The sequence below is a fragment of the Medicago truncatula genome, chromosome 3, assembly GCF_003473485.1.
Source record: "Medicago truncatula cultivar Jemalong A17 chromosome 3, MtrunA17r5.0-ANR, whole genome shotgun sequence".
NCBI classification, from domain to species: Eukaryota; Viridiplantae; Streptophyta; class Magnoliopsida; order Fabales; family Fabaceae; genus Medicago; species Medicago truncatula.
The window spans coordinates 58,629,540-58,731,945 of record NC_053044.1 but is presented as its reverse complement, the minus strand read 5'-3'; the positions used below and the strand labels follow the sequence as shown (position 1 = coordinate 58,731,945).

The 102,406-nt window shown below is 33.6% G+C and overlaps 11 protein-coding genes across 14 annotated transcripts; 3 read left to right on the top strand and 8 right to left on the bottom strand.

The window, feature by feature from the left end:
• Nucleotides 1–8,027: 8,027 nt before the first annotated feature.
• On the bottom strand, nt 8,028–15,365 carry LOC11429308 (uncharacterized). The gene is made up of 11 exons (XM_003604021.4): nt 13,970–15,365; nt 13,717–13,830; nt 13,593–13,625; nt 11,823–11,994; nt 11,534–11,712; nt 10,922–11,058; nt 9,183–9,278; nt 8,964–9,033; nt 8,806–8,883; nt 8,598–8,718; nt 8,028–8,265 (listed from the first exon to the last, which is right to left on the bottom strand). The coding sequence occupies exons 1-11, from the start codon at nt 15,308–15,310 to the stop codon at nt 8,204–8,206; spliced, it is 2,403 nt and encodes an 800-aa protein (XP_003604069.1). The 5' UTR covers nt 15,311–15,365; the 3' UTR covers nt 8,028–8,203.
• An 890-nt stretch (nt 15,366–16,255) lies between these two features.
• Nucleotides 16,256–17,790, bottom strand: LOC11429307 (histone chaperone ASF1B). The gene is made up of 3 exons (XM_003604020.4): nt 17,448–17,790; nt 16,982–17,097; nt 16,256–16,888 (listed from the first exon to the last, which is right to left on the bottom strand). Exons 1-3 carry the CDS (start codon nt 17,554–17,556, stop codon nt 16,532–16,534), a joined length of 582 nt encoding a protein of 193 aa, XP_003604068.1. The 5' UTR covers nt 17,557–17,790; the 3' UTR covers nt 16,256–16,531.
• Nucleotides 17,791–28,613: 10,823 nt separating this feature from the next.
• On the bottom strand, nt 28,614–31,691 carry LOC11414319 (DEAD-box ATP-dependent RNA helicase 50). The gene is made up of 5 exons (XM_003604017.4): nt 30,723–31,691; nt 30,142–30,355; nt 29,587–29,718; nt 29,322–29,497; nt 28,614–29,184 (listed from the first exon to the last, which is right to left on the bottom strand). Exons 1-5 carry the CDS (start codon nt 31,580–31,582, stop codon nt 28,953–28,955), a joined length of 1,614 nt encoding a protein of 537 aa, XP_003604065.2. The 5' UTR covers nt 31,583–31,691; the 3' UTR covers nt 28,614–28,952.
• A 2,478-nt stretch (nt 31,692–34,169) lies between these two features.
• Nucleotides 34,170–35,676, bottom strand: LOC11421539 (protein mago nashi homolog). The gene is made up of 3 exons (XM_003604016.3): nt 35,297–35,676; nt 35,022–35,198; nt 34,170–34,493 (listed from the first exon to the last, which is right to left on the bottom strand). Exons 1-3 carry the CDS (start codon nt 35,513–35,515, stop codon nt 34,434–34,436), a joined length of 456 nt encoding a protein of 151 aa, XP_003604064.2. The 5' UTR covers nt 35,516–35,676; the 3' UTR covers nt 34,170–34,433.
• A 1,796-nt stretch (nt 35,677–37,472) lies between these two features.
• Nucleotides 37,473–40,594, bottom strand: LOC11414318 (uncharacterized). The gene is made up of 5 exons (XM_003604014.4): nt 40,390–40,594; nt 39,522–39,710; nt 38,854–38,901; nt 38,056–38,117; nt 37,473–37,931 (listed from the first exon to the last, which is right to left on the bottom strand). Exons 1-5 carry the CDS (start codon nt 40,505–40,507, stop codon nt 37,827–37,829), a joined length of 522 nt encoding a protein of 173 aa, XP_003604062.1. The 5' UTR covers nt 40,508–40,594; the 3' UTR covers nt 37,473–37,826.
• A 2,126-nt stretch (nt 40,595–42,720) lies between these two features.
• LOC11421538 (uncharacterized) lies at nt 42,721–45,732 on the top strand. 2 transcript variants are annotated; one of them, XM_013606904.3, is made up of 4 exons: nt 42,721–42,911; nt 42,983–43,354; nt 43,464–43,574; nt 45,485–45,616. In XM_013606904.3, the coding sequence occupies exons 1-4, from the start codon at nt 42,807–42,809 to the stop codon at nt 45,560–45,562; spliced, it is 666 nt and encodes a 221-aa protein (XP_013462358.1). In that variant the 5' UTR covers nt 42,721–42,806; the 3' UTR covers nt 45,563–45,616. The 2 variants fall into 2 exon arrangements, with proteins under 2 accessions (XP_013462358.1, XP_003604061.1); XM_003604013.4 differs by having other exon boundaries at nt 42,722–42,911; nt 45,507–45,732.
• Nucleotides 45,733–48,360: 2,628 nt separating this feature from the next.
• LOC11420447 (glutamate-1-semialdehyde 2,1-aminomutase, chloroplastic) lies at nt 48,361–50,229 on the bottom strand. Its single transcript, XM_003604011.3, has 3 exons — nt 49,996–50,229; nt 49,750–49,923; nt 48,361–49,647 (listed from the first exon to the last, which is right to left on the bottom strand). The coding sequence occupies exons 1-3, from the start codon at nt 50,158–50,160 to the stop codon at nt 48,580–48,582; spliced, it is 1,407 nt and encodes a 468-aa protein (XP_003604059.1). The 5' UTR covers nt 50,161–50,229; the 3' UTR covers nt 48,361–48,579.
• A 2,111-nt stretch (nt 50,230–52,340) lies between these two features.
• On the bottom strand, nt 52,341–79,243 carry LOC11418457 (exportin-7). 2 transcript variants are annotated; one of them, XM_024778792.2, is made up of 28 exons: nt 79,006–79,243; nt 78,717–78,877; nt 78,574–78,639; nt 78,354–78,471; nt 78,149–78,258; nt 77,958–78,053; nt 77,597–77,720; nt 74,413–74,480; nt 73,795–73,881; nt 73,391–73,543; nt 73,180–73,272; nt 72,147–72,206; nt 71,920–72,038; nt 71,702–71,789; nt 69,193–69,297; nt 69,001–69,105; nt 68,862–68,914; nt 68,704–68,767; nt 66,942–67,076; nt 66,399–66,511; nt 66,214–66,307; nt 57,821–58,040; nt 55,119–55,249; nt 54,386–54,532; nt 54,124–54,252; nt 53,742–53,840; nt 53,436–53,474; nt 52,341–53,090 (listed from the first exon to the last, which is right to left on the bottom strand). In XM_024778792.2, the coding sequence occupies exons 1-28, from the start codon at nt 79,241–79,243 to the stop codon at nt 52,953–52,955; spliced, it is 3,153 nt and encodes a 1,050-aa protein (XP_024634560.1). In that variant the 3' UTR covers nt 52,341–52,952. The 2 variants fall into 2 exon arrangements, with proteins under 2 accessions (XP_024634560.1, XP_003604057.2); XM_003604009.4 differs by having other exon boundaries at nt 52,953–53,090; nt 69,001–69,102.
• A 2,089-nt stretch (nt 79,244–81,332) lies between these two features.
• LOC11411613 (60S ribosomal protein L5-2) lies at nt 81,333–83,446 on the top strand. The gene is made up of 8 exons (XM_003604008.4): nt 81,333–81,487; nt 81,564–81,725; nt 81,799–81,925; nt 82,012–82,091; nt 82,169–82,285; nt 82,371–82,505; nt 82,619–82,788; nt 82,961–83,446. Exons 1-8 carry the CDS (start codon nt 81,485–81,487, stop codon nt 83,067–83,069), a joined length of 903 nt encoding a protein of 300 aa, XP_003604056.2. The 5' UTR covers nt 81,333–81,484; the 3' UTR covers nt 83,070–83,446.
• Nucleotides 83,447–84,748: 1,302 nt separating this feature from the next.
• On the top strand, nt 84,749–87,210 carry LOC11433903 (uncharacterized). 2 transcript variants are annotated; one of them, XM_024779551.2, is made up of 4 exons: nt 84,749–84,921; nt 85,024–85,273; nt 85,981–86,147; nt 86,249–87,210. In XM_024779551.2, exons 2-4 carry the CDS (start codon nt 85,027–85,029, stop codon nt 86,993–86,995), a joined length of 1,161 nt encoding a protein of 386 aa, XP_024635319.1. In that variant the 5' UTR covers nt 84,749–84,921; nt 85,024–85,026; the 3' UTR covers nt 86,996–87,210. The 2 variants fall into 2 exon arrangements, with proteins under 2 accessions (XP_024635319.1, XP_003604055.2); XM_003604007.4 differs by having other exon boundaries at nt 84,754–84,921; nt 86,252–87,210.
• A 6,494-nt stretch (nt 87,211–93,704) lies between these two features.
• On the bottom strand, nt 93,705–100,959 carry LOC11433902 (uncharacterized). Its single transcript, XM_003604005.3, has 11 exons — nt 100,669–100,959; nt 100,160–100,563; nt 99,947–100,076; nt 99,474–99,590; nt 99,289–99,374; nt 97,926–97,992; nt 97,667–97,745; nt 97,389–97,480; nt 97,052–97,195; nt 94,108–94,836; nt 93,705–94,019 (listed from the first exon to the last, which is right to left on the bottom strand). Exons 1-11 carry the CDS (start codon nt 100,762–100,764, stop codon nt 93,900–93,902), a joined length of 2,064 nt encoding a protein of 687 aa, XP_003604053.2. The 5' UTR covers nt 100,765–100,959; the 3' UTR covers nt 93,705–93,899.
• Nucleotides 100,960–102,406: the final 1,447 nt, after the last annotated feature.

Sequence of the window (102,406 nt, the reverse complement as noted above, 5' to 3'; positions counted from 1 at the left end):
AGATAGTGTGGTGAATTATTCATGTGATAAGTGAATTGTGTGAAAGATATTGTTGATTGTTGATAATCAAGTTGTTTGTGTGATGATGAATACTATGATTTAACTGTGTGTGGGCATGTTTTCTTGGTAATGCAATGTTGTGGAGATAATCAATATAATTGGGTGTTGTCCTATATATTGAGTTGAGATTGAGAATTGTTGTCGCATTATCGAGTCATTACACATGTCCATGCATCATAGTCGTTGTTGCTGTAAAAGGGATTACACATGTCTTATATATCATGTACTTCGAGATTATTGTAAGGCAGGTGTGAGCCCTTACAATCGATGTGCAAGTGGCATCGAAAGGTGACGACCTTGTTGAGATTTGGTACCGCATGCATTTATGTGTCCATAAGTGCATATCATAGCATGAGTCCTATGTGAATTGGGTGATTGGTGATGATTTGAGATGAATGAATGTTGATAATGATTGTCTATGATTGATGTTGTGAATGAATATTTATGATTGGATAATTATTCATGTGATTGATATATGTGGATACGAACTATCAAGTTGTGGTATAAGTGTTTATGCATGGCTAATATTATTCAAGTACATGATATTATTTGATTTGATTATTATCTGGATTATGATAATGTAATGCTTACCCCCAGTGGTTTTAACCGCCTACTTGCTTGTATGGGTGAGTAGACGTTGTGCAGGAGTAGTCTCGGTGAGTCTTTGCTTGGGATATCGGGAGCTTCCTCCGATATCGGTGTCGTGTCGGCTCTGATCTAGGCTTGTCGTGTCGGTCTAGATTAGGTTGTTATATTTCCTTTGGATTATTGTTTTTGTTGATGACTACCCGTATGTTTGGGTTTTTGAGATTTATCTTTAGGATAAGATTTATTTGCTCATGGCATGTATATATTTGATCACTCTGATTTATATTCCGCTGTAACTGTTGAGAATTACATACATGTCTATCGGTTTTTGAATTTTGAATAAGACGTAATCTCTATTTCTTGAATAAATGTATTATTCGCATGTTTAATTGCTTTAATAGAAATAGGAGCGTTACACCCCACCTTGTATTTCCGCATTCTTGACTTTTGATTTATTCCCAGATTTTTGTTAATGAAATTTTATTTATCGTAAAAAAAAAGAGTCCTTCAAGCAATTAGTTAGAAGTTATTCAGTGTCAAAGATTCAAATTCAAGAAGGAAACATGCAAAGGAATGATGAAAATTAGAAGACACACAACCTCCATGTAACATAGAAGTTAGTTTATTTTTTGTCTATAAATTGTAAAATCAAACTTCACGTAAAAGAGTTCATTTTCATTCGATAAAACTACGTCTAAACATATACAATATTTACCTTCATCGGACAACTTCTTATTAACAACGTTGAAAGAACGATGTATTAAACTTAAAAGCTATCTATATTAATATATTTTCCCTTTGTGCCTTTTTTTCCCTTTCCTTTTCCCTTTTTACTTCATTATTTCAAGTCCATACATTTATTAAATTCACAATTGTGACTTGTAATCCTAAATATTTCAACTAAAAACTCTCTCAATGAGCCAACTCGTCCTAAATTGATATGTCAAGTTTATTTGTTGAAGTTTCCTAAAAAAAAAAGTTTATTTGTTGAAGTAAAACATTTTGTTGAAGTTCGACATTGAAGAATTATTCACTTACACCCTTTTTCTCCTATATATTAAGTGCATCATCAAACATACGAGACATTAAGAGTGATAATCTAAAACAATTGATCATTGAACATGGTCCAAATTATATGGCTCACAATATTATTATTTTTAATGCAACAATTTATCTAACCTAAAGAACCAGAAGTTTACCGATTTTTTGTTTCTTTGTAAAAATGGTGATTTCTCACTAGTTTGTATAGTAACAGTTGCATAGTCTAACCAATATTTGGCTCAAACTTGACATGCTTCTAAGACCCGTTCGATGCACGTGATAAAGAGACATGAAATGATAAAAATATCATATCCTGATTCGATCCGTTGTTTGGCGAATCAATAAAAAATGATAAGTTTAACTTTTGATAGATTACCAACATGATAGCATAAACATATCAACACACGCGTATTGTTTGTTCCCTTCTTCGACTCCCATTGCTACTTCTCCTCCCTCATTCTCGTTCTATTCTTCTTCCTCCTCCCATAAATTACTGTCAATCTCTCTTCTCAACATAACCACACAAAACTAAATCATTATCAATCTCATTTTTGTTCGCTTTATTAAGTTACTCTTTACTGTTGCAGCAACAACAGCAAGAAGGGGGAAAACAATATTATCATCTCTTTTGTCATGTGTGCACCAAATAAATTCTTAATTCCTTATTTATCCTTCCACTATCATCTTTTTTATCATTCCATTGGCATATCTTATTCTTATCAAACTTTTTATCATGTCATATTTCAATCATATTATGCACACCAAACATGTCCCTAGTTCCTTGTTTGATCACTTCGATCGACTATGCTTGAAATTGTAACACTCAATCTATTTAACCCTCTCAATTTTGTGAGATAGAAATTTAGTCCATTAAATTGAACAATTAATCAATTTAGTTGTTTTCTCAAATTTTGCATGAAATTTATTAAGAAAGTGTGAAAAAGTGAATTGATTCATTAATTGGAAATGTGTTACATCAATGTATATATACAATTGAGAATTGTACTTGCTAATATGAATTGTACTATCAGAAAGTACACATTGTACTACCCTATCTAAGTTGCTTGTACCATAAGCTTTGTATTGCTATGCTTTTGATCATCAGAATTTGGACTGTGTAATATCCCCCCACAAGTTGGAGGGTGGTAGATGTCTAACATCCCCAACTTGGAAAGCAAGAGGCTAAAAGGTTGAGGATAGAGAGCCTTGGTAAAAAAATCAGCAATTTGATCATAAGTGGTAATAGGAAGGAGTTTGAAGATGCCTGCCTGTAGCTTTTCCCTGACAATATGGCAGTCAATTTCAAGATGTTTAGTTCTTTCATGAAAAACAGGATTTGATGCAATGTGCATAGCACTTTGATTATCACAATAAAGCACAGGAAGTTGAACACATTGAACTTGTAAATCTCTGAGCAAGTATAATAACCATTGCATTTCACAAGTAGCAGATGCCATTGCTCTATACTCAGCTTCAGAAGATGATTTAGAAACTGTAGGTTGTTTCTTGGTTCTCCAACATATAAGAGATTGTCCAAGAAAGAAACAATGGCCTGAGATAGAACGCCTTGTATCTTTACATCCTGCCCAGTCTGCATCAGTGTATCCCTGAATGTGTAATCCTGAAGCTCGTGGGAAGAAAATTCCTTTGCCTGGTGAACCTTTTAGGTATTTTAGAACTCTAAGAGCAGCATGATAATGAGTTTGAGTTGGTTTGCTAAGAAACAGACTCAATTGTTGGGTAATGAAAGTAATGTCAGGTCTGGTTGTATTCAAGTAAATCAATCTGCCAATAAGTCTTCTATAGGCTGAAACATCAGAGAAAGGAGGTGAGGTATCATTATGGAGTTTGATAGAGGGATCAGAGGGTGTAGAAACAGGCTTAGAACCAAGAAGGCCTGAATCATTCAACAGATCCAAACAGTATTTTCTTTGGCAGAGAGAGATCCCACTGTGAGAATGAGCTACTTCAAGGCCAAGAAAATATTTCAAAATCCCAAGATCCTTGATTTTGAATGCCTGATGTAAAGCATTTTTGATGATCTGAAATTCACTGAGAGAATTGCCAGCTAAAATGATATCATCAACATAGACTTAAATGATAGTGAAAGTCTCAGGAGTTGATTTGGTAAACAAAGAAGCATCAGATGCAGCTTGTTTATAATCATTAGAAATGAGGAGAGTGGTCAGCTTTTCATACCATTTTCTACTGGCTTGTTTGAGACCATATAATGATTTTGATAATTTGCAGACCTGATTTGGTTTGGATGTGGATAATCCTGGTGGAATCTTCATGTAAACATTTTCTTGAAGATCACCATGCAAAAATGCATTATTGACATCCAATTGATGAAGAAACCAATGATTAATTGAAGCTAGAGCAATGACAAGTCTGATTGTAGTGACTTTGGCAACTGGTGAAAAAGTATCAAAATAATCCAACCCTTCAATTTGATTGTATCCCTTAGCTACCAGTCTAGCTTTATACCTCTCTATAGAACCATCAGCATTGTACTTGATTCTGTAAACCCATTTGCATCCTATAGGTTTAACTTGTGAAGGAAGATCAACAACTGTCTAAGTACCAGCTTGATCAAGAGCATTAAGTTCAAGTTGCATAGCTTGTTTCCAGCAATCAGATTTGATAGCCTCAGAATAAGATTTTGGTTCAATGTGGGAAACAAGAGACATAGCAAAAGTATGTTGTGAGTTAGATAAAAATTTATGGGAAATAAAAATTGGATAAAGGATATGAAATGCAAGATTTATTAACAGAAGAAACAGAATTAGTGGAAGGGTTACATATATAGTCTTGCAGATAAGATGGACTTTTCTTGGATCTAGAAGAGACTCTAAGAGTGGAAGAAGGATTAAGGGTGGATGGTGATGTAGAATTGATGGTCTGGTCAGAAGAAAGATTAGGAGATATAGTGGGAGATAAAGGAAATGAAGGTGGTTTATTCATAGCAAGGGATGAAGGTGAAGATGAATTATATTGCCAGTTTGATGTAAAAGGTGGATTGGAAGAATTAGAGGGTATAATGAGTTCATGAAAAACAACATTTCTGCTGAGAAATATTTCTCTGTTATCAAGATCATAGAGAACATAGCCTTTAGATCCTGACTTGTAACCCAAGAAAACAGATTTTCTTGCTCTAGATTGAAGTTTTGACCTATGAGCAAGAAGAGTAGAAGCAAAACACAGACAACCAAAAACTTTGAAGGAATGTATGTCAGGTAAGGAATCATAAAGAAGTTGATAAGGAGATTTTTGTTTAAGAAGAGGGGTAGGCACTCTATTTATTAAGAAAACAGCATGAATAACAGCATATGACCAAAAAATTTTGGGAAGTTTAGATTGGAAAAGTAAAGCTCTAGCAACATTAAGAATATATTGATGCTTTCTTTCAACTCTACCATTTTGTTGGGGAGTTTCAACACAAGATTTTTGGTGTATGATTCCCTTAGAAGCATAAAAGTCAGGGATTAAAAACTCAGGACCATTGTTAGATCTTATGTACTTGGGAGTAATGTGATAATGAGTATGGATCAATGTGACAAATTTTTTGACATGATTTGAGACTTCTGATTTATTTTTGAGCAGAATGACCCATAAAAATCTACTAAAATCATCAACAATGGTGAGAAAATACTTGTGTCCATGAACACTAGTAACAGAAAGAGGACCCCAAATATCAAAGTGCAATAGTTCAAATTTAGATGAAGCAATAGAGGTACTCAAATTGTAAGGTAATTTTCTTTGTTTGGCAAAATGACAAATGTCACAGACAACTTTATTATCAATAGTAATTGAGGAGTACAAACTATGCATCATGGACAATCTTTGATTAGACAAATGTCCTAATCTAAAGTGCCAGATTGCATTAGAAGGAATACTAGAAACATTATTGGAAGAAACAGAATTACAAGACATTTTATTAGCAGGAGAAACAGCAGAAGAAATGAAGTGAGCTTGAGGTGTAGCAGGAGCAAAAGGATGCAATCTATAAAGACCATCACAGAGATTACCCAAACCAATCATCTTCTGTGTTTTCACATCCTGTATCACACAAGTATTGAGCAAAAAATGAACATGATAAGGTAATGATTGACAAATTTTAGAAACTGATATGAGATTGACTTTGAAGGAAGGAGAATATAAGACATGTGTGATGTGAAAATGAGGTGAAAAAACAACTGTGCCAGCATATTGAACAATAACAGATGAACCATTTGGTAAATTTACACATATAGGTTTAATTCTATAATAAGAATGAAATAAATGTAATGAGGAACAAATATGTTCATTGGCTCCAGAATCAATAAGCCAATGATCAGAAGGAACATGTAAAGAGCAAGAAAAAATGGTGTTTATACCTGAAGTGAAATCAATTGAAGAAGGGAAGGATGTAGCAACATGATTGGTGCTGGCAGGGTTAGGAGAAGTTGCTGAAGGCACCAAAGATGATTGCTGTAACAAGGATACAAGATGATCATATTGCTCTTGAGTCAAACCAGTCTGAGAAGAAGAAGAAGTTCCTTCACTAGAGGTATGAGAATTCACAACATGCTCAGAAGTAACAGCATTTGAAGAAGCATTGGGTTTATTTGCATTAGGAAAACCATGCTTGAGATAGCAATACTCCACAGTATGATTATTTCTGTGACAAAAGGTACAATACCTAGAATTGTTTTTGGATTGAGATGTACCAGAAGATTTACCACGCAGAAATGGCTTTCTTGCATCTGAAGCATTAACTAGAATACTAGAATCTTCATTTGAAGCTAGTGAAGTAGGTGGGATAATGTTGCTTTCTTCTTGAATCACCATAGAATATACTTTGTTGATAGAAGGAAGAGGATCCATAAGAAGAACTTGAGTTTTCACAACTGAAAAGCTATCATTCAAACCAGTAAGAAATTGAATAACTTGATCTTCCATTCTGAAATCACGAGCAGCGCGCATGGATTCACAACGGCAAGGATAAGGACAAGTACACATAGGCATGGGACGATGAGAATTAAGTTCCTCCCATAGAGATTTGATCTCTGTGAAGTAATCAAGAACAGATTTATCACCTTGTTTCAGATTGTTAATGGAAGAACGTAGTGAAGCAACACGAATACGATCAACCTTAGAAAAACGCTCTTGCAATTCAATCCAAACATCAATGGCGGATTCATGAAAGACAATAGTTTGAGCAATTTGAGGAGAAACGGAATTAATAATCCAAGAAAGAATGAGATTATTACAACGTTCCCAAGCATTACGATTCAAGTCATCCAGTGGAGGAATTGGAACAGATCCATCAATGAAAACGAATTTGTTCTTCGTTCCAAGAGCACGTTTCATAGAACGATTCCATGCAAGATAATTTGGACCGGTGAGAAGTGGTGTAACCGTAACCGAGTTTGGTCCTTCACTAGGATGAACATAGTAAATAGAATCAGGGTCAGGTTGTTGATGAATAACAGGAGCTACACGAGGTGGCATGGTGAAAAACCAGAAAAATGCAACGAAGAAGATGAAGGGAAAAACAGAGTATGAGAAAATGCAGAAATCAAGCAATTCGCTAAGAAAGCGAAGAAAAGAAGAATCAAGAACAAGAAAAACGAGAAGATCGAGAAGAAAGGGAGAAGAATCACGAAGGATTCAATAAAAGATCAAGAAAATTGGAGAAAAGTAGAAAGCTTGAAGAACAAGCAACAATGGCGGAAGCAAGGAAAACGGATCGTAACTAACTCTCTCATGAAAAAGAGAGAGAAAGAAAAACTGATACCATATTAAGAAAGTGTGAAAAAGTGAATTGATTCATTAATTGGAAATGTGTTACATCAATGTATATATACAATTGAGAATTGTACTTGCTAATATGAATTGTACTATCAGAAAGTACACATTGTACTACCCTATCTAAGTTGCTTGTACCATAAGCTTTGTATTACTATGCTTTTGATCATCAGAATTTGGACTGTGTAATAAAATTTTTTAAAATCAGTGCTTGTTTAAATGCAGTAAAAGAATATTTAAGTTGGCATACATGTCTTTTATTTGTTTGAATCGATGTCTACTAAAGAAATATTTTGATAAAAAAATTAAAATGATTGGTATTTTTCATTTTAATAGACTAGGTTGCTACTTTACAAATTCGAAGGACTAAATTGATCAAAATTTACAAATTCAAAGTTTATATGTCTTCGCTTTACTCATAAGTAACCTACCTCTTTTTTTTTTTTTTTTAAAAAAAAAAAAAAACTACCAGAGTATTTAATATATGTACTCTAAGGCAATATGCATGAATATAGAAAGTAATTGCTATAGCAATGCAAACACATAAATTCAGAACATCAGCTGGCAGTGTATAATATGCCCATACAACTTATTTGACTGTTTCAAAAACACAAAATATCCAGCAAAGTAGCTTCATATTTGAGACATGTCTGTATAATAAAGATAACGTAGTCAGAATGGCTTCAAGAACAACCACTTATCTATGCTCCATTCCAGCAATAAGTTACACATGATCATTACTTTTACACGAATTCTTGTACCAGCTCATGAATTTTGCTATAAATTCTGTGATAATAAATGAAAAATAATTAAATTCACCTAGATCCCAAAAATGATAACTAAATTGTTGAATGACTAGAAATTCACCCCAAATTGAATAAGTGGAGAATCTGAGATTCGAAACCCAACTCATGGGGATTCAATGAGTAAGATTTTAACTAATACATTTTGTGGAAATTCAGTTAATAATATTAAACCATATTTAAATGCAAAAGAAAAGACTAAACAATAATATGATATTGATTCTCAACTACAAGCATTGTTGATGTCATTTGTTAGACAAACTATTGTGAATACTAAAAAGGATTAAATACTAAAATAGGAGGTATTTTAATTACCTTCAACTTTTAAGTAGTTCATTGCATTCTTTTTTGTTAGTTTATTGTTCTTTTCATCAGATCCTCCTTGTTTGTTTTGAGCATAATGCTTCACGCCTTCAAATTTGATTGCACCACCTTTCTGAAATGTTACAATCATATGGCAATTAATTTAAAAATAAACCTATCAAACACAAGAAGAATAAACAAATTAAGTTTGAGAATTTACAGTGTAGTCCTTGCCAAGTTTGGTAACCCCTGAGCATAGCGAGTCATCAACTAGACTGGTCAAGTTTGCAACCAAAGACTGCGTACGTAAACCAAGATACTTAGTTGGAACTGGAATGAAATACCTTTTAAAATAAACAAGACAGACAGCTATAATACCTTGTAAATAAAGTCAGGAGGAACATCATGAATCATAAGACTTTGAAGCTTTTTTCGAATGGCGTACAACCTATTACATTTTGTATTGTTATAAGAATACGATTACAACTAATCATTACTGTTTATGTGAAGAAATAAATGTCAAAAAAATGCTTTTACATCAGGAAGCATTCAAGAGACAGATAGAACAGGAAGGCACAGTTTATTAGTATAACTTACTGTCTAGGACTCTGCTCTGTGATTATATTTCTAGCAATATTCAAAATATCATCCTCCCATCCAGTTAAAACTAAATCATCGTCGTTGAGGGCATTCCTGCATTATAAAAAAATAAATAATAATCACTTGAGTATATAATAATAAGGACACTGTTTTTTGGTCAATAAAAAGATTAGATGAGATCACAGTGACAGTGTGTTGGCTAAACATTCCTCTAGACACCGCACATTTCTTCCTCACGACCAGCTTATTCAAACTGTTCTTTTTTTTCACTCTGTTGCTATTATTTTTCCTTTTAAACTCACATTTTTCTCTAACATTTAAAATCTGTTTGGTCCATATCAAGACAGATGAGTACTTTTAATAGAGGAGATAAGAGAAGGAAGTGAAAGTAAAATAGACTCCATTCTTATAGAGATTAAACAATGAGTATACACGCGTGCGCACGTGTGTCAAAAAAAAAACATTGAGTATACATTATATAATATCATTAATTTATCACATATTAAATTTTGTTTGCCTGACCAAAAAAAAAAAAAAAATTTTGTTTAAGAGATGAATGTGACCCTTGCAAAGGCACGTACTGTACTAAATTGATTTAAAGGTAACTAGTTTCCCATCTCCTGTTTGGTGTGAAACAAACAGACTGAAGAGATAAAATAAAAGCATTATTAGTTAGAACAAAAGCAGTCACCTTTGCTGTGAATAACAACTTGATTGAAACAAAGTGAAAAAAAAAAACGTCTTTTTCTCTTTTCTAGATGACAAAAGTTGATTGAAAAAGAATTATCAAAAGTTGTTTTAAGGTTCGGTAGAGCTTAGTTTTTCTTTCTTTTTGCTTTGGGTCTGAAAAAAGAGCTTTTAGCTTATAGCTTATAAGCTCGTTTGACAAAAAAAGTTCTGTTTGGTAACACTTTTTCACCATGAGCTTATAGCTTATTTCACGAGCTTATAAGCTATTTTTCAGAAACTATTCCAAGTAGCGTTTGAGCTTATAGCTTATAGCTTCTCACTTTTTCTTCCAATTTTACCCTTATTATTTTATTTAAATTGTATTTTTATCCATTATAATTTTTATAATAAGCTACGTAATAAAGACTACTATCCCTTTATTCCAATTTTTGTATATATATCAGCTGACCTTTTTTTTTTTTTTTTTTTGAAAAAATATATACCTTCGTTTTTTTTTTACGAAACAAAATACTATTATTCTATTAGTGTTACTTTTTTTTTTTTTGAGGTAAGGGTTATTTTCTTTATTCTCTGTTATTAGTATTACTCTATTAGTGCTACCTTTTTTTTTGTTTTTGAGGTAAATGTTATTTTCTTTATAAAGTGGAAACACTTAAATGATAATAAATAAAAGATAAAATTTTAGTGAATAAAATTTAATTTAATTTATAATACATAGGATATATTAAATTAATAAATTTAAAATATTTTTTTAAAGAAAAATTAGTTTACAAAATTACAAATACTTAAATTAATGATATAATTTTTATTATGAATTAAGAATACCCTTTATGTAATTTTACATTTATCAGCTAGTTGAACCGCTATTTTTACCAAATACTTCAGTTAGTTTATCAGCTAAAAACTATCAGCTAGCTTATCAGCTAAAAGCTATCAGCTATTCGCTATTTTTACCAACAGAGCCTTTGTCTTTTCTTGTTTTGTCACTTTTAGCTTGGTAACCAAAAAATTAACATTCAGAATAGTATTTGTAAATGATTACTCACTTGTTTCGGTAAGTGGCCTCCAATGAACGAATGGCTTGACGGAGATTGTTTTTGGACCTTAAAACTATACTCTTGATTGACTCGTGTGATAATTTTATTCCTTCTTCTTGTACAATATATTCCAAAATCTTGACAATCTGTTTATTCAAAAGGATAGAAGGAACATTAAAACTTCATCAAATATTTATAGTTACAGTTAATTTGGTATCCTTAAGTGACAACAACAATCAAATTTTTATTTCCTCATAGGACCAACTTCATATATTATATGATTTAAAGATATGATCAAGTTTTTCCTCATTAGATAGTATTAAGTTTTACCAACAAAAAAAAAACTTCATTTATAATATGATGAAACAAAACCTCTCCAAAATGTCCTTCTATTAAAAACATTGTTGGGCTTTTTTGTCTCAAATTAGTCCCTTAATTGGAAAATGACTGAAAAATCAATTGTACCCCTCCAATAAATTTCATATAATACGCAAGATGTTGATGCAAAAGTGCAATTACTAGATGACGAGATTATAAGTGATTAGGATAACAACAGAAATAGAATTGAGTCTGAAATTGTATGATTAGAGGAAAGGTAAGTAATAGCAAATGCTGAGTGACCTGTTGGGTTGATGGTGATGAGAGGCGGACCGTGGTGCAATATGATTGGATTGGTTGTAGCCTTGATTCATCAGAGCAACAAAAGAACAGCTTATTACACCCTTTATACTTTTCTACCAGCCACTTTATATACAACACCGATTCTAACGATAGCTTCTCCGCCTCATACAAAATTATTGCTTTTTTTGTTTGTTTGTTGAGATATATAATAAACAGTTAAACATATTAATTACTTGATTGGTCCATACAAAACAACAATATTGGCTTTAGCATTAGAGTGCGTGCGTACCTTGACAGTTTTCTGGGCTACAAGGCAGTGAACTATTGATCACCTTACCATATGTTTCCTTGAATAACTCAACAATCACATTCTTTTCATATCCCTTTGCTTCTGAGAGATTTACCTCAACATGATGGAGTGATTTCTGCACACGCAGTTTGAGATTTTCGACCATTTCTCCCTATCCATGTCAAAGGAGAGAGACAGGCAATATTTAAAGTTTCTTTCATTATATTGTTAAGACTTAAGAGCTTATATGCCTACTTACAATTCCTAACTTGGGTAGATAATATGGTTCATATCTCAATCAACAAACTCTAGGGAAACACGAGGAGAGAAAAATATGAAATATGCTAAATGAGAAAAGTGTTTACACATTGACATAACTAAGTAACTTGAGTAACCAATTGTGCCGGTTAGGCTAATTTCTTAACCAAATAAGTATCTAATAAACGAACAAATGGAGTTAAGTTACCCAAATTCAGCCTCTTAAGTCTTAACCACATTACATATGGTATAGGGGGGCAGGGGAGTGATGTTTTGTGTGAGAGTATTTTATACCTTCTTGCAAATCCTCTAGCTATTACCGTATAGTGAAAAATCATAACTGAACGAGTATAAATCAACATGATCTATGACAAACTATTTTTCGTGCTGTTTGCTTGTTAGTTGAACTTAAGGAACAATTTGTTTATCATTAATCCATCAAGCAAATTGTTGAGGATGACTCAAAATTTGGTGTTTGGAAAATGTTGGAATCGTGACACGATTTTGGCATTGTGGCACGATTTTCTAGGCAGTGAGCATTGTTTTCAGGGTGTTCAATCGTGACACGATTTGGGAAAACGTGATACGATTTTCGGCTTGCTGGGCAAGTTTTCAGGATAAGGTTGGTCGTACCTTGGGTCGTACGCACCAAACGTGTCACGATTTGGGAAATCGTGACACAATTTTGTCCGGATCTGAACACTATGTAAGCACTCCATGACCCATTTGTTGGGTAAGCTTGGTGAATTTCATTGAAACCAAAGGAGGAAACTTTTAGGGTTTTAGATACTAAAAGTTGAGGGTCTTTGGATGAGGTTCAAAGCTTCAAGATGTGAATCTTGGAGAACCAAAAGAGGGAGCTCTTGGGAAAAGGGTTGGTGCCTTTTGGGAAAAATTCATGAGGTTGGAAAACACATGAGTGGAGATTCTTTTGTGAGCAACTTGAGTGAGTCTTGTGAAACCAAAAGAGAAGATCCTTAGTGAAATCAAAGGCTAGGGGTTGGTTCTCTTTTGTAGGTTAGATTATAGAGTTGGGAAACAATTGTAAATACCTTGGGAGAGTGAAAATCATGAGTGTCTTGTTCATATGGGTAGAAATTAGGGTTGTTCTTTGTAAGTTTGTTGAAGCTAATTTCTTGTATTTCTTGTAACCTATTTGTATCTCTTTGTAAGAATTCATTGATAGTGGATTGGAGAGATCAATCTCTCCTCCATAGTAGGTCATTGTTGGACCGAACTTGGTGAACATTTCTTAGTGTTGTTATCTTTTCTTTACTCTCTTTATCTTGTTTATCCTTTGGTTGAATTGTGGCTTTGCTATGCACTTGGTTTTCTAGATTAGATCTAGATTGTTTTTATTGCTTGTGGTTTATTCACATTTGGTTATTGGTTGTCATTGATACTTGCTCCACACCTCATATAATTTGTATTGGTGTGAAATTTGAGTCCGGAATTCACAACACAAATTGATTAAAAAAGAGAAAATGCAATGGCAGTGAAAGTATGCATTACCTTCAAGTTGAAGTCTTTATATTCTTCTGTGACCTGCCATTAAGAAGCAAAGGAATCTATATACACAGACATAAACATGCTAAAAATAGTAGAATACAAGGACAAGATTGATGAATGAATATACCTGCACTCCGTCAGCGCCAAATACCTCCCGAAGCATAGCCCGTATCATGGATCTCTTTCCTACATTTGGGGGTCCTTCAAATATAAAATGATTACAGCCACACCCACCTTTAACCTATATACGCAGCAATTACAAAAGAAATTATATTACCTATGTTGGGCATGCAGTTGTGATCTTGTAATAAATAGAAAAAAGAACTTTGTACAAAAAAAAAAAAAATGAATGAATGAACGAAGCATCATATTCTTCTTACCAATGCTTTCAGCTGAAGTGCTTTATCTCTGTTGCAGATGAAGTCTGCCAATATCTTGGGCTGGTATTTGGTTGCCCACAGATACTCATACATATTTCCTTCCACAGCCGTGTTCATCGACTTATGCTCACAAGGTAATTCCATTGACACTGTTTGTTCAGAAGCAGTCTTTTGACCACCCAACCAAAAGTCTCTGAGTTCCTCTTTCAAACCTGTTGTCTCTGTATTTATTAGTACATTCTCATTCCCAACTTGTGACGCACGACTCTCTCTCAATGGCTTCTCTTGTTCAATCATCACCAATTCCATCTCCTCCTCCATACCCAAATCTGTTTTGTCAGCATTTTCTTGTTGTGACAATACTGTCTCCGAATTTGATGTTACTCTCTCCCTCAAAGGCTTTCTCTTATGCTCTTCAACCAACAACACAACATCGTCACACAAAATTGTTTTCTCTGGAATAGTTTCTGATTCATAATTAACCCTCAAAGGCTTCCCGCCTTCAACATCGTCACTACCGTCGTCCATCTTCTCCAAAGTTGCTTGTGATGATGACGGATTGTTAACCCTCAAAGGCTTCCCTTGGATATCGGGATGGATCAACACCATCGCCTCCTCCAAAGTTGCTTCTGGTTCTGTTACCATGAGTGATTGATCTTCTGGACTTAAAAAGACAACAAAATCATGAGTTGGTGGTTGGGTGGTGGGGGTGGTATTGAAATTGATGTTGAGGGAGAAGAGAGAGGAGGGGGAAGTGGGAACAGGAAGAGCAATAAGACCCCTATAGTATGGACTTGAGTCGTGATAACAAGAAAGGGATGAGTTATGATGGGGGTGGGGATGAGGAGTGGCCCAAGAGGCATCAATGACAAGAGAATAATCGGTAAGACCTTTGTAGTAAGGACTACTGTGGGGGGATGATGAAAGGAGGATAGGTCGCAGTGATGAAGAGATATTGTTGTTGTCATCCTCTTGGTATTCTTCATGAGGAATAGCAAGAGATTGATCGGTAAGACCCTTGTAGTAGGGACTATCAGAAGAGAGGTGAGTATGATGAGTCATATCATATGAGTCAACCTCTTTCTTCATCCATGATATTGATGACAACCACCAATGACCACTGTTCTTCCTCCTCCGTGCGGAACGTGACATATTGTGGCGAGTAGGCGATATCATGTGACGATCTCCAACAGATTGCTTCCGAGTCGGGCTAGGTACTTTCATTCTCTCTTTCTTTCTTTCTCTTACTCTACCATTCAACCAATAACATTTCATTACTATTATACTTGTGCCGTCTCTAGTTGGAGCTTCCAAGAAATTCCTATGCTGCAATGATGACATCCATGCAATCCAATGCAACAAAACATATATCGTTCCTATCTATGTTTTGATGTTTCTTCCCACCACGACAACTCTACTGTCTGTCCATGTGGGTCTTTGACTTCCATATACTCTTATTATTTTTCATGTAATTCACGTCTTTTCTTTCTTTTTTAACATATAAAAAGGATAAATTAAAAATAAAAAAGTTTACACAAATGAAATGTGTATAAAACTACCCAACGCTCTAGCGTCTTAACAGGGAACATTTTCTTTGTGGTGTTGGTGAGAAGTGAATTCCTCACTCCTATACAAGAATTCTCTACCGTCTAATTCATTGAGGGCAGGTAGAGAGAAATGGAGTAGATAATCCGAACATAATTATAAATACAGGGAAGAATTGTTCAATTGGTACAGAGACTTGTGTAAGTTTGGTCTTAATACTAAACAGCTCTGTTATCAATAGCCATCATTACAGAAGCAGCTCAAGCCGAGAAAACACGAATATTTTTGCTCTATCTGTCAGATACAAAACTTGGCACAAAAATAAGGCTACCTAGGTTCAGTCCAGCTTTACTAACAAGACAAGAAGTGGATTCCCCTGTTCTTTACTTGTACAGCCCAGTTTGGCTAAGCTGTTTGAGCTCAATACCTCAACGGGGACTAACAGATAATAATTTAATTAAATGCTTATTCAATTAATGCTAATCGTTAGAAAGCTCGTCTTATTAAAAAAAAATCACTAGAAAGCTTATGATATTAGCCCTAAAATTCAAATGGTCATTTGTATTAAAAAAAAACTATTTCATTCTCAACATTTATTTTCATTCAAAAACAAAATTTGGTGATACAAGGAAATTGAAAAGAGAACAAAGATTAAGGTCTACAAAATCAATTTTGATAACCTGTACTGAGAAGCTTATTAAATTTAGCTAGAAAGTAGAAATAACTCGGGCAAACGGAATATAAAAACTAAAAAATACTTCAAAGCTTCTTAGCTCATAATATGAAATGCTAGATCCAACGAAATTGGATTTGTATAGCAACAATTTGTGGATAGTAACTTGTTTTCGCACATTGCAAACATCTTGAACCTAGTCATTCAAAGACTTCCAATAGAACTCATGAATTATATCATCAACTTTATCCATAAGAGATTCACAAAAAGTATCTTAATTAATCCATACAGGTAATGTAAAGATGGACATTGGGGAATTGAAAAGCCTGTATACCAACAAAATGTTAAGAACCCCCCTCATTTGGGGGAATGGTATCCGGTGCAGCAAGTGGATCTTCTTCTTCTCCAGTTTCAGGTTGTTGCTCGGAGGGAGGGGGTTGTTCTTCATTTTCATTGTTCTCAGGATGGAAATTGATGGGGAACTTAGTGACCCTTGGTTTATCAGATAAGATGTTCCTTTGAACCCTATCTGTTAAAACCTTGGTTGGAGGTTCCTCTCTGAGCTGCTCGTCGTCATAGTCATTGTTGACATAGTAGCCAACACGAATGAACTCTTGACCCAAATAAGAGCAGGTGAGTAGAAGCACTGTAACACCAATGATATCTTCTTCACGAATCTTGGATGGGTCTGGTGGATCTGCCTGTTATAAAAAGAGAAGAGAATTGTTAAGGTTGAATATTATATATATTTATTTATAAGAAGTGGCAACAGAATTGATAAAGGAGATGATTGCCTGTAAAACAAAGCGATAGTTTCCAACATTGACAGGACCAACAAGGACACTCTCCAATAACTGGTCATAAGTCTCATCCTCAGCAGATCCAACATAGATGAGCTTCCATTCCAAATCTATGACAAGAGCATATGTTGTCACAACAATGGAGTAAACCCTATTTTGACCCAAATTGACATGATAGTCCACATTTTACTTTATTTTACAAAATATAGTTAGATTAGATTAGATTACATGGGGGAGTAGAACAACCTAAACCCTAAAATAAAAACAAGAAAAGAGGATTGGTGCCCTAAATAACTAACAAAATTAGGTCAAATTTGGGAACAGAAACAAGATCTGAAAAGAAAAACCCTAAACCCTAACCTAACAGAGCGAAAACGAAAACGAAAATTGAAGATCTAAAGCAAGATAAATGAAGAAATGAATTAGGTTAGAAAAGTAGTAGAGTAAAGAGAAACGATACCATCTTTGAGAGCGGCCAAACACTCATAGGAAATCTCGAACTGAAAGGGATTGAGAAACGAAGCTGGATTGTCGAGGACCGTCACGTTCGTGATATTCACCGCGCTCATCCTCCTCCTCCTTCTTCTTCTTCTTCTTCTTCTCGAATCTTCTTCGCAACACTCTTTCTTCTACTTATTCAATTCAAAAAGAGGGAAAGGGGACGAAAATGAAAACAAGAGAGGGCAATGAAATGTGTTGGCGGGAGGGAGTAACTCACCTACGAATCACACCCCACACCAAATTTCCTTAATTATCCTCACTCTATCACTAATTTTGTAGGGTAATTGGTCTTAATAACCTTCTCTTTTTTATGTTCCCTCTAAAATTTACTTTGTCTATTCTAAATCATATGATCTTTATATCTATATACTTCTCTATGTATGTACTACTCCTATAAAAAGAAATGTCCCTCGAATTTACCATTTTACCCCTATAAAGGGTAATTTGGTAAATTATTAATTGGTTGAGTTTTTTTTAAGATTGGCTCATGAATTTCCATTTTTGCCCCTAACCAATTTTTTTAATTATTTTCTAATTTTAACTATTTTTAAATTTTTTCTCCCAAATTCAATAGCTTCTATATTGCCGTTGTGGGAGATTAAGGTATCGTTTGACCCGACTTTTTTCAAACTTCTCTACATTTTTAAGGAGAAATTAGGTCAAACACAATATCAATTAAATACTTACTAAAAAAAGAACATTTTTTGAACGTATAAAATTGAATGGAATCAGCTTTGACCAGAAGCTGTTGAATGTCACTTTAAAAAACTATTTCTCGACAATTTATTTCACAAACACCTATTTTCAACTCACGCTGGAACCTTTTCTTTATTTTTTAATATTATATTTCAATATTTTTTTTCTTCCATTTAACTTTATTTTTTTCAACCGTTCCATTTAGTTTAATCTTTTTTTCAAAGAAATTGTATTATCTTTTTATCACTTATATATTTAATTTCAATATCCTTTAATCATCACAACCTCACAAATATCCTAACCAATTTTTTTTTAATAACTTTTAATTATTTTCCATTTTTTATATTTTTAACTATTTTTCAATTTTTTTCTCCCAAATTCAGTTGCTTCTACATTGTCGTTGTGAAAGATTAATGTATCTTTTGACCCGACTTTTTTTAACTATTAAGTGTGTGTAGAGGAAAGACGAAGAAATGTGTTTTTTGTTTTAATTGACTGCATAGCTATTGATGAAGTAACATGATTAGTTTAGATCCAATGGTTATTATTAAGTCATCTCATCTCTCATAATAACCACTCCTCTCATTTGATATGCCCTATATATATATATTGCACCTCTATATTGTAACAAACTATGCATATCTTTTTCTTATTCAAAAAAACTAAACATATGTTCACAAACAAATATAATATCATATAATATAAATTCCAACATTTATAATAGTAATTTTTTTTAAAAGAAATCACCGGGCTTCTTCATGAGATTGTCAAGACAATACCAATTGGGACTAGAAAAAAACTGTGTACGAACATTGTGTTGAAAGATAAAATGTATTATTTTCTAATTTGTCAACATAAGATGATAGGATTTTGTATAAGTTTGATAATGACCTGATAATTTACCATCTATTTACCTTGAGTTCTTTGCTTCCATTTTATAGTCAATGGCAACCCAAATATATGTAACAATTGGTCAGGTTCGAGGCTGCTCATCAACCTACATTATCCGGTTGTTGAGAAGTTTAAGACTTAGTAAGTTTGCATTATGATTTCACAATACAGTGTTAGAGTAAATTATTATTTCACACTCTGAATTGATTGTTTTTTGACCATGTTTCTTGAATTGTTGTTGTGACCTTAACACTTCTCAAGCTCAAAGTCAAAGCATCAGTCAGAACTAAAGTCACAATTTGGCTTCTTCTCAATGTACTTCGTACAACGATTTTTCCAATATGTCTCAGGTTAGGCCAATTGTTGAATTTATAAACTTAGTCAAGGTCTGCTTTTTTTTATGCACAAACATGCTTTGAATTTTTTACGCACAAATTAAAAATACATATTGCATTAATATTTATTTCATGTGCATAATTTGTGTTAGGATACATATTGCATCACTATTTGAAAAGCAACTAAATTCAATCCTAACCAGTTTGGATGATATTATGAGAGTTGCATCAAATGTTCGAAGACATCATTGTCAAATGGTGCTAGCTATAAATTCACATGCGGGAGCGATGCTTAATTTCCATCTGTTTCAACAATGTTAATTTGTCAACGGGGTTCATATAATGCACATGAATGCATTTTTCTAGCCTTTTCAGGAAGATAATAGGAAGATAAATTAGAAGTCATGATACATTTTCTTTAGCTTAAAATAAGTTATGCTACCTTTCTTTTATAAATTATATGTAACTATATTCGCATACGTCTTATCCATGTTAATATGCATTAGACTAATATTGTTGTTATTTCCCTGTTTAGCATTTCACAAACGAGGTGTCAAGAACAATTCTAAAAGGAAAGCGCAAAACAATCACTCTCATTGATGACCAGACACAAAGAAAATATAAGTGTCGCCTCATTACCGCTGAAAGAGAAAGCTATGAAAAATACTTGGGTGGACAGTGGTTCAATTTCTGCAAAGAACGTGCGATGGAAGAAGGTGGTAAGCTTATCTTTGATCTCGAAAAGTCACCGAAGAACTTGCATGTTCGAGTTGTTCCAAAGTAGATCTTTGCTGCTGAACTATTTGAACTTCTACTATTTTGACGCATCGCTTTGAACTGTAATCGTAAACTATCTTGACTTTGGGATGCCATTTGTTCTTTTCATTTTGTCTGATGTAAATATTGGCAAAAATCCCTTTTTGGTTAGTCTATGACACTTGCAGTTTTTTTTATAAACCTAACTATTATGTAACGTTAATCTGCACATTGTTGGTTACTTCATTGATTCCAATTAGTATCAAGTTAATTATAATGTTGTTTTCCTAATCTCTTGAACAAAATAAAACATGTTCTTTTCCTACAACAAATCTTTATATGCTTTGGTAAATGTTTTAGAAATGTACTTATATATAACATCTAATTAACACTACAATTTGTTTTGTACCTAGCACTTCCCAAATGAGATATCAAGGACATTTCTAAAAGGAACAGGGAAAAAATTCACACTCATCGACAAACAAACTCAAAAAAGGTATAAGTGTCACTTGATAACGGCAAAGAGAGCAAGTTACGAAAAATACTTAGGCGGTCAATGGTTCAACTTTTGCCGAGAATATATGTTAGAGGTAGGTGATAGCTAATTTTTTATCTAAAGAAGCCACCTAAAAATATGCACGTTCAAGTCGTTCCCAAATAAAGATTTGGTGTTCATGATCCGCACTTTCAACAGATCACCTTAACTCTAATCCTAGACAAGATTATCTTCACTCACCAATGTTACTTCTTTGTTTGATTTCATCTTATGTAAATATGGGTATCAATCCTTTTTTGGTAACTCTACAACAACAACACTCTTTTTTATAATTTTGGATAATATGTAATCATAATTCACACATCATTGGTTCCTTTTTGGTTCCAATTGTTTTCATCCTAAATATTATGTCAATTCCTAATCTCATAAACTGATTATATGATCTCTAAATCAGCCCATGCATATTTTATGATGAATCACAATATTCCGTCGTTTTAAAATCTTTTCTTTCGAAGAATTTTTTTTATGTCGTGATTATCTAAGGTTATTATTTTACCTTAGATAAACATTAAATGTAAAAGTGTGGAGGGAAAAATTAGGTTAAAATTAGAGCTGACATTTTGCATAAATTAAATCTAGGGTTAATATAGTAAAGTCATGCAGAAAAATAGGTTAAATCTAGGGTTAATATTGCGTCACGGGTTAACATTTAGAAATAAGAGATGACATTTTGCATAAATTAAATCTAGGGTTAATATAGTAAAGTCACACGAAAAAATTAGGTTAAATCTAGGGTTAATATTGCGTCACGGGTTAACATTTAGAAATAAGAGATGCCATTTTGCATAAATTAAATCTAAGGTTAATATAATTAAAGAGAAAAATTAGGAGCGATTTGTTTATTTTGATTTTCCTAACAATTAACGTTAACATTTTGATTAAATTAAACAGGGTTAATTAAATAGGCTTAATACAGTAAAATTAAGCAAAGAAGTTAGGTTAAATATAGGGCAAAATTTTGCGTTCGGGTTAACTTTAAGAAATAAAATAGGTTATGTATAGCAAGACGGGTTAACATTTATAAGCAAGATATTATGTTAAGTATAGCGAGACGTGTAACACCCCGACTTCCCAACAATTATATTAATAATAAAATCAGAGTTAAATCATCAACGGAGTGTTACACTGCCTTTCAAAATTTCTTAAATAGAATATAAAACTATTTAATAAAACATCATTCATAAACGACAATAATTCGCAGCGGAAAATATCTTTCAATGTTAAAACAACTTCCAATAACACCTTGGCACATGGCCTCAACAAAATAACTTTAAAGATTAAATCAACATCAACAGGTTCATAATGATACATAAGGAATGAAAACATGACAACAATTTTCCATCCCGTTATGTATCAGAGCCCTAAGACACTTGAGCCACCACTTCTAATAAGCTTCAATACCTGCAAGTTACCCATACGAAGGGCAACAATTCCAAGCAGAAGGGGTGAGATTCACAAACAATAATAGTAGATATATAAATCATCAACTTAATTAAATAACATAATTAGCAGCATATATTCAACAATAATATTCATACTTCTTCATCTTTAGAAACACTTACTAAATCAACCAACGACGACAACAACAACTCAATCAACAACAACAACAATAACTCACTCAACGACAACCACAATTACAACAACTCCATCTACAACAACGACAACAACACAATCAATCGACAACGACCTCAACTACGACAAATTCTCCATCAACAACAACGACAACAACAACATCAAGGTAGCACCATTTCCATCGTGTTGAATGACTAAGCATTCCGGGGCATAAGCCCTCCACGGTTGAATGACAAAGCATTTCAGGGCATAAGCCCTCAACAGTTTCCTAATCATGAAAAGACTCGACTTGTGTATATCAACATACAACTCAACTACGACAACGACAACATAGGCAACGACAACGACAACGACTGTGCATAATAACTTATGACTTACTCCCCAACTTGGTCAACATCAACAACCTATGACTCCGTTACTTGGAACGACAACTTGCAACCTTACAACCTGAACCAACATCTTGTATAATCCAATTGAATGCATTTATGCATAAACCAACAATCAGCAGCAAATCATATTCAATCAACAGCAACATATAATAATAAGCAGCGAGACAACAACGATAATAACCATCATATACAACAAGTAGGACTCATATCAACATCTTTCATAATATATAACTATCTCCTCATTTGTTCATCAACCTAAGTCGACGTCATTAAACATTATAAACATCCTCTCTGAATCCCCGTATAATCAAGAATAACTTCTCTCCTACCTCAAAGGTCTACTCATAACATGGGTTAAATACTTTTAAACACCTTAATTGAACTCATATTACTTCTAGTTTTGAGTCTTGGAATTATCCCATAAGTTTTGGGTTAACTTAAAAAGGGTTATGCTGAATTTTCATAAGATTTCAGTAAGACCTCCTTGGAGTATTTTCATGATAACTCAAAAACCAAAAATCATTTTCACGTCAAACCAAAGCCATTGGAAAGCTAACAAAATTATCTACAACTTTCATGTTCACACCAAAGGCCAATTCAAAATAGAAACCTGTGAAAAAGACGCAAGAACATAAAACAGGGTATGTTGTCACTGGGCAATTTCGCTAATGGCGAAAAGTGAGCTAATAGCGAAATAGTTATAGGGAGTTTCGCTAATAGTGAACTCCTAGCGAGTTTTTCCCTTGCTGTTACGATTTCTGCACAATTTTCACCCAAAAAAACCAAATTTCATCAACCCAAACCCCAAATTTGATAGGAAACTTAACCTATGATTATTCTACAACCTGAACATCAATTCTTAACACAATTGCCATGGTTTCTACACTTTTCAATCCAAGAATCATACTCCCAAAACCTAACCCCCAATTCCCAATTTCAACTAGAACTATTCTAAACCAAAATCAGAATTATATAACCATTATCATTGAGAGATAGTCTCACCCTTACCTTGAATTGATGAACAAATCTCTACAAAAATCAGATTCTCCCCTCTTGGCTCTTCTCCTAGCTTTCTCTTGGTTTTCTCCCAAAACTGATGTACGTGAAACTGTTTCTTTCTGACTTCTCCCTTTTTCTTAACTCCCCACTTATTTCAATTTAATTCCCCAATTAATTCTATTAATTATTAATTAACCCCACAACTCCAATAATTACTAATTCCCACTTATTCTATTAAATAGTAAAATAACTCATTTAATAAAATATAACACACCACATAATAATATAAAATCATATATAAAAATCATATAAAGGACTTTAAATCAACTAAAAATAATTAAATAAAATTGGGGCGTTACAAGACGGGTTAACTGTTATTCCTTTCCAAAAAAACAGCATATAATTGGGAACATCATTTTATTTTACTTTAGATAAACATTAAATGCAAAAGTGTGAAGGGAAAAATTAGGTTAAAATTAGAGATGACATTTTGCATAAATTAAATCTAGGGTTAAATAGTAAAGTCACGCGAAAAAATAGGTTATATCTAGGGTTAATATTGCGTCACGGATTAACATTTAGAAATAAGAGATAACATTTTGCATAAATTAAATCTAGGGTTAATATAGTAAAGTCACACGAAAAAATTAGGTTAAATTTAGGGTTAATATTGTGTCACGGGTTAACATTTAAAAATAAGAGATGACATTTTGCATAAATTAAACCTAGGGTTAATATAGTAAAGTTACACGAAAAAATAAGGTTAAATCCAGGGTAAATATTGCGTCACGGGTTAACGTTTATAAATAAGAGATGACATTTTGCATAAATTAAATCTAGGGTTAGTATAATTTGTTTAGTAAAATTAAGGAGAAAAATTAGAAGCGATTTGTTTATTTTAATTTCCCTAACAATTAACCTTAACATTTTGATTAAATTAAATAGGGTTAATAGTAAAATTAAGCAAAGAAGTTAGGTTAAATCTAGGGCAAAATTTTGCGTTCGGGTTAACTTTAAGGAATAAGAGATTACAATAGCTGTTATGTTATTTTTTATGTAGTGTTTTAGGCTTTGTGTTGCAAAATTTTGGTTTACGCAGATTTTATTTTCACATTTATAAAGGACAACAATTTTCCGTAATTTATAAGATTTCCCCTTCGGAGCTAAATTTTTAAAAAATACGTTATTCAACCCGTACGAAGCACAGGTTTGTAACTAGTTATGAAGAAAAAAAATGTTTTTAATTATATGTCATTTTAAGATATCAATGAATCATTAATGTTTATTTTCCAATCATGCTTTTTATTATTTTTTACTTGTTCATTTTCCAATTCTTTTAATTTATGTTTTCCATATCATTAGTGAAGAATATATTTGTAAATAACTAATAATTACTCTTTCTTATACAACATTAACCACATTTTGTTTGGAAAATGCTAACCGATACCCTCCAGAGCATTGATTAAGGATACTAAAAAGAGAAATCTTATAGTAATTAATGTGCTAAGAATTGTGTAATTAATTCATAAAAAGTTTAAAAGATTTCCTTTTTTAGTAATGTTTTCCTTTTATATTGAGGTAACATTTTTCGTCCTTTATTTTTTTCTTGGTTTAATCTTTTATGTTATAAAATATCAAAACCGTATAATTTTTATGAGATTTTTCAATGAAAATTGGGCTATATGTTTGTATGACGAGGATTTGAGTTTGTTTATGAGTTTGATGAAAAAAATTAAGTTTTTTTTAATGATTTTTTTATAGAAAAAAATGATAACAATGTTGACATTTTATAACGTAAAAGATTAAATCAGAAAAAATAAATAAATAAATTACGAAAGTCTTACCTAAATTAAGTTAATAGACGAATTGTGTAATTTTGTCAAATATTTTTTATTTATAACATTATTTTTGAAGTTTTTATTGACCAAAAAATTATATTAATTCATTAACATTTAAGTACATTAGAAACAACACACAAATTCAACATTGTTGAAAACGAAAAAAAAAATGATAAGTTTACAAACTAGCTTGAAACGTTCAAATTAGCGATATAAAATTGCAAAATATCCATGATATTGCATTCATGAAGAGTTCATAAAAATATGGAGAATATATTTATTTTGATTACGATATTTTTTACACACACCCTCCATGTTTTTCCATGGACTCCTTTATTCATGCAATATCATGGATGCAATGCAATCCTGCAATATTCATGGACTACTTTACCATTGCAAACTTACTAGGTACAATATTTAATTTTTTTGAAAAATGGTACAATATTTGATATTATGCGAACTTTGTATTCTTGGTACTAGTTTATAGTAATAATTTGAAGAGGTAAAGCTTTGTATGAACGAGTTTTCTCAATTTATACATACAAGATGAATTTGATGCAATAAAAAAGCAATTTCATTTGTTGTGGTTTTTCGAACAAGTCATCGCATTGTTTTCTTTGGGTTTGTAAACGCGACTTATCGTACTTTGAATGACAATTATTTATTTTGTTAAATTTAAACGTCATGGTTGATTGACTTGTTAAATTATGGCTTATTTGTATGTCTTTTGAAAGGACGAGTCTCTGATACCTTTTATTGCTTTGCAATAGCACACATAAGTTCGTGCACATAAATTCCCTATGTTAGTTGCATTGCATCCTTGTTTATTATTTATAAAATATAAACATACATGAATTCCAATTTATTTTAGGGAAATGATAAGGACACTTGATAAGAAGTCTAATGATAAAATTTTATGTTAAAAATTGTGCATTCATTACATTAAAACTTAATTTCTGAAACGTAAACTGGAATTTGATTCCAAAATTCATTTTGTTGGTATTTTGAAACTTAGATTCCCAATTTCGTACAATCAGCCTGCAGTGGGCAGGGCAAAGAGGCGCTAGATGGCACAACACCATTACACCACCCCGCGAACCGTGAAGACCAATTTCTAGGAATCATTTTAAATTTATCAAATTAGGAAGGCAACCAAACACTGCAGTAAAGCCTTTTTGCCGGCACAACCTGTTAATGTAGCTATATTACATGATTCACTAAATCTTGCCGAAATTGCATCTATGTTTAGTAAAGTCAAGCCTATGATGGGATTTCACCTATTCCTCTTATTGTCGTAGTAGCTTTAACTCTCAAAACCAAGCACCAAAGTTTGAATTTGATCAAATTCCTAGAACTTTTGTTTCCTTTGAGATGCTAGAAAAGAGAGAACAGGAGTTTTCTATGTGTTATGATGAACTTTTTTCCCCTAGGCAACAGCTGAAACATAGGAGGTTTAGTGATGGAAAAAGATGAGCCCCGTCAATACATTTTTAAAAATTTACATTGATAAGTTGTTGAAAAATTATTAAAAAGACGTATTTAAATATGTGAACTTAAAAAGATAGAGACAATTGTATGCATAAACAAATGGTCAAGAAGTTATTTATTTTATAATCTATTTTGAAATGTTGAACATATAATGTTTTTGTTAGTAAGATTGCAATTTTTTTTATAGATGTTGATTTTTGTGGTAGATATTTTGCATGATGTTGATTTAATATATGTTTTGTGAGTTGTGTCTTTTCGTTTATATTTGTGGGTAATGCTAACCAGTGACCTTTTTTTTTTTTTTTTGAAAATTCGGTATCCGATCCAATAATCGACTAATTCAAGGGGACTAATCCCACCGGCACCGCCCACTAACAAGCTTTGTATGGACCTAGCCCATCAAAATTGGCACCAGAGGGAATCGAACCTGAAACCTCTGAAGGAGCAAACTCTAAGATTCCAAGCCAACCACTATGCCAACCCCAAATGGGTTCTAACCAGTGACCCTTAACACGTTAAAGAAATAAAATAAAACATTTACATTGAAAACATCATCTTTTACACTTATAAGACTTTGACCATATAAGTTTTAATTTAAGATATTCATACTATATTTGTTTCTTTAACTGTTGTTCAGATATTTTCCTATCTTTTTTGGTGTATGAGAAAAGAGAATAACTTTGTTTTTTTTAAGAAGAAAGAATAACTGTTACCTACACTATATATAAAGAAAATAATATTACCTATATCTCTAAATATAAGACCCTTTGACAAAATCATGGGAATTAAGAAAGTTGATTTTTGCATTATTTGTTTTTGATTATTATGATTTTTACAATTTTATCCTTTATGATAGTTAGTTTATGTTTTCAACATGTTATTTATTGTTGATTGAAGTAAAAGATGTATTATAAACAGGGGTATGTTCGTAAAAAAATAATTAATGTAGTTGAAATAGCTAAAGTGTCTTGTAAAAAAGGACAAAAATATTCTCAAAAGAGTCTTATAATTAGAAACAGAGAAGTAGTATGTTTTGCCACTTTTGAGCTGATTTTTTTCAATACAAATAGCACATATATTAAACATGGTCTTGTACCTCATTTGAGAATCAATCAATATTTCAACAATTATCTTCTCTCTAAAACTCTCATAACACTATTCTCACATGATTTCTCTTTTGTATCGAATTCTATTCTAAATCATTAGAATTCCTACATTGAGACTTAGATTTTATTGGTTTGTCCATAGAATCCATTTTTACCGTCTAAATTGGTATCACGAGCCTTCGATCTTGTGTGATTATGGCTGCCAAATACAAATTAATGAAGACTTTGAGTGTTCTTGAAGTGGAAGAAAAAATGGAAATGAGTGTATGTTTCTTATGTGATGAGCCTCTTACTTTGAATCATTTTCAATTATAAAGCATAAGAATGTTAAGATAGTAACGAGGGATATTGATGAAGAAACTACGGAATCTGAAGAATACAAAGAGCGTTTTGCTGTTAAAAACAGAGATGTATAGGTAAAAAAAGGGCGTAAAAACATTTCTTCAACATATGATTTAAGATCTTTAGAAATAAGTTTATTCATGAAAATAAAATTTGATTAGGAAAATAATAGTAGTCTATCATATTTATAATTTTTTGCAGGAGTGTCATTTTCGGTGGTAATACAATTCCTAAGAAATTACTAAGTAATATGACTAGGAATAAAATATTTCCTGCCCAAAGACCATCTAAAGATGCTGGCAATCAATGTAGCCCTTGCTTTTGCTATGAGGAGCCTAGCAATGCACGTTTCATCGACCTAGAATATTGCCGGTGCTACCAAAAGATTTCCTTCCTTTGCCATGCATGTTAGACTTACAATATTGTGTTGTCAATCCCAGTTGAGAGCACCCTTTCCAAGCAATCAATTAAAACCAACTTCCTACTTCGTCAGCTCTCAATACTCATAAGCCGAAGGTACATCATGCAGTGGATGACCCTTCCGATTTCTTTCCATTACTTTTCGTGCAAGGGATACTTGCTTGCCAACAACAAAGATAAATGCCTTGCCCTGTCCCCTGGCACCTCTGGCTGTTCTTCCAACACGCCGTACATATTCACTTGGATCACGTGGATAGTCAAAAAGTATTACATGATCCACTCTAGTGAAGTCAATTCCCCGTGAAGCTCTGTTACAAGTTGTCACAATGAATTATTTGTAACACGCAAACGTAATTACAAAACAAGTTAAAGTTAAACAAGAAACAAGAGAAAGACGGTGTTTTGAACAGAACAGCCATAACTAGCGAGATAAACAGATGAATACCTGTCCGTGCAAACCATAAACTGGGACAGTTCTTTTGGTGGAGAACGTGTAAACTCTTTCATACTAGCAAGCCGCGATTCTTGTGTCATGGCAGCATGGAAAGGTAGAACTTGCATGCGAATTCCCTTTCTATCAAAACGGTTTAATGCATTTTCAACTTTTCTGCATGTTTCAATCTGCAATTTATTTTTTGAGAATTATACCAAAATAAAAAGTAGCAGTAATCAATAATATAAATATATAAGTCCTGAGAGTTCAGAATTACTTTGTTGCAGAAAACAATAGTTCTTGGGACGCGATTCTTCTCCGCAAGCTGCAGAAGAGCAGCTTTCTTGTTCAAAAATGCTGTGTCGAGAGTTTTTTCTTGTCCATCTTCCCCACTACAATCTACTATTATCTGAACAAACAAGAAAATAATCAGCAGACCCACTTACACAGCAGCTGATTATTCAAAACAGTGATGCAGAATTCAGTTTTATTGCAAATATTAATTTGAAATTAAGTGGTCATTACTGGTCACTGAATCCAGCATGGACACCAAAATACCCCAGCAATTTAAGAATATATTACAGGTCTACTATACCATTTTCATAATTGTTACCAACTGTACTGCCACTGCCATACACAATGATATGTATAAAGGTTGAGAGTAAATTACAATTCAATTTAAATCTCATGTGGGAGACAAAAGGAGTTAGCCAAATGTTTTCTCATATCACAACAACAAGCCCAGACAGCAAATTTAGGGAATACAATTTCAAATGTTCTGTCCTAAGATGAATAAAATAGAAAGAAAGAGAATTCACAAGTGAAACCTGACCTCTTCAAGGCGAGAATTTATTCGATGCATACTAGGTCCCATGACCATTTCACAATCAGGAAAAACTTCAACCAGTTTGCTGTAAACATTTTTTGGTAAAGTAGCAGTTACAAATAAATATTGTGTGTCCACCGGTGAAGAACTAATCAAGCATTGAAGAGCCTTTTCGAAGTCCTCATCGCCAAAGAGGATATCAACCTCATCCAAGACAGCACTACAACATAATAATTATTGTTGTTAAGATAAATTAAATCATTGGTGCGGAAGCATAAAGATATACGAATAGATATATACGCAATACGGAAGGAATTGAAGAAAGAGCATGGAAGTCTAGTAGTAATTTGTATTGATTTATGAGGAAAATGGTATTGTATCAAAATAGAAAATATAAGTTAGAATAGATATCCACAGTTCCCAAATGTTGAATCCTAATACTAATATGATTACAGGGCAGTTGCAAAATCAATTTTGATATAGAAAATTTATGGCAGTGACAGCAAATGAATGAGAAAAAGAAATCAATTTATAAAAAATGGTAAATGACAATAAACAAAAATGCAGTAGTATTGAGGTATAGTTACCATGTTAGATTTGTTAAGTGCAAGAAGCCTTGGTTGATGAGGAAGAGAAAACGGCCAGGTGTAGCTATTAAGACATCAACGCCCTGGTTTAAAGTATCGAGTTGAGTTTTTTGTCGGAAGCCACCAGTGACAAGCATAGATTTGAATGGAACAACACCAGATTTAGAGATTGATCGACAATTATGGAAGACCTGAGAAGCTAACTCAGCAGTGGGTGCGAGTATAAGAAGAGTAGGAGATTGTGAAGATGATTTATGAAGTCCTTGTAGTTCTTGTTGTCTGAGACGTTGAATGATTGGTACAAGATAAGCTAATGTCTTTCCAGAACCACTCTGGTCAGCAATGATACAAGACTTACCGGCAATAACAGGAGGAAATGACATGGCCTGTATGTTGGAAGGGCGAGTTAAAGAGAGGTTATGGAGAGATTCAATCATGAAATCAGCGCATCCAATGCCTTTAAATGATTTTAGACTGAAAAAGTTGGTGTCCTCCGAAGCCAACGCCAATGATTTACTGCTAACCCTATTGTCTCCCCATCCAACTCTCGAATGAGTGTGTTGTTGTTGTTGTTGTTGTTGTTGTCGTCGTGTTGTTGCAGTTGCAGATGCAGAATTGTCTTCATCTTCATCTTCTGGTTGTAGTAGTTGTTTGCGTTTTGTGGTGTTTTGCTTGGTTCTGTGGATGAGAGCATTCACTTTCTCAACTTTTAGTCTTCCGAAACTCGTGGTTTTGTCTTTCGAATTAGAAGAAACGAAGAAGACAAACTGTTTAGTGGGTCTTCTGGGTCTCACTCCAACTCCGATGCCAAACAGCAACGCTTTACCACAAACACCTTGCGCAACCACCACCATTTTCATTCTCACTCCCTCCCCTCCTCTTTCAATTTCCAACAAGATAAGGAAGCCCCTCTTTTTCTAATTTCATTTTTTAACCCAATTCCAATTATTCTTTGTTTATTTTCTTTTTCTTTTAAGGAGAAAATTATTCTTTCTTTTATATCTATTTAACTTTTTCGATTATCTTTTTTAAACAAATCACACCCAATTGCTTCCGCACAACTCCAAATAAAAACTATTTCCACACACATAAAATTACACATTATTTAGTCATTTTAAAAAATACATTATTTAATTCTTATTCTGTCTAAACCTTGTGATCACACAAAATTTCTTCCGCACATGAAGTCTTCACAATGATACCAACCATTTGAGCACATTATTTAACACACATCTTAAAAAATTATTAAATGTATTATATGTATGTATTTTTCTTTATTAAATTATTACGAAAAATTCACAATGATACCAACCATTTGAGCATATTATCTAAAGGAGAAAATGCTAACAACACTCACTTTTAAACACTCTCTTTAACACTTATTCTATTATTGGATAAAATCAATGTATACTCCACCACTTTATGTGAGTATTAGAGAGAATGTTTAAAAAAGAGTGTTGTTAGCATTACTCTTATCTCCTACGAGCAAATGACATGCTTAATGAGAGAATTCACTTTCCTGGTGTTTTGTTTTTTTTTTTTGGTTTTGTTTTTCCTAGGATCAAATAGCTAAAACTCAACTAATCCATGGTAGGAAAATTTATGCTTTCCATGCTAAATGTTAAGAGAATTGTTGTTGACATATATGCATTGGTTGAGAAACACGAGTAATTTATTCAAATGTCCATTGACAGTTAACTGCCGAATTATGGAACCGGCTGCAGTTAATTACCGAGAAAACTGCCGAGGAAACCTCAAACCTGTTATTTTATTTTATTTTTGACAAAAACCATAAATTATCATTAATAATATTTATTGATTTTGGTACATCTCAAACAATTACAGTAATATACTTGTATATAAAAAATATATATATAGAAGTTGTCACAGAAAAAGTTACTCATTACTTTAGAATACCTGCAAATACCAACTTTTTCTTTGTAAATTACAGTTGTCTCATAAGTTGTCAACCAAATGGTTATTCAAATAACACTCTTCTAAAATTATTATGATCCCGACAATTGGTTTTTCGATAAATGATTATTAGGTCACTCACACTATCCTTTGAAGGTGGCATTTCACATGGGAAGTTTAATCCTTTCCCACCATGGGAAAGTTGGATTTAATGATTAGATTAAGTGAAGAACATATTCTTAACATGCTCCCTCGACACTAGATTTTTCTTCCAACAATTTAAAAATTCTGAAAATTAATTTTCAGAAATTAAAAAAATACAGATAATTTTTTTTAAAAATTCTACAATTCATTTATTGAATGTTAATTTTTTTTTTTTAAAAATGAAAAAAAAAATTGTTCTAAATTTTCCAGAATTTTATTTTCTTAGAAAAATAAAAAACTTTAATTTCAAAATATTTTTTTTAGGATTTTTATTTTATTTTTCAGAATATCTTATTTTATTATGAAATTAAAAAAATATTCTTTTTAGAAAAATAAAAACTTATCTTAGTTTCCAAAATTTTATTTTTCAAAAAAAAATTCTAACATTCAACAAATGAATTACAGAATTTAAAAAAAAATTATCTTAATTTTTTTATATTTTTTCGATTTTTTTAATTTCTAAAAATTAATTTTCAGAATTTTTAAATTATTGGAAGATAGTGTGAAGAAAAATCTAGTGTTGAGAGAGCATGTTAAGAATATGTTCTTCACTTAATCTAATCATTAAATCCAATTTTCCCATGGTGGGAAAGGATTAACCTTTCCCATGTGAACACACACCTCCTTTGAAATGTGTCTTTAATTTTTGGGGGAACCATTTAGGAAAGAGAAAATGATGCGGCAAGAATACACATAGAAGTGTATGTTTGTAGCTTTTGACATATCCATCGTGATTCCAAACGCATGCTAAGCTGACATGCAACAGCGAGAAACAAAACATAACCAGATTTTGCCACTTATTTTCTAAAAAACCATCTTACTAGTTTAAAAAACTAAAAATAAAGGCAGTTAATCATTTACGTAAAAATTAGAAGAAAACCAGACTGAGAATAAGCACAAAATAGGTTGTTCATGTGAGTTGCATCATAATTTTATAGTTTCCAAATTATAAAACAGATAAAAATCCACAATGCCTTTAAATTATGAAAACTAGTACACGGCAAGCGGCATACGGAGTATAATAATAAATCCTTAAAACATGAGTCCTAGATGTAAGACATCCCAATTTACACCTACACAGGCATCGCACATATTCTGATTCTGTGTTGTATATACTATACGCAGCTAAACATTTCACAAGTAGGTAGTTAAGTGTTCTTAAAGCATTCAATCGTGACAAGAACTTGATTTTAAAAACATAACCAGACAACAGCTTGATTATAAAATCCATGTCATCAATCATGTGCTGGAACCAGGTTAATATTAGGGAGTAGAAACTGTGAAATAAAAAAAATATCATACAACACTACTTTCTGAGAACATAACCAGTAGTCAAAGAAATCTTAAATTCGGTATGTGCACATTCCATACAGACAGCATGCTCAAACAATGGAAGCAAGTGAAAGAGAAAGAGAAAGAATATCCAAAACCATAAATATAAAAAGCAAAGATCTGGTACAAAGGTTATCCATTCAAATCAGGTTTTTCTGTTCATCACCGATACATGTTTCAAACTTCATTAGCTAAAAAGGAAAGTTGTTCAAAGAGTGCACATTTCCAAGAAGACAAACTCGAAAAATAATTGGGAACATCTTATATAGGCTTGATCTTGAAGTGAAGTGAAATAAGAGAGAAGACAAAGCACTTCAAATCCTGCAAAGATAATTATAATTAGCAGGAATGAACGAAAGGCATAAGCTGACATCAAACAAATCTGGTATTGGGTGACTAATGGACAGGCACAACTATATAAATCACTCTCTAAAACAATGCAGAAATACAGTAAAAAAATCATGGGGCAATAAAGAGGAAAAAATCACAGCAAAGGAACCGTGATAAAAAAAGGCTAAAAAATACAATGATAACACATCATGGGGAAATACATAAATCAGTCTCTAAAACATTGCACAAATAAAGTGAAAAAATCACAGCAAAGGAATTCTGAAGTATAGGTTAAAACAATGAAAACAATGAAACAATTGAAATCCCATTGTATGAGGTATAAGATATCTGAGAGTTGCCAGGTCAGTTTAATTTGAGTTGTGTTCATGAAGGCAATTATTTGTGCATAGTGTTTGAGCAGTATTGGTATGCTTAAATTTGAAGGGAAGAATCTGAAATTGTAGGTGAAATGATCCTTGTAACAACAATGAGTGAGTAAATAGAATGAATCTGACTGACCTGAACAAGATAGTAAAAGATGCGAAGGCCTTCAGGATCAGCACTGCTTTGAACATCAACAAGAGAACCAATCTTGGAAGTAGTAAAGGAGATATGCTCATTCCCCATCACAATCTCAAGTTCCTGACGACCAACACGGTCTGGTTCTGGCCAGTTGTTATCATCTTCCTTCATAATCTGTTGAATAGAGTTGTTATAAGCAATAAAAGGGAAAAGGAAAAGGAAAAGGGGGTGAAATTAGGGTTAGGGTTAGTAAAAAGAATAGAAAAGAATACCTCGCTGTCAGAAATGATACGACGACACTCACGAAGAACAGCAGGAGTAAGATAAACCTCCTTACGAATGATTGTATCGTTTTTGTAATTGGAATTGTTAGCATAACGAAGCTTACCATCTGGACGGAACTCAAACTCCAAAAATTCATGTCCGAATTTACCCTTATGACCAACGTAGTATCTCAAGTAGAACTCTGCATTCTCTTCTTCGCTTCCCATCCTGATGATGTTGATTATCAACAATAACCGCCGATTGATTTTCAACCAGCAACCAGCAGAGTTGAAGAATATAAGTGCGAGTTCGAGTGTTCTTCTTCTTCTTCTTCTTCTTCGAGTTGGGCCTTTTCCACCAGGCCCGCTTCTTTTGTAGCCCACACTCTTCCACAAATTTTTTATTTTCATTATCATTTTCATATATTCTTTGTTTCTTACTTAAAAAATACATTCCCAAACTAATCTAAATACCATTTTAAATCACAATTTATTTTTATTAATTTCTCTTAAACATCATTCACTATATAAATTTGTTTGGCACTGGTTTGCATGATTAGTAAAACAATTTTGTGTTATAAGCTGGCTAGAACTAAGCAATATAACTTTCCAAATTAAGATATAGTCAGATTATCTGTAAAAATGTTACTCAAATTTCTCTTCCAAATACCTCAAAAAAAGGCTTCTCTTTCAGATACCTTGGTAACTTGTTAAAGAAACATAAGTTACAAAATTTAGGCAATTAGTAAAAAAATTATAAGTTAAATAATTAATAAAATAATAATAAAATTTGAAAGAAAAATATTATACTAATGTGTCTTTCTGTTTTCCTTGCTCTCTCATTTTTTTTTCTTTCCTCTTCTTTTTTTCTATTCTTTTTCCTTTTTTCTATTCTCTCTTATTAAGAGACTATGACTAGCTGTCCAAATATTGTTGATGTTAGCATCTGGGACTTCTTGAACGGTGCTAAATGAAGGACATTGTTGGAAAATTGATGGGTCCTCCATTAATTATTTGATTGATTCTTGGCTTCATTACGTTGATCAACCAAGAAATTAGACATGGTCCTCTCATTTCTCATAATCATGCAGTGAGTTAGTTGATTGATTGTGATACAGGTACATGGCATCAAGACACTATTACTAAGAATCTATTCAATCCCATGATGTTGAAAAGATTCTAAAAATTCCTGTATCAAGGCTCAATCGCGTAGATGAGATTATTTGGAGATTTGATAATAGATGCAAATATATTATTAAAAGTGCTTGCAACGTTTGAGATGAAAGGTTGATGAATAATGACGAGCTCAAAATACCCGGAGATTGGCTTAAGCGTTGGGATTTACCTATCCTTCCTAAGATCAAAACATTTATGTGGAAACTTGGGAACAATATTCTCCCCACTCAACACAAGATGAACAATGGTGTGCAATACCCTTCAACTTATATATGATGCGATCACGATTTGGAGTCTCTGGCATTTGTTTCTAGAATATGAAGATAGCATCCAGTATTAGCAAAAAACCGGTTTATGGTTGATGGTACAACCACTTATGCTATGCATACGGTTGAGGACTTTACTAACCCTGTTTTGTATGTACTGCACCGATTTAATGAGTCTCAAATCTCCAGGGTTACCATGATTTCATGGAGTATTTGACAAAACCAAAATGTAAAGCTTCCAGACAACAAAAATGAGCCCTAGGAGAATGTATTTTTTCGTGCTCGAGATTTCCTCAACTCTTGGCAACATGTTGTATTAAAATGCAATATCGATGGTGCCCCTTTTCAACAACAACAATGTCCAGGTATTGGAATGTGTGTGAAAGATGATCAAGGTCAGTTTGTTATGGCAAGGATGGATTGGTGGCGTATGAATCTCCAAATAGTGGAAATGTGAAGCTTGTGGTTTGCTTAATGCCCTCCATTGGATCATAGTTTATGGTCTTCAAAATATCATTTTTGAACTTGATTGTAAGCAGCTTGTTGTTGATGTGTCTCGTAGTAAAATCATAAGATAAGAATATGGTTCTATTGTAAGGGCACCTAGTATGCTCCTCGCAGTGATTTTCATTATCCTCCTAATTATATCCTACACTCTTTGCATAATGAAATTGGTTAACTTGGTTTGAGTAAAAAAAATTAAGCTAAGGCAATCAATTATCTAAAAAGAAAAAGGCTGAAAATAAGGACAAAATAGTTGGTTCATGTAGGTTCTATCATAATTCTTCAGTTTCTTCGTTTTTTTACAACAAAAATGTCACCATGCATTTAAATTATCAAAACTGGTACTAGTATTCAGTAAGCATATAGCGTAATAAATCCTTAAATATAAGTCCTAATGTAAGATATTGCAATTTACACCTACACAGGCGTCACACATATTCTGATTCTGTCTTGTATATACGTAGTGAGTTGACGTGCCGAAGTTACAAAATCACAAATGGGTAGTCAAGTAAAGGGTTCTTACAGCATTCAGCTGTGACAAGAACTTGATTATAAAATCACAAACAAAAAAGACCTTAAATCCATGCCATCCATCATGTGCTGAAACTAGGATTGGCACTGTGCATTTGGCGACGAAGTTCTCCCAGAAAGTCAAGCTGTGACACAGAAGAGGACGCACTCGCAGCTGGTGACATAATCTGAGGGAAAATAGATATTAAAAAGATCACGTTAGATTTAGAAGGCAGAAGGGAGGGGAAGGAGAATTGATATAAAGTTTTTTTTACTTTTTGTTTTATGAGAAGATTAATAAATAAAGCTTGCCTGATGAGGGAGTCTGAACTGAGTCCAAACTGAGGTCCCACCAGAATACATAACTGGTTTTTCTGAAATTCGAAAGAGGTAGGTAAAGAAAATTATTAAGCATAAATCGTGCACATGCCTAAGAGTATATGCAACACATAATCTACTATCACCGCATTTAAGAAGGTGGCTATTCATGATATCAATGTTCCGTATAAATAATATACGCTCACAAATGTCAAAAATGGTTAAACTTGACATCCCAACAGCAATTTAGAAACTATAAAGAGTCAACACCACAAAGATGATTAAAGAGTAATTATATGATATTCGTCACTTAGTAATAAGTCCTCTCAGCTTGAACTACATCAAAACACGTTGGACTAAATGTAATTGTAAATCACATATAAAATGCTAAATTACTGATACTGCATTTGATTGAGATGAATTCTCAAACACTAATGAACTGTATAAGGAACAACATATTTTAGTTGGTATAGTAGTCACCAAACTCCCGTAAGTCCTAAGTATCGCAATCACGTGATATATCACTTTTGAACATATCAAGTTACCAAGCTTATAGTAATTAGTCAATTAAAGAAAGAACTGGCAGCCAAACACACAAAAAACAAAAGGTTAGTTACTGCAACAGTGGTTAGCTTGAATCATTTCATAGTTTTACTGGTGACCTCAACTCAATGGATTGAAAACTTTTGAAACAAGCAAAACAAATCAAAGTTCCATCAACACTAAATATTAGACACAGTGACAAATTTCATAGCATGGAAAAGGTAGTCATTCTAATGATTGTCCACTAACCAGATGAATCTTTGGGATTGTTGTAGGACTGTATTACAGCTGTCCAACCTGGAAACAGAAGTCCATGGGCAACAGGTAATGTTAATCAATGGTATCGACAATTTGACATAACAAGCAGATAAGAGAAAACGAACAAGTCCCCCCCTCCTCACTATAATGCAATAAGCAGTTAAAATACGAGAAGACAGGAACAATTAATGAAACAAAAGGTATGCAAACATGTAAAAGCAAGACATATGTCTATTACAATTTATAAACAAAATAATTCACAATAATGTTGATATTTCTTTTTGGACTTGAGAATTAGCTATCATCTCTCAAGGAATCTTGCTCAACACGACACAAACAAGTACTTTGGGAATTTATAGAAAATGAAGGAGCACATATCATGTTAAATAAAACTAAAAGCTGGCCTTGGGCATTCCTTTTCCACAGACAAGCCATAACAAACAATCATGATCAATATATTCCGAAGTCCTAAAATCTGCATATCTCAATCCTATGCAAACTAATTGAAGGTATTTTTCATTGATCAGATACTTATTAGAGTCTGTTCTAATGAGAAAACCTAAAGAACTACAGAAATCATCAGGGCAAAAGAATATTCAATTTAATTTAATAAGCCAACATATACAAGTTCTCACAAACAAAAGGCAGGGAAGACTCACGATCACTAAGAAGCTGGGAAGCTGCACTGCTACTACAACCTTGTAAAGCAATGAATCTTGAATAATGGTTCTCATTAAAAATATTACTGCTGCTAGCATGTCCGTGATCTGTAACTTGAATGTTTTTTGAAGAAGCAACTTGATTCTTTTCTATATCACTGCCAACACTGTTTGATCGATCAAGCCGATCTACATAATTTGATAGAAAGCAAACGACATGTACAAATTAGAAACAAACAAAATAGAGCAGGAACTGACAGCAAATGGGCCAAAAGCTTTACCATTGATCACTGTCAATTATGCAAATGAGAAATAACACATAAATTACAAAAAAAAAAAAAAAAAAAAAAAAAAAAAAAAAAAAAAGGAGGAAGAAATCCACTTGCATCAAGAGCTACAAGACTTAATTTGCGACTTCAAGAACTTTTACATAGATCTGATGGCTAATTGTATTAAACAATTATCTTCATAAGAAATTTCTTTTAATTTATCTCCCATCAGACCATGCCAGAAGGACACCCACTGATTCAATGTTACAGAAATGAATCCTATATATAAGCAACTTTCTTATCTTCCAACAATACAAACTAATAGTTCAATAACACCTTTTCTTCAAGTTACATAAACTGATAGAACTCTGTGCATAGGTAACAATATTATGTGCCTCGCTATTCTAAAAAGAACATTCGTGATTCACAGTCCCAGATCCGTTCCATTATTTAGGATGATACATTGATTGAACTAAAAAGCAAATAAGGGAATAGTATTTACAGTAGTAAGTAGCTCAACTTAATAGATAAAATATGTTTGACATTGCTTGATGTGATGCTACTGCTACAACTACCTAGTAAAGAATAAGTTAACTAACCAGATGAAGATTTGCGCCTATTATTGATAGAACGGTTCCTTTGATTGGGTGGAGCATAGCGCTTCACCACCACAGGACCAGATTCCGGTGGCTGAGCTTGAGGGTTTTCTAGCATCATCCCTCTGACTCTCAGTCTCTTCTTCCTTTCTTAGAGAGATAGATACAACCCAGCAGAAAGAGAACGCATCGTTCCTTTCCTTTGACCATAAATAATTCACTATTATACTTTAAATTTAATAATAATAATATTTTATCGTACATAATTCACCTCATATCTGGATGGATGGGGTTCAAACCTCATATTGGTAACACAAAAAATTTCTTGCATTACCTTGTAGCGTTTTTTGATATGCTATTTCAAACAATTTTTTAGTTTATAGCTTATACATTTTTATATTTTCTTCCAATTTTAACCATATTAATTTTTATTTTTTTTAATAAAACAATTACCATGTTCATATTTAATAACTGTCACATTTTTTTCCCTTAAATAAGAAAACTGCCACGCTGCATATTTTTAAGGAACACTTTATATATATATATATATATAATGGGGTTTGCAAACTTAGATCAACAAAAAATATGAAGGTCCAAATTAGTAAGATTGGTGCTAGTCACACCCCAAAAAAAACAAGTTACATCCAAATTTATTTAAAATTTTACAATAATATCAAAATTGCCCTCTTCATGTAAATTTTTAAAAACTCATCTTTTATGATCATTATGAACTCTTACCCCCTTTCATCCACAAATCACCATAGATGTGCAACCAATATCTGAATCAACATCTTTGTTATTGATCTGTACTATATTCATAAAGGTTAGTGAATTTCATGAATTTCATTTTCAATGAGTTTCTATTTGTTTATTGTTTGTTTTGGTATGAGATATGCCTGTCAATTTGATTTTAAGTGAGAGGTTAGTGTAAATTAAGTTTACGTGTATGTATATAAAAGGGGTTAGGGGTTAATGTAAATTCAAGTTTACGTATGTTCAATTTAGGTTAGTGTAAATTCAGTTTACTTACGTTCAATCTAGGTTAATGTAAATTCAGTTTACTTATGTTCAATCTATGTTAATGTAAATTCAGGTTACTTATGTTAAATCTAGGTTAATGTAAATTAAGTTTACTTACGTTCAATTTAGGATAATGTAAATTAAGTTTACTTATGTTCAATTTAGGTTAATGTAAATTAAGTTTACTTATGTTCAATTTACATTAATGTAAATTTAGTTAATTTGAAATTTTTATTTTAGTTAAAAGGTATATTAGTCATTCTGAGGTGTAACTTGTTTTTTTGGGGTGTGACTAGCACCAGTCAATTAGCAAGTGTGCACATCTTCATTTAGACAAAAATACCATTCATTTTTATTATTTAACACAAATAATTTGAAGGTTACTTTAGTAATTTTTATTATAAAATATTTGTTAAGTTGCACCAATTTATAAAATAATGATTTATAATAATAGTAGATATATATTTTTGTCTAAATAAATATGTGTACGCTTGCTTTTGTTGGTTTAAGTTAACAAACTAATATATATATATAAAAATGCTTTATATTTTGTTATAAGTTATAACTAGCCTATTCTAAGTTCTAACATTTTATTACTTAAAAGAAAAATTGTAACATTTTATATATTCTTAGTCACATTTTTTGACCACCTTGCTCTTAATGTTAGGATCCATAAAAGCAGGGGTGGGAACTTTTTTGAGGATTAAAAGTGGAAAAAAGTTTACGGGGGATTAAAATCAAAAGTTAAAATATTTATAAGAATCAAATATATATTTAACCATAAACTAAAATTCCCTAAAAAAAAACCATAAATTAAAATATTAATAAAAATAAATACATCAGCAAAAAAATGTTTATATATATATAAAATTTTAAAAAAGTATATAGAGAAACATGTCATTGTATACTTATGAGCTACTTATAGCATCCACAATTGAGATATCCATTTTTGAGTTCTTAAATGCATCTCGCATGTAAACAATACTCATTTATAATTTTTTAATAATAGTACATAATAAACACTCAATCACTCTATATCAACTATCAATAACTTTATATCATTATATTTCAATTTTTTAATATTAAAAGTGTGCGAATTCCGCTTAAAAATGGAGGTCTTAAGTAGGAACTCGGGTCTTATAAGACCTTAGAAAAAAATTTCTTCTAATAAATACCAGACCTTAAATAGTTAAGACCCTCCAATGGAGAAGGACTAATTTTACTAAACATTTATGTCCCCAACAATCACTTATTCACCTTTATGTAGTTAATTTTTAACTATTATCCTACTAGAAAAAAGAAAGAAGAAAAAAACAGTTATTGCGGAAAAAGTAAAACAAAATAAAATTGGGGGAATGAATGAATAGAAGTGTGGGAAGTGGAAGCTGCGATGCGATGCGATGGAGGAAATAGGCACATCAACAACAGCAGAGAAGAAGGCGATGTTGCGGCCGTCTTTAAAATCCGATTCTGAATTCAACAATTACCAACTCTGGAAACAAAAGGTATTTATTCTAATTCTAATTCTAATTCTAATTAATTAGGGATTTGATTGATTGATTGATAATTGATACAGTTGAGGGAGAATTGCTTCAAAAGGGTTCGACAAGACAGAAGCAGATTGCTTTGGAAATGTAGGCTCTCTTCCTCCGATGATGAATCCTCTCGTCTTCTTCATAATCAGGATGAGTTGGATATCGTGTTCCGTGATATTGTATCTGATGAATTGAATAAGATCAATAATGATGACAATGATCTTTTATGGAACGATGACCTCAAAGCAGCTCATGAGGGTGATTGCCAAGACATTCTTCTTGAAATGCAAAACTTATTTTATCAAGACCTCGATTCTCATATTGATACTTGGGAAGATGAAGTTGATCACTACTTGGCTCGTGCTGTTTATGACCATATGCATCTAAATCCAGATAATAATACTAATAATAAGGCATCTATCTATCTATCTATCTAATCTCTGTTTTTTTTTTTATTCAACAATATTTATACTCTCTTTCTCATTTCATTCTCCAAATTAATTCTTAATTCTTAATTCATAGACATTTGGAGAACAAATTTGGTGTCCTCTTTGTAAGCAAGGACAGCTCAAAGACACTCACAATCTCATCTACTGCACTCGTTGTAAACTTCAACTAACCAAAGCTGACGAGGTACTTGCATTTCTCACTTATTCATTTAATTGTTCACTGCATTTTATCAATTCTATTTTTATACTTTCACACGTAAATACACACTTTTTGTTCGGACACAAGTTACCTTCATATTTCATATATGTTGCTCAACACAACTGTTTAATATATCTTTGCAACCCACACACTTGATTCAATTGTATGCAGTAATTCCAATGCAAAAAGTGTGAGCTTCTTATTTAACCGGGATCATTTTTGTTCTTCAGACAAGTTCAACCTTTTTCTTTGTTCTTAAACTACATAAGTAAAGTTGAATTTTTCCATGCGTTTTTCTTCAATGCTGCTACTTTGCATCTATAGACCTTTAGAGGCGTATCTTGTTTGCTTTGCTACAGGAAACTAAAATGACCAAATACCATATATACTCAACCTATTCTCTAAATACACCTTGGATTTGACATGTATTCTCACTAACAGAAGAGGGAGTTCTATCGGGCTATCTTACCGTAACATAATCTCTATAGCTTCAGTATTTTTCTTATCTGAGCCTCAAGGCTATAATGACTATAGAATTTAGGCTAGTCCTAAATCAACTTCAAAAGCTAGCTTTGGGGGTGAAGATTGCCCAAGCCTTTAAGGACTACTTGGCCATGTCCTAGTCAATGCGGAATTTCAACGCATTCCTCAACACCAAGGACTTGATATTTGTAGCATTGACAGATGTATAGTCCAGTAACAATGATCACAATACACTCCCTCACACCTAGGACTGGATATTTGGAGTGAGGACAAATGTGGTTTGCTTAATAACAGATCCAGGATAGGCTTGTATACTATTTTGAGATAAAGATAATGAAAAAACATTTGAGTGAACCCATGTGTCAATTTCACACCGGAGAATATAATAGTGTCACACGTATATAATGATTTATATAATCAACCCAAGGACCCCTCAATAGCTTGGTGAAAACACTTGTTTGTTGGTCATTTTCATTTACAAAGTCTATTGTACTGTCTTACGATAAGATTTTCTCCCTAATGCAATGACAATCTATCTGTGTTTGTTCCTCGTGGAATAATGAAATTGAGGCAATATGCAAGACAAACCGATTATCACAAATGAACATCCTCTGAATATCCCCAATCCTCGGTTTTTTAACCAATTGATCGAGCCATATAAGCTTAGAAGTGGCTGAAGCCACAACTCAATAATCTGCTTCTGCACTTGATTACTCATAACAATATGTTTCTTGCTCTTTCAAAAAATTATATTATCACCAACAACCAGATAATATCAAGAAGTGGATCTCCTATTTTTTTGGAGAGCTTGCCCATTTTGCATCTGAATATCACATGATTTGTGTATGACCAATTCATACAAGAGACTCGTCCTTTATGCTTCTTTGCTATATTTTAGAATAAAATATGATATTTATCTTCATACAAGAGACCTTTCCTTGATGATCCTTTAATCTATTTCAGAATGTCCTTCATTGGGTGAGTTAAGAAACTGTCTTAAGAAATATATAGATGAGTTACATTGAGATGATTTAGTATTCCAACTAATCTCTTGTACCTCTTTGGGACTATAAAAGAGTGCCACCCTAACTTGGAAGGAGTATGGCATTGGTATCCATAGGACAGGAGTGTCGCATACTTGTTCTTTTTAGAAATCACAAAAACTTAGCTCAACTCAATGGGTAAGGATTGCCCTAGCCTTATAAGGGCTGTTTTGACCTTCTTATTTGTCGATGTTTGAATCATCTGATGTTGATTGTTATGCATTCTCGGATTAGTCTTCTTTTATATCCAACAAGAATCTTTTAATTATTATAGTAACTTGTACCTTTATATAAACATCAGAAGTTTAAATGAAAACATGCCAGTTATATGAACTACAGTCTGATACTACCATTTTTATTAACTACTAGTCTTGTTCTTCCGAGATTTCAGCTTACTTTGGACTTTTTGCGAGACCGGCTTGCCGAAGTCCATATGGAGCATCTTGACAGAGGCTGCAGATTGAAACCCAGATTTTGTATAAAGACAAAATTTAATTTAACTGCATTATACATTGTGTGTGAAGGTTGTGATACATTCGAGGTTGTAATTTAACAATTTTGTCGGTATTTTTTATATAGTTATTAGAGGTTCAAACATAATTCAAGATTTTTCTGTATCTTTTGTTTGGCTTCATCGTTTTGTTTGGTTTCTAATATGCATCGGAAAAGGTAACGTGGTTGCAGAAAATATATGGTGAAACTCTAACCCCTAGAATATACTCAAACGGCAATGTGCTTCACATTTAAGAAAAATAAAAAGAATGCAAAACAACTTGCAAATTGCAATGTCGAAAATCATTTTCATTTTTCCCCTGCGAGAAGGTCATATGATTTTTTTTTTATGCAAAGTCATATTATTTTTAAAAAGGGCTTGTTATTCTTACGATGTAGGAGTGTTGTATACTTTGACACTGCCATTTGGCATCATAGAAAACAAACAAATTTGCAAAGAGTTCGAACCTGATAATAATATGATTTGCAACAATGTTTTCAGTTAGTATGAATGGTTAAAATTTACCAGCCTAAAACAATGAGTCATTTATCTCCGGCTGTGAAGCCCCGATACTTCAAAATGGATGACGTATCGTATCCCCTGCGTATCCTGCATCGATACCTGATACTTCCCGATACGTATCAGGAGAGTATCCGAAGATTAAATTTTATTTTTTTAAAAAATAATTATCCGATACTTCCCGATACGCATCAGGATAGTATCCGATAATTATCCTGCATTGATATCTGCCATGATACTTCCCAATTAATGTTAACTAAAATAACTTAAGTCTTGAGTACTGATGTGTTATTTTTTGGATATAGTTCTTCTTTTTTGGATGAATGCACCTTTTAGCTATAACAATTGTCTTCCTTTGAATGAGGTAATTCAAACTTGCCAAACGACAGGTCTCCAATATTCGACCGGCATTCCCATTCAAAGGTAACACAATTGTTGTAGTTGGGAGGTACAAACATCCAACTGCAACAATTGTCTTCCTCTGAATGGGGCAAATTCAAACTTGCTAAACAACAGGACTCCGACATCCGATGAGCATCTGCAACGATGGTATTCAAGTGTCAAGGAATGCACCTCATTCTTTTGACACTTGAATACCATCGTTGCAGATGCTCATCGGATGTCGGAGTCCTGCTGTTTAGCAAGTTTGAATTTGCCCCATTCAGTGGTATGATAATTGTTGCAGTTGGAAGGTACATTCCGGAATGTAATTTAATGCAATGTAATGTGATAACATATATTTTGTTTTGAATGGAACAATAATTATCTTATTTATTCACTTTTCGAATTTATTTATTCATTACATAATTTTAATTAGTTGAATTCACTTTAGATTTAATTAGTTTTTATTCGAATACACAATTATTCAAATCGCGACTTTAATCGAAATTATTCCAAATGAAATTTTATTCTAAGTAGCATAATGTCAAACAAAATGTGGACGACACGAAAATAAAACAAAAAAATCCAAAACAATTAGGCATTAAAAACCATTACATTCATTCTTCCTCGTCACACAAGTCAATCGGGTTGCCCACTAGAGTCCCTGGGGCACCTTGTTTTGGTTCAGGACCGAAATAGCATGTCCTCCCGCTCCTCCTCAACCTCGAGTGATTGTACACCGGCACCTTTGAACCTTTTTTTTTTCCGGAACCATCACAAACAATTCTGTGCCACATCATAGGTGATTTTTCTTTGTTCTTCTTATCACTCTGAACGTTACCCTGATTCTGAGACATATCTACATTAAAAAAAATGGCGATCAAAACCTAACTAAACAACAATGCCATAAAATCGTAAAATCAAAAACTAAACCTAAACCTAAATCTAAACTATCATCAAAACCTACACCTAAACCTAAACAATTCTACAACGATTCATCAAAACCTAAACCTAACAATTTTAACCATTCTAACCTAAACTATCCTAACATATCATTAAATCATAAAATCAATAAAACCTATATAATCGAACCTATGTAATTGAAATTTAACAAAAAAAACAAACAAACAATTTGACCACAAAACAACAATGCAATAGGATTCAAAAAACTTACTTGTTTTTGTGATTGAAATTGGCTTGGAATGACTTCAAATTGCTCAAAATCGCACCAAGGAGAATCAAAAACGCAACAATGGAGTTTTGGAAACTCCTATGTTTGTTATATTCTTATAACATATTTTTCGGCAATTAACTGCAGCCGATTTTTGAATTCTTCGGCAGTTAACTGTCGAGGGGGCAAAAACGTAAATTACTCGTGTGTCTCAGCCTTATGCAACGTGTCAACAACAATTCTCGATGATGACTGTGGTCCTGATAGTTTCAACTTCTGGCCTATACGAATTTCTAAAGGTTGCAAACTTGGAAGGAAAAAGAGAATGCTAAGTTAAATCCACGTATATAAAATAATATTTCCGAGTTCAATTTATTAAAAATTGACTGATGTTGTCCCACAGATGTACACAAGGGTCTTATCCCCAGGTGAAGGGATTGTGCTGCTTGCTTTTCTCTGGTTGAATTACGGGTCTTTCTCTCTTCTTTTTTTCCTTTCTTTTTGTCATGCACTAAGCAAGCAAGTCTTTCATTCCTTGCTCAAGTAAGTAAGGACAGGCCTCTTTCGTTTATCCGGATCTGCCTATCCGGTAAAATCTCCAACAACCTCTCATGGTAAACAATATATGATGCATTAATAGAATACAGTAGTGCAGCAGGAAATAACATGAAGATGCAGGACTTATAAGTCGAACAACGGATTCAAACGCTTACGATTCAAAATTCAAGAAATTACAGCACAACTTAAAACAATACACCGATGAGACTAGATACAGGAAGCGAAAATGATACATGTTATTAATGAAAACTGTCATAATAATACATTGATCTAATTTAACCTACAAAACTATAAAAATCGATGTTTCAAAAACTCAAGTAGCAATAAGACAAAGTCTAACACTCAGATCTCCCTAAAGACCTTCTCAGCAGCAGCAATGGTCTTCTTGATGTCATCAGAAGTATGTGCCAAGCTGGTGAACCCAGCTTCAAACTGTGAAGGTGCCAAATAGACACCTTCTGCTAACATACCCCAGAAGAACTTAGCAAACTTGGCAGTGTCACTCTTTTTTGCATCTGTGAAATTGTACACAGGTCCTTCTGTGAAGAAAAACCCAAACATCCCATTTATATGCCCACCACATATTGCATGCCCTGCTCTCTTACCAGCTTCAACAATGCCTTGAACAAGCTCACCTGTAATTTTGTCCAAGTATTCATAAGTTCCTGGCTCCTTAATACGCTTCAGAGTTTCTATGCCGGCAGTCATTGCCAAAGGGTTCCCACTCAACGTCCCAGCCTGGTACATAGGTCCAGCCGGAGCCACCGTCTCCATAATATCTCTCCTACCTCCATATGCACCTACTGGCAAACCCCCTCCAATGATCTTCCCCAGAGTTGTTATATCAGGAGTTATGCCAAAGTATTCTTGAGCACCTCCATACGACAAACGAAATCCAGTCATAACTTCATCAAACACGAGAAGGGCATTGTTCTCCTTGGTGATTTTGCGCAAGGAACTAAGGAAATCAGGTTTAGGAGTAATGAAACCCGAATTTCCAACAACAGGTTCGAGGAAGACTACAGCTATCTCTCCTTTGTTGGCTTCAAAGATCTTCTCAACAGCAGCAAAGTCATTGAAGGGGGCTGTAAGGGTTTCATTGGTGGCAGCTTTAGGAACACCAGGGGAATCAGGAAGTCCTAGGGTGGCAACTCCACTGCCTGCCTTAACAAGAAAAGGATCAGCATGGCCGTGATAACATCCCTCAAACTTGATGATCTTCTCTTTGCCGGTATAAGCACGTGCAAGGCGGAGTGCACCCATACATGCTTCTGTGCCGGAATTGACAAATCTGACCATTTCAATGCTGGGAACAGCAGAGATAACCATCTCAGCTAGAGTGTTTTCAAGAAGACAAGGTGCACCAAAGCTGGTTCCTTTCTTCATTGTCTCAGCAAGAGCGGCGAGTACCTGAAATTAAACATAAAGTTTGAAGGATAAACAGCAATATATGAGAGAGTTGAAGAGATTATGTTAAAATAAAATAGATAATTAACCCTAAAAATAAGAAACCTGATCATCAGCGTGACCAATAATTGCAGGACCCCAAGAACCAACATAGTCAATGTATTGGTTGCCATCAATGTCCCACATTCGAGCACCTTTGACGGAATCAATGATAATGGGTTGTCCACCAACTGATTTGAAAGCACGAACAGGAGAGTTCACACCTCCAGGCATCAATTCCTAATCAAATCGATTATTACATTATTATTAGATGATGTTGTTGATGAAAAAGCGAAGAAGAAGAATAATTACCTTTGCAGCGGCGAAAGCTTCTTCAGATTTGCGGAGAGTGAGTTTTTCGGTGCTGGGCTTCTGGTCGGTGGAAACAGCCATAGTCAAAGAACGAGTTCGACATCTCGCTGAAGAAGAAGAGAAGCAATTGAGAAGGGTAAGCCCTGCAATACCCGAAGCAGCCATTTCAGAATGATAGATAAGATTCTCAATCTCTCTCTCTCTCTCTTTATATTATTAATACAAAAAAGAATAAATATGAACAGTTTTTTAGACATGCACGTTTAAGAGCCCTGTTTTTAAGCGTTGTGGGTATAGTTAATCAGTAGTGATATTTGAACAATTTTTTTGATATAATTTTTGGGACAACTTTATTGTATTCTCTTCTTATTGGTCAAAAATAATAGAGAGATAAAGAGGAAGAGAGAGAATAAAAAGATAATGTAAGTATGAGAAAGAAGATTGTATAAAAGTTATACAAAAATGGTTGTACAAATATCATTTCTCATGGTTAATACTTTGATGTAGATATTCATTATTCAATAAATATCTAAATATCTAAATTAATATATGTCAGTAATTTAATAATGTTTATTATTTATATGACTTATTTGTCCATATTTTTTAATTAACATGTAGATACAAATATTAACATGTAAGATGTTTTTTTTTAACGATTAACATATAAGATGTTCTTTGATTTATCTCGATAAATATATTCAAAATATTAAATTTTTAACAGTCAAAATTGTACATTAATATATGCGAAAAGATCGACTACAATATATACTTTGAATCAAGGCTCTTTTACAACACTAACAACAGGGCTATTTTCCCTGAAAAAAGAAAAAAAAACATCAAGGCTCTTTAAATGAGCAACAAATCAACATTGGCAATTACCTGAAGGAAAAAAATCAACATTGTCAATTTATTCATTTGCTAAAAAATGTAAAGATAATGGTAAATTTTTTAACGTTGTGTTTGGTAACACGAATAAATTAGTTAATTAGACTAACTTATAAGCTTGTTTTAATAAAGTAGCGTTTGAACTTATAACTTATATCTTTTTGTATTTTCTACCAATTTTAACCTTGTCAATTTTATTTGATTATTTTTAAATTAAAAAACTACCCACATTCATAATTAACTCCCACGTTTTTATATTGAATAAATAATTAACTCCCACGTTGTAACCAAAAAAAAATTATCCACCCACATCTTATGGATATCCTTTTATATTTTCTTGTTCATTTTTTTTGACTTTGCTCTCCATTGATATAATTATAATTTTAGATAAAAATTACAGTAAAATAAATAATGAAAATAGTTTAGTTAAATAAAATTCATAAAAAAATTCTTTAGATATTTTAATTGAATTAAATTGGCTATATAACCTCTATTGCAGGTGTAAGACCTAAATCAGAAAAGGTTTAGGCAATGTTGGAATGTCCAACTCCTCAAAAGGAAATTTGGCTATATATAATCTCACGTGTTTCTATAGGAAATATAATCTTATCAGGCTATATAATCTACCTGTTTCAATAGGAAATTTGGCAACAATTATGCCTTAAAAACTTATGAGGGGTAAAAAATGGTGTACTTGTCCTACCGCAAATTTACTGTGTTTACTAAGTTATTCAACTCCAGAACACCGGTTCTATTTGGTCATACTCCAAGGATGTACTTAAGAAATCAACTGAAGATTGGGGTTCAAAATAGAGTGACAAACACATTATTCAGTGCCAATTGTTTGGAAAATTCTATACCACATTGGGACTTTTCCTCAAAAACTCAAGGGTATCCATCCTAAATGCTTATGTAAAATGGCACAAGCTTTTCCCATATTCCTCAATTCCATAACAGTTTTTGGGTTATGGATGACTTGCTTTACTTAAAAGTCAAATTATTCACTCCTTCCACCTCTTTCATTATTGCTAGATGAATTCCACGGCTCACCACCAGGTGGTCATATTGGTGTTCACAATACATATACAGGACCTCAAGAAAATGTATTTTGGGAAGTTTATGATAAAGGATGTTGCTGAGTTTGTAAAGACTATCCAAGGCTGCTTGCTTTAGCATGCTAGCAGGTACTCGAATGGTCTGCAAATCGTAAGAGAAAGTTACAAATGACAACTGCCTACCACCCTTAGTGCAACCGACAACTGAACTTGTTAACAAGTTTCTACAACAGTACCCACTAATTTGTGCATGAGAAACCCAAACTGGGGTAATCTGTTCACATGGGGTGAGTAGTATTAATAATACTGATTCCCTTCAAATCAGCTCTACATCCTAACAAAATAGGAAACAAACTGTCCTACTATTTACAACACTTAACTTTCATAGGATATCCGAACAAAACATTTAAAATTCAACAAACATATAAAAGTATGAGAGGAAAACAAGTGTGTTATGAATTTTTCTATGATTCCATCACAATCCAAACATAGTTTCTTCTTCCTCTTTCATTACCGATTTCGACTAGGAGTACAGAAAAATCAGTTATACAAAAATATACCAAATAATATCTAAGAAGTTTCTAAATGAAAATCATAGATAATATACATGAGTTATAAAAAGAATATATCTAACTCAATAACTCTACACTTCAGGAGGTTCCTATTTCATCCCTTCCTCCATTTTTGCATAAGTCCCTTCTTGTCCCGACCATTTCCATAAACCTTTAAAATCTTTTCTGTATCACCCATAAACTTTGAATAACCCACAGCTGGGTACAATACCACCACAAGTATACATTGGGAATAGCACACTCCACAAACCATAATTACAGAGAATACATTTCTTTCGCATAAGAGCTGAATGAAGAAATTGCATAATGTGGTTGCTGCTTCCAATGACATGATTTCAATATGCCACCCAAACATAGGGTGACAGATTCTCCAGGCATTATACAAACACCAATCAATCTCAGTTTTTTGAGAAGCCGTTTTATATCAACTCCATAACAATCCGAATTATTTGGCACGGAAGTCATTCCGAAATATGGTAAGGTTTTGAGTAAACTTATCCCTGTTTTTTGAGTCTATGCTTAGAGTAACGTCTGCCATAAGTTTATCAAAACATAGAGAGAGCCGCTGGTGGTGATCCACTGGCTGCAAAAGTAACCAATCCGAGTTACGCAACATAATGATAGTGGAATAACATGGTATTTAAAGGCTAAAAAATCTGAACCATTATTGACTTCTATTAGAAAGTTACTGTTGCCACTTTGATGTATTGTCTACACAAAGAAGTTGTTATATTGTAAACAGTTATCATCAAATCCAACGGAGTTTTTCACACGACAAGGTTATGTATAGAAAGATATCAACACAAAGGGTCTCTGGGTCCATTATGTTAAAAATTTACATAAGAGGATCCATTATATTACATAAATAAAAAATGACAATTAAAAATTCTATAATCCGACTTTGAAGTTAGGATGAGAATGAAAATACCTGTGATGACAAGATTTGAGCTTTCAAATCAGAGAATGTCTGCAAGTAAATGACAGCTCTCAGTTTGTCAATCAAATAGAGTATAACTGAACTTCTGTTAGCAATCAGCTAATAAGGATGCATATACTTTTATTGTGTATAGGATTACTAACAGGCCAATTCAATGCCTAAATTAGAGCACTAATTAATTGGACAGTAAACATTAATCTAGTATGTTGAAATTAAACTTCAAGCTGGAGGATATACAACATTAAAACTGCTTGCATAAATTTTGAGAATAGAAAAAAGGATTTGAAGGACCATTACCTTCTCATTTATGAGTATCAAACTCAACATTGGCCTGCTTAGACTCCATTGGTTGCCACAGTCTTCAAACAATAAGATTTCAAACAGAGTCTTCAAAATCTAGGCATGAAGAAGACACCCAAGTTAGATAATGTCAACAGCCCCCCCACCCCCCAAGAGGAACCGATACAGATGAGCAGAATGAATTAGACGCTATTCTATGATTTGAAGGTTTGCACTGCATTAGTGTGTAAGTTGGAACAAAATGAAGACATATTAAGATTATCTACAACAGAATTTTTCCAGATTACCCGAAATAGTTTTACAATAAATATTAGAGGAAAATTAAGAATGAATGTATGTTTAACTGACTAGAGAGCAATAAAATTTTAAATATATTTACTTCTGGGAATAGAGTGGGACACTCTGCAATATGACGAGCAAGATTGACAGATGCAGGTAAATTTGGAGCCTCTCCCATAGTGATGTTGTTAAAATAGAGAGCAGCCAAATTATCAACAGCGGATGCACACTGTGATCAGAAATTAAAAGAGTCGGACAACAGCACAGTTACAAGAAACCGAAGACAATAATATTTATGGTAAAGGAATCCTCTGAAAAGATGTGATTTAGACAGGAAGATGCAAATGATATGTAACCATAACCTGTGATGATATACTTGTATCCAAGCCTTTTAGACCAGATTCGAGGGAGGCAACTATATGCATAAAGGTGTTCGTGTCCAGGCTCAATATGAAAGTGATGTGGCTGTTGAACAAAACTTCCAAGAATGCAAAATAAGCCCTTGTTAGCTGCATTAAAAATGAAAATCAAGTGAGCATTCACCTTAATATTTGGCAAGCTGGCACAAAACTTGTCGGACACAAAATTCAGACCTAGATAATCTAGGATAACTGTTGGATGAACTGTGAATAATTTTATAGCCGAGAGACTTCCTCACACAAGAACTATTGGGTTTGAAGCACTGACAACATGCACTCTGTGTGTGTGTGTGTGGTGGGGGGGGGGGGGGGGGGGGGGGGATGGTTAGCTCACTTGGTTGAGCTAAGGGATTAAAGGTCCATGCTTAGAATCCTGGCAAGGGAGAAACAACTAACATACTAACATTTTCCATTCAAAAAAGAAAAGGTACCACAAAGGTGAACTATTATGGGGGAATTATTTACAGGAAAAGTAGTAATTTCTTCGGCTCAAAGGTTGTCAAACTTAACTGAGGTTTTCATAGAGAATCTAACAGGTAAACAACAAATCCTTCAAAAAAGTTTTTAATTGATGCAATCATTTATTTTAGTTTTAATCTTCATTATATGATTGCAAACTAAATTTGAAGAACAGAGAGTGTGTGCATAGCATGCGGCAAGAAAATTGTTTGCACACCTTTCGATAGGCCAATATATCGGACATGGGAATTGACAGAGTCATCTTTAGAGCAGCATCAAGTGCATCGGATAGAGCTCTGTCACCATACAGTTCAAACACACCAAAGTTGACATAGTTTCCTGCAAGGGCTGTGACACAATTTTGTTGGTACATCAACCGAATGATAAGAATCACCATGATCACAAAAATTATCACTCATCATAATAGCACCGAGAACTTAGGATGTCAGTTCAGATTGAAACCAAAACAACTAAAAGACCCATATAGCAATGATAAAAACAATGTAAATGCACTTAATCATAGACAACTATTCCTGGGTAGAAGTTACAGACTCTGCTCAAACTTCCACCAAAGAAAGCTTAATACATCTTGCTAAGAAGTGCAGGTTGCAAGGGGAATATCCAGGTGCACCTTTTTCTATTATGGAATTGAATGTCATTATGTCCGTGAGTTAAACAAAGATATAGGCATCCTAGTTGCATTTTTGAATCCCCCCTCCCAATTCTTTTTATCTAGTTTGTATATTTTATAAAGAGGACATCTTAAGGGCTTATTTGGTTTGAACTTTTTTTTCTTTCTGCTTTTTATTAAAAATATATAGATTACACTTTGTTTCACTTTCTCAAAAACTTGCACTCGCAAGTTAACCTGTAAGTTGGATTTAAGAGTCTAGGTCCCAAATTTTGGTTAATTAAGCACACAGTTGGATTTGTGCAGACCGGTCAGACTGGCTCAAACTACTTCATTGGCTCACGAGTTAGTAAGAGGAAAAGAAGTAAAAAGCCCACAATGCAGAGCTTGGTTGTGTTCAATCACAAACATGTTTAAGCAACATTCTTCATCAAAACTAATAACAAACTCATGAAAATCTTTAGACCTTTACTACCAATTAGGGTTACCTCCGACAAAGACTTCCGGAGACATTTGAGCAGGACATCTCACAAAGATCTCCAGCAAAACTCACTCAAAGTTTGATGAAACATCCACTGCTCAGCGACTGCATAGAGCAACACGTTTAAGTTTCCAGCTTCCTCATTCTATGAATGAGCTCAACCTTCCCACTTTTTATCTCTTAATCTTGCTCTTTATGCTACAAGACACAGCTACTCTTGCCAATTATTTGTTGCACTTGGCTTTTATCTTTTCAGTTTTCACCATTTACTTTATTTTTGATGTATGATTTGTTATTCATGTGGTATGCTCTTAACTAGTACTGATTTACTATCACACTTTATCATCTAGTTGGGAATATTTTCTTATAATTGCGTTTCTTAGAATTCATGATTAGAGGCAACTCAATCCCATTAAACTGGGGAGGATTGCCAAAGTCTTGTCAGCACCACATAGACCGTATTTATTGTAAAGCAGATGACATAAAAATGAAGGATAAGTAATATCCCAAAGGCAGTCCTAATAAATATTTAGTGCAAGTTTAGTTAATGATAATTGTTGAAGTTGTGGGATTTTAGATTAAAAGATGGGAGAAAATAATAAAAATTGTGAAAAATATTGATAATTACTTGATACTGACTTGACAGTAGTAAGATACAAAAGACTCAATAATACGGATACCTGTTTATAGGGACACATAGATTCACAAATAAAAAAATAAAAATAAAAAGGAAATCAGGAAGTTAATGATATGAAAATTAGTAAGAGATATGAAAATTAATCCCAAGACTTGACAGTAGTAAGTTAATGATAATTGTTGAAGTTGTGGGATTTTAGATTAAAAGATGGGAGAAAATAATAAAAATTGTGAAAATTATTGATAATTACTTGATACTGACTTGACAGTAGTAAGATACAAAAGACTCAATACTGATACCTATTTATAGGGACACATAGATTCACTCAAAAATAAAAATAAAAAGGAAATCAGGAAACAAAAAGTAATAATTAGTAAGAGATATGAAAATTAATCCTAAGACTTGACAAGTAGTAAGATACAAAAGACTCAATACTGATACCTATTTATAGGGACACATACATAGTTTTAAAACTCGGCTCGGTCATCGACTCGGTGGGGGTACTGGGTCAATGGGTCAATGGTCGAACCACTGAGTCATTGGTCGAACCGCATGACTGAATCGGAACCACTCGGATGACTCGGTCCTTAGATTAAATTTATATAGTTATTTAACCGGATTAACTCGGATTGAATCGGTGACTCGGTCACAAACTTAAATAATTAATGAGTGTTGTAATTTAAAAAAAGTTTACATTTAAGGACAAAAATAAAATCAAATGGGTGTTTAAATATATGGACGAAGAGAGTAATACATATTCAAATAAATATAGTAAAATAAAAAAATATGGCAAGGGGTAAACTGAAATATCGATGATATGGCAGGGGTGTAAACTGAAATTCTATCAAATTATAAGGGGCGAAAGTACCTTAAATTTTGTAATTTGATGCCATGAAGGTCCAAAATAAAAAAATCTTCAAATTATAGGGTTGGAATCTAAACAATTTTTTTTACAGGGGGTAAACCGGAAATCGCTAATATTACAGGGGGGGTAAACATATATTAACCCTAAATATTATTTATATTCTAACAATAATCTACTAAAAAATCTTATCAAACTAAAACTTTCAGGAGATATGTATGTGCATACTTGCTACTGTAAAAAGAACCGCACTTGACATCAGACTATGCAACCCAAATAGAAATAACCAGACATGAGTAGGATTTTACCTCTTGACAGTATTGTTAAACATATCCATATTCCTTTGTACTTGTATGTATATACATCAGCAGCATTTGGAAGAGTCAAAATTCTAGATCCATAAGCGACAATCAGTTTACTGACTTCTCTGAAGAGAAGTATTCCATTTGGAGAAGAAGAGTCAAATGTCAAACGTTGAGCTTTATTTAGCACAAACTCAGCCATGAACTTCAACAATGGGGTCGTAACCTGCAGAATCAAGCAAACCATAAGTGAAGAAAGAGGAGCAAACGTCAGAATAAATGAATCAGAAACAATTCCCAGTATAAATTAATGATAATGTGTTAGGCCCCGGAATAAACCCTCATTTAAGGATAAAATCCTGCATGTCTATTATAGGAAAAGACGGAAGGTTGTAAACTAACTGTACATAGTTAGTTTGTTAGTTAGTGGTTAGGGGTAGTTGTTTTCTGATCGTATCTCATACAAATAGGACTAAACCCCTCCCAATGGAGTAACAGCTGCTGATGAAGAAAACCAAAGCAGCAAAGAAGCAAATCTGAAAAGGGGAAGAACGAGATAACGTCCATTGTCAAAGATTGGTTCTCACAAATTTACCAAGCTTCTGCCACTGAAACTTCCATGTCAGAATTTTCTCTTCTTTAAAGCTTAAGCTATGAGGTCAAAGTTGAAAGCTCGTATAAGGGTTGTTATATCTCTAACACTCTACAACTAATAAAGAAAACTTTTTGACAATTTTCAATAACAGCTTTTCTAACAAATAAAATAAAAAGACCCAACATTATTTGAGGTCCACTAATTAAACTAATCGATATCAATATAATGGCCAATATACTTTTTTTTTTAAGAAAATGGCCAATATACTACTCTTCCAATTTGGGTTGGAACAAACTCAAGCCTACAAAACCAACTTGTAAGGTGAGGAAATTGCTCTATAGGCCCTGTTGAATAAGAGAGAAAAGAGAGACATATGATGAAATACCGTGTGTCTGAATAGCACAACGGAAGATTTATTATATAGAAGTAAGTAGCTTGGGGCCTAAGCTATGATATATTTACACAATGAATATTCATCATAATATTATATCCTAAGTAACTTAGAGAGTAAGCTAAAATATATTTAGAGCATAAATATAATTATTTACTATATATTTATATATCAACACTCCCCCTGGAGCATATACATATATAACTTATTCTAGGACCTCGCAGAGATTTTGTAAAAACATCTGCCAGTTGATCATTTGAATTGACAAAGCTTGTGACGATGTCTCCTGATTCAATCTTCTCTCGGACGAAGTGGCAGTCTATCTCGATATGTTTGGTCCTTGCATGGAACACTGAATTTTAGGCGATATGCACGCAGCTTGATTATCACATATAAGCGTCATTGGTCGTGCTTCTTCGAATTGAAGTTCCTTAAGTAGCTGCTTCAACCAAATGAGTTCACATGTTACTAGTGCCATGGCCCTATATTCTGCCTCAGCGCTTGATCTTGCAACTACATTTTGTTTCTTACTCTTCCAGGATGTCAGGTTTCCTCCAACAAGTACACAATACCCAGAAGTGGATCATCTATCAATGGGTGAACGTGCCCAATCAGCATCTGAGTAACCAACTATCTGAGTATGTCCTTTATCCTCATAAATGAGACCTTTTCCCGGAGCACCTTTGATGTATTTAAGAATTCGAATTAAAGCATTCATGTGTTCTTGGCAAAGAGAATTTAAGAATTGGCTTACCACACTAACTACAAAGGAAATGTTTGGACGAGTGACTGTGAGATAATTCAATTTTCCAACCAATCTCCTATATCTTCCTAAATCTGATAAAGGCTCCCCCTGATAAGGTACAAGTTTGACATTTAGATCCATAGGAGTATCAACTGGCTTGGCATTCAATATACCTGTTTCTTCAAGAATATCCAAGGTCCTTAGTCTGAAACTCATTAGAAAGATGTTGTTTTAACTGGAGTATTCCCTGTTGATCACTACCAGTTATGACAATATCATCCACATAAACAATAAGATAAATGCACCCTTGGCATGAGTGACGATAAAAAACAGAATGATCGGCTTGACTACGAATCATACCAAACTGTTGCACTACTGTGCTGAATCTGCCAAACCAAGCTCGAGGAGATTGTTTAAGACCATAAAGGGATCTATGCAGCCGACAAACCATGGTGGATGCCTCCCCCCGAGCAACAAACCCAGGTGGTTGCTCCATATATACTTCTTCTTCAAGATCACCATGCAAAAAAGCACTTTTAATGTCAAGTTGATGGAGAGGCCAATGACGAATTGGTGCAATAGATAGAAAAAGTCTAACAGATGCCATTTTGGCGACCGGAGAGAATGTGTCACCATAATCTAACCCAAAAATTTGAGTATATCCCTTGGCCACCAAGCGAGCCTTAAATCGATCAATTTTACCATCAGGGCCAACTTTCACCGTATAAAGCCAACGACAACCTACTACAGACTTCCAGGAGGTAAAGAAACCAGTTCCCAAGTGCCACTGCTTTGGAGAGCACACATCTCATCAATCATTGCTTGTCTCCACTCGGGGTGAGATAATGCTTCTCCTGGAGATTTAGGAATGGAAACAGAAGACAAAGAAGACAAGCAAGTATAATGCAAGGGGGAAAGACGATGATAGCACAAGTCAATGTAATGAGGAGATGGATTTCGAGTAGGATGTAGACCTTTACGAATAGCAATAGGCTCATCTGTGGTCGGATCCGGTAAAGGCGGTGGCGACGAAGGAGAGTCTGGAATGGCCTCAGTATCTGGAATAGGTGAGGGAACATGCACAACGGATGGTGGTTGACGACGTTGGTAAGTTTGAAGAGGCCGTGGACTGGGAGGCTCCGCGGGAGGGTCTCCAAGAATGGTTGTAGGAGGCTCCGTGGGAGGAGGAACATAAATAGTGGACTCGGGCAGAACAGACACAATAGGTTGAAGAGGAACAATATCAGACGAGGTTGGCATATCAGCCTGAAGTGGGTCAAGAGGTACATTGGAGGTACATTGGTTGACCCAAAAAAAGGAACAGACTCAAAAAATGTAACATCAGCTGACATGAGGTACCGTCGAAGAGTAGGAGAGTAGCAACGATAACTTTTTTGAGACCGATGATAACCAAGAAAGACACATTTGAGTGATCGGGCCGAGAGTTTGTCAAGACCAGGAGAAAGATCGTGAACAAAACATGTGGACCCAAACACACGGGGTGGAAGTGAGTGTAAAGGGGTATTCGGAAAAAGGACCGAGTGTGGGACTTGATTACCTAAGACTGAGGAAGGCATGCGATTTATAAGATAGCATGCCTTTAGAACACCATCCCCCCAAAAACGAAACGGAACATTACTATGAAGTAAAAGAGTTCTAGTGGTTTCAATGAGATGACGATTTTTCCGTTCGGCAACCCCATTTTGTTGAGGTGTATGGGCACATGATGTTTGATGAAGAATACCATTGGAGGACATAAAATTTTGAAATTGGTGAGACAAATATTCTTTGGCATTATCACTACGTAAAGACCGAATAGACACTCCAAATTGAGTTTTAACTTCTTGATAAAATTGTTGAAAAATAGAGAATAATTCAGATCTATTTTTCATTAAAAATAACCATGTGCATCGAGAAAAGTCATCAATAAAAGTGACAAAATATTTGGAATCAAGAAAGGATATATGACGCGAAGGGCCCCAGACATCAGAATGGACTAAAGCAAAAGGGGCCGATGCTCGTTTATTGACTCGATCGGGAAAATGACTACGAGTGTGTTTCCCTAACTGACACTACTCACAGTGCAACTCGGATAATTTAGAAAGACTAGGGACCAACCTTTGAAGTTTGAGGAGACTTGGGTGACCCAACTGAGCATGTATAGTAAGAGGGGAATCTGTGGTTGGGCATGCTGTGGATGGGTTTACGAGATAATAAAGACCATTAGACTCACACCCGACGCCAATTTGCTGTCCCGAAATCCGATCCAGCAAAAAAGTAACATTGCCTTTAGTAAAGGTGACAATACAGTCTTGCGAACGAATCAGTTGACTGAGAGAAATTAAATTAAATGGAGCTCCAGGAACATAAAGGACAGATGTAATTGACAAAGAAGGGAGCACTCTGACAGTGCCAATGCCTGTGGACTGTGTTTCGGAACCATTTGCTGTGATAATACTCAGTAAGCAACCGGATGTAGTGAGAGGGGAGGAAAAAAAATCTTTATTTCCGGTAATATGATGAGTTGCACCTGAATCAAGAATCCATGGATTAAGAGAGGGTGACATAGAGTTACAACTAAATGATTTACCGGTTTTTGCTCCCGAAACAGCTGAGCTTTGACGAAATTTTATCCATCGGAGAAAATCTTCATAAGTTGGCGTAGAAACCTTAGGAGAATTAGTGGTCCGAATGGTGTCAGATAGAGCAATCAAAGGACGTGAAGAGCGCCCTTGAAGTTTCCTGCATTGAACAATAGTATGTCCCAAACGGTGACAGTACCTGCATTTGGGACGAGTCATGGAGGTAGATTGTCGCTCCCGAGAATAAAAAAAAACAGCCCTAAGCAATAAAAAGGATCACAAACAGTGTGCTGTAACTGTCGGGAGAGAGAAAATCACACAAAACGCAAGGATACACGGCTGTTTGAACTAGAAAGCGTATACCCGTCGGTCGAAACCCAAAAATAAGACTGGATCTGGATCGTAGAGAGAATTCCGAGTCCGGAGGCGGAGAATTTTGTGGCAGGGGATTCTGATTCTGATGGTGAAGTTTGTTTTCAGAAAGTCACCGGAATGAGCAGTGGTTCGTGATGAATATCGATGCCGGAAATTGACACGGCAGTGAAGGAGTGGCAAACCGGAGTTGAAAACACGGTTTGCCGAAGAAAAAAAAAATCTCACCGGAAGACAGTGGGTCCACCAGGTAAACACGGATTAGGGTTGTCTCTCAAAAGGCTCTAGATACCATGTTGAATAAGAGAGAAAAGAGAGACATATGATGAAATACCGTGTGTCTGAATAGCACAACGGAAGATTTATTATATAGAAGTAAGTAGCTTGGGGCCTAAGCTATGATATATTTACAGAATGAATATTCATCATAATATTATATCCTAAGTAACTTAGAGAGTAAGCTAAAATATATTTAGAGCATAAATATAATTATTTACTATATATTTATATATCAACAGGCCCCTAATGTTTGATCTAAAGCCCCTCAATTTATCGGAACGTATCTTCCGATGGCACAAACCAATCATAAAGTATCTTCAGATCGGCTTTTTTTCCACCGGATGCTATCTTCCGGTCGGCCTTTTTTCAGGGTTAAGCAATCTGGGGGGCCTATACAGCAACCTTGGTAAGGTGAGGGATGTCTTTCAAATCTACACTTTTTCATTCCATATAACGTTCAATGTCACAACACACCCCTCACAATTTTTACTTCAAAAAAAAAAAATACGCCCAAGACTGGACAGCTGGAGCATGATCCGTATAGCCCAATAGTAGGTGGCCCAACGAATCTTGGATAAGGTCTAATACCATCTTAGAATTTTAGATTGGACATAACTCAACTCTACAAAACTGACTCGTAAGGTGAGAGATGTCTCTCATATATACACTTTTTTTCCAGCTATATCACATCCAAGGTGAGATTCTCAAAAAACTACTACCTATTTTCCTTTTCTACCTAACACATAATAGTTAAGTTCATTCCTATTAGACGAGTTCAATTTTTAATTTTTCTAGAAACCCAAATTTAGCGAGTGCCACAAGATTTCATTCAAATAATTGAATATTTTGATAACATATGGTGTAAAGCTGCTCATATCAAGTTTCAAGAAGATGTTTGCCTGAAGATTGTTTCTATCATAGACTTTTTCAAGTGCTACAAACTATAACCTTGTATAATAGCATCAATAGCAAATCCTATGCTTCATTACATTACTTTCTCCACCAATCTCAATGAAAGATATTGGAATGTAGATTCCAAGGTGAGAGTTTTCTTCTATCAGTCTTCTCGTTTCTTAAATCGTCAAAGGCTCCTCCTAGACAAACACATTTGAAATTCCATAACTCCTAAAGCCGAGACTCTATACCACTCCTTCTATAATGTGCTAGCTATGTGCAGCTCCAACTCAGAAAGAATGCGCCCAAATATTTTTGTTTTTGTTTAGTAGCTACTAGCTTCCTACTTCGAGAACAATCTTTTTGGAACTGTTATTATGTGTCCATGGGTGTCTCATATGTTGAAGCAGTTTTTTATAATTCATTATACTGATTTTTATAAAATAAAAATGTGGCAAAAAATTATTGAAGCGTGCAGCCTGTTTGTTTCTTTGCTTCATTTGGTTGAAAAAAATGCTGATGACTAGGACAATTTTTTTCTCCAAATGGCTTCTCAACTTGGGATAGGTTTGAGTTAATGGCTTCTCAACTAAAGGTTGTTTCAACTTACAAGTACGTAATTGAAAGACTTTCCATAAGAATTATACTAAGTAGATATAGATACTAGATCTTACGTCGATTGCAAAATCACTAATAGTTTTCAACAATTCCTAAAAGCTTCATAAATTAAATAAGGGGGGATCCATTGGACAATAAAAGGGAAAGAAGGAAAATCAGTATGCTAACCCCTCACCCTTCAATCCATCCTCATTCTTGTCCAAATGCAGAAAAAGTTGTAGGAGTGAAATGTTAAATAATAATGCAAGATTGGGAAGCATTACTGTTGTTGGTAAAGTCACAACTACCATTATTCTCACTGCTTATTATTCTAAATACCACGTAGATTTGTTGCTCGAAGGGTACAGCCTTGTTTGTAGGTTATAAAAATCCTTGTATGGTCTAAAGTAATCACCTTGAGCCTAGACCGAAAAATGCAATGAAGTTATGTAGTTGCAGTTTGGACAAGCGGGGTGAGTGAGAGAAGGGCCACTTTGGGTTATCATGTTTTATTGGGGGAAGCTTAATTTCATTGGAAAAAAAAAAGCGAACAATTGTTGCAAGAAGTACAGATGCAGAGTTTCATGCCATGACCCACACTACCTGAGAACTTTCATGGTTGAAATACTTACTACAAGAGTTGAATTTATGTGAATTTACTGGGATAATCAATCAGCCTTTTATCTTTCTTCAATCACCACATTGAATTTGATTGACACTTGATCCAGTAGAATATCTTTTATGTCATTATTTGAACCACTTCATCGGGCTCAAATACTCAGTTGGCGGATATATTCACTACATCTCTACAAGGACTGCATATTGATTATACGTGTAATAAACTGGACGCATATGATATGTCTACTCTTGCTCGAGGGAGATGACTATAATCATAACTATGTGTTTATTCTCTCATTATCATTGAGATAGTTTTGCTTAGTTTCCTATTTTTCCTTGAAAAATTATCTCGTGCGTTGTATTACTCCCTCCGGTCCTAAAAAGACACATTTAGGTCAACAAAAGTTGATGTATTTTGGGCCAGATACATCAACTTTTGTTGATCTAAATGTCTCTCATAAAAATAGGACCGGAGGGAGTATTATATTTTCCTCTTTGGAGGATTTATCGACTGCCAAGTAATATTTTTTTATAATTATCTCTAACAAACTTCTATCAAAAGCACCTTATCCTAGGAAAATAACTCAATTCCAATCATTTCAATGTTCGTATTCAACCACTTCTAGAGTTATGTCATGTTGGATTCTAACTAGCCTCGGTTGTAAGTTTTGTTTTGTGTAAATTGACCAACTGTTTGCTTTTGCTTTTATCTTAAGCTTAGCTGAACATAACTTTTTATCTAGAAAGTGCTAGTATTTTACTGCTAATTTGGTCTGCAAGTCACAATCCAAGGTGAGAAATTATTAGTACTGTCACAATCAATAGAGGGTTTGAGGCAGAATCCCCACAGAAAGATGTGACGGCTCATGGAAAATAGCTGATCACTGAAAATCCGCTATGAAAATAGTGGATAGCGTAGCGGGTAAGCAAAAACCGCTATCACCGATATGCAAAAACCCACCGCTATTGCAGTGGCAGTGGAATCACAATAGCGTATTGGCTTTCATCGCGGTTGCTCTAGATCCCGATACGTAATGGCTGTATAGCGGCGCTATACCGGTCATTTAACAGCCCTGTGCTTAACTAAAGGCGAGTAAAAAAATTACTACAATATGAAGCTGAGAATATTCAGAAAAGGTTAGGAGAAAACCAGTTGCTGTTAGCAGGACTATGTACTGTAAATTATTCCCATGGTATGATATTATGGGGTAATTCATGCTGTTTGATCTTCGGTTTAAGAATTTCTGATTAACGGAGGATATTCAAATGAAACTAACCATTTGAATGTATATGTATGGATTAAAAATTAACCATGAGATCCAATACCTCTGGGTTATCTGTCCAATGTGAGATTCCTTTTAAGAGTAGAGGCATGTGTGCAGGATACAACCAGTCAAATAGAAAGCCATAAGTCCGGCGGCTAAGAAACACAAATATGGAAAACAGGGAGGTCAGGTTAACTGCTTTCCTCATTTTCATTTTTAAATAAGACAAGCTGCGTAAATACCAACCTGTTTGTGGCCATTGCGATTCCTCTAAGGTCCCTCATCAATCCAACAAGTGCATACTTTACAGCATCTGTTCGAAACACTGAATCGGGAGTTGATTCCAAACTGAGGAACACCTAAAACAGAGAAAAATAATATTTTCTGGAGTTGATTCCAAACTGAGGAAAACCTAAAACAGAGAAAAATAATATTCCTCTAAGGTTCCTCATCAAACTGAGTGCATTCGTTTAAGATTTTCTGGAAATTAGATCTCTTGAATTTTTTTTCAATGTTAGTCAAGCTTTTGAAAAAAAAATATAGTTTTGTGATTATTGACTAGCTTTTAGAAAAAAAATCTGCAATTGTAACTACTATTTTAAATAGAAAGAGCTTTTAGCAACTGTAACCCAACAAAAAATTGATTTTACTTAATATTATAATCTCTAAAAAATAAATTGATTTTTACACGGCTTTAAAACTACTTTAAGCTTTTTACACGGCTTAGTAATGAGGAAATAGATGAAAAAGGACAGTGTAAGCATATCAGCAAGATGAGTGATAACGTACCTGCTGAAGAGGATCCATTGAAGATTTAAATTTCACAGAGCTATCCTCCATGAATATCAACCAGCCAATAGTGTAATAGAAAGTTGTTCTGCTGCGGGAGCACTTTTTTGCTTCCAAAAATGGAAAATGTTCTCTCTGAGAATAATTTTAGTGAAAGGAAAGAATGAGGACAACAATGGATAAGATTTTATATCCATGCGAAGAAAAGTGGAAAATACAAGGGGCAGGGAAGGCGACCCCTCCTGCACAAAAAGGGGGAGATGGGGGAAAACAACATTGTTGCCCCATTCTCTGAAAGCTTAACATCAACTTACATCATCTTTTATTTACAGAAATAGAACTTTGTTAGAAAGATTAGTGAACCATGTGAGGGGGGTAATCCCTCCAAATCAGATTGCGCAAAGTACATATGAATTCAGAAAGTATAAATGGCAAAAAGGTCTTATATATTTGTAGTAGAGCCCCTTGAAACAACATTCGCAAAACTCCATACAGAAGCGGAGGCAAATAAATGTTGGGAAAAACAGCACAAGCAACAAATTTACCCACACACTCAATGATATTCGTTGGAACGCACCACAAAGAAGTTAATAAACAATATACCACAAGCATTTATGTGGTTTGGCACCTCATGCCTAAGTCCATGAAAACCCTCAACAAATATATTTGCTATCTTAAACAAGATTTTAAGATTGTAGTCCACTAAAGCTAATAGCTATGTATCACCTTACAAGCCCAACTACTCCACTCAAGAGTTACAATGAATAGCATACACTTACTTACTCACAAGAGAAGAGACTCAGACCACTACAAGTGATTGCCCACACTTTCTCTCTTGATCTTGGATTGGGATACCCATCTTCCTCAGATGATAAGGGACATGACTTCCATTCATGAATTCAACTTGGTGGACATAAATTGTCTCACCTCTCCAACTGACCTCTCTTCATGATAGTGATATTCACGAAGAGTCAAGCCCTCCACCTATTGGAATATACTCTTGATTTTCCACCCATTTACATTAATATTTACTATTGTTTGGAAATTTGATTTGATTTCCCAACAAGAAATAACATGTGTCCAAAAAAGAGTGGAGGGGAAGAGAGATAACCCGACAGTTCCCACCACTTCACTACCATCAAATGCACCAGAGTACAGTGTAAACTGCAAGGTGCCACAAAGTTTTGGCCTCATTTTTTCCAAAGCCCTTAAACGTAACCGTCAAAACATGTTTTAAAATTGGACACATTTCATTCCTCGATTCTGGATTAGCTACAAGTTTACAAGATTCAATTACAACCAGGGATTTTAGTTTGCTGGCATTCTTGTCACTTGCATTTTTGAAAGAGAGACTCTCAAGACAAGGGATACTCTTCAGCAGAAAAGAAATTAAAAGGTGGTTTATCTCATATTAAGAGGAAATATAAAGGGCAAGTTAAGTCCATTATCTTTTTTAGCAATTTAAATCATATCGGCAGTTGAATGATAATCCAAACACAACTCATCTTGATAGCTAGACCGATGTCCTACGAATCAGCTTCTGGATTCTGGAATTCTTGACAAACCAAAGTTGGAAGTTTTAAACCAGATGAGAGAGTTTTTCAATATTCCCCATCCAGTTATATTTTTTTACCAAAAATAATTCAATTATAAATTGCTGAAAATGCAATATAGCCAATCCCAGACAACAACTATACAAGAAAGAGCAATAACCAACTCCCAATGGAAAATTTATGAACAATTGACAAAAAATATACTCTACCGTATGATTGGCAATGATAAATTTCACTGTGTCCAACTTCATAAGTAGCTTGCCAGTCATGTAGCTGTTAAAAGAGAAATCAGTAAATTTGGATGTGGATTGTCTTAACCAAAAAAAAAAAAAAGGTAGCTAATATTCATCTATCCATCAAAACTAACCCTGATGCAAGCTCCAAGAACAAACTTAAGGTGTGATCAATGACCTCTTCACTCTGAAATTAGCGCAAATACAACTAGTGTGTTAGACAAGCAAATAACTCGTGGAAGAGGAAACGGGAAGAACAAGCTAAAAACGGACCTCGGCGTAGCACTTTAGGTTAGTTGCTATCTTGCCCACGATCACATTCAACAGTAATAGATGATCATGCAGGCCAAGGAGCTCTGATAACCGGGCATATAACTGCTGCAACATAAATAAAGAAATTACATACATAAAGATGTGCGGAAAGTTAAATTTATGTTTGAATCAATAATTGAAACATTATATTACCTTGGAAGAATGAATTGCCTGGTCTCCTACATAAGACTTGCGGAAATGCTGAAAAAAAGTAAGTATTGCCCTATCAAGTCTTTGTTTGCTTATTTCACAATATCTCTGCAAAATGCCAATAATAAGAACGGATAAGCAATATATTCTTCTAAAGCATATCATTAATTAGATTCTGAAATTCCAAAAACAAAAACTAGATCCATATGATAAAAATACAGATGCAAAATATTATAACAGAAGAATTCTGCAAGAAGATGAGAGAGATTTCTCTTCTCTTATATCTTATTTATAGAAAAATATTAGGTCTAGTAGTTCCCCAAAAGAGAGTAATTTTCACTAATTGAATTAAAATTAAAAAAATTAAGACAATAAAAGAGACCAACAATGGATTGGTCCAAATGGTAAGGGACTTGGGCCCCTTAAGCATGTGATCAGGGAAGGATTCCTGGTGCATGTGTATGGAAAAAATTTGGTTGGGAGGGAAGAACCCATTGTGTGCCCCGCAGGTTCCCCGACGGAGATTAGTTACTACTAAGCGGTGGTGGAAACTTCGTACCAATATCATGGTAACCCGAAAAAAAAAGACAATAAAAGAGCCCAGCTCATTTGTCACAGAAGTGTCTTATATTTAATCGTAAAAAATAGCCATGCTTTAATCCCTGGAAGATGTATTAATTTTATCCATTTGATCACTTAACGTTCACATCCCTAATATCTGTCTCCCTCCATCAAGTCTAATCCACAAATCCCTCAGTTTAATTGTTTGTTTGGATGGAAGAACTAAAACACTAGGAGTTTTGACTCATAACTTTTAAGGATGAAATTGATAAAACCAATCTGCAGGGGACAAAAAATTGATAACAGAAGATGAGAGAAAAAAGTAGAACTAGGGAAGGATAAGATATCCACAGAAAAGGTAGAAGAAAAACCAGTAATAATGTAGAAAGAATAAAATGCACCAAGCATTTGGTAGAAAGGAAGAGGCATAAATATGTCCATCCATTAGTTGAAGACAATTCCTATTTTTCATTTCAAAAATTTTGGTACAAAGAAAGAGGCAAAAAAAGTGTAGAATACACTTACAAAAAACTCTTTGAAGTTAAGCCCATGGGTTTTACAAGGGCATTACTATCTCAAAATAATACTAAATTTTCATGATTTATCTTGTTCTTCTGCCACTCACCTTTTTTTCTTGCGATGAAGGATGCCACGTCCTCTCCAACTATGTATATAACTGACTTTCTTAGTTTCCTTATTTATGTAGTTTTCAACATTAAATTTTAAATCTTAACTGTCATGTAAATAATTTCCTTAGTTTCCATAGTCACGTAATTTTCAATATCAGATTGTAAATCTTGTACATTTATAATTGATTGTACTGAGAGAATGCTCATGCAACTCAGTAAACTATTATCCCATCTCAAGGGTTCTCCTTCTCCTTTTTTTTTTTTTTTTTTTCATGTTTGTGTTCATCCCTCACTCTTTTTAGCTCACAGTGAATTTGATCTCTGTTTGCTGGGTTATAATATTTATCACAAAAACAGCAACAGCCAAGTCTTATCCCACTAAGCGGGGTTGGTCAGCTTCATGGATCAAACGACACCATAATGTTCTATCATATACCATATTTCTATCCAACTCATTAATCTCTAGATTTTTCTTAAGAATTTCTCTTAAGAGTTTTTCTAGGTCTTCCTTGGCCTCTAGTGATTTGACTACCCTCCTTCCGATCTACAGGCTTTCTCTATACACACCCAAGCCACCTAAGCCTTGTTTCCACCATCTTTTCTACTATAGGTGTTGCACCAACTCTCTAATGTTGTCATTACTAATCTTATCCCGTCAAGTCTTACCACACATTCATCAAAACATCCTCATCAATACTACGCTTAATTTATTTTCATGTTGGTTCTTGACAGTCCAACACTTTGTCCGATACAACATTGTCGGTCTTACAGCTGTCAGATAAAATTTTCCCTTCAACTTGAGTGGTACTTTTGTATCAAATAAAACACCTAACGTCCTCCTCCATTTCAACCACTAAGCTTGAACTTGGTGGCTAACATCTCTTGAGATATTAAACCGTGTAACTTGTGGTATGCTATGGTCACCACCTTTCACATCTGAGCTAGAATTGCTCCAACTTTCACTAAAAAGAAATTCTATAACTCTGTCTTGCTTCTACTCAGGCAAAAGCCATACGCTTCCAAGGTTTGTCTCCAACCTACCATTTAATTCCTCCCTCGACTCTTTGGCTAAGTTTGTATTTTTGAGTGTTTAGTATAGATTACTAGAAACTATTCAGTAAGTAAAACCTTTGGTATCATCTAACTATCTTTTATAGGTTTTTGGGGGGGTCAATCAACTATTTATTAACTATATCTTCAGTTAAAGTCTGTTGTGATACAGATTTAAAGCCTAAGGACTGAAACTAATAAAAAAAAGTAAACAAAGAGAGATAATCCATGCCTCAAGCCAAGCAAATAAACTAATGTTTGTGCCAGTATACCTGACTGTGTACTCCACTGTCAGTTACGTTGATCAACTGCAGAACTCGAGCTGAAATTTCGGCATCTAGCACTTCCTGAGATTCCACACTACATATAGAAATATTATGGTGAAACATAACATTAAAAACAGGTTGACATGCTTATGAACACTGCTCGGCTTATTTGACAATTGAAAACATTCCAATAGATGAAAAGGTAGGAGCCAAAATGTTTTTACCTACATCCCGTGCATTGTTTTATCTTAAGAATTGCTGCAACAATGTGAACAATCCAAGCGAGTTTGTCTTCAATCACAGAAAGGTCATTGCTATCACTAACCTGTAATCTTGCCCTTTCCTATTTCAGTCATTGAAAATAGTCAAGCATCAATTACTAACTTATGTTTCCCAACAAATCGGTACAAAAAGATAAAAGGGTAGCAATCAGTGAAAGTTATAACCACACCGTGTATATTTGCAGGACAGGCTCTGTTATGTTTATTATAAATAAACTACTGCTTTCATACTGCACAATGAATGCAAAGGAGTCAAACGACCACAATTGTTAAAAAAATGCAACACAAAATAAGTTAAGAGTCTTCAATAATTGAAGGCATCCCTTGATAGAAACGATTTAAGAAATAATAGATATCCCCATTTCTCCATAGAAACAAAAGCTTTGTATGAATTTGGAGGACTTAAATCAAAGTTGTCTCTTAATGGTGACCCCTTAATTGAAAAGGTTGGCCTTAAGTTTAGAATTCAAAATCAGAGTGGTCTAAACCAGGAAGATCCAATACACCATTTTATGTTAAGCTTGATGGCAGGTTTATTGAGTAGAATGAATTGAGGGTTTTAGATCACAAGCTTGTTCAAAACTGTGTGGCTAGTTGCTATGGAGTTGAATTTTTAAAGGATTTTTGAGAGAAAGTTGCTTGCTTTATGGAGGATTTTCCTCTCCTTTACAGTTTCTTCTCTAGAGGCATTTTTTTTTTACAAAATCTTAAAATAGAAAGAAACAAACTCCTTAAAAAGCCAATATAGCATTCCACAGCTCCCACCAAGATTAAATCATTTATGCTATAACAGATATGCACCTAAATAGAATTCTGTAATTTCTGTGTTTCTAGCTACAACTTGTATTTATAGTTGTATACTTGTATTACAATAAATACATTTAAAGCTTAATGAATAAGCACTAACCTAGGAAGTTGTATACTCTAGGGATATTAACAATCAATCTAGGAAGTTGTACATTTAAAGGAATAACTACAGATTTTCTTAATTCTAAAAAGTAGGACTAACTATATCAATTATTTATTGCATTTTAAACAAGCACGGAATATGGAAATGAGTTTTCACTTCCAGTTCAGGTTTATTTTAGTTGTCTTGTTCTGCAACTTTGTTTATATCCTCCTTTGGAATCCATCTTGCATTCTCAGTTAATTATTTCTTTCATAAAAAAGATAAGAATGATAACATAAAATATATAGGATTACCTGAAATCTGCATAAATATGGAAAGCAGTCTAATTGATCCTGAAGAAGTTCAGCATTGTCTAAGGGGTTCTCAAGATCATCAGGTAATCCAGCCTGTAAAAAACGACAGCAGTTATATTTGAAAGTAGTCTCATTAACAGAGGTGTTAAACAAAATGCATAAGGCCTGGAAGGCAGCAATCAGTAAAAGATGAACGGATAATTAGAAACACCTGCACAGAATTGAATCTTGATGTGATGAAACTTTCAGTAATCTTAGGAACATATTCATCCAGTAAGCTTGGCGCATCACCCTTCAAATATGGAACAGAAGACACCAATCTGGACCACAGCCCTAACAGGTAGTAGACACTGTTGCTGGCCCACTGACATGAAGGTATCAACTTAATCAATATTTCACGTAACTTGAATAACCTAAGTTGAAACTTCGATGATTTGTGACATTTATCTTATTGAAATTCTCAGATGATCAGCATCCTGAATTTTGTTTTCAAAGGTGGGTGTAGCAGTGCCGTTATTCCAAAGATAAATTGGCTTAAAAAGACAAAGTATGTGATTTTTGAACAATAAATCATGTATTATCAGGAAAATTCATAAAAGTGACACATTAATTAACCTGCCATGATTGCAAAGATTTGAGAGTGAACTCTGCAACTAAACGTATCCAATCGCTATAGCCTTCCACATTGACAAGCTCGGACAACTGCAGCATTTATTTTACAAATTTAGATGGAATAAAATAAAGAATATGAAAATACTTAATACTCCACCAAATTTTATCAATAAAACTGTCTATGCATAACAAGCTTACACAAACTAACAAATCAGAAAAACAAACAAAAACTAGTAAATAATTGGCCATTGTGCAAGTATTTAAAGTGTCAATTTGGGCGATGCACACTGCCCTTCTAAGCCAAAGAATGTACCTAGCTTCCCCCCCATGAACCTCGTGTCCTTATGCATGCTTATGCACATTGCATAGCTACCAATTAGTAAGGAAAATATTTTAATAACTATACACTAACACCATACACAAGATTTACACAGCTCGATTATATTGCACCACCATCTAGCCACATCATAATATACCTTTTCAAACACTAAGAAAATATCCATCGTGGTGAAATATGATTGGATGTTTGTACAATAATAGTGTGAAATATGATGGGATGTTTGTATAAAATTACAAAAAATAGATATTCCACAAATGGAGTAAAACAGCACAAAAACCTACCTGGTAATTCACTCTGAACCGGCCAAGAAGACGACAAAACTCATGGTAATTATCATGATCTGCAAGACCTGCTTCCCCAAAACAGTCAAAATTATAAATCCATGCTTAACAAGGAAAAACAAAGAAATGAAAAATTAAATAAACAAAATATTGCTTGAAAACATATACGCAGGATATTTCTTATGTTCAACTTCTATTTTCGTAACATTTTTAATTTGCTAAACCAGGAGGGGTTTACTTTGGATTTCCCATTTTAATGCTATTAAAAACTAAAGTATCATTGCATAAATTCGACTAATAAGTTTCCTGTGTGGTGATTGATGAGAGACATCCACACAGTGTCATCAATGACAGATTATGGAAGTAAGTAAAAAATCCAACATAGAAATATAAGACAGATGGCACTCCAACCTATGATGGAAGCATAGTAGTGAACAATATAAAAGTATAATTGTACACACACACACGTAAAAAAGTGAAGAAGAAAAAAATTAAAAGCCAAAAAATCTAACAACGAAAGTCGAGAATCATATACTAAATTGATAGAAAACATATCATTAATCTCATAATCACAATGTCATAAACTACAAAAATCCATATTGATCAAGTACAAGACATCAAAGCCTCTGTCGTAAAATTTAAAAGCAAAAAAAACTAAAATTAATTAACAGATAAAAAAAAAAAAAACTGAAATAAAATAGAATATACAAATAGCAGTACTAGAAAAACAAAAAATGTATGTCGAGAACCATAATCATAGAATAAAATTAATAGAAAATATCATTAATCTCATAATCAAGATGTCATAAAGCACTGAAAACCTAATTTTCATCAAGTTCAAGACATCAAAACCTCATTGTCATGAAATTAAAAGCAAAACAACTACAATTACAGAAGAAAAATAATGGAATGAACAAATAACAGAATTAAAAAATGCAATTAAAAAATTTACAGTGCTAGAAAAACAAAAGTGAAAAAGCAATACAATACAAAAGAAGCAAATAAAGAACAGAAAATAATTAAAAAATAATAACTGATATAATTTACTAAAGGAGGAAGAATAGAGAAGAAAAAAATAAATGTTCAAAATAACTGAAGATGGTTATTTTTTAAATTTGGGCTTAGGTCTCATAACACAACTCCAAAAGCTAGCTCAAGATGCGATGATTTTACAAGTGTATTATTCTTGTAGCGCTAACTCATAAGAAAATCCGAATGTGGATTTCTTCCATTTGAAAATAATCAATTTTAAAGAATAGTTTTCTATTAGTTTCCTTCTAATAGTTATTTAAAAAAAAAAAAAAAAAAAAGCCTCGTGTTTTCTATAAATAAAAACAAAAATATTAAACAATGTCTTGGATTAAAATCCGGGACATTACAGTATACGAACTACGTTGTCCGTATCCCCGGTCAATTATAATAGCTTAAAAGAATAGGACAGCACATGGGGGAATTTATTTAAAAAAAAAAACTTAAAATAGAAAATCGGATCAGAATAGGGAATCACACCGGAGGACAGTTCTAGAGAAGGTCCCCAACGAATAGTAGTCGCCAAAAGACAATAAATGGCAGAGGGTGTTAGTCGCCAACCGCGAAGTTCAAGGAAGGAAACTCTACGGCATGAGGAAGAGTGATGGCCATTTTTGAAACACATAGGAATAAAGAAAGTTCTTTGCATTCAATTTTGGGGTTTTACACCCTCTTGGAACTGGTTTGGGCCGCATGATCCAACTATGTTTTTTCCCTTTTCAAGAAATCTATGCAACGGACGCGTGGTCTGCATGGCCCACCATACAAAATCCGCTATGCCATAGCCACCATTTAACAAAACTGATCCACATGCAGTTTATTTTTCTGCAAAGGCGGTCCACATGTAGTTTAATTTCAGCTATGAACAAAACCTAACCAAGACCTTCCACCTAGGTTGAACAAGAGCTTCTATAAGTTACTATACAACCTGTTATCGCAAAATTTAGGTTGGAACTCTCATTTCCTACACTGGCGGATAAAATACAACTTGATTGGTTTGTTGATGAGGCAGAAATCGAACAACTCGAGTGCAGGGATGAATTTCCCTGATGCCTAATCCGTATAAATAGGTAAAATACACATGTGGTCCTTAAAGTGATTTAATTGCACTGGATTAGTTTTTAAGTTTTTTTTTTCCGACTAAGTTCTTTAAGTTTCAAAATGTACACATGGCGTTGTTAACATCCCTGAGGCAAACCCACATAGGGTTTTGTACCTTTCTTTGAAGTCTACATTTACTGCATGAGATACCAAACTTTAATCCCTACTCATGAACAATCGAAGCGAAAGCATAAATTTTTCTCCTCTGGTTGGGTGTCATTAAATTTTGCATCTTGCGAAGATTTGTTAGGGTGCTTCTCCTTTAATTTTCAATATGCATGTAAAAACTAGTTCTGATGTCATGAGCTTCGACCAATCATCACCGAGATCACCAAAACAAGCTGTTCATTACGTGCAACCAACACCAGCATGTAACAGCCTACGGATTCAACTATGCAGAGTCCTTCAAGGGACTCTCGCAATGGTGACACATCTTCAACTACGCAACCAACACCGGCAAGTAACAACCCCATGGGTTCACCCACATCAATCCTATGCCCAACATTCAAGGGCTTCCTCTTCAATTGAAGAAGAAGGAGAAGAACTCTAATTAATTTTAATTTGAGGTTTTTTATTTTTAATAAAAAGTTATTCAGAAAAATAAATATTTTTAACTAAAATCCTATTTTGACATACCACATCAGCAATGTTGTGGATGCATCAGCATTATTACAGTCATATAGACTTTTGTTAACAGAGTTAAACGAAAACTCAAGAAAAGGGGCAACGCCTGAACGTTTTGAGACTTAAAACACATCATTGGGAAAAAACGTAAAGAACTAATATTGTAGAATCTTGTTCAAAAAAATAAACTAATATTGTAGAATTAAATAAACTTAAAGGACAATTGTATACATTTTGTCATATAAATATGTCTATATCTGTACGAGAGAGTGAGTGTGAGAGAGAGGGGGGTTTTATTGTATAACATAATATTACCAAAAAATAAGTGGAACAAATGTATTTTGCTTACACATGCAATAACGAAATATAATATTTTTCCGGTTAGGCGTTACAATGTAAAACAAGGAAAGACGTAACAAGCGTACAATACCTTGCCCTGTTTGCAGGATTGCTTTGGTTCCAGTCATTAAGTGGGCCAAAAACTTAGAACGGGCAGCATCATTGGTAAACAATGAACGTCTTACAGACGCTAGGCGCACCAAGCACTCCAGTGCCTGGAAAGGAAAATAGTTATTCAGAATATATATTAACCAATTGTGAATCGATTAAACACTTATTTTGTCAACTTTCTAAAATGACCTACATAAAACAATAACAAAAGAAATTTATGTCTAAAGCAAAATGTAAATTAATCTGTGAATAGTATTTTATATTGGAATGCAATTTTCATGACTTGAATATGAGGTCTGACTAAGTACACAATCAACGAAACAAATGCATGACGTACAGACCTCCTTCGAAAGAGGGGCCTTTGTAATGGCATAGTAATCAAAAAATAGTTGCAACGTTGAAGAGTCCTCCAAAACTGATTTCCAGGGAGATGGAATCTGCAAACGGCCATATTTACAGCATAATAAACGAACCAGTGTAGAAGGAATAAGGTAGGACCTCAAAACATCAATTAAACTAAAAAGAGAGATACCTGAACTGTGCCAAACTCATCTGAACTTTCATCCACAGATGTCCCCACAAAATCAAATGATAAACATTTCAAAGAAAGAGAGAGTGCCAGTTCTTGCAATTGACTGATGGCTGCAAAATACATAATCACAACTCTCAAACGAATGATCACTATAAAGTAGTAAAGAGACAGGGGAAAAAATGAAGCATGAGTATAGCCATTTTACCATCATTCTTCAACTGGCCCAATGATGTTAAAGATATCTGAAATATTTGAAAAAGAGATTGGTCCCTAAAGGAGCAAGCTACCCTTCGATGCTTTGTTGCAGGTAAACCAGCATTCGCCTGAGACAGGACACAGAAGTCTATGTAGAATACAGAATACGGAAGTACTGAAGATGTTAAATGTTGTATGAGAATAATGTGATATCAAACATAATGTCTAACCTGATTCATCTCGGAAATAAGCTGATTCAATATCTTCAAACCAATGGCATAATGACCGGGAGTTGCCTAGATAGATTACAAGAACAAAAGTGTAAAACGACCTGAAACAAATGAATTAAGATGAAATGGATTAAGATGAGCACCTGACTCAAGAAATTGGTAGATTCTTTGACAAGGTCGCGGAATCGATCATCATCAAACCATCCAAATTTGGTGACTCGACAGAGAAGTTGGATGAGAGAAGCAGTCACAAAAGGTTGTAACTCAGGTCCTCTGGTGGCGAGATAGTTGATGAGATAGGTCCCTAACAATTAACATTAACATGCATTGCAGCAAAAAAAAAAAAAAGAATGAATTGAATTGAATTGAATTGAATTGAAGAATGAAAAAAAGAGATATGATTAAAATTAAGATAACAGCGTATATACATACATATATCAAGACGGAGTTTCAAATCAAGACTGTGATCGGTGACTTGTTTCAACAAACTAGAACTAGCAAGCATCAAAGCATAAGGTGTCAAAGCATGATCAAGAATGTATTGGCATTGGGAAATGTAATCGGTGTTCATAGAGAAACATTTCAGTGTGTTCTCGGCGTGAGCACGTTCAACTGAATCCTGTGAATTGTAAAGCCTCTCGCATAATGCTTCAAGTTGTGCCAACTCCATCGCACCACCGTCGGCAACCGTGATTCTCTCAAATCAAATCAAATCACAACTCACAGAAATTCTCAAATCGCATTTGCTGTTGTCGATCGATCTATCTTCTCTCAATCGCTTTCTTCAATTTCTTGGTTGAAACGATTTTTGCATTTTCTACTTCTAATGCGCCCCTCGTCAAAATGAATATGCTCTCTCTTTTTTTCTTTTTCTTTTTTATCTTTTTCTTCAAAGGCCGTGTCATTTTTTTCTTTTTAATTCTTTTTTATTCTACATACCATGAAATGACCATCAAAGAACAAGCATTACTTCACCCTAATATAATAAAATTTTAAAATCAATAAATCAAATCAAATATTCAATCATTTTAAGGGAATGTAGGAGATTAAGATTTTAAAGGACAATTTTTTAAAAAAAAAGTTTTTGAAAATTTTAAAAGATTTTGTAAAATTTTAATGACTTTCATAATTTAAAATACAATCAGCATCTTTAATTTGGATTTTAATGGATTTACGTCATAAGATTTTAAATGATTTTATGGATTTATAAGATTTTATGAATTTTAAGGACTCGTTGAAAAGAAAAAAAAACACTATCATAATATTCTCAATACAAACTCTTATTTTTTATGAGAGGGGTAAGGGAGAAGAAATAGAAGAGAGACGGTAAAACTTTGAAAGAAAAACAATCTTAAGTAATTTCACTTTTTTATGCTAAAATTTCATTAGAAAATCCCACAAAAATCCATCAAAAACCAATTTATTAAACAATCTTTCGAAATTTGAATGATTTTGAATATCATGAGACTTTTTTAATTGATGAAGAGTTTTGATTGAATACCTCGTGACTTTTTTAAAATGACAAGAATCTTGATTAAAGACCACAAGACTTTTTTAAGTTGTAAAGGGTCTTGATTGAATAACACTATATTTTTTCATAATTAAAAAGTCTTTTAAAATTCCTTAGAATCTTAATCCACTACACCCATTTAATAAATCGTCAAAAAAAAAAAAAAAAGTTCGAGATTTTTTTTAGATAGATAGCGAAATGATTATAGTTATCCGAAACTCACACAAAAGAGTCGAGATTTGAACTCTTCCATGCTTTTTTTGTTAATTTTTATCATTTGTTGTTGTGTTTCTTTTATGAAAGAATTATTTGATGCTATGTTAATAGTATTTTTTTTCTTATCTCACAAACCTATTGTTCATACTTTTTTCGTTTTTTCTTTTAGTTTTTTGTGTGTTAATTCTCTGATTTTTAAGGAAAGATACCCTACTAATTTGGACCTAACAGCCGAACTATGAACTACTTATTATATCACTATAGTTTTTTTTTTTTGAGGTATATCACTATAGTTTTATAAAATAACTCGGTTCTTATATATATATATATATATATATATATATATATTAAAAAACCGGAAATAACGGAGACAAAGATAAATGTGTATCTTGGATAAAGATAACTTGTGTTGGCGTGCTCAAATAGTTCACAACTTTGTTAGTAAAGAATACTACTTCCATAATTTTTTAGTTTAATATATTTATGAATATTCATTGTCATCTTTAGTGCCATCAATTCAAGAAGATAATAATTATGAATTCTATGTTCAAACACAATATCATAGTGTGAATATGCTAATTTATGAATGTCTATTCCCCCTGTAATATCTGGTTATGACGTGTGAAAGAGTTAATTTTTGAATAAATTAAAAAACTAATTTGTCTTGTTTTAAAACTGAATTATTTTCACAATTACATTTATAAAAATAAGTGTAAGAAAAGTATACAATGTTATATGAAATTAACAATTAAGTATCCATAAAAATCCCTTAAAGAAATATCTATTTGTAATTGAAAAACATGATTATTGTTATTCTTCCAATTTTTCAAAGAAACGAGGCTCAAGTATCCATCCAAAGTGTAAGTAATGTATGATAAATAATTGTTTAATTAAGTTTTTTATTGTTCTATTTATAAGACAAAATGAAGTGAATTTTAAAAAAAGCTGGCCCGCTTGAGGAAAAAGGGTGGAGTCTATTTTTATTAAATGGATAGAGTGGGGGGGGGGTGGTAATTTGAATAGAATAGAAATACATAAACATTGGAGCAAAAAAGTGATGAGGCCCGTAGGCAAAGGCAGCCCAAGAGAAACCCTAAAAAACTCTCTTTTAACTAACTGGAAGGCGAAGTTTTCTTTCTTTCTCTGAACCAGACAGACAGCCGCGGTCGAAGGTGCCCATTCGGAATGGTGCGTATCTCTTCATTCAATCATTTCCGTCCTCTTTTGTTTTGAGACGATGATTAACTAATGTTTGTTGATTCAGGCATTTGTTAAGGCTCAGAAATCAAATGCGTACTTCAAGCGATTTCAAGTTAAATTCAAGAGAAGAAGAGAGGGTAAGACTGATTACCGAGCCAGGGTGAGTTTGATTACTCAAGACGCTAACAAATACGGCACTCCCAAATACCGTTACGTTGTTCGATTGGTAAGTAACCATCCTCTTCTCTTGCATAGCATTGCTACTTAATTTTATTTATTTATTTATTTATTACTTTTAGACAAACAAAGACATTGTCTGTCAAATTGTCTCTGCTACCATTGCTGGTGATATTGTTCTTGCTGCTGCTTACGCACATGAGCTTCCTCAATTTGGCCTCCACGTAGGCCTTACTAACTATGCTGCAGGTACTTTACTTCTATTTTCTCTATATTGTTATGCCTCTTTTTAATCCATGTAATTAATTTAATTGTTTTTATTTAAATGTTACCAGCTTATTGCACTGGTCTCCTTCTGGCTCGCCGTGTTCTTAAAACTCTTGAAATGGATGACGAGTATGAAGGCAATGTTGTGGTATACATCAACATTCTACACTTTTTATCTACCTCACTATTCATTTCCTCACCTCTGTATGTCTTATATTTACTCAGGCAACCGGAGAGGATTATTCAGTGGAACCAGCTGACTCCAGGAGGCCATTCCGTGCTCTCCTCGACGTTGGTCTCGTTAAGACCACAACCGGAAACCGCGTCTTTGGTGCACTCAAGGTATTTCATGCTAATATGAATAACCTACCTATGTCCTGTATTCTTGTGACATTGATATTTATTAATTGGGTTTGTTTGGCTGCAGGGAGCTTTGGATGGGGGTTTGGATATTCCTCACAGCGACAAAAGGTTTGCTGGTTTTGACAAGGAGAAAAAAGAGCTTGATGCTGAGGTTCACCGGAAGTACATCTTTGGGGGACATGTTGCTGCCTACATGAAGGTGTGTTCAAATTATGTCTTTATTGGGTCCTTTTCATTTTTTATTTATAAGGCATTCATCCTGTGGAGTTTGAGACTTGTTTTTAATCAGCTTTCTAATATTTTTTTTTGTAGACATTGATGGAAGACGAACCTGAAAAATATCAAACCCATTTCAGTGAATATATCAAGCGTGGAATTGAAGCGGATGGAATCGAGGAACTATACAAAAAGGTTCATGCTGCAATTCGTGCAGATCCCTCAATCAAAAAGCCTGAGAAGCAGCCACCAAAGGAACACAAGAGGTATTGCATTAGGATGTTTCTAACTATTTGCTATTGATGATTGGCAAGTTGAATGACCCTGTTTGAATTAGTAGTATTTCAGCCGCGTTTATGATTATATAATTAAATTGCATGTAATTTTGTTTGATAAGTGAAAATTGCACTAAAGATGCCTTGTTTGTCTTTCGAGCAGGTACAACCTGAAGAAGCTCACCTACGAGGAAAGGAAGACAAAGTTGGTCTCTCGCTTGCAAGCTCTCAATTCTGCAGCCGGAGATGATGATGAGGATGACGAAGAGTGAAATTGAGTTGGGAATGCAGTCCATTGTTTAGCTTGAATTTCCTTAATCTTCAAATTTTTTGTTGCTTACCATTTACTTTAGATTATCATTTTTGGATAATATGGATTATCCTGGATAGACTTGTTTCGATTCACATGATTTGTTTCCAAAATCCAGAATATAATTTCTTGCTGTTGAATCAACTTATGTTATCATTATACTTTTCGGGGGACTTTTAGTGCAGAAAATTATACTATAGTTTAGTCCAGGAAAAAAAAAAACTGTCGGAATTTGTGAGTTGGCCTAGATCAATTTTGGATCTTTTATTGGCCAACAACATTTGTTTTTCCAACCTAGCTGGCCTGCAATCTCATTCCACCATAAGGCAAGGTGATTTCTGATGCTTTTTTCTTTCTTTCACTCATTTACGTGATTAATTTCGCTTGTATGAAACGGTGTTGTTCTGTTCGTACATTCTTTATTCTACTACATTATTATTGTTTCTTTGTGTTAACCCTGCGGTTTCTTTTTTTCCACTCATTTATGTGATTAATTTTCTGTTTTTGTCAAAAATGTTATTGAGACGGTTTCTTTTAACACAAATAGATACAGTACATTGTATTTTACTTTTTACATTTGAATAACATGGTATCATGTATTTTTTGAACTCGGAACTTTCTTTTACACAATATTTTATGTATTTCACATGTGGTTAATTTTTTTTATTAAATGGTTAATGAATATATATTTTTTAAGAGAGTTAATGAATATTTTGTTAAGAACACTCTTTTTAACAATGTCTCTAACATTCACTTTGATTATTTGGTGAAATTCACTTGCAGTTCAAAAATAATGTGAAGATAGAGGGAGAGGGAGAAAATGACAAACTAAAATAGAAAAAAGAATTATGTCAACAAATTTTAAAAAAATAATAGTCTTATAAAGTTAGCACATGTTTGGAATGGCCAAAGAATGGTGTACTCGAAGCTTGTCAAACGAGAAAAGATAAAAGAAAACAAATGTAGGAGTGGAATGGACGCACGTTTTGTTTTGTTTACAACGTGAATGAAAATAAACAGGAGCTTCGAAATTGTTGTTCGCAACGATACAGTAGTTCTTACCAAAATATTTTCATGTCTTTGATTAAAAAAATAGTGGATACCTAAGGTAACTTAAAACATGAATTTATAGGGATAATGAATAACACATAAGATATCAACTATCAATTAACTTTTCAATGATCGGTTAGCTTTTTAGTTATATGCTAGTTTATAGAAGATAGCAAAAAAAAAAAAGCTAGAAGCTCGTGAGAAAAATTGTTACTACACATGTCTATTTTGATCATAAAGTTTATTCACTTGCTTAAAGTAACCATTTTTTTTGTTTGTTTTTCTTAAAAAAATTCTATCCGAGATAATTCTATTCACACAACGTCATGGACATCTATTTTAATCTTCTTTTTCAGACGTATTTTTGTCATTGTACATGTTTGTCATGTTGGTTGTTTATATTTTTTTTCATTTTCATTTAATAATCTCTGCCTATTTTTTGTGGAATATCTAGTTTAGACTAGAGATAAAAAAAAAAAAATGGTCCACGCGACGTGAGTGTCTAGAAGACAAGACCTTTGACGGAGTATATACGTATATGATGATGATTTAATAGAAAATGAATTTATTCAAAAATCAAAATTTGTCAATGGTCGTGATGATGGAATGGAAATTCTATATGGTCAACGTACGAAATAGCTATGAGACCCGCCACCATGGAGGATTCAATAAATGGACGGTTCTTCCCTTTCAATATTTCTCAATTCATTCATTGCTTGCTTCTTCCACTTGATAATTATCCTAATCCTAGCTAATTAATTCTTGTAAGTTTATTTGCTTTTACCTACTACTAGTAGTATTTGATTGTTTTGAAAATCATGGATATCCATTTTGATCTTAAATTTATGTTTTTACACTAAACACAGGCGATGATGAACGGTAGTTGTGCAAATGCTTCAAATCCTTACCATCAATGCACTCAAGCTTGCTCCCAAAAGACAAAGGGAACCAAAACACATCATGCTCCTACTGCTGCTGTTACTGCAAGTAATAGTAATAGTAATAATAGAAAGGTGATTAATGGAGGTGAAAGACGTACTTATGCTTCTTCTTCTTCTTCTTGTCCTAAATCATCCAATCCTTATCATAAGTGTGATGCCAATTGCAACAATTCAGGTTCCTCCTCTCTCTCTCTCTATAATTCTTATATCTAATTTATTTTTACAAAAATAAATAGATGGTTTATGAGAAATGGAAATTTTTATATTCCACTCTCCGTATTCAGGGCCGTATGCGCAAGGAGCTCTACGGAGCGCCTCCAAGAGCGCCTCCAATTTATGGGTCCTCAATTATTTATAGGGATATGAGTATAATTGTTGGGATCTAGATAATATTTTCTTTTGTTATGTAGGTCTAAATCAAACACTTATTATTTGATAAAAGTAAAGAGTAAATGGACAAGTTAGGCCAAAGGCACACATCTATCAACAACAAAAACAAATTAAAATCTAAATAATGCTTATTGTTAATTTGCAATTATTTAAATCATCATTAATTATTTTTATTATGGGCCATTTTTAATATTAGAACCGAGCCTCCAATTTTATTGGAACGGTCCTGTCCGTATTCAATCTAATACTCTTATGTCTCGGAACCAACCAACACTTGTAAAATTTAGGAGAAGCAGAAAAAGATTTAGCAGCTGTAAATATAAACTACTGTTAATTTTGTTTAGAAACAGACTCGTTTACATATAAGTAAAGTAGGTACATAGCCATTTTGTTTGACCATTTCATTAGAATGGATTGTGTCATTACATTCATACTATGATGCAAATTCAATCAAAAATGTTACTTAAAGCTGGTGAATGGATCAAATTGCAGGTGCCACTCCTCATTCCAAGATTGATCATAGGAAGAAGGTAGGTTCTAAGCCACAACCTCCTGTTCTTCACAGTGTTCCACCAACAAAACTTGTGGCAACCAAAAACGATGAGATCATTCCTACTTCTGGCCCAATTTCTGCTCAATTACACATTCCAGATGTTATGGTATTGTCCCTCTATTTTCTCTCATGCTCTTTAGACAAACTTTTTTGTTAATATTTTGACAAAGATAAAACATATATTTAAACACTATTGTTTCTTTTTAGCAGCCTAAAGATCAAGTTAAGGATGGTGCTACTGAGGTCAAAGTCGCTGCTTCTCATGAAATCGTTCCAGTAACCAATTCCAATGAAACTCATGAAGGTGGTTCCAAAGATTTTAGTTTCTCTGGTAATCCCCTTCCTCTCCACAACAAAGAAATAGATACTAGTAGCGAAGGAGAGGCAGATAGTGTCAGTGTTGTATCTGAATCCCGTGTTTCAATTGGAAAATACAATGTGAAAGAAAGTTTTGGTTCCATCCTACAAACAATAGTTGACAAGTATGGTGATATAGGGGCAAGCTGTGATTTGGAATCAGTTGTAATGAGATCATATTACATGGAGTGTGTATGTTTTGTGGTCCAAGAATTACAATCTTCTTCTGATTCAATAAGTAAGTCCAAAGTGAGTGAATTGTTGGATATTGTTAAGGATGTTGAATCTGCTCATCTTCGTGTTGCATGGTTGCATAACACACTCGATGAAATTGTTGAAAATATTGAATTGATTAGTCACCATCAGGATATGGAAATGGAAAAGGCTAACTATGATCGTGAAATGGAATCATTGAGAGAACAGCTAGAATCAGAGTTGGAAACATTGGCTCAGAAAGAACAAGAGGTTGCTGATATTAATATCCGAATTCCCGAAATCAGAGATCGTTTGAGCGAGCTTGAGCAGCTCATGTCTTCAGGATTAGTAGATGATCAAACCACGCTACCAATCAAGTCAAAGATAGATCAACTATTATAATAACCAAACTTGCATTTCTTTTTTTTTTTTTTCTTCCTGTTTTTGTTTGAGGGTTAAGGAAACTGCTTATCACATTGTTGCACAAGTGTGATTGTCATAGTATAGTGTTTCTAGAAAGTAGAATACATCACACAATAAAATTGGATGCAAGCAACATATGCTTATGTGATTTCTTTTAGGTTTAATTATACTTTTGGCCCCCTATATTTTAAGAAGTTGCGATTTTGGACCCCTAACTAATTAAAATACAAAACAGCCCCCTATGTATTGGATCTTTGGCAGTTTTAGCCCCTTAAACCAATTTTGACTCTGTCAACACTGATGTGGCACTTCAAAGCCGTCACGTATGCATTGTTTTAATTAAAAATAAAATAAAAAAGCTACATATAAATTAAAGAATTAAATAAATGAAAAAAAACAACAAATGATTAAAATAAAATAAAAAAAAATAAAAAAAGGGAAGGAAATTGTGTTCCAAAATATGATTCTAGCTCTTCTTCCTCTCATCCCTCTCTAAAACACTGATTCAAGAACCTGCTCCATTGACAGAAGCATGGAAAAAGTAGAAAAAGGATGAGTAGCTCAATGCAAGCACGATAATAAAATAATGTTCTATTGAACGAAACGAAAGTTTCGTTTTTATCAAAAGAAAAAGGAGCATATCACATGCACTTTGACATATATAAAGGGCACAAAATACTATTATTCTATTAGTGTTACTTTTTATTTTTATTTTTTTGAGGTAAGTGTTATTTTCTTTATTCTCTGTTATTAGTATTACTCTATTAGTGCTACTTTTTTTTTTTTTTTTGAGGTAAATGTTATTTTCTTTATAAAGTAGAAACACTTAAATGATAATAAATATAAGATAAAATTTTAGTGAATAAAATTTAATTTAATTTATAATACATAGGATATATTAAATTAATAAATTTAAAGTATTATTTTAAAGAAAAATTAGTTTACAAAATTACAAATACTTAAATTAATGATATAATTTTTATTATGAATTAAGAATACCCTTTATGTCATTTTACATTTATCAGCTAGTTGAACCGCTATTTTTACCAAACACTTCAGTTAGCTTATCAGCTAAAAGCTACCAGCTAACTTATCAGTTAAAAGCTATCAGCTAGCTTATCAGCTATCCGCTATTTTTACCAAACAGAGCCTTAGTCTATAAAGAACAATAGTCAGTAAAACGTTTCATAAAAAAAAATAGTAAAAACATTTGCTGCAGGCTTTTTCTCAGCAAATGTAAGTTGTAACTTTGAATATATTGGCCCGTTAGTTAAACTCATTTAGGGTGTGTTTGGTAAAATTAAGCTATAAGTTAGTTGATAGCCGGAAGCTTATGGCTGAAAAGTTAGTTGATTGAAATTAAAGTGTTTGGTAAAATTAGCGTTTAAAATGATTGATAAATATAAAATGACAGAAAAGTACACATAAATTTAATATGTTTTTTTAAGAAAATATATTTAATATGTTATGAATTTTATCTATAAACATTTTTAACTAATATATTTATTATAACAATTTTAATTTATTTCAAAGTATTTTTTGTCTTCAAAATGATAAATGTGATATATGAATTTAATTGAGATTATATTTAAATTTTTTTCTTCATATTATTACAAAAAAAATTTGAATGAGACCGTATAAAAAAATACAAACCTCAAAAACATAAGGAACATTAAAAAAACATCAAATAGAAAGGGAAAAAAAAAAGTGAAAACGCAACTGTAAAAAAAATTAAACACGTGGGTAGTTATGTTTTTTTGAGTGGGTAGTTTTCTAAATTAAAAAATGATATAAAGGTAAAAAATGAAAGAAAATATAAAAAGCTACTAGCTATAAGCTAAAAAGCTACTTGAATTAGCTTTTCAAAAAACGCTATAAGCTCATAAGAAAAGCTTGTTATCAAATATGTCACGTTTTCATCCAACGAGCTTATAAGCTAATCTAACGAGCTATAAGTTAGCTTATCTATGTTACCAAACAGAGCCTTAAGGTCAATACGATGGAGAAAGGATGAAGATTGTTGTGTGTCTGGGTTTAATATTTTTTTTAGCTTGATGATTTTCTATTTTAGGAAACAAATAAGTTCAAGCAAGTTGGTCCAAGTATACGTGGCAAATGATACAAATTGGCACATCAACCTTTAACATTGCATGCCAATCGGTGGAATGTTTGGAGTTGACGGAAACACTAAGCAAATTGAGATAAGATTTTGCTATTTTAAAAAATCAAGAACCAAATTGATTGATGACCATAAATTAAGTAAAGGATCAAAGAAATGTATGAAACAGACTTGATGCAATTTAATGAGAACACATGGAGACCTAATAGAATGGTGTACGCTTAAAAAAGTTCACCATGCTATGTGATTCAAACAGCTGTTCACGTTATTTGGCGTGATAGCATTAAGGAAGAATGGTATTTTTACAGTTATATGGTGTGTTCGCTGAAGCGGTAGAAAGGTAAGAAAACCATGTTTTGTGTGAAGCTGTCTTTTGTAGCTTCTATATTTTCACTTCAAAGTTGTCTCGGGCTGCGAGAAATGACCTTTAAATGCTGTTCCAAAAAGCCTAATACTTCTTTGGTTCTTTACGAAGGATGTGTAGTTCATTTGATTTACTTAAGAAATTAAATAAGTTAAAAGTCAATTATTCGAATCCTAATAAAAAAGAAAATATTAAAATATAATAACAATTGACTTTAAAAAATTGGTGATTCGCCGTGACTAATATATGATTTGTTCTATTTTACTAGGAACTAAATTTTGTTCTTGTGTGTGTGTGTTTTTTTTTTTTGGTCTTATTCTTGTGTGAAATTTATTCTACTCATATTTGACAAAGATGAAAAATTGAATCTAATTTTTGTCTCCGACGAGTTTTGGTATCACCCGTCTCTGCAGTGGATCATTTTTTTAATAAAAAAATAAGTTTTTTCAACCTAAAGTGCAATGTTGTAATGCATTATCCATCAATATGTTCACTTTAACATTTTTTTAATCGAATGATTTAATTGCTCTTTTATATATCAATGACATTTTTTTTAGTACAAAAGAGGGTATATCAATGACATTTATTATAACATGACATTTATTATAACATGACAATTATCAAACTGAATAACATAGCATATCAACAAATATTCAAAATATCATTGTTCTAAATTAACTTACAGTATTGCTAAATGGTGCGAAATATTTTCGCACATATCACACGATGGCTTGTGTCTATTGATGGAGCAAGGGCCGGCTTGTGTCTCAATCATGATGGCTTATATCATTGCACCGTCAAGAGTAATCATGATGGCTTTAAGGTTTAAATGATTTTATTTTAATTTTAATTTCAAAATTATAATAATAATAATAAGAGTTAAAATATCACGAGATTTTGAGTTTAATCCTTAAAAAAAATTATTCATTTTTAGTCCCTATTTATACTTTACGGGGACTATATTGAGGACTAAAAATATCCATTTTTATAAAAAGTTATTAAAATAAAGACTATTCTTAAAATTGCAATGTTATGGAGGACTAAAGTTGTCAAAATATGGAGGACTAAAGTCATCATTAAAATTTCATAGAGACTAAATTAAAAACTTGTAATTTTGTTGTGCTAAAGAGATTCCACTGTCATTGTTAATATATTTCATTTCTTATTCTTAAAAAAAAACTTGTAATTTTTTAGGAACTAAAAAAAAGTAATCTTAATAATTATAATAATATTAACAATAATTTTTTACAGGATAAATGTGGATTTGTAAACCCCTAAAAAAATGTGGATTTGTAAAAACAAAAACATTTAATTGTGCCCTCGTGTGATATATGCGAAAATATTTCGCACCATTCCGCATTTTCCATTAACTTATAATCCAAATTATCAAAAACAACATAAGCAAGTACAAATCACATTACAAACTAAATTAATTGATAACCAAATTATCAAACCAACTTACATATATGATTTCAAAATAGAATGGATAGAAAATTATAAGGGTGATGAACATTTTTAATTTAGGATAAACCAAAACGAAACGTAACCCAAAACAAAATCAAACATAAATTAATAAAAAAAATGTGAAGATGATGGTGACGAAGAGAGCGGAGATAATGGCAAGACCAAGAGCGAATCACATTGTAAATCTATGAAGTGAGATCGATTAAGAAGATATGATGAAGATCGATGACTATGGTGATGGAGAAGAGAGAGACTGGGGGGTGGGAGATGTGGAAGGAAAGATGAGAGAATTCATAGAAGTGGGTGAGTGACGTATGATAGATTGAGATTATGATTGTGAGAGTGAATCAAGGGTCTTGATTGAGTCGTATCCAAACATAAATTAATTCATACCAAACTCATTTTTAACTATAATAAAATCAAGGGTCTTGTTTACGAGTGCCGCCGACACTCTTTAAGCATTCCTAATGGAGAATTTAAAAAAAAATAAAAAAAAATAAAGAGTTCAATTTTCAATATAATAAATGCTAAAACTTCACAAAATTTTACTTAAAAAATATCTCAAAAACACTTGTTAACATTTTTCTAGAGTCAATACGTAATATATTTTAGTATATGCAAGTTTTCCGCCACCACCAAAAAGAATTCTTCTCGCGCCAAACCGAACACATACCAACAAGTAACAAGGCGGGGGTGAGGTTTTTTTGAGACATGGGATCCCCTGGTAAAAGAGAAAGAGAAAAACACGTGTCCATCCACCTATAGTAGATATTTCTTGGACCCTGGCCTCTACACTTTCACCATTCTGCTTTACTTTTTGCAACTTTTTAAGTAACTGTGTGTGGTTGAATGAAAGAGGACGACTCCTGCCTTTGCGAAAAGAGTGACCCCTCTTCTCTTTCTCAGCAACCACCACACCACACTTTTGCTACAGAGTCTCAGGCCACCCAAAAATGACGGATAGCACTTGGGTGACATAGAGTTAAGTGATATTGGTCAATCATAATGTCACAATGCTTGTGAAAGAGAGAGAAACATAAGTATTCTAATATTGTGATTGACCAATATCACCAATGTCACCTAACTCTATGTCACACAAGTGCTATCCAAAAATGACCTCTAATGGAATGGGCCACGCTTTCCTTTCTGCTGGCCAAGGTCAATGTGGCCTGCCACCCTTGAATAACGGTAAAAAAAAAAAGTAGTAGTGGGGGAAATGATTGCAATAATGTTAAGCTATGTTAATCAAATTATAAAATCCATCAACAAATAACTTCAGTTTAATTTAGACGGTCTCCATTGACGTTCGAAAAATGTTGTTTTTGTTATAAAAACATGATTAAAATTTTTATCTTCATTCTCTAATATATTTTTTAAATCTATTACTCATTAAAAGGATTGTGTTATGAAGATAAATAAATTTCTCATTCAAATTAGAGGACTAATTTCTTAAATAGAACGTGCATGTTTAAATTCAGAGCATTTAACGAAAAATTACACCATTGTATGATTTTAGTAAAAATTATATTTTAGAGTTTCAACAAAATTACGGCATCATTATAATTAATTTCGTATAACTTACCATAGTTTCAAATTTATGTACTTCAAAAGTTTGGGTGATTCTCTCAAAAAAGAATAATAGCATCCACATTGGAGACATTCATTTTTAGGTTCTTAAATGGGTCTCACGTGTACATATCAGTCATTTATAATTTTTTAATAGTAGTATCTAAGAACATCAACAATGGTAATTCCCTAACAAGAACTCCTTAAATGAACCACACATGATACATCACTTATCTATAATTTTTTAATAAAAGTACTTGTTAAGGACTCAATGACTCCAATGACAATACACTAATAAATACTCCAATGAAAATTACTTAAATATGTCTCACTATCTTTACATCATTAAACAAAAATAATTTACCTATTACTCATTTTTACAAGTGGGACCAAGTAGTACACATTTTATTACTCATTGATGCAAGTGAGATCAAGTAGTACACATTTTATTACTTTTTTAAACGTGAGACCCGTTAGTTACCCAGGAGAGAGAGAGAGTCCTTATATAGTTATTTGTTCCTTAACGGGGACTCATTTTTTCTTCCTCCAATGAAGGGTCCTTAACATGGAGTGGTCCTTGTTAAGCAAAGACCCCCATTGGAGATGCTAAGATCGGGTCTTACTTATGACCCTCGTTTTTAAGCGGAACCCACACTCTTTTAATATTAAAAAAAGTCTTGTTAATAAAAAAATAAATTTATTGATAGCACTATTAAAATTCACAGTTGCAACAACAAACTCACGTATTCAAATGCAATTACGTAAAGCTAACAATATATTTACTTATAAAGTTTGGGTGAGAGAAATAAATCGAACAGAAAAGCAATTTACTAGCTTGCAAAAAGGAGTAACCTAGTTCTCAATATTATCAAACTTAGTCATGTTAACATCATTAACAAATAATAAATTTTGTATTAAACGAAGTTGTCTTTATATATGTTTTTTTAGATGAAGTGACAAACGCTATTGAAATTCAAGGTCATCAACAACAAACTCCCCAATTCAATTGCGGGAAAGATATTCGATTTATTTTCATTATTGTCCCAACAATTACCGCTTAGTTTTAACTTTTCCAAAATTAGAGATCATTTTAAAATATAGATACAAACAAACGTGCAATATGAATGAAGTAGATAATAAAAGTAAATTAAATTGAAATATAAATAAATATGAAATGAAAGGTCACGAGGCATCTCAATTCTCATACAAACAAACTGAATAAATAAATAGTAGTAAAATACAGAAAGAAATGTGATGATGAACAATCAATCTGATACTAATACACATAAAGCATGCGTATAAATGTTGAAATGCAAACAAATTAAGAAGTTTTATGCATGATTATTAATCCTAGTGTTAATTAATTTAGTTTAGTTGGTGGGGTTGCTTCTAAAGGAGCCCAACGCCTTGATAGCCGCCGCTCTAAGAATGTATTGATGGTATGCAGCCGCTGCCAAAGCTCCCACGAACGGTCCAACCCAGAAGATCCACTGCATGCATATAACAAATTGCATGTCAAAATAGTTATATATAAATTGAAATGAATTAAGAAATATCATATCATAATTAACAACATACATGGTCATCCCAAACTTTGGCATTGTTGAAGATGACAGCAGCACCGAAGCTCCTTGCAGGGTTGATTCCGGTACCGGTGATTGGTATAGTTGCAAGGTGAACCATAAAAACAGCAAAACCAATGGGCAAAGGAGCTAAAACAGGGACATGTGAGTCACGTGCGCTTCTCTTGGGGTCAGTAGCAGAGAAAACAGTGTAAACCAACACAAAAGTTCCGATCATTTCAGCACCTAGGGCAGAGCCTTTGCTGTAACCGGAAGCTACAAAGTTAGCACCGCCGCCTAGGTGGTTGTAAGGGTGTTTCATGAATGCCTTCACCAACCCAACGCCACAGATAGCACCTAAACACTGTGCTACCATGTATAACACCGCTCTTATGAGAGACACTTTACGAGCCAAGAAAAGGCCGAATGTGACCGCAGGGTTAATGTGGCCACCGGAGATACCGGCAGTGCAGTAGACAAGGACAAAGATCATGCCACCAAAGGACCATGCTATGCCTAAAAGGCCAACACCGTCACATGGAGCAGTTTGTTTTTTGTGACCAATGACGGTGGCGACAGTGACGTAGAGGAAGAGGAGGGTGGCTATGAACTCAGCGATGAGAGCTCTGTAGAAAGACCAGAGCTTAATCTCAGCAAAGTCAAGGAGGGGTGCTGGTGGTGGGTCTACGTAGTCCTTACCGTGAGGATGTGGTGGATGCCCTTCTTCTTTAGACATTTTTTCTATCTGGGTAATGTGTTATGTTTGCAAGAGTGAAGGTCTTTTTATGGAAGTGACGTTGAGTTGAGTGTAAGTGTGGATAAGCTAAGGGCAGCTTTGGAAATCTACAGTTGGAAAGAGAGAAAGAAGAGAGACCTAATCATCTAACCACCACCTCAGACTCAGAGGTAGGTAGGTCCACCATGTCAGCCTGGCCTGGTAACAATTTCATTTCATTTTCATTTTCATTTTCATTAACTCCAACAACAACGGTCATTTTTTTTCTTTCTTTTCAAATTTTCTCGTTGAGCTGTGATGAAACAAAGTTTCCGTTGAGTAAAGGGATATTGGCTCAGACACACACAGTGAGCATAATAAGCCACTCACGTACGACAACTCTTTGGAAAAACTCTGCCCTCGCAAATGAATGAATTCCTTACTACAAATTTCCATCTAGTTGAATGTCTCCTTTATCCCACGCAATTTTATCACGGTCAAAAAAAGAGTCCTCTTAAAATGAAGAAATTATTTATAAAAATAGGTTTTTTTCTAGATTACCCTCTCTTATTTAGAGGGTATTTACCCTCTCATGATATCAACCAATTAAAAAGTAATATACATTGACAACTTTAAATGTCATAAATGAGTCAATTTTTCCTAAAAAAAAAAATCAATTATAATAATTAGATAACTTTTAATACTTTTAATTTTTATTTAATATATACACGATTACATTAGAGATTCTTTATCTTATTTATTTGTAACACTTTGGTCTTTTATCTTTATTTTTTTTCCGTTTAGGTCTTTTATCAAGCACATATACATCATTTTTCTCATTTTTTTTTTAAAAATACATCATTTTATTTTTTAAAATATATTTTTATTAAAAATGAAAAAAAATCCAAAAATATGATGAAGATGTCCATCATCTTCATCATCTTCATTGAATAAAAAAAAATTCTACACAAATATATCTCCCAATATCATGATTTTTTTTTTTTTGAAACGTACAATATCATGAATTAATGTTATCTTCTTTTAAACACAGAAAGAGGAGCATATAATAGTATTTTGGCTTAAATGCTCTTTTGATCTCTTAACTAAAAAAAAAATTGTTTGAGTATTTAAGTATTTTTGGCTTAAATGCTCTTTTGATCCCTAAACGTAAAGATTTAGATTATTCAAAAGTATACGTTATATTGAAAGACTTTAGATATGGAACAACATTACTGAAATAGCTCAAGCTATTTGTGTTCGTGCGGGTTCTCTTCTTACTAGCTGGAGGAATGCTCAGAATATTCGACATCTTATCCCTCAGAATCCTGACACCCCGAATGATTTGAAGTGGATCAAACCAAGTCCCGGCAGGTTTACTTGTAATGTTGATACGTCCTTCTCTCAAGCTCGGAATCGGGTCGGTATTGGTGTTTGCATTCGAGATGAAGAAGGTCGCTTTGTTTTAGCCAAGACTGAATGGATGACTCCGCTCCTTGATGTGGTTTTGGGTGAGGCTTTGAGTTTATTATCAGCAATGTACTGGGTCTGTGATCTGCAACTAGGTATTGTGAACTTTGAGTTTGACTCCAAAACTGTGGTAGACAGTCTTTATGGTAGTAAAAGTGGCGTATCTAATTTTAGCGCATTTATTAATGATTGTAGACGTCTGTTAGCTTCTGATTTAGTAACCTCTGATGTTAGGTTCATTCGGAGACAAGCCAACGAAGTCGCTCATAGCTTTGCTAGAGTGGCTTTGCGTCATGCTAGTTTCCATATTCATATTAGGATTCCATCTTGTACCTCTACTATTATCATAAATGAAATGCAATAAGTTTCTTTTTGTCAAAAAATGGAAAGACTTTAGGTCCTCGTAAGTACCAATATATCCTATTCTAATACGGATTGAAAGTATGTTGTTAAACACTTGCAATTCGCATTAGTCACCAATAATACAATTCAGCAAGTCTTAGGGGTAGATAAGATATGAGGAGAACCACGAATATGATGGTTTTGTTTGCTTGTGCACTCTTTTCGTTACTTTGCTTTAAATTTAAATATATACACTTTGCTTTAAAAATGATATGTGCAAATCCAATTACAGCATTCCAACGGGACTAGACCAAGTTATCTGTGTTGAAATCTTGCGACTATCCAGTGTATCTGCGAGTAAGAAAAGTACAACCAAACAATATAGTCAATTGTTTGTTGGGAGGACCATGAAAACATAAGCAAGAGCAAATCTTACAATGTTGTATTCGGGTTTGGTCAAATAAAATCCTTGAATTGCAATCACGGCCAAGTTTGAAGATACAAGAACAAATATACTCAAAGAGTGTTTTCCCATCCACTCCAACACACTTGTCAAACGTCTGTACCCGTAAACATCTACCTGCAGAGTGGAACAAAAATTATATATAACATGGTTAAATAGGTTTCGTTACGCAGAAAATTGCAATTACAGACCTTAAAGACTGATGCTTAAATCAAAAGATGCAAAGTATAAGGTATAGAACGTTACACAGAAGCCAAAACTAATATCTCTGCCAGATAGTTTTCTATTTGTCACAGAATTTAGAACTCACCAGAATATACAAAGCCATAAATGTGAGACCGGAAGCTGCAGAGCTAAGCAGCATATAACTGACCGTGTACAGAGATTTATTTAGAGGAATTCCTGGATACAAAAGGCAAAAAATTCAATTTTTTCTCTGCATAATATAGAAAGAAGTTGATTTGCTAAAAACTAACAACCATGATAATGAAGAGAAAATACTTGAATCATTATCAGTTGGTAACGTATAGTAGGTTCTCCACGGACTGATGAATACACCCGTGGACATTTTACAGGAAAAACACAAACCTATTAACGCAAGGAACCACCCTAGAGCCAAAAATGAAACTGAAAAACCAAGCCATTGATTTAGGCGCCCTTTGTGGTCCTACAGTATTGTAGAAAAGTAAAGGTCAGCTGGGTCGGCTGTACCACACAATCAAAGGACGCAGTGCCAAACTATGTTACAGAGGGAAGTGTACTGCTAGACCATTAAGTTAAAAACTAAATTAATACAACAACCAAGCTACAGGCATACAAGGTTCAATTAACTCATACATGATCTCACCTCTAAGTTGGCAAGAATGTGCCCATATTGAAGTCCAATTATGCATGAAACTGCAGCTGTTATAGAGCTGAAAACAAATGAAAATGATTATAAACTGTGTTCTGCAGTACTACCAATCAACAGATAAAGCATACAACCATCATATAATTTTCGGTTTAATTAATATTCATTGCTCAACTATAGAGAGAATAAAACAAGTGTAAAGGGGGAAATAGTAGATTCTACCAAAAATCTGCAACTTATTCAGTAGAAAACAAACCTTTTACAATAGATAATACTAATAAAATGGAAACTAAAATATCATAGAAGAAATGAATGCACAGAATGATCGCACACCGCACCATTATGCATAGTAGATAACAAACAAATATGAAGTCAGTCAGTTAAGGCTGTTCTAAAATCACAACCCAGTCTTTTCAAAAGTAGAAAACTATTAGATGTATATGTAGGGGTGGGCATGGTTCAATTAGGGATGAAAACTGAACTGAACTGAACTATTTGTTAAATTTAAAATAACTGAACTGAACTGTTTGCATTTCGAACTGAACTGAACTGTTTCAACCAGAACTGAACTGTTCCGAACTGTTATTATTGATACCTTTGAAAAAAATATGAAAAACACAAATGAAATTGAATTTTAGTTATCGAACTGAACTGGACTGTTTCGAATCGAACTGAACTATTTTGAACTGAACTGAACTGTTTCAGTTCAGTTTCAGAACTGTTAGTAATGGTTCAATTTTTTTTTTTTGGTTAAGTTAAGTTCAGTTTTTGGTTTATTTGCCCACCCCTACAGTATATGTTAGAAAGAAACTTGCAAAACTAAATGAAGTTGGTTAGTTAAGTATGATGGACATGGTTGAACCTTTCCCAACACAGGGCACCTCAGAGTTCAGTGAAGTTATTATTAAGCCTAAATCCAACAAGGAGTTTAACAGAAAAATCAATCAGGTTTGATTTAGAATATCACCATGACCTTGTTGCATTGTCTCAATAGCCGGTAATGGAATACTTTGCTCCAAGGAGAACTCAAAGTACCAGCATGCTATTATTTTCTATGAGATCACTGTGTTAGAAATACGAATGTGAAGTGATAAGTTTCCACATTAGTTAATAGTGAATTGAGTGATGAAAATATAAGTGTGAATACTCATTAACTTAAGATTTTGAGTCAAAATGTGTAATGTCAAGCCCTCTATTCTTATTCGACACTTAAGCCTATTGCTAAAGATCTCCTCTTTGGACTCTCCCTCAATCCTTGTCATTTATAACACTGTCCAGATACCTTCAAATTGAACCCAGCTTGTGTTTCTCAACACTTAACAAGATTGGAGGGAAACATTGCATGAAGTAGACCGGTTACCTTAAAATGCCTTCTGGATCAAAAGGCGCGTGACACCATGACGGTGAACTATCTGAAACTTGGCCAGTGCTAGACATATTGCACTCCTGGAAGTTATAAAATTTTGTAATCAAGGTATTAAGTATTAACATGTCAAAGCATGTTGTAAACCATTGAACAAAGAAATGGGATCATTTATAAGGTACCTTAAGATTTCTGAAAACAGGCTTTTTGTATAAATGGTCAAGACCAAGAATATAGCGGTCGATCATTCCAGCAGAATTGCAGGCAGGTCCAAGATCACCTCTCACCGAACAATTCACCTGATATTTAGTTGAGAACATTGCAACAATTATGAATTAAATATTTTAAATTTCATCAGCAGCATGGTTTAAAAGAAATGAATCAAAAACAAAAATCACAAGGTCAAACATTTTGGTAAATAATAGTGTACATTGGATAACCATCTACAAAATGAAACTTGGTAGAAATTCAAAACACTGAAGGCAAAAATAGTAGAAATATGTGGGGTATTAAATTACATGTAGATTTCCACGATAACCCTTGAAACATACTTCTTTGGCTAGCGATTTCACTATAGGATGTAGCACATGAAATTGAAAACATAAGTTGCAGCACAAAATAAATAAGGTAAGTGGGGAGTGAAGCCTATTCTCACTGTGTAAACATTGCCGGCTTGAATTGGAGGCAAAGAAGAGGTAGAGAGTGATGCATCGAACTGCCAATCTGGAACATGTAGACCATACAACAATCCGGAGTGAATTGCTAACAATATTGCTGCTACAAACCTGCATAAAAATAAAAAATAAAATGTGCAAAATAGGAAGGAAAAGTATGGAGATATTGAGAAATGGAAGAATTGATTACTAACCAATGGGAGTAATAAGTCTTGAAGAAACTAGTATGTTTGGATGGGAGAGTTGGAAGGCAAATCTGGCATAAAGCAGCAACAATGTAGCCAATAGAAATCCTCTGTAAAACGCCAAAGAAGCGTATAGTTTGAACGTCAACACCGTATGTGAAGGAATGAATCCCATGAAAATAACCACCTTGAAGAAGGATGCCAAGAATAAAGAGTTGGAATGATCTAAGTAATGGTTTCCAAGTAGAAGATTGTGTTGGTCTTGATCTCTTGTTCTTATAAACAAGTGCAAGAGAAATACCAACAAGAAAGAGAAAAAAAGGCATGACGAAATCAGCAAGGTGAAGACCATTCCATGGAGCATGAGAAATGATGGGGAAGATGGAGCCACCGTAATCGACAAATATCATAAGCTGCATAAAAGCAATGAATGAAATGAAATGATAATTGAATTTTGTTGTAGTAGAAAGCAAGCAAAGAGAATTAGCGTTGACCAGAGAGGAAAGTTAGTTGCATACAAAAACAGAGAGGCCACGGAAGACATCAACGGAGGCTACTCGGGGGAACTGAGTCTCTGAATTCAGCAGCAACAGCAACGCTCGTGGATCTGCCATTCTTCTTTCATAGATAGATTGGAACAAACAAAGTACTACTCCCTCCCTACCTTCTTTCTTTAACTTTTATTTTATTTTACAGGATTTGGATTGGTTATTATTATTATTACTCATTTCTTCATTCAGAAAAGAAAACAAGACGGCGTCAGAGGAATATGCCTTCTTGTCATTCACGCCGTCCTGCCACCTCAACTATCTTTCCTCCTTACTAATTCCCTTCCGTACATGATAAATAAATAAGTCATTGACACTGTTAATAACTCAAAATGATTTATATCTTTGTCAAACATTTTTTAAATTGGTCTTCAACTCTATTAGTTGTTTTGTATTTGAAGTGATTAACATACCAAATAAGATTCAAAAGACATTATGTTATTAACCACTAAATAATATCCAAAAGACATTGAATCATTAACACTCAAAATGCAAAACCACTAATAGAGTCGGAGACCAATTTGAGAAACGTTTGACAAAGACCTTGACCATTTTGAGTTATTAATAGATTCAGATACCAATTTGAAAATTTGGTACAAAGACAGAGACTAATTTGATGTTTACTCAATAAGTATACAATAGTAATATTTGTACTAGCATTCATGACCCTCTTTTTACTGTTCAAAAACAATAGAGAAAGAAAAAGAAAAAGTTAAATAATAACCTAACGTGAATATGAAAAAAAGTTGTCAAAAATTGTCACAAATATTTATACAAATATCATTTCTTATAAATAAATAAAGAAAATGTTTTTTTTTCCTAAGATATATGTTTGTTGTATTGGTGCGAGGGCGTTAATAAGGTATTTTGTCCACTAAGTCAACGTGATTTTTTTTTTTTTACCAAAGCAAAGTTAATTATTATCATTAATCAACCAATGTTCAATATAAGAAGAATAAGAATAAAAAATACAGTGACTAGCCCAAGAACCGGCCGCCCTAGTTAAAGTATAAGCAACCATGTTCGCTTTTCTCCTAACAAATTTCACCTCGAAGTTGGAACGTAAAGATAACTGATATATAATACCAAAAACAATAGCATAGAATTCTAAACTTGAGTTTAATAAACCTATCGATCAGGTTCATTGAGTCAACGTGCGAGAGAAAATGGTTTTTTTTTCCTTTGAAATATGTTTGTAAACCTATTAAATATTTTATTCTTATATATAGAAAAATCTATAAAAAAAAATATTTGAATCGTGCATGATGTGAATTTTATTTGTTTATATATACGAAAATAAACTTTTATGTACATAAAAACGTCAATATAATAAAATCTTAAAAACTCATGATCATTTTAAAAATATGAAAATTAATGTAATATGTCTATGAAATAACTTTTCATTTAATATGCAAAAAACACTGTTTGTGTGTGTATCGCACCCACTGCAGATTTTATGTATTTATATCTACATAAACGAACTTTACAAGGGCCAAAACCTATGTAGCACGGATACTTCTTGGATTATGCGTGTCTCGGTGTCGGACACGTGTTGTGCCCGACACCGACACACACCGACACTTGTAATTGCACTAAATTATGTGATTTTTTAAAATTATTAACTGTGTCGGCATATCACTGTCTGTGTCAGTGTCCGATGTCCCTGTCCGCGTCTGTGGTTTATAGGCCAGAACATTGTATTTTATAT

What these genes read in the sequence shown, in the direction of transcription:
- LOC11421538 (XM_003604013.4), top strand. Translation starts at nt 42,807, where the DNA reads ATGGAGGAAATAGGCACATCAACAACAGCAGAGAAGAAGGCGATGTTG. An exon ending in ACCAACTCTGGAAACAAAAG is followed by an intron (nt 42,912 to 42,982) that starts GTATTTATTCTA and finishes TAATTGATACAG; the next exon opens with TTGAGGGAGAATTGCTTCAA. An exon ending in AACTAACCAAAGCTGACGAG is followed by an intron (nt 43,575 to 45,506) that starts GTACTTGCATTT and finishes CCGAGATTTCAG; the next exon opens with CTTACTTTGGACTTTTTGCG.
- LOC11421539 (XM_003604016.3), bottom strand. Translation starts at nt 35,515, where the DNA reads ATGGGAAGCGAAGAAGAGAATGCAGAGTTCTACTTGAGATACTACGTT. An exon ending in GTATCATTTCTGACAGCGAG is followed by an intron (nt 35,199 to 35,296) that starts GTATTCTTTTCT and finishes TCTATTCAACAG; the next exon opens with ATTATGAAGGAAGATGATAA. An exon ending in TCTTTTACTATCTTGTTCAG is followed by an intron (nt 34,494 to 35,021) that starts GTCAGTCAGATT and finishes TTATCTTTGCAG; the next exon opens with GATTTGAAGTGCTTTGTCTT.
- LOC11429307 (XM_003604020.4), bottom strand. Translation starts at nt 17,556, where the DNA reads ATGAGCGCGGTGAATATCACGAACGTGACGGTCCTCGACAATCCAGCT. An exon ending in TTTGGCCGCTCTCAAAGATG is followed by an intron (nt 17,098 to 17,447) that starts GTATCGTTTCTC and finishes CTCTTGTCATAG; the next exon opens with ATTTGGAATGGAAGCTCATC. An exon ending in ACTATCGCTTTGTTTTACAG is followed by an intron (nt 16,889 to 16,981) that starts GCAATCATCTCC and finishes TTTTTATAACAG; the next exon opens with GCAGATCCACCAGACCCATC.
- LOC11429308 (XM_003604021.4), bottom strand. Translation starts at nt 15,310, where the DNA reads ATGTCATCATTGCAGCATAGGAATTTCTTGGAAGCTCCAACTAGAGAC. An exon ending in CACTTCAGCTGAAAGCATTG is followed by an intron (nt 13,831 to 13,969) that starts GTAAGAAGAATA and finishes CTGCGTATATAG; the next exon opens with GTTAAAGGTGGGTGTGGCTG. An exon ending in AACTTGGCAAGGACTACACT is followed by an intron (nt 8,719 to 8,805) that starts GTAAATTCTCAA and finishes GTAACATTTCAG; the next exon opens with AAAGGTGGTGCAATCAAATT.
- LOC11414319 (XM_003604017.4), bottom strand. Translation starts at nt 31,582, where the DNA reads ATGAAAATGGTGGTGGTTGCGCAAGGTGTTTGTGGTAAAGCGTTGCTG. An exon ending in TAAATTCTCGCCTTGAAGAG is followed by an intron (nt 29,719 to 30,141) that starts GTCAGGTTTCAC and finishes TTGTTTGTTCAG; the next exon opens with ATAATAGTAGATTGTAGTGG. An exon ending in CTATTGTTTTCTGCAACAAA is followed by an intron (nt 29,498 to 29,586) that starts GTAATTCTGAAC and finishes AATAAATTGCAG; the next exon opens with ATTGAAACATGCAGAAAAGT.
- LOC11420447 (XM_003604011.3), bottom strand. Translation starts at nt 50,160, where the DNA reads ATGGCTGCTTCGGGTATTGCAGGGCTTACCCTTCTCAATTGCTTCTCT. An exon ending in AAGCTTTCGCCGCTGCAAAG is followed by an intron (nt 49,924 to 49,995) that starts GTAATTATTCTT and finishes CGATTTGATTAG; the next exon opens with GAATTGATGCCTGGAGGTGT. An exon ending in TTGGTCACGCTGATGATCAG is followed by an intron (nt 49,648 to 49,749) that starts GTTTCTTATTTT and finishes GTTTAATTTCAG; the next exon opens with GTACTCGCCGCTCTTGCTGA.
- LOC11411613 (XM_003604008.4), top strand. An exon ending in ACCGTTACGTTGTTCGATTG is followed by an intron (nt 81,726 to 81,798) that starts GTAAGTAACCAT and finishes TATTACTTTTAG; the next exon opens with ACAAACAAAGACATTGTCTG. An exon ending in GCGTCTTTGGTGCACTCAAG is followed by an intron (nt 82,286 to 82,370) that starts GTATTTCATGCT and finishes GTTTGGCTGCAG; the next exon opens with GGAGCTTTGGATGGGGGTTT.
- LOC11433902 (XM_003604005.3), bottom strand. Translation starts at nt 100,764, where the DNA reads ATGGCAGATCCACGAGCGTTGCTGTTGCTGCTGAATTCAGAGACTCAG. An exon ending in AAGACTTATTACTCCCATTG is followed by an intron (nt 100,077 to 100,159) that starts GTTAGTAATCAA and finishes ATTTTTATGCAG; the next exon opens with GTTTGTAGCAGCAATATTGT. An exon ending in CTGTTTTCAGAAATCTTAAG is followed by an intron (nt 99,375 to 99,473) that starts GTACCTTATAAA and finishes TATAACTTCCAG; the next exon opens with GAGTGCAATATGTCTAGCAC.
- LOC11414318 (XM_003604014.4), bottom strand. Translation starts at nt 40,507, where the DNA reads ATGATGCTAGAAAACCCTCAAGCTCAGCCACCGGAATCTGGTCCTGTG. An exon ending in TTCCCAGCTTCTTAGTGATC is followed by an intron (nt 38,902 to 39,521) that starts GTGAGTCTTCCC and finishes TTCTGTTTCCAG; the next exon opens with GTTGGACAGCTGTAATACAG. An exon ending in AGTTCAGACTCCCTCATCAG is followed by an intron (nt 37,932 to 38,055) that starts GCAAGCTTTATT and finishes ATTTTCCCTCAG; the next exon opens with ATTATGTCACCAGCTGCGAG.
- LOC11433903 (XM_024779551.2), top strand. Translation starts at nt 85,027, where the DNA reads ATGATGAACGGTAGTTGTGCAAATGCTTCAAATCCTTACCATCAATGC. An exon ending in TGCCAATTGCAACAATTCAG is followed by an intron (nt 85,274 to 85,980) that starts GTTCCTCCTCTC and finishes ATCAAATTGCAG; the next exon opens with GTGCCACTCCTCATTCCAAG. An exon ending in TACACATTCCAGATGTTATG is followed by an intron (nt 86,148 to 86,248) that starts GTATTGTCCCTC and finishes GTTTCTTTTTAG; the next exon opens with CAGCCTAAAGATCAAGTTAA.
- LOC11418457 (XM_024778792.2), bottom strand. Translation starts at nt 79,243, where the DNA reads ATGGAGTTGGCACAACTTGAAGCATTATGCGAGAGGCTTTACAATTCA. An exon ending in CATATTTATGCAGATTTCAG is followed by an intron (nt 72,207 to 73,179) that starts GTAATCCTATAT and finishes TTCATTGTGCAG; the next exon opens with TATGAAAGCAGTAGTTTATT. An exon ending in ACCTAAAGTGCTACGCCGAG is followed by an intron (nt 68,915 to 69,000) that starts GTCCGTTTTTAG and finishes CGCTAATTTCAG; the next exon opens with AGTGAAGAGGTCATTGATCA.